Source organism: Tachypleus tridentatus, chromosome 4 (assembly GCF_004210375.1).
Source record: "Tachypleus tridentatus isolate NWPU-2018 chromosome 4, ASM421037v1, whole genome shotgun sequence".
NCBI lineage: Eukaryota > Metazoa > Arthropoda > Merostomata > Xiphosura > Limulidae > Tachypleus > Tachypleus tridentatus.
In genome coordinates, this window is record NC_134828.1 from 118450283 (window position 1) to 118594461 (window position 144179).

General features: G+C 34.0%; 2 protein-coding genes across 8 annotated transcripts in view; one reads left to right on the forward strand and one right to left on the reverse strand.

The window, feature by feature from the left end:
- Positions 1 to 9198: 9198 nt before the first annotated feature.
- On the forward strand, positions 9199 to 80755 carry LOC143249947 (carnosine N-methyltransferase-like). 3 transcript variants are annotated; one of them, XM_076500572.1, is made up of 7 exons: positions 9199 to 9353; positions 30368 to 30566; positions 46187 to 46350; positions 51171 to 51311; positions 63817 to 63995; positions 64291 to 64508; positions 77805 to 80755. In XM_076500572.1, exons 1-7 carry the CDS (start codon positions 9259 to 9261, stop codon positions 77907 to 77909), a joined length of 1101 nt encoding a protein of 366 aa, XP_076356687.1. In that variant the 5' UTR covers positions 9199 to 9258; the 3' UTR covers positions 77910 to 80755. The 3 variants fall into 3 exon arrangements, with proteins under 3 accessions (XP_076356687.1, XP_076356689.1, XP_076356688.1); XM_076500574.1 differs by having other exon boundaries at positions 64291 to 64537; positions 77805 to 79558; XM_076500573.1 differs by having other exon boundaries at positions 9245 to 9559.
- Positions 80756 to 90040: 9285 nt separating this feature from the next.
- LOC143249948 (uncharacterized) overlaps positions 90041 to 144179 on the reverse strand; it is a 58845-nt gene continuing 4706 nt past the window's right edge. For 3 of the 5 annotated variants that reach the window (XM_076500575.1, XM_076500576.1, XM_076500578.1), the window contains exons 2-6: positions 118095 to 118355; positions 111982 to 112266; positions 101817 to 102056; positions 96658 to 96908; positions 90041 to 94620 (exon numbers count right to left, since the gene is read on the reverse strand). In XM_076500575.1, the coding sequence (XP_076356690.1) occupies positions 93768 to 94620; positions 96658 to 96908; positions 101817 to 102056; positions 111982 to 112266; positions 118095 to 118331 (1866 nt within the window). In that variant the 5' untranslated portion in view covers positions 118332 to 118355 and the 3' untranslated portion in view covers positions 90041 to 93767. Of the gene's footprint in view, positions 94621 to 96657; positions 96909 to 101816; positions 102057 to 111981; positions 112267 to 118094; positions 118356 to 130613; positions 130915 to 144179 lie in introns of those variants that run through there. The other 2 variants (XM_076500577.1, XM_076500579.1) reach the window with 2 other exon arrangements.

Consider the following 144179-nt stretch of genomic DNA (forward strand, 5'->3'; position numbering starts at 1 on the left):
AAATTCAATAACAGCAACATATAACATATATTCATTATTAAATGAAATAAAGCATTAATGTAATAAAGGGATAATCAAAATAAACGTACACAATGCATAACTAATTAATTAAAAAAAAACACATCTTTCTCTAGACATGACTCTCGTCCAAGTAGCAACACTTTTAACAACAAAAATATCTGAGGTTCTATACCAACAGCACGTAAATAATACTAAAACTAGAAGCTGACGAATGGCATGTTGTCTTAAGAGTATGATGGGCAATAACCAACGGCCCTCACCCAAAAGATACTAAAAGTATATAAAACATACATAATGCCGGTTATAAAATAGTCTGTACATCTTGGATAAAACTATAAAAAACAGACCTAAATAAGTTGTATAATAAAGTACAAGACTACATACTAACTTCAGCTTACAGAGATACACGTTCAACAAATACAGCATTTCCTTACAGCAAATATTAATATTTACAGTTACTCTGTGAAAGGACCCGGCATGGCCAAGTGATTAGGACACTTGACTCGTAATATTTACAGTTACTCTGTGAAAGGACCCGGCATGGCTAAGTGATTAAAACACTTGACTCGTATAATATTTACAGTTACTATGTGAAAGGACCCGGCATGGCCAAGTGATTAGGACACTTGACTCGTAATATTTACAGTTACTCTGTGAAAGGACCCGGCATGGCCAAGTGATTAGGACACTTGACTCGTAATATTTAAACACTTACTGTTTTAGTTTATGTTATATGAAGAACTTAACTGAATATAAATTTACTGTTTGTCGTTTTTACTGTTTTTTATTTTTAATGGAATTGAAATTTTTAATCTATAAAAGCACTTTACGTGCACGTGGGCTAAAGTACCACGTCACAGGCTTTCTAGTATTCAGATATAACAGTTCCTAATGTTGAACTAGTGATAAAAAGTAAGCCAACTCTCGCCTAACTCTGAGAGCTAATACCAGGATTTATTGTACTTAATGCCGTGTCCACACCTGGAGGGAAGTGATCCTGGTGTTGTGGTTCCTTAACCCCTTAATGTGTTGTTGCTAGTGGACGAATAGCTAGGATGTTAGGTTTACAGTAAACCATTGGTTAGGCCTCATTTGAAATCGTGTGTTCAGTCTTTGGGTCCTTACCTTAGAAAGGACATTGGATTGTTAGAAATGGTTCAGGATGACATCTGAAATAAGAAAGTTGTCATACGACAATAGAATAAGATCGTTATATTTTTTCTCTTCAAAAAGGAGCCCCCCAGTGGCTCAGCGGTATGTCTGCGGACTTACAATGCTAAAAACCGGGTTTTGATACCCGTGGTTGGCAGAGCACAGATAGCCCATTGTGTAGCTTTGTGCTTAATTCAAAACAAATGTTCAAAAAGGAATAATTAAAGGTTCCTGACTGAGGTGTTTGAGATTCTTAAGGGAATTGAAAATGGTGACGATTCATCTGTTTTCATAATTAATGGTGAAGACAGTAAAACTAAAGAACACAAATGTTAAGTTGTCAGAGTAGAAGTCATTTCAGCTAAAGTGTCTAATAGGTTAGTTGTTCACTCAAACGACTTATTTTTAAATGGATTAGATATATTAATTTAAGGGAGGGCTTGATAAACGTTTAAATGATAAGGACTAGTCTATAATGGTTAAACATTTATTTAGTTTAGTGGATAGAACAACCTAAATGCCACCAGGATGTCCCTTGTTGTATGTTATAGATAACACCAAAATACCTTTTGTTGTTCTTTAACGTTATGAACCGTTCAAAACACTTAGCCAGGCCTCTAAGTGAAACAGTGATATGTCTGCGGACTTATACCACTAGAAACTTAATTTCGATACCTATGGTGGGCTGAGCAAAGATAGTCTTTTGTATAGCTTTGTGCTTAAACAAACAACAACAGTTTAGCGAGTACAAGGACCTTGAGCCGATCAACAGGATTGGTTTTGGAGCTGCAAGTACAGAATATTTAGCAGCAGAAAATCTCGGAAATAGAATATAAGCCTCCGATATCATTATTAAACAGTAACGTTGAACAGCTAAATTTAGTGGATGTGTTTGTTTGTATACAAGCAAAAATACATTCTGTCCACCCAAGGGAAATAAACCCCGCATTTTAGAGTATTAAGTCCATAAACTTACAACTGTCGCACCAGGGGACAAAATTTGAGACAGTGACAGATATAATTTAAGCATCTAAGTTGACTTAAGGTATAAGATGCTACGTTGCAACGACTTAAGCAATCCATAGATATTACTTATATACCGTAATCATGAGACACTTTACTACATTTCTTTGGATTTCTGGCCGGAGCCGTTCTGATGAACCTCGAATAAGCCAGACTGCTCATGTCTACAGCAGAGGATGTGACCAATTAGAAAATACATTATTTTTCTACATCACAGATTATCATTTCTCTTTACATTGATTAAAATAAATCTGCGACATAATTATTGATTGCTAGAAAGGCTTAATCCAGTATAATATTTTTAGTGTTTTGTTTCAAACTTTTTTCTTAAGATGAATTCTTTTTACTGCATACAATGAAGTTATCAGAAACAATATATTGCTTATCTTCGTGAAAAATATAGAAACCCATTTTCTACTACTTACTTTAAAAACTATATAGAAACCCATTCTCTACTACTTACTTTAAAAACTATATAGAAACCCATTCACTACTACCAACTTTAAAAATTATATAGAAACCCATTTTCTACTACCTACTTTAAAAACTATATAAAAACCCATTTTCTGCTACCTACTTTAAAAACTATATAGAAACCCATTCTGTACTACCTACTTGAAAAAACTATATAGAAACCCATTCTCTACTACCTACTTTCAAATCTATATAAAATCCCATTCTCTACTACCGACTTTAAAAACGGTATATGGAATCCCATTCTCTACTACCTACTTTAAAAACTATATAGAAACCTATCCTCTACTACCTACTTTAAAAACTATATAGAAACCTATCCTCTACTACCTACTTTAAGAACTATATAAAAACCCATTCTCAACTACCTAATTTAAAAACTATATAGAAACCCATTCTCTACTACCTACTTTAAAAACTATACAGAAACCCATTCTCTACAACCTACTTTAAAAACTATATAGAAAACCATTCTCTACTACCTACTTTAAAAAGTACATAGAAACCCATTCTCTACAACATACTTTAAAAACTATATAGAAACCCATTCTCTACTACCTACTTTAAAAACTGTATACAAACCCGTTCTCTATGACCTACTCTAAAAGCTATAAAGAAACACATTCTCTATTACCTACTCTAAAATCTATATAACTTCCCATTCTCTACTACCTACTTTAAGAACTATATAAAAACCCATTCTCTACTACCTAATTTAAAAACTATACAGAAACCCATTCTCTACTACATATTTTAAAAACTATATAGAAACCTATTCTCTACAACCTAATTTAAGAACTATACAGAAACCCATTTTCTACTACCTACTTTAAAATCTATATAGAAACCCATTCTCTACTATCTACTTTAAAAACTATTTAAAAACCCATTCTCTACTACCTAATTTAAAACTATATAGAAACCCATTCTGTACTACCTACTTTAAAAAGGATATAGAAACCCATTTTGTACTACATACTTTAAAAACTATATAGAAACCCATTCTGTACTACTTACTTTAAAAAGGATATAGAAACCCATTTTGTACTACCTACTTTAAAACCCATTCTCTACTACCTACTTTAAAAGCTATATAGAAACCCATTCTGTACTTCCTACTTTAAAACTATATAGAAACCCGTTCTCTACTACCTACTTTAAAAGCTATATAGAAACCCGTTCTCTACTACCTAATTTAAAAGCTATATAGAGACCCATTCTCTACTACCTACTTTAAAATCTATATAAAATCCTATTCTCTACTACCTAATTTAAGAACTATACAGAAACCCATTCTCTACTACCTACTTTAAAAGCTATATAGAAACCCATTCTGTACTTCCTACTTTAAAAACTATATCGAAACCCGTTCTCTACTACCTATTTTAAAAGCTATATAGAAACTCATTTTCTACTACCTACTTTAAAATCTATATAGAAACCCATTCTCTACTATCTACTTTAAGAACTATTTAAAAACCCATTCTCTACTACCTAATTTAAAACTATATAGAAACCCATTCTGTACTACCAACTTTAAAAACTATATAGAAACCCATTCTGTACTACCTACTTTAAAAAAATATAGAAACCCATTTTGTACTACATACTTTAAAAACTATATAGAAACCCATTCTCTACTACCTACTTTAAAAGCTATATAGAAACCCATTCTTTACTACCTACTTTAAAAACTATATACAAACCCATTCTTTACTACCTACTTTACAAACTATATAGAAACCCATTCTTTACTACCTACTTTAAAAAGTATATACAAACCCATTCTTTACTACCTACTTTAAAAAGTATATACAAACCCATTCTTTACTACCTACTTTACAAACTATATAGAAACCCATTCTCTACTACCTACTTTAAAAGCTATATAGAAACCCATTCTTTACTGCCTAAAAACTATAGAAACCCATTCTTTACTACCTACTTTACAAACTATATAGAAACCCATTCTTTACTACCTACTTTAAAAACTATATACAAACCCATTCTTTACTACCTACTTTACAAACTATATAGAAACCCATTCTTTACTACCTACTTTACAAACTATATGGAAACCCATTCTTTACTACCTACTTTAAAAACTATATACAAACCCATTCTTTACTACCTACTTTACAAACTATATAGAAACCCATTCTTTACTACCTACTTTACAAACTATATACAAACCCATTCTTTACTACCTACTTTACAAACTATATACAAACACATTCTTTACTACCTACTTTACAAACTATATACAAACCCATTCTTTACTACCTACTTTAAAACTATATACAAACCCATTCTTTACTACCTACTTTACAAACTATATACAAACCCATTCTTTACTACCTACTTTAAGAACTTTAACCATCAGAGAAAGTTAACGATAAGTTTTGTTGTTGTTTTTTTATTTTGCGCGAAACTGCTTCAGAGGTAATTACGGTAGTCATTTACTGGTATGGTTTGGTTTGTTTTGAATTTCGCGCAAAGCTACTCGTCCATTTTTAATAAAATAATTTCACCTATCCCCAAGTTTATAAATGTGTATATAGTTGTGAAAATTAAGCATATAAGCTTCAGCATTCTGTGCTATATATATGTATATATAATGATGTCACTTTACTCATCTTGAATTAATCAGTCACATAGGTTTATAGTGTTTATAAACCGTATCTAAACCTCAAATAAGATGTTTATATATTTTACTCATCTAAAAAGAAATTAAGTTTATAAAAGCTCGACAAATACAAGAGGTTGTTGCACATTTCCTACAAGAGTCTCAGAGTGTTACCAACAGAATGTGTAACTATTTTCAAACCGATGACACAGTTTTCCAAATATATTGACAAGCCGAAGCACCATCCGCAACATAACCAAAATACGCCATTTGTCAATATGACAAGTGTTTGAGTATGTGGTCCGCGACTGTAATAACCGAACACCTATAGTGTATACATAGAAATGGACTTTTGAGCCCTTGCTTGTTAGCTAAACCTCTGGTGATGTGTATTTTTCTCACAAGGCACAAAACAGATGCTATATAACATTTCTAATAGTACGTCTAGTGCACAAACTGTTCTTTTCTTAACAAATTGTTCATCGAGCAGACAGGTCACGAACACACACTTATTTGGAAAATTATCATAAATCACTCTTTAAAATATTTTTATACAGAATCATAATGCATATAGTAGTGGTTTTATAGCAGAAAATATAATACTGGATATATCAATTTCTACGTCATGGAAAATTCTACTATTAATAGATAACAGTTATAGGAATAGTACACTATGATTGCCTCATATTACTCTGCCACAACTGGCTTCTAACTTCGTCGTGTTGTATTAAAGTGCTTGCCTCCACCATACTAATCAGCCGATATATTGAATATAAATTATACATATATGGATCAAACGAATGATGCAGCATTGTTAATCCCATCAAGCATGTATGAATTAGTATTGAAAGACATATAAAATGCCTCTAAAACTGGCCTTTCAAACGATAGAAGACTAAGTGTGCAATATTGATACTATTCCAATTGTTTCTGGAGAACACACTGCCTATCAATGAAACGTGCTCTACGTTAGGCGGGTGATGTTAGATTAATTGGTGAAAGTTATGCGAAGATCAGTTTATGTAACAATAATACATTAGTTTATTTCTTTCATAACGTTTCCTGAGGCAAAGTTCACCTTGACACAAATCGTAGGTATAAGTACAAAGTACTTTTTTAACTTTCAAAATAAATTTACTCTCTAGTAGTGCTACAACTACAAATAAAAGTATTCATACAATTTCACGGCTAATCGATCGATTAATTGATAACTAAGAGAAGCATTTATAAGAATAGATCATGTAACTTACAGTCGTTGAATAAATAGCATTCTATGACCTAAAGAAACTATGATTCATTGATTCTCATATTTATAAAGTAATCATGTTCACATACACGCTTCGTTTTAGTATGGTCCTAAACTTTTGACCAGCTGGTATTTAGGCTAATTTCATAGTGTTCACATTTTTCCTATTAAATGCAAAAAAAAAAAAAAAAAGTTTTTTTCCTCCTTTTGTTATTTTCATCTTTCGAAGCTCTACTCAAATAAGTGGTTAAGTCTAACAACGCAAAATACACATTTTTTCTTTATTTCATTGGCCTTAAGATTTTGGCCAGCAGTGTATGTCTCGTTAAGTCTATTGATCGTTAAAAAAACCTGCATACTTTATGTATTGTAGTGCTGATTTTAGAATCTTACATGATCTTAACGTCTTACGCCCTATAACAAATATTTAAATTGAAATAATGAAAATATAGCTTATAACTGCATTGAAGTAATATGACATAATTTTTTTCTTTATAGTTAAGTAGAGCCATCACTGTTCTGCCCACATGAGTATCGAAATACAGTTCTTAGAGTTTTAAGCACAAAGCCTTGCTGTTAGATAACCTGGAGCGTCATGATTTATAAATATCAAAAGTTACCTCTAGGTTTGGAAAAGGTTGCCTTCATACGTTGTGGAGGCAGTACATTTAAGCGAGTTCAAGAGAAAGTTTGATAACTATGAATGATAAGGGTTGGCTTTGGGGATTGTTCATTAGCTTTAGTTTAGTTTAGAGTGTTGGGCAGCCTAGATGAATTAGTAGATCCCTTGTTGTCAGTAAACATTATGTTATATTGATATAAGTATGATCTGTAAAGTGTTAGATTAGTTAGAAAACGAACTGAAAGGTGAGTGAAGATATAGTTTAGAGTATTGGAGTGATTCCGAAATATAGGGTGAACAAGTAAGTTAGATAACTATAGTTCATCGCTAGGTTTTCTACATTTTTAGTTACGTTGGCTTGCAGTGATTTAAGTTAATATACAAATATTCAATTTTATAGAAACAATAAATTAAGAAATAGGGTAATGTTTTGTCGTTACATGTGATGGGAATTGAATTATTTTCACCAGATAGTAAAAGAAAAACAGCCGTGAAAGAGCTGCGATACTACAGTATAATCAAAGTCAAAATATTCAACTAAAAGTCTAAGCTACAGAAAAGACAGTTGCTCAAACGTTAATGTGGCAGATAAAATGAAAATGAATACATTTTAATGAAGATAAACAAGCAAATTTACAAGGAAGGACTGCGTTAAAACAGCAAATAGAAACATCTGACTAATTATATTAGTGTGTCATAGCTTTAAAAAAGCGAAACAAAAATAGATTGAACAAAAAACGTTGCACCAATTGAAAATATCCCAGGGTTCAAGCTATAAAGTAGGATTATAAAATGTATCCTAAGTTTTGGAGGTGACTACGGAAGTAGGATTCACATTGCGGTGAGGATATACTGTCTAGCTGTAAGAAGAGGTAAGTTTTCAACTTACTTACCCCCTAATGGTAATACCATATTTCTTTATTTTCTTGGCCCAGCATGGCCAGGTGGTTAAGGCACTCGACTCCTAATTCGAGGGTCGCGAGTTCGAATCCACGTCACATCAAACATGCTCGTCCTTTCAACTGTAGGAGCGTTATAATTTGACGATCCATCTCGTTATGCATTGGTAAAAGAGTAGCCCAAGAGTTGGCGGTGGGTGGTGATGACTAACTGCCTTTCCTCTAGTGTTACACTGCTAAATTAGGGACGGCTAGCGCAGATAGCCCTCGAGTAGCTTTGTGAGAAATTCAAAACAAACTTTTTTTTCTTTTTCAATCAATTTTCAATTGAAAGCTACGCTAATTTGTTTGGATAGCTGAATGGGACGCTTGATGCTGGTATAGTTCACTTGCAGTGCTGTCAATAAGTGCCTATCTACCTATCTCTGTTTCTACTCTTTCGTTTCTCATTCGTGAGTGACGAATATAGGTTAAGACTGGTAGATGGTGTATTCCCACCGCAATGTGGGTCCTGCTTCCCAGTCACCTCCAAAACCTAGTGTATATTTTTATAATCCCACATTATAGCTTGTACCTTGGGATATTTTCAATTAGTGGAGCGTTTTTTTGTTTGATTTCTTTTTGTTCCAGCTTGTTTTTAAGTTATAACAAACGAATATGAATATATATATATATATTGACATTAATTTTGTGCATTTCACCTAGTCCTCCGCTGGTACAATGGTAAGTCTATGAATTTATGATCTAAAATGATGGGTTCGATTTCTCTCGGTGGACACAGCAAATAGTTCAATGTGGCTTTGTTTCCTTCACAAAATGCGTCTACAAAATAATCTCCTGAGAATAACTCTATTATTTTTTGTTTAGAGGATAGGACAGCCAAAATGAACTGACAGGTATAGTGTTGTCATAAAACACTATATTAATTCAGTACACCTTTTGTCTAACGCAGAAAAAAGATCTGAATAAATTATTTTTATCTACAGTTCATGATCAATGTATCCTGTTGACATCTGATTCCATCAGAGTTGGGAGTTTTATATTTTAGTTTTTGTTGTAACATTTTAAGTCTCGTTCAATTGTCACTTTTAGTATTTTATACGAGATTTTGCATTGTTTGTTAATTATTTTTTATCCTTCCCCTTTCGTAACAAGCGCTAACTAATATTTGTAGATCTTATTTGGCTCGATAACTATGGCTGAGAATTCAGAAGGATTGGAGACAGACGTGGAGGATGTTGAAGAAAAGAAACATTTTCAACGTATAGTAAATGCTTTTAGATGCTACAGGTAGAACAATATGTGTAAATCTGACACTGTGCAATAATTACTTCAGACCTAAGCTTTGTATAAAATAAGCTGACAACGATACTAACCTATAGGTCGTGAGTGTAATCATGAAGCACGAAAACCTAGAGTTTATAATACATTACATATTTATGAACATGTTTTTTAGACTGGTGAAGGAAGTTTGTCATTCTGTCCAAGACAATGAAGTAACATTTTAAATGTTATTCTATAATACAATTAATCTACTGTAGTTGTAATAATACTTAGGATGATGAACATGGTGAGAGTATTCCGGATCTTATTTTAACTTACAGAAAAACAATCGTATTAAAAGGGTTTAATGAAGTAAAGTATTCATTTAAAATTGAAAGTTTAGAGACCAACTATATATGTTAAATTACTCTAGAAAAGTTTAATTTTATGTAAATGTTTTCATGCTTCAGCCTTGTACCACATCAGTGTAAAAGACATTTGGTGGGATACTTGTATCATAACTTTAAAAGATTCAGTGGGATTTCATCAAGGATTTATACAAAATCTTACTAATGATAAATTTTAGTTATATTTTTAGTATATTTGGTTTTAATAACAATATTTTATAATCAGTGATGTTGAGAATAGTAATAGTAGGCTTGCCATTGAGTTTGTAAGTGTTAGACTGTTTCTGCTAATAAGTTTGATCTTGAATGGTTTTATCCGAATATTTCATTATGCACATTTCTTCAAATTTTATCAATTAATATATAATTTTTGTTTGCTGTTTTTAATTGGTGATTTTATATTTAAAAAAATAATTTATTCACAAACATTTGATACTTTTTTTATCCTTGAACAGTAGTTACATTTTTGTATTAAGCCAATAGTTTTAGAGTTTTTGCTTGAGTGTTACTGCATGTAATCTTCACATTGACTAGTTTGAACTTCCTGAAAAACTTAAAAGTGTAAAATAATGGATTCTAGCTTTCAATAGCAAGTTGTCAGTGATATAATGCATTCACAGTAGTTTATTTTGTAGTTTTACAAATACATTGCTTTATTTGACTACTCATACACTAGGCTTCAAACTAGTTGTTGTTTTCTGTTTGTGGTTTTTGCCATTTGCCAGTGTTTGCCAGCTACATTTAAAAATGCTCCACTAACAGAAGAAAGGCAAAACAAACTGTGAGTAATGGGTTGCAGACAATAAAATTTAAGAACAGTAGGTAACATGTTGGTCCATCTGGGCCATCTGATCTGCTAAACAAAACTAAAGCCATCTGTTGTCATTTAGATATTTATCAGCTGACATGAATTTCCAGGAAGAGTGATATGTTTGATTTCATGTTCCTGAGTATCATATCATATGTTACGTTTTTTTATTTCATGTTTTTGTATATTCTATTATATATGTTTCAATTTCATGTTCTTGAATATCTTGTGTTTGTTATAATATCAACTAACATTAAACAAAAAACATGCAATAAAAAAACTGAAACAACATTTGAACATGCTGTTTCTATCATTGGGAATTGTATGGTATAGTTGTATGAAACAAAATGGCAACAATATATCAGAAAATGTTTATTAATAGTGTGCAATTTGTTTAGATATTTCTTGTTTGCAGCCAGCTTTACAAAACTATTTTTTACAACTAGTATGAATATCTATAAGCATGCCTGAATTATCAACTTGTAAAAATGATGTCAGTATTCCTTGATGGTCACTAGATGAACATTAAATTCCAGTAGATTATAATCTACATTATAATGGTTAAAAGGGTGAACATGTTTGTGTGGCACCAGGTATCAATCTTGTGATCTTTGATTCATGAGGCAACAACCACAGGAGATAATAATGTGATGGTCCTGTTCATGGTAAAAAAGAGTAGTCCAAGAGATAATAGTTGAAAGTAAGGGTTGACAGTAGATGGACTTAGTAGCACTCGTACATTTTCAGTTTCAGAATATGTGTATATATATTTATATCCATTGAACTTAAACATGACATAACATCCTGTATTACATCCATGATCTGACATTATGCATATGTTCTGCTTCATACATTATAAATGTAAGGGTGTAGCCTAGTGGTCATTGGTTAAATAACTAGCCATGATGATTCCTGTTGCTCATGTGTGAACTAAACAATAGTGCAGCTTTAACATAATATATTATAGATTTATTGAATGTTACATAACCAGTTTTATATTTATTAGTGAATTTATGCTAGCGAAAGTCATATTTAGACAGATAAACTGCTATCTATAATCTGAACCACTTTAGAGCACATCTTTTCATTTATTAATTAACTATTATAACATATATATAAACAGACATGTGTAACTTCATTTAAACCTTTAAACTGTGCATTCTGTTTGTTTGCAAAAATCTGTCCTTTGTGTGTAAAACACTAATGTAATGATTTCTTTGTGTATAAAAACACTGATGTAGTGACTTGTTACCTTGTGTATAAAAACACTGATGTAGTGACTTGTTACTTTGTGTAGAAACACTGATGTAATGACTTGTTACTTTGTGTATAAAACACTGATGTAATGACTTATTACTTTGTGTATAAAAACACTGATGTAATGACTTATTACTTTGTGTAGAAAACACTGATGTAATGACTTGTTACTTTGTGTATAAAACACTGATGTAATGACTTGTTACTTTGTGTAGAAACACTGATGTAATGACTTGTTACTTTGTGTATAAAAACACTGATGTAGTGACTTGTTACTTTGTGTATAAAAACACTGATGTAGTGACTTGTTACTTTGTGTATAAAAACACTGATGTAGTGACTTGTTACTTTGTGTATAAAAACACTGATGTAGTTACTTGTTACTTTGTGTATAAAACACTGATGTAGTGACTTTTTACTTTGTGTATAAAAACTGATGTAATAACTTGTTACCTTGTGTGTAAAAACTGATGTAATAACTTGTTACCTTGTGTGTAAAAACACTTGTAATGGCTTGTTACTTTGTGTATAAAAACACATGTAATGGCTTGTTACTTTGTATGTAAAAACTGATGTAATCGCATGTTACTTTGTGTATAAAAACACTGATGTAATGACTTGTTACATTGTGTGTAAAAACACTTGTAATGGCTTGTTACTTTGTGCATAAAAATAGTGATGTAATTACTTGTTACTTTGTGTATAAAAACACTGATGTTATGACTTGTTATTTTGTGTGTAGAAACACTGATGTAATGACTTGTTACTTTGTGTATAAAACACTGATGTAATGACTTGTTACTTTGCTTATTGATAGAGTTATACCAAAACCTCTAATTTTGACTTCGAATAAACTTTTTTGAATACTTTTTGATAATAAAGAAAAACATTCCATAATTTTGTTGTCAAAAAATAATCTATAGGCTCACCAAGATTAATTATATAAATATATTGATTTTATATTTTTTTGATTAGTAAAACAATAATTATTCTAGAATTTGTATGTTTTTGATATGATTATGCTTAACATGATGTGTGTATATATAAGAATACATTTCATATGATAAAATGATATAAATATATAAATAGTTTATAATAATCAAATGAATTTTAAAACTGTAAGTATTTTAGTCTGTAACATAAATCTCTCATTTTTCTATAAACTGTTGGTTAGGTTATTTTTACTGGATTGAAACGGACCCACCTACTATCTTAATTCTGAACACTTTGCATACGGGTAATGGGACATAAGTCGTTTCATTTCGTGTGTTGATTCTTGTTCAAACTTTTATTTGACTATTGTGTCAGTAAATTTGGTGTTAAACTGTAGATTATAATTCACATATTTGTTTTATATAGTATTTGATTTCTTAATTTAAATGTAAATGTTAAAAATCACACCTAAATATAGATTTTTCTTGTGTTACATGGTATGTTGAAAGCAGCACAGTTTTAAGTGAGATGTTTGTGATGTCAAAATATAAAGCCTTTAGTTTTGTACAAATTAAAAACTCAAGTTACCAATACTGACAGGCCAGAATAGAAAATAACCTCAAATATACTAGTTGTTGAGATATCACTCGTGTACTGAATACAATGCAGTGGTATCACTCCTTTCTGTTTTTGGAAATGGTCACATATATACTTCTATATATGATATTTAAATAATCAGTGAAGATCTCAGAATGTTTTCAAAGTGGTTTTCTCAGCCATTTTCAAATATAACGGCTTTAGCTCTTTCTTTTGAGACAAACCTTTGTGCTGGTAAGTTGAGTTTTTAGGCTGTTTGAAATTTCATATTTTTTTTATACCCAACTACAACTTAGTTACCAGATAAATTATAATGGAGTTTTATGATATGAATATAGCAATTTATGTTTTTGTTGGTTACTAAAATAAATATATATATAACCTAAAAATATTTCATTTTGCATCCTCCATGTGTGAAATTTCTTAAGGCTTAGCAACCTTTGAGGATCAGCAACTATGTGCAAAGGGCATAACTAGAAGAGATAACCGTTTGCTGTTCTATGTCTAAAGAAAAATATGTTTTAAAAACTTATTTCTAAATAGTAATAATAATATACATATACAGTGTATTATAAGTGAAATGTAACTATTTTTAAAAGTACCAGTTCACTAAAACGTAGATAGCCAAGACAGGTCACTTTGTGAGGGTCATTTTTTATTCTCTGAGATACAGTAATATGAGTGCACATGCACCGTGTCATTGTCATTTCTCTTATGTTGGCCAGCAATGGCTGAAACATTAATGTAATAAAGTGGAAAATGCATTTATATAAAAACAGAACATGATGTTTTGGAACAACAGAGAATCTATTGGTCAATCTCAGCTGTTTCATCCTTTAAATTAAATTAAAAACTCTTAAAGCCAGCTCTTATCTTTCATATACTTCTTAAGTTTTTTCTTAAACTTGCTTAAATTTACTGCCATTATAACATTTGAAGGCAACTCATTCCAAATGCCAACCATCCTGTTATGAAACTGCCTTAACTGAAATTGATTTCTACTCTGTCAAAATTTATATTTGTCCCCTAGCCCTACTAATAGTGAAAATAACAAATAAAATATAAAGTTTTTCTTTAAAAAGAAATTAATAATTATTTGGACATTATAAAGATCTCACATGTGAAACTTTTCTGATGTATAAAAATATTTTTAATATTAAAATGAAAATTTCTCTGCATGCTGGATAGTCCACATTCTCAAAGAAAAAAATTATGGGAAAATCTTTAATTACAAAAGTCTTAATGCTTAATTCAGAAATTTGGTATTTTGTGTACAAAAGTCTTGCTATGTTTACCATTAACCTGCAAAATATTATGAACACGTGCATACTTTATCAAAAATCATAGTGTAATTGCTTTCATGGTTATGAGCTGGGCTGATTCCACCCAATCCATAATAGAGGGGTTAAAAAGAATCCTGCTTATTTGTGAGACTGTGATAACTTAAATATGCTTTAATAAAAGGAAGTTACAGAAAGATGATATTTATTATTCTTTATTCATCCAAAGAAAATGTTGCTGAATAGCTTTCACCTTTCAATGTGTTTGTTAAAGTTTAGTAAAAGTGGGCTGGTAATAGTCTTGCAGTTTATAACTTCAGACAAAACCTTACCTTTGTTTACATATACATAATAACCGGTTCACTGGTGTCCTCTGTGTGCAAAGTGTTTTGCATATGGTCCTGTCTTTTCCTTGTTATGTGCTACCTCATCGTCTGATTACCATGTCTTCCTTCCTTCCTTCTGATATTAAGGTACATGCTAAGCATTTCATTTAACACTTGATGGCCAGTTCCAGCATACCTTGTCCAACATGGGTTTCTGGCTTCTGATCACTATGCATTGCCTTATTATCTGGCCAGTTATCTCTTTCTAGACTCCTATAAGCTAAAGTCAGCTTTGTTTGTGTGGGGAACAGATCCTGACAACCCTACATATTTATTTCTTGCCTAGTTCTCCTGCCATTATCTTGCTCTTACATTTCTACTTTGGAACCTTTCATCTCCTTTCTGAGGCTTTTTACCAGTTTCTTGAGGTAGTTTTGGAGGATATCTCATTACCCCCACATTGATATGATTGTCCTTCTCTATCCTATCACTTCACACAGTTTCTTTGCTCTTGGGAATTCCCTAGTAGAAACACAGTCTTGTCTCAGGTTTATCTACCTTATACTTACCTTTTTGATAACTCCCTTTCTCTATAGATCTGTTTTTGGAGACATTCCTGATTCTTTGGAGTACTGCATAAAATCTGTGAAGCAACACTCAACCCTTTGTGTTTTGATTGTTCTTTTGTCCCAGTCTGTTTCCATACCATTCTCAATACCTGTTTTCTGTCCTTAACCCTGACATTTTTTCCTCTTCCTTCCTACAGTGTTCTTTCAGTTTATTGCTTGTCTTGCCATGTTACTAATCACTGCCAATAGTTTTGGTGACTATGGCTTTTGATCCAGTAGAATTGTATTTATCTTATTTTGTTCACTTGTGTTGGGAGTTTTCTCCAAATCTGTAGGTTATTAAGGTTTTGTATGGTAGACTTTGTCTTCAATTATTCTCCCCACCTCCTTTGTCTCTAGTTTTAGTATCCTTCCCATTACCTTAGGATCCTGCTGCCAGTCAGCATCTAACCAAAGCTCTTCAGGTTCTTCTCTTACAGTGTGCTATAGAGCCTGTGAATCTTCCTTTCTCAGGTTTTAATACCATTATTTCTATCAACCCCAAGAATACTATGGACTGACAACCTGAGGATGATTTATCCAGCCTTATCCAATTATTGAATCTTTACAGGTTACTGTGAAATATTTTCTCACTCTTTGGGGTTCATTTTCTTCATGTTTGTGGATGTCTTAGATGCTTACTTCCATATTTCCATTTCTTATTAGTTAAGATGCTATCTTTGGATCGTCCACAATGAGTTTATGTTTTAGTTTCTTGCTTTACTATTTGGGCTTGCTTCAACACCACATGTATTTGTCAAGTAGTTAAAGCCTTTGCCTGACTTATGCATACTTAATGATTGCACTTCCACCTCTTCATAAATAACTGACTTCTGGTAACTCCTTCCAAATTGATGTCTTCTCAGTATACTCATCTGCTAGTAACAAAAGCAGCTTGTGTGGGTTGGATTCTCAAGATGGAGAAATCTTTCCTGATTCCCACCCAGTATCTAATCTGCGTAGGTATTTTTCAAGACTAATCTCATTTGGGTCAAACCTTCTCCATTTTATTTGTGTTCCATAAAGCTTTTAGTTCTCCACACACTTTTGTCTCTCTCTCTTTCCACATGCAAAGTTATATTGCTTTTGGGGTCATGAGCATCTATGGAAGCTGTTATTTTCTCAGGTTTTACACATATGCATTATTTTCAGTGGACATCACATGACCGAAGAAATCTTGGACTTACTTATTGCTTTTCTTCCTTTAATTCTTGATGATCTTTAGTGGTGGTTGAAGAAGGAAAACATAACTGTTGTGGTATATCTTTCTTCTCTTCGTCTGGATTTACATCTGTTCCTCACTCCTACTTTTAGAGTGGATTTATCAACAGGAGGCTTCTGGACAATGGTCTTAGATAAAACCATCCTACCATTACATCTTGGAACTTCAGGCAGTATTACATGCTTTATATAATTTTCTTCTTATTGTTTGGAACAATCTTGTCATGATCCATTCAGACAGTTCTACTGTTGTGCTATTTTTTAACCACCAAGGAGGCACCTGTTCTCATTTGCTTTGTGGTCAAATGTTGGAATTCTTAGGACCTCACATTGCAAGTATGTCTCTCATTGCATCATATTCTGGGTGCTTTCAATTTCATGATTGACTTTCTTTCTTGACTCAGTCAGATTTACTCTATGGAATGGTCCTTTGACCTTCAAGTTTTCTGGTGGCTTTGCAGTGATTGGAGTACTCCTCATCTGAATGCTTTTGTCCATTCTCTTAACACCAAGTTACCTCTTCCTTAATATCTGGTTCCTCATCTACAGGCACTGGGAGTGGATGCTAAAGTGGGATTAGACCAACTGGTACACTTATACATACCAGAAATATTACATTTCCAAATAATTTCATCTTTTTGTTGGCTTTTCTGATTGATAGTGCATGTTCCATCAATATTCTTGTATTCATGGCCAATGAAAGTGAACACAGCATATGGATTTAAATGCAAAAGCAATTCATGAGAAAATTTAACCTTATATGAAGCAGTGTAATTTTCCTGATAAGTTTTCCTCAAGTGAATATAATTTTATTTCATTACTTTTATCCCTGTCTACTCTTCTTTCTGGCTTTTTTCTAGGATGACTTTGACTATCTACTCCACTAGGAGGTTGTTGCATGGATCTGGTTCAATTTCCCCAGTCTCTGTGGTTGCTCAGGGTGTGTCCAGTCATTTATATCTAGCATGGCCAGAAGGTTAGAAAGCTCAACTTGCATTCTGAAAGTTATGGGTTAAACCCCCTTCACTGAATATGCTTGCCCTTTTAGCCATGGGGCATTATAATGTGACACTTAATAACATTATTTGTTGGTAAAAGAGTATCACAAGATTTGGTGATGAATAGTTGCCTTCCCTCTTAATCCCCTCAGTGTGGATTCCTGTACGTGGTGAGAGGACCTCCCAGTGAAGGTTCTGTTCTTTCAGTTTATCTCCTCTTGGATCTAAACATCCACCCACGTTTTTGCTGTGCATGGCAACCCATGAAGGGGAAGAGAGGATCCTAGTGGTTCAGGAGTCCAACCCTGACACACCTCTTTGGCCTTAAATTCCTGTAGATAGGCGACCTTTGAGTGGGCCCGCTTATGTCAATCGGCTGGTCCACTTGGGCTAGAGTCAACCAAGTACCAGTGTTGGATGTTCTCAACAGGTGTTGTGGACATTGTGTCTGATGCTGGTGTTTGGGTATAGTGCTCACGAAACCCTGGCATTGCTGCAATGTCCTTGCATGACATTGTAGTACGTCCCCTAGTAGGGCTCCATGGTGGGTGGGGTCAGTAGGTACCGAAATTTTCCTTTTTTCCAATGGATCCTCCAACAAAACTTTAAAATAAAATAATGAAAAACAGTCAATAGGTAAATGACCACGTCTTAAAGACTTTAAGCAGCAATCTTCAACATCTGTAACACCTGTACCTCATTTTTTTAAATTACATTCTCTTTCAGAAAAACCTTCAGAGCAAATGTCTCCCTTTTTTATTCACAAGGGACTAGAGGGTCTTGCTGGCTCTCCAAAGTCAGTAAAGAAGCTTTGATCTGGAGACATATTGGTTGAAACAGCCACATCCCAACAGAGTTAACTCATCTTGAATTCAAAGGCAATTGGGGATTTAGCTATTGAGGTTACTCCTCATGCTACCTTGAATTCATCACGAGGAGTTATTGTTGAGAGGGATCTGAAGGATGTCCCCAAGTCAGAGATTCTTGCTGGTTTTTCCACTCAAGGAGTTTCTGCAGTGAGGCGCATCTCCACTCTCAAAGATGGAGTTACACTGCCAACAGATATCCTCATTTTGACATTAACATCACCACGTGACCTGCCACCATCAAGGCAGGTTATCTAAATTGCAAGGTACGGTCATACATTCCAAACCCTCTCCGATGTTTCCAATGTTAGAGGTTTGGCCACTCAAAGACGTCATGTCGTGGTTCCCTGACATGTGCTCGTTGTGGTGGCAAGAACCACGATGCCTGTGAGTGTGACATGGACCCACATTGTGTCAACTGCAATGGTTGTCACCCTTCCTACTTTTGTTCTTGTCCTAAATGGTTGGAGGAAAAAGAGGTACAGCATTTGAAAACAACTCATAACATTACTTATCCTGAGGCTACAGCTACAATGGGAGTGCAGACAGATCTCTGTGCCTCCAAGAGAATCGTTCTCAAAACAAATGAAAAGCCTTTTCACCTCCATGGTTAAAAAAGTTGATGAATCAACTTCTACACCCATCTCTGTTCCTCCCATATGTTCCAGCAAACTCCAGGATCCACATCCTTTGGTTCCAGGTACAGGCATTTCTTCAGAAACATCTTTTTCTCCCACCCCAAGTTGCAAAACAATCATTCGTTCGTGTCCTCAGTAACTGGAATCCCCTTCCAACAACAAAGATCTGCCCAATCGACCCAGGGCAGGATCCATAGCGGTTGATAGACACCCCCCGAATAAGGATAGTAAAGAAAAAATACGTGGTTGTAAACAGAAGGGTTCTCCAACCAATTCGCCATCACGTCATTAAAAATGGCCATCTTGATACACTGGAACTGTCGAGGTTTACGTTCTAATCTGGATGATATCAAAATACTGATTGCTTTCTACCATCCTGTATGTCTTTCCTTACAAGAAACATTTCTAAAACCTGCTGATACTGTCACCATTTGGCAGTTTTCTCTGTACAGAACTGACAGGCTGTGTGATGGACGAGTGCATGGAGGGGTGGCACTGTTAGTTGATTAGCATGTGCCCACCCAACACAGCCTTGGAGGCTGTAGCCATCCGTGTTTTGTTGGGTCATACCATCACTGTTTGTTCTCTCTACCTGTCCCCTGGAGAGACATATGATCAATCAGACCTTGATGCTCTTGTTGAAAAGTAGCAGTCTCCCTTTGTAATCCTGGGGGGCTTTAATGGACACCATCCCCTCTGGGGAAGTGCTGTTATTGATAGGAGGGGTCGCTCTGTAGAGCGTATGCTCTTTGATCACAATCTTTCTCTTTTCAATACTGGTTCTTCCACTTATTTTCATGCACCGAGTCAGTCCTCTACTGCTACTGATCTCTCAGTTTGCTCTCCTTCATTATTTTCCCAATTTTCATGGAGTGTTGACAATACTCCACTAGGCAGTGATCATTTTCCTATACTTTTAAGAGAGACTGGCTGTGATCGATGTCACCCTAACCACGTGCCTTGGTGGGAAGCTGGATCAGGCAGACTGGTCCACTTTCACTGCTCTTGCAGAACTTGATCCTGCCATCGTGAATCAGCCATCAATAGACGACTGTGTGGCAGTGGTAACTGACTGTATTATACAAGCAGCTGCTCAGTGTATTCCGAAAACCTTGACACGTTTTCCACGATATCCTGGTCTGTGGTGGAATCCTGCTTGCCACTTGGCATGGAAGGCTCAAAAACGGGCCTGGGATACTTTTTGTAGATATCCCACACTTTCAAACTGCATTGCTTTCCAACGGGCCCGTGCACATGCTAGGTGGGTAAGACGTCAAAGCCAGAAGGAATCTTGGATTAAGTTCACAACTAGCATATCTTCTACCACCAGTTCCAAAGCCATATGGGACAGGATTTGAAAGGTCAGTGGGCACTACAATTCTGTCCCCCTCTCGATCTTACTCTCTGGCCAAGAGGAAGCTGATGTCCGGAGCATTACCGGTACTCTAGGTGAAAGCTTTTGCCGGGTATCTAGCACTTCTGCTTGTTCCTCCACCTTCTTGGCCATCAAGACTTGGGCAGAGTGTTCACCTCTTTCCTTTCGAGCTGATTGTCTCTATGACTATAATCGTCCCTTTACACTGGTGGAACTAAAAATGGCCCTTCATCGGTCTTGCAGTACATCTGTTGGACCTGATGATGTACACTATGACATGCTGTGCTATCTCTCTCCTGCTTCTCTTCATATTCTTCTAATTGTTTTCAACCGGATCTGGCAGGAGAATGTTTTTCCTGATGCCTGGTGCCAGGCTATTATCTTACCTTTCTCTAAGCCTGGGAAAGATCCCAAGATTTCTTCAAACTACCATTCAATTGCTTTGATGAGCTGTCTCTGTAAGACCTTAGATGGTTAATGCTCATCTTGTTTGGTTCCTGAAATCAAACAACCTCCTCTCACCCTCCCAGTGTAGGGTCCGACGACAGCACTCCACAACAGACTGCCTAATTCGACTTGAAACATCAATCAGAGAAGGCTTTCTCAAATGTCAACACCATGTATCAATATTCTTTGACATTGAGAAGTCTTATGACACAACATGGAAGTATGGCATTTTGAGAGACCTCCAAAAAAAAAAAGGGTTACGTGGCCATTTACCGATGTTTATTAACATTTTTTTTAATGCACAGGAGATTTTAAGTTTATGTGGGTTAGATATTTTCCTGTTCTTTTGTACAAGAACTTGGGGTCCCTCAGGGTTGTGTTTTGAGTGTCACACTTTTCAGTATAAAGATAAATGCCATCACTGAACAATTCCCTCTCTCTGTTGCGAATTGGCTCTATGTCGACGACTTTCACATCTTGTCTCAGTCGTCGACCATGAGATATATTGTGCGGCAACTAGAAACTGCCCTCAATCATGTACTGAAGTGGACTATGGCAAATGGCTTTAATTTTTCTCTCTCTAAAACTATTTGCATGCACTTTTGCTACCAATGGGGTATTTACCCTGATCCTGAACTCAGTATCGGTGAAGTTTCGCTGCCAGTTGTCCCTGAGACCAAGTTCTTGGGGCTTATCTTTGACCGTAAACTGACCTTTATCCAACACTTAAAGCAGCTTCAGGTCAAATGCACAAGAGCATTGAACATCCTCCATGTCCTCTCTACCATTAGTTGGGGAGCGGATCGATGTTCTATGTTAAAGATATATCGTGCTCTTATTTGATCAAAACTTAACTGTGGATCAGTGGTCTATGGCTCTGCTAGACCCTCAGCCTTAAAGATGCTGGACTCCATTCATCATCAAGGACTTCAACTCTGCAGTGGGTTCTTTCCGCACCTCCCCTGTTTAAAGCTCATGCATAGAATCTCATGAACCTTTTCTGCACCTTCTCTGTTTGCAACTGTTTTTACTATATTCTTTGAAATTTCGCTCCTTACCAAAGCATCCCACCTGGGGATGTGTTTCCTTCCTCAGTGGGCCATGCTTTTTCAGAACAGACGATCTGCCATTGCTCCTTTTGGCCTTCACATCCAGGCGCAATTGGATGAATTGGGTCTGTCCTTGGATAACATTGCAGAATCCACTGGTCATCCCATCCCACCATGGCTTAATACAGCCCCCAAATGTGACCTTTCTTTAAGTCATCTGAGAAAGGCAGATACTCCTGATTGGAAGTACCGCCTTTTATTTACTGAATATCTTTTGAACAATCATTCCATTCCAATTTATACAGATGGTTCCAAATCAGGTAATTCTGTGGGCTCTGCCATGGTTTGTTGCGGTTCAGTGGTTGTGAGCAGAATCCCCTCTACAGCTTCTGTGTTCACTGCTGAACTGTATGCCATATCTCTTGCCCTGGATCTTATTGAAGCTGAGCAGTACTCTGACTGCACTATTTATACTGACTCACTTAGTTCTCTACTGGCTTGGAATTGCTTCATGCTGGTTCACACCCTGTTCTCGCTGATCTTCAAAACTGACTGACCCACTTCTCATTAACATTTACATCTATCCAGTTTTTCTGGATACCAGGCCACGTTGGTATTCGCGGGAACGAGCTTGCAGACACAGCAGCTAAATTTATCTGCTCTGGCACTATCACCACTGTGCCTATTCCGTACATGGCCTATGGTCCTGTATTCCAGGCTTGGCTCCATGCCAGTTGGCAGTTCACTTGGTGTGAGGAATGCGACAACAAGCTTTTTCAAATAAAACCCTATAGTGAGCTTTAGCCATCTAGCTTTCATAATGTTCGGAAGGAGGAAGTTGTTCTAACTAGACTTCGCATTGGTCACAGTATTTATACTCATTGTTTTCTTTCGTCTGGAACTGATGCACCAGTGTGTAGTTTGTGTAACATTCAAATCACTGAAAGCCACATTTTACTTTCTTGTTTTCATTATGACTCTCAATGATGGCACTAGTTTAAACCTGTTATTCCCAGGGTTTGTCTGTAACATTGGACAGTGTTATTGGTGATGGTGACACTGTCATGATAAAGTTTTTAGTTTTTTAGTGGCCATTAATCTTTGTAACCTCATTTAAGTGTTTGATATTTATTCATTACACCTTTTTAATTGTGGTTCCCTTTTCAGTCTCATTCTCTCTTGTTCAATTTGAAATTGGAACTTGGTCATAACATTAAATAACTCGACATCAGGACTGTGATAGGTCAGCTTCAGGTGACTAACACTGCTGTTTGAACTACCTGTTAGTTTTCCTGGCGAATTGTTATTACAATTTTGCTGCATGTCTTTTAACACCTTTATTATTTTACCTGGCCATAATGACACATAACCCAGATCCAGGACTGGAAAGGCCAACTTCTTCCTGGCAGGTTATGATCATTACCATTATGCGACAGAAAGTCCTTTACAACATTGTAGACTAGGTGTCAACATTGGTTTTATGCCATTTTATGTTTTTAAATGCCATTTTGTTTTACCTTCATTTCCTTTTATGTATTTTACTACATTTACTTTATTTTTACCTTTTTACTGGATGTGATGTCGAGAAATCCACTTGTTGAGAAATTTATATGCAAAAACGGCTCGTTTGGGTTGAGAAAATATTTTACATAGAAGAGCGAACAACGTTTCGACCTTCTTCGGTCATCTCTGGTTACCTCTTTCTTTGTGAACCTGACGATGACCGAAGAAGGTCGAATCGTTGTTCACTCTTCTATGTAAAATATTTTCTCAACCCAAACAAGCCGTTTTTGCATATAAATTTTACTGAATGTGTTTGGCATGGATAGTCTAGCTGTTTTGTACCATAACTCACTAAATCAACCAACCAACCAATCCCTCTTAATCTTTTACTGCTGAATTAGGAATAACTGGTACAGATATCCTTCATGTAGCTTTGTATGAAATTCAAAAGAAATAAACTGGTCTTCCATGTCTCCAGCTTTTGTACAGACCTATATGGGGAAGATGTAGCCCTTCTGGCACTCCACCTCAGTGAAATTCATTATCTGAGGCAAGCATTCTACAGTGGGGGGACAGGTCCAATTGTTTTTGAAGTGCACCATTACATTAGCACATCCATTACTACCATTGATCAGAGGATGGGTTACTTACTGGATTGCTAGTGTTGGTTGTGATTTGTGCACATGTTCCCTATTTAGTCAACTGATATGGAATTTTTTTCTTTCCATTCTACTTGACTTTAGGTGAAACCTGTCTTGGTGCTCATCCCACCATGGGATATGCATGCCTGATGCCATCAGATTTTGGACTGGAGTTGACCTACTGGCTACAGTATGATGCACACTCGTCACTCTACACCAAGGGGCACAATCCATTATCTTTTCCCACAATCCAGTCTGTGGGTAACACCCTACATTCATTTTTGTCTTGGACTATTGTTCCAGATATTTCAGTATGATGTGGGGTTGGACTCACCTATATTTTTTCTCCCATTCATTCGATGTGTTCCTCCCAGTTTCCACCAATTTATGTGACACCTACCACCACAATGGGTGAAGAGTGTACCTGGTACAGAAGTGGCTTGGTCTTCCAGTGGGATATCACACTACAGGTGTTTTTTTGGATGATTTTGAAATATATTTATATTCATTGTACTGGTCTATGGGATTCATGCTATTATGTTAATAGAGGTGTGATACAGTATTGCAAGTTATTATTTTCCTTCACTGATATATATATATATATATATCCAGTAGGTCTTTCTTTTTTCAGCATAATAAAATAATAACACCATTAAGTTGTTAACTTACTTGCACAAACCTATTTAATTATAACAAACTATTAAGGGTATACTATGAGGTGAAAATGACAACAGTTCTCTCAAGTGTGTAAGTATCAGATATTGACATTTCTTAGTGAGGTCTGGTAAAATGCTGCCCCACAAAAGTTGTTATTCAGTGAAACAAAGTGGTGTAACCTGGTGATGCTGAATTTGATCTGGATACAGCAGGTCAGCCTACTATGATGCACCATAAAAAGCTCCTAATTTGACTGAAGGCTTGAAAAGTTTTTTACAATGTTCATTTGACACTTTCACTTCTCTGGCTGTGTTGAAAGATACTGATCTCTTTAACCAACTGTCATCCGTGAAATATATATATATAAATTCTGTTTTATTTTTTCTTTGTAGGTGTTTAACTTATTTCCTGTTCAGTAGAAGCTTTCTAACAGTTGCTGATTAGTTTTTTTATCATTTCGTTTTGCACCTGATTTCCACCCCAGAGTCCTGTGTGAAAAGTAGCTTAATAATTGCAATATTTGCTGATACCTTCAGTGTGGCCTAATATAAATGTAAGTAGCATGAATCTTCTTTATGACCTCTATCTACACCTTTGGGGGTTATCACATATTTCTGTTCATTCATGGACCCTTTGCTGCACATCAGATTCTTCATTAAATTTACTGTTCATTTTCAAAATTCAGTTCTTCTAGTTTCTGCCCTATATTTGAACAAATAATTTTGAACATTTTTCATAAAAAAGGAATAGTAATGTTTTATTTCCTTGAAAGTTTTACTCCCATCTTTTTGTGGTACCAAAGACAATAGGAAATCAGAGACTGGTCATGGCTTTTACCTGCCTCATTTGGTTTATAGATATTCCTATTTTATAGGCTGAACATGAGAAATGTGAATTTTATAAAAATTGCTTCATCAGGGTTTCACAATGTTGGATAGAAATTTAATATATGCTAACTTGCCTGTCCTTGTTTTTCACAAGGAAGAGTGATTTCCCAGTTTATTCATATGTGTGCTAAACCCATCAGCTGGTCTTCTATGTATACTTAGTATTGATTGGTATCATTAGATGGATGATTAGAGAATTTTTGGTCAATTCTTAACTTTCACTGAATTAATCTTCCAGCTAGCTTACTCCATGGAGTGGATTGTTCATGTTGCAGCCTGTCTACCTAATGTCTCATTAACCTGAGATTTTGTATTACCACTCTTTTGGGACTTCACCTATATCCTTTGGATATGCATACTTCTTCATCTACCAAGTTTGTCTTCTCTAAGAGGAGAATAATGGCTTCTCAGTTACATGGATTGAGCTTATTTAAGATATTAGTAATAGGAAGTTGCTGCTTAATGTGTAATCTATTTTTAGATGTGTTGTCTGTCAAAATTTCTACTATTATTAACTACCTTCAAGTAGAGCTTCACAATTTAATTGGTTGCATATGAGCAACAATCACGTTGATTAGTGTCTTGTAAGGTAATCAAAAAATAATTGTGAAAATAATAAAAATTAATGTTTTCAGTTATTGCTGTTTTTTATATTTTTAACAATTCAAGTAATTAAAATTCATGTTTATTTTTAGATGTAGCTATGTAATAGATTGTCCCTGTTCTTTACCAAGTTTTAGCCTCATAAGTTGTTTTTATACTTCAGGTTTGTTCAGTTTTCATGATTCAGGACCTTGTGAATCAGTAGTTCTGTTTCCATTGCCACTAAAACTATCTCATCATGTCTTAGTTATGGAAAAACTACCCGCTGCTTCCACTAAATTAAAACTCATGATTAGAGAGAAATGTCAGGAATTCTTGTCCTTTTTACACCACTAGTGTTTTTAGTATTCACACTCAGTCCCACAACCTTTGTTTCACACTCAGTCCCACAACCTTTGTTTCACACTCAGTCTCACAACCTTTGTTTATTGCGATTTCTCTGTTTTTATTGCTAAGTTCAGCTGGTATTTATTTTAATGGTTCTTCTTATGCTTAATGTATTCTTGAAAGCTGTGCATCACCTGTGGATGCTTTACTGTTTTTCAGTTCACAGTACAGCCTCAATCAATGTGATCATGTTTTATTGTGTGCCTGCATTCTTGTTCAACGTGTATGTTAGGTTCTGGTCAGTTTGTCAAGTTCTTGTTGCCACATATTAATCATGGTGTCATCTATCTTGGGAAGCTCCTGTTCCATTATTGTTCTGGTAAGGCTTTTGTAATGATGCTTGTTACTTACAACTTCCTGTGAGTGGTTATTTATCAGTGAATATAGCTTCTTTTCAAACATAGCTCAAATGTTGTCACATATTTACAGATGTTTCTCGCTGGTTGTATACCAGTCTCATTTATCTTATTTTGTGCAATTGGCACCTGCAGTATTGGTTTCTTGCCCTTAACTTCTTGAAATATGAACTGGAAATGACTCCTGTTTTGAGAGGGGAGGCAACTATAAAAAAACATGGAATCTATTATACTGGATGAAGTATTGTATGTGACCAACCAAAATATTTGTTTTGATGCTTTGTAGCTAATAAAAGTATATTATATTGGATGGCTGTGCATAGTGCAAACATCTTTTAATTTCATGCATTAGTTTGTATATTAAGTACTTGGATTTTAGAGAAAAAATATCCATATCTAACTTACAGCAGGAAATTATACATAAAAACATGTCTGTTATGGATGACTCTGAAAAAGCACTAATCAAAGAAGTACAGTTTTTGTAATTAACACTTGACATGGGTTTGGTCAGTTAACAACCACATGACCACTTTGTACTCATTTAAATTTGATAGAATTTTGATACTGCTTTTAATATAGTATGTACATCATCACAACATTTGGGAGGGCTTCAGTAAACATTGTCTTTCACATACAACAAAATCAGAGTTTTTAGTAAAGTATTTTTAATAAACTTAAAAAAAAATTGTCCATGAATATGTTGAGTCTTTTTACAAGTTCGAGTGTAAAGTGACTTTCATGCTAAGATTAAAAATACTTTTCTTCCTCCCAAAAACCTCAAATTTCATTTGCATGATAACTAAGACCTCCTAAATACATTTAAAATGTTCATTTTCAGTAAAATTTTATCTTTTATTTTCTCTACTCTAACCCTATACAGTGTTTATTGATCTTGTAATCATGAAAAAATCAAAATCTTATTTACCCTTTCTTTCTTTTGAAAATGACTTCAGATTGTAACATGAACCTACATAAGTAGCTTAAAACTCATAACATCTAGAGTTGTGTTTGCTTTTCTCAGTTGGCCATAATTTTTCAAAATAGATGGTCTGCCATTGTTCCTTTTGGTCTTTGTATCCACGTACAGCTGACTGAATTGGGTCTGTTCTTGGATGATGTTGCTGTCTCCACTGGTCAGCCCATTTTACCATAGCTTGTTACCATCCCCAAGTGTGACCTTTTTTGAGTCATCTGAAGAAGGGGGATATTCCCAGTTCAAAGTACTATCTTCTATTTGCCAAATATCTTTCAAACTATCCTTCTATTCCAATTTATATGGATGGTTCAAATTCAGATGACTCTGTGGCTTGGTGGTTGCACAGAGGATGCACTCTACAGTTTTTGTATCCACTGTCAAATTGTTTGCCATTTCTCTTTCCCTGGATCACATAGAAGCTATGCAGTACATGATCTATGCTATTTATACTGACTGTCTTAGCTCTCTACTGGCCATGGAATTACTTTTTGTTAGTTCTCACCTTTTTCTTGTTGATATTCAAAAAGTGACTGGCCCATTTCTGTTTATTATCTACTTCTATCCAATTTTTCTGGATACCAGGCCCTGTCTGTTCCATACATGGATTGTGGCTCTGTATTCAAGGTTTGGCTCTGCATCAGTTGGCAGTAGACTTGGAGTGATAATAACCTTCTGTTGGACTTTGGCCATCTTTTTTCCATAAGGATTGGAACTAGTCCATGCATTGGTCACAGTTTCATTGTTTTCTGTTATGTGGAACTTGTGCACCAGTGTGTGGTCTGTGTGACACTCAAGTCAGGACAGTCCATTTTTTTATTGTCATGTCATTGTTATGACTGTGAGAGATGGCACCATTTTAGACATGTGTTTACCATGAGTTTACCACTGACATTGGACAGTGTCATTGGCAATGGTGATACTGTCGACCTTACAGATGTTTTTAATTCTGTTTAAGTTTTTATCCAATAGTAGGCCACAATTTTTGCTTTAACTTAATTTCTCTTTACTCATTATAATACTTTTACTGTTATTTTTTTACTGGCTGTTTGGTTTGGTGCAGATGGTAGAGTTGTCAAACAACAACAACAGATCTCACCTTGTGTGCTGTATTGTCCCACAGAAAACTTACTCAAAGTTTGAATTGAATAGGAGAATATGAGAGTATTGAGCACATTCACTGTTGGAGGGTGGGTAAAAGATGATGTGCTCTCAGATGTAGAGTGGTTGAGGTACAATGGACCACATTTGGCTAGTTAACTGCATCCAAAACATCATTTACTGTGTACCAACATCCACATTAGGATAAGAGGAAGGCACCCAATTGGAAGGGTGAACTGTATTTGGGCATCTAAACTTTGAAAAAAACAAACAAGGATTTTGTAATTTTCACTAAACTGGCAATACACCACTGCTGTAGTTTGAACTTAATGGTTACAGCCATCCATGGTGATTTCAACAGAGGGAGTCTTGAAGGCTTGTGGCATTTATTAAAAAAGGTTTAAAAATAGAGAGCAGCATGAAACAACAAAAACTTGTTGCAAAAAGTGAGAAGTACTTATTAGAAATACATTTTAATTTAAGAAAATTATAACTTTTGGGTAAGAGAAACATTAACTTGCATTTTAAAAGTTTAAATGATGCAGAGAGTTATGGTTACATCCAGTTACTATATTGCTTTTGACATATGAATTAAGTAGAGGTAAATTTGATTTAGGTTCATTTTATAAAAAAAACAGACTTTATGGGATGTCATTTTTCTTCTATTATCTTATTGTTGCAGGGGTTTTCTTTCAGAATGTTTTTGTAAGAGAAGGGGACAGTCAGGATTTTCTTTTGTGATTGATTTGGCATAGGAGTTTCCAGTATTAAAATTGTGGTATCTATAAATATGATGTTATTGTATTTCCCAAGATGTTTTTACAAATATATCTAAAATGGTTCAGTTTTAAGAATTCCTAGCTTTTACACAATGGAAATTATCAACTAAAAATAAAATCCTGTAACTTGCAAAAATTTGGGGAAGGATAAGCTATGGAAAGACAATCCCTGTACTGTTTTCTTATTGACATTAATTTGGGGAAGGATAAGCTATGGAAAGACAATCCCTGTACTGTTTTCTTATTGACATTAATTTGGGGAAGGATAAGCTATGGAAAGACAGTCCCTGTACTGTTTTCTTATTGACATTAATTTAATTTTTGTTCTTAACTTCATTGTTTAGACTTCACTCACTTGTCCGACTCTGCAAAACATTAAAATACACTAACAGTCTACCAGAATCTCATCAGACAGTGTTGAAAAATTACAAACAACACCTTGAAAAAGTTCGAGTGTCCATAGAGCACAACTTTGAAATCTTCAAACTCATCATTCAAGATGTTGCCCATATGTTTGAAAATGCAGACCATTCTAATGACATGGTAAGGAACTGTTTTTTAATGACATTATAAGAAACTGTGTTTTTTATGATATTGTAATGAACTGTTTTTATGATATTGTAATGAACTGTTTTTATGATATTGTAATGAACTGTTTATGATATTGTAATGAACTGTTTTTGACGACATAGTCAGGACTTTTTTTTTTTTCCAGAAATTTCATGAATGATATGTTTTATAATGTTTAAGATATTCATTGTACAGTTAATATTGATTTTTTGAACTGGATAATACAATGTAGCTACTCTTAAAACATTTTTGTTACAACATCCTACTGTTTTAAAGACATTTTCATTCTGTTTTGTCTTAAGTATATTATTTAAAGGAAAGTACCTTATACAAAGTATTCTCAGTATGGACCTTTACATGCCATGTGACATGTATAACCAAATTTATGGGTTAAATTTGTTATCATTCTGGAATTTCTCAAAAAAAAACAACCGATTCTGGGATTTTTGCTTTTTTATTTTTGAAAACACAGGGCTCGTGTTGCAATAAGAAAAACATTGACTTACCATTTTTCTACAACTTTAAACTTTCACAGGACTCCCTTTCCTCTGTTCAGAGAATAATTCTCAGATCTTAAAGAATTAGGCAGCAATTTTCTTTTTATGTATTTTTATCTGTATGAGAAGAGCCATTACAAATTCATCCAAGCTAGTTGTTAACTTTCTCCCAGGAACAATGCTGGTAAACTGAGTGAAATTGGCATTTAACCATTCAGAACATAACATTATACAAAATGTCACATGGCAGATAAAACATTCACTTTCTAATAGGTAATATATAAATAAACATAAGAAAGAGCTGTTAATTGTGAAAGAGATAATGTGATAGATGGATGTGGCAACAATGATCCAATTTCCTTTTGATATTTCTGTAACCAAACAAACTTGAAAGATATAAAAATTATGGTTTGTCTGAACAATGACAATTTTATAGTGATTAGTTTATGTTTAGTTTTTAACTCTTTCAAAGAAAAAATAGAGAAGACAAGACGTCTCAAGAAAAATCGTGTGTGTTATACTGGGAGATATTTTTGTACAATTAAGAACTTAAAACTTGTATACTGTTAAAATATGGATTGTTAGTTAACATTTTATATTATTCTAATTCATATTCTTCCGTGTGGATTCCTGTATGTGGTGAGGGGACCTCTCAGGGAAGGTTCTGTTCTTTCTGGTTACCTCTGGGATCTAAACATCCACCCACGTGTTTGCCGTGCGTGGTGACCCATGAAAGGGAGGAGAGAATCCTGGTGGTTGAAGGGTCCAACCCTAACACACCACTTTGGCCTTGAACTCCTGTAGACGGGCAGCCTTTGGGTGGCCCCCTAAGGTCAATCAGCGGGTCCACTTGGCCTAGAGTCAACCAAGTACCAGTGTTGGAAGTTCTCAACAGGTGTTGTGGACATTGTGTCTGATGATGGTGTTTGGGTATAGTGCTCACGAAACCCTGGCATTGCTGCATGACATTGTAGTGCATATCCTCGTAGGGCTCCATGGTGGGTGGAGTCAGTGGGCACCAAAATTTTCTTTTCTCCTATGGATCCTCCTACAAATATTTTAAATAAAATAGTGAAAAAACAGACAATAGGTAAATGACCACATCTTGAAGACTCTGATTAGCAATCTTCAGTGTCTGTACCACCAGTTGTACCTCATTTTCTCATCCTATATTCTCTTTCAGAAAAACCTTTAGGGCAAATGTCCCCCTTTTTTATCCAGAAGGAACTGGAGGGACTTGCTGGCTCTTCAAAGTCACTAAAGAAGCTTTGATTTGGAGACATTGGTTGAAACAGCCACATCCCAACAGAGTTAACTCGTCTTGAATTCAAAGGCTATTGGGGATGTACCTATTGAGGTTACCCCTGATGCTACCTTGAATTCATCACGAGGAGTTATTGTTGAGAGGGATTTGAAGGATGTCCCCAAGTCAGAGATTCTTGCTGGTTTTTTCCACTCAAGGAGTTTCTGCAGTGAGGCGCATCTCCACTCGCAAAGATGGAGTTACACTGCCAACAGATATCCTCATTTTGACATTAACATCACCACGTGACCTGCCACCATCAAGGCAGGTTATCTAACTTGCAAGGTACGGTCATACATTCCAAACCCTCTCTGATGTTTCCAATGTTAGAGGTTTGGCCACTCAAAGACGTCATGTCGTGGTTCCCTGACATCTGCTTGTTGTGGTGGGAAGGACCACGATACCTATGAGTGTGACATGGACCCACATTGTGTCAACTGCAATGGTTCTCACCCTTCCTACTTTTATTCTTGCCCTAAATGGTTGGAGGAAAAAGAGGTACAGCATTTGAAAACAACTTATAACATTACTTATCCTGAGGGTCGGAAATTGCTGTCTACCACTTCATCTCGGACATATGCTGCTCAAGTAACAAAGTCGAGCAAGCCACTCCTTATCAGTGAACTTGGTAGCAAAAGGAGATTCTTCTTGTTTCGGAAATTCCTGAAGAGCTGTTCGGAGCTCAATGACTCGACGTACAACCTTGCCTCGTGACAACCAGCGAACATCGGTGTGGTAGAGCAGAACTTGATACTGCTCTCCCATTTCCTTGCACAGCTCCCTGAATATGCGCGAATTCACATCCCTGGACTTGATGAAATTGACAATTTTCAACACATCTTCAAACACTAATTTCAGATTACCAGGCAGGCTTTTTGATCCAAGAGAGTACCGATGAATGATGCAATGATCTACAGAAATTTCTGGATTCACAGCTTTTATGAGGCCCTGTAATCCACGATTACGACCCATCATCGTTATAATTACAACTAATATAATCCATGTGACAATGTGCATGTTACAGCAAGAATCCAAGCAGAAGTGATCCAAATGTGCAGTTGTAGATTTCCTCTTCTTCAAAACATTATAAGATTGTTTTAGTGAATTCATTAAAATGTTATGTGATCCACACTGTGAAATAAAACATTATTCTACAGATATAAGGTTATAAGATATATTTGTTACTGACACCTGCCCAGTGATGTTTTCTTAATCGTGCATTAGTAGTCATAAGCAGAAAATATTAACTTTCATTTGATACCTGACAGGACCAGTATCTTTATGCACCAAAAGAAGAGTATTCACAAGTACTAAAGTTTTGGGTTTTGTGTGAAAACCATCACAAGTTTTGATCCTGTGTGCTAACTTAATCAGAATTTAGCTTAAAATAAGTAGAGTAGTTGCCAGATATCACCTAAACAATGATGTTCTGGAAAAATATGTTCCCTTTAATTAGTATTAAAAACTGCTTATTTTTATCAATCAAAGGCTTTATCTTGTAATCTGTCATAGTTACAAATTTTACTCACAGGTGGTTCTGAATCACCAATTAACCAATCATACTGATGTATTAATTGAACATAGCAGCCTGTGTTGCATGCATATTATTGTGAAAGAATAACTTTACAAGGCTTTCACCTACAAGTTTCAGGAAAATACATGAATGAGTTATACATCAGTCTACTGTAGACAACAGATAGAAAGAGAATCCTGTGTAATTTTCTGCACCAGTTTGACAATGCCCTGATGATGTGTTCCCACAAGCCTGCAAATTCAAACTTCATAAAAGTGATTTTGGTTTTAATAACAGATTTTTCATAATTTAGCTATGTTGATTTTAAAAATAACTTTTTTCATTCACATAAGGATTTTTTATGACTCTAGAAGAACAAAACATAGTTATTATTTCATTTAGCACAATGAACATTTTTATTGTTATATTTGGGTTGTAGAACAACTAAGATGCATATGTCACAATTGGTCTAGAGAAATCTACAGTCAGTGGTTATCAACATTTTGAGCATAAGTAAATGTCACTTGACTTCAGTGAAAATAATTCACTTGTGTAAAACTATATATGACATTTTGTGGAATATCTGGACATGATGGAGAGAAATGGATATAATTTTCAGATTTGGAAAAGAGGAATCACTGTAGAATATGTAAAAACTTCAAGACAGTAAGACCATCACAAGCCGATCTTATTCATCCTGTGTTGCATGTTTGGAAAATCTTGGAAAAGTTGGTTTCCAATATATCTTACTTCCTCCTACAAAAATTTTCCTTAACTTACACTGCTCTATATTGGTGCAAATGTTTGCTTGCTACTAACCTTGACACTGCCACTTATTTTTGAATATTTACATGCAAGTAACTGTGCATCAGTGCTTCACCAATAGAAGTGCAACACTATCTCTGTTCTAATTAGTATCCTCTTTAATCTTGTACATGTTAATCACTTCTCAATTTGCAGTCTTACTGACTAGATGTGTTTTTCATTAGTGATTTAATCTACCTGTCCACACGTTTTTACTCTTGTAAGATTTTCCACTTCAGTTATCACTCTGTTTCATGAATAGTTACATTTTATTTATCTTTTCTCCTTTTTGATTCTGTGAATTATGCAGCTTCAGATGGTCATGACTACCACTGCTGTAATTACTACAGCAGATTTACTGACCACATCCACTGGGTCAGTATTATTATTCCATGAAGTAATAGTTCTGGTCCACTGAGAACTGACCAGTTATATACAACATTCCAAACAAACTGTTATTATCCCATGAAGGTAACAGCTTTGGTTCACTGAGAACTGATCAATCTCATACAAAATTCTGAACAAACTGTTATTGTCCCATGATGTAACAACTCTGGTCCACTGAGAACTGACCAATTTCATACAACATACTAAACAAACTGATGATTTTTCTATCATACCAGCTCAAGATGTGACTGAAAGGGAAGATGAGGACTTGAACAGCTTTTTATCCCTCTCCTGAATATACTTCTCAGTTGCATATCATTTAGGGATACTTGACTAGGCTTCCTTTGACCTTTGTGGATTTGATTAATTAGGTGTGTTCTGTCCTTTGTCCTGTTTTCCTGCCCTTCTTGTATCAGACCTTAGGGTTATTATTTAGTTTTCCTTCTTCCCTGGATATTGGGGTTTATTTGAGTCATTTTGGTGAACAAATGCTAATGAGGATCAGTAAGTATGAACCCCAATATACTGTGGATGATCATATTTTTACTTATCGTTGGTCTGTTTGGACTCGCAACATTTGGAGTCTCTTATTCATTTGTAGGGATCAGAACACAATTTTTTGGCTATTTTTCCCAACCATTTCCATATTCATCTTACTCTTGTCACCATTCTTTCTTCTTTATCTTACCTGCAACTTTTGACCAAGACTGTTCATCATTCTTCTGAGGGGTTTTCTGGTGGTGCTCAGTCTTTTTTGCTACTATGGTATACCTTTTCTCTTTGGCCCTGGCTTTCCAGATGTGACTACTGCTGTTGGAATATTCTTGATTAAGGCATTTTATCTGAGTTTGATTATCTTCCACTTCATTACATGACTTGTCCATGGCACCTTTTTTACATTTGGAGGTGTTTAGGGGTCATCACAACTTGTTAGAGACTGGAGTTTTATCAGCCTATCTACATAACTCTCTTTTCTCACTGGCTTCTCATTTATCCTGTCAACCTGTTCCTGTCTTGTACCCCTTCCACTATCTTGCCACTTTCAACTTTTTTTGTGGGATCTAATATTCATAGTAAATATGCTATTCAGTGTCAGTCTTTGAACATCCAGCATGGATGACTGTGTACTCAGGCCAGTGCCATGGGGACTGCACTCTTGCACTGACCATGTTTGGAAGTCCTTTTCAGTCAGTTCATTTGTTCTGAAAGTTGGTTTTAAAGCTCTGGTCCTCCATTTCTGTTTGTTTGCCTTGTCACATCATCCTGTTTCTTTCCAGCATCTGTCAGAGGCATTTTGGAACTTATTTCACAAGAGTGCCATCAAATGAGATGTATGTCACACAGGATATTATTCTTGTATGTTTGTCATCTCCAAAAAAAGAAAGGAAATTGGCACCCTGTCATTTGTGTATCATACAAGAGGGCACTCAGTTGAGATTCCTTTGTCTTTTAATGTGGAACCTTTTGTATTGGGCTCACAGCCATCATATCACTTTGTCACTGTTTCATATTCTGCATCTGGTTGTAGATTAGTTATTCCAACAAGTTTTTTCTGACAAAGTGGATGTTGGATCCTCACAATTTTTTAGAAATTATGTACTCATTGAGGTTTTTCCACTCAGTACACAACTTCCCTATTTTATGTCTCTTTTTTTTTTTCATCTGTTGGCAGGAGCAGTCAGTGCTCTCAGTTAATACCTCTTTGCATATCCTCCTATGTATCTTCTCCCATGTGTCCTTGCTATACTTCAGACCATATTGTGTTATGTTCTTCATGGTATTGTATTGACCAGTTCAAACATAATGTCCACTGTTGCACTGACTTTTGGTGTCTCTCTTCTTTCATGAGTTATTCATCCATATTCAGATTCCATCTTCCTCTGTCCAGTCCCTTGCCAGAAGGACTAGACTTTCCCAGCATGTAGCTTCCTTAGTTTCTCATTTTATTCACTATTCCTTCTTGGCTGTTTACCAGCATAAGTGATATATATACTGCTGTTTGTATCACCACAGTTATTGTATTTTTCATCCTGCTGTTCCTCACATAACATTTTTTATGGAAGCTTCTTGGTTTCCTCTGTTGTGGGCTGTAAGGTGGCATTGTCTGTTGCTTTTTGGTTTACTCAGTATGCTTCTGTGTTCCACCTTCCTTTTCTCTCTGCTTCCTTCCATGATTGGAACCTCAGTGTTGACATTCATGCCCTTATTTATTCTTAGTTTGAACCTCTTTCTTTGTGTTTATTATATCCCTTTTCCTTGAAGTACCTAATTCTGCTGATGTTAGCATGTGGTTTTTGTCATTTAAATGTGTCCACAATTGATGTTAACTGCATTTTGTTTTGTAGTTCCTCCATTCTTTATTCCTATTCATTCCTTTATTGTCGAATATTCAGCTTTTTTGAGAAGATAATTCGACTTCCACCCCAATTTTTCTTCTGTATCTCTTGTTCTGTAAACATTGTTCTCTGCTTATCAGTACCCATAACAGCCTTTCTCAGATACATATTTAGTTAGTTACTTATAACAAGAGTGTTGAAAGGTAATTATTTATTTTAAAAGCTATAGTTATGACAGTTTTTGCTACATAACTTCATACAAGTTGTATGTTGTGTATCTTGTTTAATTGTCATACTAGGCTTTTGTAATGTTATTAACTTTTTACTTGAAGTTTCAAAGATTTTCTTATGTGTAGTATTGTTGTTACCAGATAGTTCAGAATTTTTCTACCTTGTGTCATAAATATGTAAAGATACATGACATTGAGTGAAAGTAAAAGAAATTAAACTATGTGATAGTTAATTTAGTTATAATGGGCAATTCCTAAAGATAGACTGAGGGATATTAATTTGTCTTGTTAAATGAACTACTCAATGAGTTAAACCCTCCTGTTTGGACTTTGATGAAAAGGAAACAGCCATTTAAAGTTCTGCATACAACTGTGATAACCAACAGTGTAATAACATTTTGTACATATTTTCAACTTATTTTTAATACATTATTTTAAAATAAGTGGATTGTTTGCTTTCTGTTTATTGTTTAAATTTATCACCATTGAGTTACAGACACATACTGCAGAGATGCCAACCATTACGATTTGAGTTTAATCATTACAATTTTGGTGTATACATTACGACTATACGCGCTCATACAGACAAATATTACGACTTGTTACAACTCCCAAATTATTATATATTATATAGGCCTATACAATAAAGTGATAAATTGTTCCCCCAGGGCTTGAAAGGGGTGAATAGAAAATTTCTATTGAGATACAAATAAATTTTGATAATAAATAAAAGACATAGTCGAAATGGCTACTTGCAATAATCATGTTTGTGCTTGAAATAATAAAAAATATTTGTATCTCCGACGTCTACCAGTAGTTTGAGTGCAGTGCTTCTCCATACTGGGTACGTGAGGGAATCCATAGTTACGTCATCATTGCTTGTCAGCCAATCAGTGCTCGCATAGATGGGTATTTCTCATTTTCTGAGCGGCATAGAAACACCAATGCAATCGTTCACAAGATGGAAAAAAAAGGCCTCGTTCACCAGATTGTATTGTTTCTGGCAAATCTAAAAGGACTAAAACTGTGAAAGGGCTCTGTCTACAATCATTACGTTCAGTCATTTGAAATAGTTGGCATCTCTAGGTCTGGCAGAACATCGGTCAGATCTGATGATGTACACTATGAAATGTTGTGCCATCTATCTCCTGCTTCTCTTTGCTTCTGATTGTTTTCAACTGGATCTGGCAGGAGAATGTTTATCCTGATGCCTGGCACCAGACTACTTTCCTACCTTTCGCTAAGCCTGGGTTACGTGGCCATTTGCCTATTTTTATTAACAATTTTTTAATGGACATGCGATTCCAAATTTGTGTGGGTTCGACACTTTCTCATTCTTTTCTACAGGAAGTTGGAGTCCCTCAGGGCTGTGTTTTGAGTATCACACTTCTCAGAATAAAGATTAATGTCATCATTGACTGATTGTCTTGTTTCTGGCAAATCTAAAAGGACTAAAACTGTGAATCAAAAATTTAGGAAAGAGTATAGTGCAAAATATCCAGTCATTGCATCAAAAGTCAGTGACAGTCATGAGTTTTGTACAGTTTATCATATCAATTTTTCTGTGGTGTATGGCAGGATAAACGATTGTTTCAGACATACAAAATTGGCATTTCACCAACAAAAGAGGCTGAGGTGAAGACAAAAACGATGCAGATAAGGACATTTGTGAGTAAGAATTCAGAATATGAAAAAGAATTTCAAAAGAATTTTTAAAAAATTTATTTATTAAGTACCTAAAACACAGTCATAAATGAACAATCTATAGCAGTAATAAATAATAACAGTTATAATAATAAACAGTTTGGAGATATTGGTCAGGCCTAGTAGCCGCAAATGATAAAGGGCTCTGTCTAAAATCATTATGCTCAGTCATTTGAAATAGTTCGCATCTCTGATACTGTAATTAATTTGGCTTTATAGAAACCTGATATTGGCACTAAATGGCAGTGAAGGAAGGTGTGAATGACAGTGGAAGTAGGTCTATATACACACAACTGTAGTGGTGGCAGAAACAACATAGAGATTACACTCATGCTACATAACATATATCGGTTGATTTTGATAAAGAGAAGAGAATGACCTGGGCTCCAAGATGGTGATCTATAAGATTATATTAAACGACAACAATAGTTGATGATAGAAGAATGTATGCAGAGAAGAGAGGAAAAACAGAGGGAAAGACTGAAAATAGAGAACAGAAAAAGAAAATGAGAAGAGGATAGAATACAAATGGAGAGATCAAGAATACACAATGAGAATATGGAGAGAATAAGATAGGATAGGCTACAAATAGAGAGATCAAGAATACACAGTGAGAATATAGAGAGAATAAGATAGGATAGGCTGCAAATATAGAGATCAAGAACACACAGTGAGAAAGAAGGAGAGAGATGGAAGACCAAATATAGAGAAAATAGGAGCACAAATTAGAATTGGCAAACTTATCCAACAGAAGTATGAAAGAACCATGAGTGACAATAGGGTTAGGGCAAGCTGGCACTAGTTGAAGAAGAGAATGATGATGTTCATTAGTTTCTGGAGAGGTATGAAAGGTTTGTCAGAACTGGAACAAGAGTGAGTAGACAGTATATATTGTACCAGTTCTCACAGGAAGAGGCCTACAAATATATGTGGGCATGGTATCAGAAGAGGACATGGACTATGACAGTATATCTTTTACCAGCTCTCACTGGAAGAGATCTACAAATATATGTTGGCATGGTATCAGAAGATAACATGGACTATGGCAAGTTAAAAGTGGTCTTGCTGATATGCTGTGAACTTAAAGAGGAAGGGTTTTATCACATTATAACTAAGTGCAAGTCTGTCACCAGTTAAGAACAACAGAAATCTCAACAAGTAGTTGGAGCTACCTACAAAATGGTGCTGGCAAGAAACAAGAATAAAACGACTGTTACCATGGATCCTGCTGCAGAAGAAACAGGACAGAGACGACACATCAGATTCACCACAAGAAAGAAATGCTATTTTCATGATTAAACTATGCATTGATGATGGTCAACTCAAGTTAGCACATGAATCAACATGATCAGTAGCAATTAGAAAATGTAACAAACATCGAGAATTGCCAATAAATCACAACATGTCAGTAGGTGAAGTCTGTGTCAGGAACAAGAAAGTAAAGTTCTGTAAAACATTTGGTGCAGCAATGAGAACCAATCTAGTATCTGATGTGCAGATGATCAAGTTACATCTGTGTGTGCTGATTGATAGAACAGTGAGAAAGTTTCCCATAGCAGAAATAAAGGTAATTACTCTGTGCTAAATGTAAGATCTTGAAGGCATGAAATATGACTTTGTGATGGAGTTTAGAGGAACCAGACAGAAAGAAAACTTATGAGGCATCTGCAGTCACCACTAGAGCTAATAAAAAAGTGGTTAAGACATCAAGCATTTGCAAGTCTCAAAAGGTGACATCTCAAATGTAAGCCTGGAAACTGAATAAAGAAAGACCTTTCAGTGCAGATACTTCAGGACAGTATTAGGGAGAACATGGAGAACAAAACCAAAGGGAGAAGAACCAGAAAAGAATAGTGGATCATATCTATCAAAGTAGTTTTATTTGGTAACTTAAATACATCAGAGGTGACCTGAATCATTTCTGTGACAAGGAGACTAAGGATCCACAATTCTAGGTTGGATAGAAGGTCTTGGTTCTGCTATTTATGGAAACAACAAACTTACACTGCAGTGTAAATGGTCCATTTTTATGTGTAGGAAGTAATGAGCAGAATGAAATATAAAGTGAAAGTGACTGGGGAGACCAAGAATACTTCACCAATCTATTGAAAAGGTAAAAATGAGTAGCTACTTAGATGTAGCTATCATAGATGCAGAACCAGGAGACAGTGACTTTGTCACAGAAGATGAAGACCTACTAAACCTAAAACCATTATGTGGAGATTAAACATACAAGGACTTCAACATCAGTGAATAACTAACTAGTAAGCAGAAGAAAAAAATGCAAGATCTACAAATAGATCAGTCACGACAGTCCTAAAGCGACACAAGATCAAGATGAAAACAACAGATTCAGTTAAGCAGAACCAATCAGATGCTCTATATCGTGACACCAACAAGGGAACTGGAAATATTGGTGTACACCATATGAGTAGACTTTTTGTACAAACTGAAAAGTCTTTCTGTATAGTGTAAAAATATTGTAAATATTTTACATGAAGAAAGGGGTTTATTGTTGAGTATACAAGATTTTTTTAATTTAAGTGTTATTATTTAGTTTATTTAGTGATTTAATATTTAATGATTATTTAGTTTCATAACAAGAGTATTAAACATTAATTATTTTAAAAACAATAGTTATCACAAGTTTTGTTCCATAACATTGAATGAGTCATATTGTGTAGATTGTGTAAATATTGTATGAGTCATATTGTGTAAATATTGTATCAGTCATATTGTGTAAATATTGTATCAGTCATATTGTGTAAATATTTTGTAGATTGTGTAAATATTGTATGAGTCATATTGTGTAAATATTGTATGAGTCATATTGTGTAAATATTGTTACAGTCATATTGTGTAAATATTGTATCAGTCATATTGTGTAAATATTTTGTAATTTTAAATATTGTACTCATTATTGTGTAATATTTTGTTACTAATCATTTTCCTGGAAGCCTCTGATTTTTTCTCATTGTGTAATAGTTACTGGTAATATTGCTAACATCATTTTCCTGGAAGCTTCTAATTTTTCTCATTGTGTAATATTTTTGTTACTAATCATTTTCCTGGAAGCCTCTGATTTTTTCTCATTGTGTAATATTTTTGTTACCAATCATTTTCCTGGAAGCCTCTGATTTTTTCTCATTGTGTAATATTTTTGTTACAAATCATTTTCCTGGAAACTTCTGATTTTTTCTCATTGTGCAATATTTTTGTTACTAATCATTTTCCTGGAAGCCTCTGATTTTTTCTCATTGTGTAATATTTTTGTTACTAATCATTTTCCTGGAAGCCTCTGATTTTTTCTCATAGTGTAATATTTTTGTTACTAATCATTTTCCTGGAAGCCTCTGATTTTTTTCTCATTGTGTAATATTTTTGTTACTAATCATTTTCCTGGAAGCTTCTGATTTTTTCTCATTGTGTAATATTTTTGTTACTAATCATTTTCCTGGGAGCTTCTGATTTTTTTCTCATTGTGTAATATTTTTGTTACTAAAGGGCTAGATATTTCATGATTTTTCTGTCTTGTTATAAATATATCCATACACAGGAAGTTAATTAAGTGAAAGTAAAAGTGAAATTAGATTGCATGATTATCAGTTTAGACATAAAAGGTATTTATTAAAATGTGTTTCACAGCTTGTATTATAATAACAAAGAATGCTTTTTGTTGCAAGAGGGCATTCTAAAGTGGTATAACTTGTCTGTGTGGATATTAATGAAATGGAACAATTGTACAGGGTGTTCGGAAAGTCACTGTGCACTTATATATGTATATGATTACTAAACTGCACAGTGACTTTCCAAACACCCTGTATAAAGCTCTGAATACAGTTGTGATAAACGGTAGTGAAACAACATATTTTACGTATATTTTACTTGTTTTGAATATATTATTTTAAAACAAGTGAAATGTGTGCTACCTATTTATAGTTGAAATTTATTGCGAACAAGTCATTTACTGTAAAGAATCCATCCCAATAAAAACCTGACACAAGCACTTTTACTGTCTCTACACCATTTATTCTCTTTCTCTGGTTTGTACAACCTTTCTTATTATTTTCTCTCATCCTTTGGTTTCTCTTTGGTGCTGGAACCTCAGTTTAATTTTTAAAGTTCTCATATGCCCCCCATTTAAACCTACACCACTTATCCTGTCTTTCCTTTAACACTTGTGGAATACATCACTCTGGTATTTTTCTTGGATTCCTCCCACAGAAATAGGTTTCCACACCACCCTTTCCCTTTTCTTTTGTGCAGTCATTCTAAGCTTGATTGTCTCATTAATTCCATTCAGGTACTTAATTGTTGTATTGCACGTGCTGCTTTCTTTTGAGACATTTGACATCTTCTTTCCTTGCTGTGAGATTCCTCTTTTTTTGTGACTTGTCTCTTTTCACTTTGACCTGTTTGATTAAACAAATCATTCAAGTAATTTAAGCATCTTTGGGGGATGATGAATCTTATCCTTTACACATTACTTTTTATCAATTTCATCTTCTCATGACTTCTCTTCCTGTTAGGCATTGAGTTCCCATGGTTGTGATCTTGCAGATGAAATTATAGTTCATCATTGAAATGTTTGTGTCACATTATTTACACCAGAATGCAGTGTCCTTTGTGTGTGTTTTTTCTCCCTCATGTCCTCTGACCTTCACAGAAGTTTTGAGGATGTGAATTATTTTTTTCTCTACAGCTACCACCACTATAACTTCCCAGAAAATGAGTATGGGATAATATATAATTTTAAGCCAAATTACCCCTTTTTATTGCTTTCTATTGAGAAGGGGATGTTCATAAGAGTGATTTAGCTGTGTGTGTATATATAACTTCCAGACTGTAGTCTGGGGAATAAGAAATGATAGTATGAGATCAACTCCACATTTTTCACACACATCACTTTCTTCCTTCCATTGCTTGAGTGAGAACTCTTGTTTCTCCAATCCCAAACTACTCTGAATATAGTTTGGTTATTTTTACCATGCTGAGTAAGTAAGTTCTCAACATTAGAACCAGACTGGAATGTGAGAACTCTTGTTTCTCCAATCCCAAACTACTCTGAATATTACGACAGAGAGTTTGGTTATTTTTACCATGCTGAGTAAGTAAGTTCTCAACATTAGAACCAGACTGCTTCTGGTGGTTATGTCAGCCATTTGGTTTTAACATTTTCCTTGGGATGTTTCATCCATACTTGTTCCTCTTCTGATAATGTAATTATTTCTCACATATTGTGTGGTTGACTTTTATTCCTTATATACACGTGTATGCCAACTCTTAGTTGATGCTTGAGCACCACATGGTTCTTTTAACCATCTGCACCATCACCTTACTTGGGTGAGAAGTATTCCATGTGAAATGCAGTCTCTCATCAAATGATATCCTAATTGTTCATGCCTTGTGGGCTCCACGAGTTCTCTTTCACTGTTATCTCTGAGAGGAGCTCGTTTTATTTATTTATTTATACTGGTCACTTTCCATCTTCTCAGTGTGGGTATATCAGTCACCCTCCATCTTCTGAGTGTGGGTATACCAGTCACCTTCCATCTTCTGAGTGTGGGTACACCAGTCACCTTCCATCTTCTCGGTGTGGGTATACATGCCACCTTCCATCTTCTCAGTGTGGGTATACCAGTCACCCTCCATCTTCTCAGTGTGGGTACACCAGTCACCTTCCATCTTCTGAGTGTGGGTACACCAGTCACCCTCCATATTCTCAGTGTGAGTACACAGGTCACCCTCCATATTCTCAGTGTGGGTACACCAGTCACCCTCCATATTCTCAGCGTGAGTACACCAGTCACCCTCCATATTCTCAGTGTGGGTACATCGGTCACCCTCCGTATTCTCAGTGTGGGTACATCGGTCACCCTCCATATTCTCAGCGTGGGTACACCGGTCACCCTCCATATTCTCAGCGTGGGTACACCGGTCACTATCCATATTCTCAGTGTGTGTACACCGGTCACTTTCCATATTCTCAGCGTGGGTACACCAGTCACCTTCCATCTTCTCAGTGTGGGAACACCAGTAACCTTCCATCTTCTCAGTGTGGGTACACCGGTCACCTTCCATCTTCTCAGTGTGGGTACACTGGTCACCCTCCATATTCTCAGTGTAGGTACACTGGTCACCCTCCATATTCTCAGTGTGGGTACACTGGTCACCCTCCATATTCTCAGTGTGTGGTACACTGGTCATCCTCCATATTCTCAGTATGAAATTCTTAGTTCTGAAGTTAACATTTTTATTACCTGAAAATGTATTTCAATTAGCTACTCACCTCTCCATAATACCACTTCTAGTATATGTTTTATCTCAAGATTGAATGTTGTACATGGTGAACACTTATCAATGACAGTTATAGACTGATGTAGAGTATTTTAATAAGGGGTGTGAATTTGTTCAAGGCATAGTACATGCACAAAGTAAGTTTGATGATGAGGTCTTTATTTTAAATAAATTTTCAGGTGTGATAAATGTTAGTATTTCTATTTCCATTGTCATTTCAGGAAACACTTGTATATATATTGTTTCTGTAATGCATATACATAACATAGGTGTTCTTGTAGTCTATCTTAAGATAGTTTATATATATTAATTTAAATGAATAAAGTAATGAAACAGTTTTGATAATGCTAACATCACCTTTCTATGGTTTCTTCAGAAGATATCCCAGGTCCAAGCTACATTATACACAACATAGGTGTTCTTGTAGTCTATCTTAAGATAGTTTGCATATATTAATTTAAATGAATAAAGTAATGAAACAGTTTTGATAATGCTAACATCAGCTTTCTATGGTTTCTTTAGAAGATATCATCCCAGGTCCAAGCTACATTATCAGACATGGACAAAGTTCAAAGTTTACTAAAGCAGGTTGTTAGAGAGTGGAGTGAAGAAGGGGAACAGGAGAGAACAACTTGTTTCCAGCCAATTTTGAATGAAATTATTGCCAGGTTTCCAAGCAGAGAATAGTATGTTAACATATTTTGTTTGTTTTCGTAAGTGCAAGATAACATTCTTGTTTGTTTCAGTGTAACATATTAAGGTCTTACAGTATGTGTTCAAGGTAACATGCTTGTTTGTTTCAGTGTAACATCTTAAGGTCTTGCAGTATGTGTTCAAGGTAACATGCTTGTTTGTTTCAGTGTAACATCTGAAGGTCTTGCAGTATGTGTTCAAGGTTACATGCTTGTTTGTTTCAGTGTAACATCTTAAGGTCTTGCAGTATGTGTTCAAGGTAACATGCTTGTTTGTTTCCCATAGTTAATATTTTCAGTGTAACATCTAAAGGTCTTGCAGTATGTGTTCAAGGTAACATGCTTGTTTGTTTCCCATAGTTTATATTTTCAGTGTAACATCTAAAGGTCTTGCAGTATGTGTTCAAGGTAACATGCTTGTTTGTTTCCCATAGTTTATATATTCAGTGTAACATCTTAAGGTCTTGCAGTATGTGGTCAAGGTTACATGCTTGTTTGTTTCCCATAGTTTATATTTTCAGTGTAACATCTTAAGGTCTTGCAGTATGTGGTCAAGGTAGCATGCTTGTTTGTTTCCCATAGTTTATATTTTCAGTGTAACATCTTAAGGTCTTGCAGTATGTGTTCAAGGTAACATGCTTGTTTGTTTCAGTGTAACATCTTAAGGTCTTGCAGTATGTGTTCAAGGTAACATGCTTGTTTGTTTCAGTGTAACATCTTAAGGTCTTGCAGTATGTGGTCAAGGTAACATGCTTGTTTGTTTCCCATAGTTTATATTTTCAGTGTAACATCTTAAGGTCTTGCAGTATGTGTTTAGGGATGCTCAGTTTATGGTTGTTTTGTAATTTTTTAAAATTTTCTTTTGTGTTGTGTAAAATAGAGATTGTTTATATTATTGCTCAGTTATACATCATTTTTGGAGATTAACAAAACACAGTTGGACTGATTATACCATGTAACACAGGTTTTGTGCCTGAATAGTGTGTGTTATTATATGTTGTAAAAGTACAGAAAATGGCCATTATTTCCTTCAAACTTTGCTTTTGTAACCTGGTTAATGTAATTTAGGAATTAACCTATTTTCTTTGTAAAAACAGACAAATTTACACATTTTCATTTACATATGGTCTGAATAAAACAACATATGAATCAAGACTTACATGTATTTATACTAAAGTTATACAGAAATGTTTAGAAGTGAGTAGTTTTTCAAGATTTGCAACTGTAATGTAAATCACTTTCACATATTAGCCCCCGAATTAGTTTACCATCATGTTTTCGTTATATGCTCCCAGGTCACAAAAGCAAAGTTTGAAGAGAAAAATAGGTCTTTTCCATTTACTTTAGGCATAAGTAATTGGGAAATAACACTTTCTGTCCAGGAACATGATGTAAAAATGTTGTTACATAGTGTTGTATTAAAGTTATTTCAGTGCTATGGGTGAACAAAGCTATAATTATAAAACATCTAAGTGTTTGTAATCAGTTGATACATCTCATTTTCAATTACTGTTATTTACGTAAAACAAAATGTTTTTAAAAATTTAAAATTAAGTTAAAAAAAAACAAATCTTCAGTGTTTCATATGCTATAAAGTGTATTACATGTTGTAGAACACACAATAATAATATATGAAAAATTTAAATGCTATTATATATTATCCCTATGCATAATTTCAGAATGAACAGCAGTGGCTAGGAGTTACCCATAGCAAACTGCAGTGTTACTCAGGATTATGAATTAGTTGTGATTGGTGAATAATCTGAATAATAGACAAAACATATGGTTCTGCACATTACATACAGAACATATGGTTCTGCACATTACAGAACATATGGTTCTGCATATTACATACAGAACATATGGTTCTGCACCTTACAAACATTACATACAGAACATATGGTTCTGCACCTTACAAACATTACATACAGAACATATGGTTCTGCACCTTACAAACATTACATACAGAACATATGGTTCTGCACCTTACAAACATTACATACAGAACATATGGTTCTGCACCTTACAAACATTACATAACAGAGCATATGGTTCTGCACCTTACAAACACTACATAACAGAACACAATATTATTTACTGTTTTTTAACAGTTTAATAAGATATAGTAAATTATATTCTTATAATGGTGTTTTGTAAGTGAATTCCTGTAGTAACAAATAATCTTCCAACCATAGTTTAAAAAATAATGAAATATGAACACTTCAGATACTTTGTTTTTGTTTTACACTTAGTATGTATGCTTAACTAGATTTGAAATATACCTTCATTGGGATGTAATATCAAGTATATTATTGCTAAATGGAACTGAAAATCTTCAAAACTGTTATGTACAAATTTTTGAGATTCCTAATATTTTTTAAATTATAAAATAAGCAAAAAGGTATTGTAGGCAGATCCTTAGTATATATTTTTATCATATTCAATTTCCTTTATAAAAACATTCATAGAACACAGATATGTGCCTTTAACCCTTTTGCAATGGGCTCAGTATAATACATGCTAGTTCATCTACATGTGCACACATTTAAGTATTTGTAATGTAACATTTGATACAGCATGTCTATCTTCTTAATATTTGGTAGACGTTCAGTAAATGTTACACATATTCTCTGTACAGAAAATCAGATTTTTAAATGAAATGTTTTTACAGTAGATTTGTTTATGAAAATATTGATCATTTTGTTGCTAGTGTGAGTACAAAGTGATTTCATGTCATGATTAAAAAATATATTCTTTTTCTCAAAAGTCTCAAATATTTTTTGCATGATGTTGAAAACATCCTAAATACATTTCAAACATTTGTTTAAAATAAGAGTTTGTATTTTATTATTCTTTACTCTAACTATGTTGGTCTGTCACTTAACCGTTCTTCTAACTATCAAAAAATATTAGGAAGTAAATATAAATTATGCTTTTTTCATGCTAAAATGATTACATATTATAACATAAAAATATGAATGCTTAGTGTATGTAGCTCAAGTCACATAACACTATATATTTATTATATTGACCTTCCAGTCATGTCTAGCTAACATTACATACCTTCCACTGACGTAATGCACTCATGTTACCCTATCGAATAATATAAATCTCTAGTCTTCCCTATCTTGTCTGTGAACTAGTATTTTGTAATATATAGTTACTTTTCAGTTATTATACATTACACGTGTATATAGGTTATTACTATTTGGATATAAATTATTAAACTTATTTTTATTAAAATATAGAACAATAAGTCAAGTTAAAGCAAACAAATCATTTCTCTTTACAATCTTTGAAGTATAAAGCTGCTGGACATAAGTTGCTAAGTCTTTTAAACTTCCACACATAAGGATATAAAACAAAATCTTTTTAAGTTTTATATATACAGTTGAATAGCCATAGAATTTCACTATAATTTATTAGGCTTAGTAACTAAGTTGTATTTAGACGTAATTAATATGAAACATCAAGCATACTAAAAACACAACCTACCTTGGCCAAAAGAATGTGGTAGCCTTTTCACAGATTAAATGGCTGAGAAAACCACTAGGGGACATTCTAACCTGTTACTTGGTTATACGTGTATATAAAGGACAGTTTTCAAACATAGAAAGAGATAAACAGGACCACTGTGTTTGATTCAGTACATAAACCATATTTCATCAAAATAAAAAGATACTAAGTTGTAATTTTATATTCTAGCTTGATGATAGCAGTAATTTGAATTACTAATTTGTACAAAACTATAGACTTAATATTTTTACATCACACACATCTAATATTAAACAATGCAATATTCAGTATACCATGTGACTCACTGAAATATATATTTAGGTGTGTTCTTTTAATATTTACTTTTAAATTAAGAAATTAACTGATATATAATATTAAAGTTTGAATTATAATCTACAATTTGATTCCAAACTTATTGACATGGATTCGTAAAATAGTAGTTCAATAAAATTTTGAATGCACGTCAATAGACGTGATGGCATGGCCTTTGACCTGTGACGTGTTACAAAAGGGTTAATGTTAGTGTTTATAAACAAACTTCATAATTAATGTTGAAAATTAATACAATGTTTTGTATGTTTTTCCTTCATGTAACTCAGTTATGAACTTTGTTTCAAAACTAGCCTATGTATCAGATACACAGAGTATACTGTCAGTGGTTACATCAAGCATAACTGATCTTTAGTGGTTTTTGATGTTTAGCAATCTTTGGATTAACAAACCTCTTACATTTTTTCTGTAACATAATTTCCAGTTTCATATATTATTTTGTTGTTATCCAGTTGATTTTGTGATCAGGAATAATTCAGAATAATTGATTAATTAATTATTTGCTGCCAATTTATCAACACTTCCCAAATATATTTTCTAGGCACTCCTGACATTGGAAATTTGTGTTATATCAGTTAAGACTTAACCTTTATTATGTTCTGTGTTTGCTTAGTTACTGTAATTTTTGTATTTTTCTAACATTACTTGAGAAGTTTATTCAAAGTATTCTTCAAAGCTTTTCTCCAGCTATTACATTAATGCAGAATATCTCTCTAAGTGTCTGTGTGATATTAATATTACGTTTGGTTATAGTCAGTAATTTTTTGTTTCATGTGTCTGTAGTAACACAAGTGTATTCACTTGACAGGAAACAAAATACTGGTTATTTGTTCTTACTTATTAATAACATTTTGGACTTATGGTGAACCTGAAGTTCACTGCCTTATAAACTATATTGTTTAGAAGTGGTAATAATTAGGAGGTTGTAAGATATTAAATGGTTTTACAGGGCAATTCTTACCTTACAGCAATCCTCGAGACATACAGATCTTAGTTCCTGGTGCTGGCTTAGGACGTTTAGCTTATGAAATTGCTAGGAAAGGATATACTTGTCAAGGGAATGAGTTCAGCCTGTTCATGTTATTTGCATCAAATTTTATTCTAAATAAGTAAGTTAATTTGGACAGTGTTTAATAAAACATAGAGTTATTGTACAATATCACAAGAATAATAATTATTATGGAGCAGTTTAATGACAGATCCATTCAGTTACTTAAAATCATGTTTAATACACTAATGGATTTAAATTCATATATTAGTTAACAGTCCTATATAAAATGGCATTATGATCTTACTGTAATGTTAACTTATATATCGTGTATGACACTTGATAACAAATGGCACAGAACTTTAAGGATAATTTAAATCCTTTGATTTGATGTAATGAGGTTCACATTTATTTCATTCATATTCTACAATTTCTGATATGGTACATTTTCCTTTGTACACAGGGTAATTATGTCCCTCTTATCTGGCCATGAGATTTGTTTGTCATTAGTCTTGAGCTAACTTTCTCTAAAATAACATATATAACATGTACTGTACATGTACGTGGTGACATAAACACTCTCTACTAGTAGCAGAGTGACATAACCACCATGAAATCCCCTGACACACTGAGAGAACATTTTCTTCAGCACTGCTTTGCACACGTTAATTTTTCATTGTACGTTCAGTTTACTGAGATTTGTATTTGTGCAGAGGAACTTAGGTTTTCTTCTACCTTAGTTTTTGTTTCAGTAGTATTAGATACAAGAAAATAAAAACTTTATAAAAAAGGAAGTACATGTAGCAATGCCTAACACCAATCCTTCAAAAACAACATAGTAGGTATGTCTAATATCAATCCTTCAAAAACAACATAGTAGGTATGCCTAATATCAATCCTTCAAAAACAACATAGTAGATATGTCTAATGCCAATTCTTGAAAAACAGTGTAGTAGGTATGTCTAATATCAATCCTTCAAAAACAACATAGTAGGTATGTCTAATATCAATCCTTCAAAAACAACATAGTAAGTATGTCTAATATCAATCCTTCAAAAACAACATAGTAGGTATGTCTAATATCAATCCTTCAAAAACAACATAGTAGGTATGCCTAATATCAATCCTTCAAAAACAACATAGTAGGTATGCCTAATATCAATCCTTCAAAACAACATAGTAGGTATGTCTAATACCAATTCTTGAAAAACAATATAGGAAGTATGTCTAATATCAATCCTTCAAAAACAACATAGTAGGTATGTCTAATATCGATCCTTCCAAAACAACATAGTAGGTATGTCTAATATCGATCCTTCCAAAACAACATAGTAGGTATGTCTAATACCAATTCTTGAAAAACAACATAGTAGGTATGTCTAATACCAATTCTTGAAAAACAATATAGGAAGTATGTCTAATATAAATCCTTCAAAAACAACATGGTAGGTATGTCTAATATCAATCCTTCAAAAACAACATAGTAGGTATGTCTAATATCAATCCTTCAAAAACAACATAGTAGGTATGTCTAATATTAATCCCCAAAAACAATATAATAGGCATGTCTAATATCAATCCTTCAAAAACAACACAGTAGGTATGTCTAATATCGATCCTTCCAAAACAACATAGTAGGTATGTCTAATATCGATCCTTCCAAAACAACATAGTAGGTATGTCTAATACCAATTCTTGAAAAACAACATAGTAGGTATGTCTAATACCAATTCTTGAAAAACAATATAGGAAGTATGTCTAATATAAATCCTTCAAAAACAACATGGTAGGTATGTCTAATATCAATCCTTCAAAAACAACATAGTAGGTATGTCTAATATCAATCCTTCAAAAACAACATAGTAGGTATGTCTAATATTAATCCTTCAAAAACAATATAATAGGCATGTCTAATATCAATCCTTCAAAAACAACACAGTAGGTATGTCTAATATCAATCCTTCAAAAACAACATAGTAGGTATGTCTAATATCAATCCTTCAAAAACAACATAGTAGGTATGTCTAATATCATTCCTTCAAAAACAACATAGTAGATATGTCTAATGCCAATTCTTGAAAAACAATATAGTAGGTATGTCTAATATCAATCCTTCAAAAACAACATAGTAGGTATGTCTGATATCAATCTTTAAAAAACAACATAGTAGGTATGTCTAATATCAATCCTTCAAAAACAACATAGTAGGTATGTCTGATATCAATCTTTAAAAAACAATATAGTAGGTATGTCTAATAACAATCCTTCAAAAACAACATAGTAGGTATGTCTAATATTAATCCTTCAAAAACAATATAGTAGGTATGTCTAATATCAATCCTTCAAAAACAATATAGTAGGTATGTCTAATATCAATCCTTCAAAAACAACATAGTAGGTATGTCTGATATCAATCCTTCAAAAACAACATAGTAGGTATGTCTAGTATCAATCCTTCAAAAACAACATAGTAGGTATGTCTAATATCAACCCTTCAAAAACAACATAGTAGGTATGTCTAATATCAACCCTTCAAAAACAACATAGTAGGTATGCCTAATATCAATCCTTCAAAAACAACATAGTAGGTATGTCTAATACCAATTCTTCAAAAACAATATAGGAAATATGTCTAATATCAATCCTTCAAAAACAACATCGTAGGTATGTCTAATATCGATTCAAAAACAACAGAACATTTTCTTCAGCACTGCTTTGCACACGTTAATTTTTCATTGTACGTTCAGTTTACTGAGATTTGTATTTGTGCAGAGGAACTTAGGTTTTCTTCTACCTTAGTTTTTGTTTCAGTAGTATTAGATACAAGAAAATAGAAACTTTATAAAAAAGGAAGTACATGTAGCAATGCCTAACACCAATCCTTCAAAAACAACATAGAAGGTATGTCTAATATCAATCCTTCAAAAACAACATAGTAAGTATGTCTAATGCCAATTCTTGAAAAACAGTATAGTAGGTATGTCTAATATCAATCCTTCAAAAACAACATAGTAGGTATGTCTAATATCAATCCTTCAAAAACAACATAGTAGGTATGTCTAATATCAATCCTTCAAAAACAACATAGTAGGTATGTCTAATATCAATCCTTCAAAAATAACATAGTAGGTAAGTCTAATATCAGTCCTTCAAAAACAATATAGTAGGGATGGCTAATATCAAACCTTCAAAAACGATACAGTGGGTATGACAAATATCAGTCCTTTAAAAACAGTATAGTAGGTATGACTAATAATTCTTTAAAAACAATAAGTGTGTCTAATATCAGTCCTTTCTAAAACAAGTTATTAGGCATGTCTAATATCAATCCTTCAAAAACAACACAGTAGGTATGTCTAATATCAATCCTTCAAAAACAACATAGTAGGTATGTCTAATATCAATCCTTCAAAAACAACATAGTAGTTATGTCTAATATTAATCCTTCAAAAACAATATAGTAGGTATGTCTAATATCAATCCTTCAAAAACAATATAGTAGGTATGTCTAATATCAATCCTTCAAAAACAACATAGTAGGTATGTCTGATATCAATCGTTCAAAAACAACATAGTAGGTATGTCTGATATCAATCGTTCAAAAACAACATAGTAGGTATGTCTAGTATCAATCCTTCAAAAACAACATAGGTATGTCTAATATCAATCCTTCAAAAACAACATAGTAGGTATGTCTAATATCAACCCTTCAAAAACAACATAGTAGGTATGTCTAATATCAACCCTTCAAAAACAACATAGTAGGTATGTCTAATATCAATCCTTCAAAAACAACATAGTAGGTATGTCTAATATCAATCCTTCAAAAACAACATAGTAGGTATGCCTAATATCAATCCTTCAAAAACAACATAGTAGGTATGTCTAATACCAATTCTTCAAAAACAATATAGGAAATATGTCTAATATCAATCCTTCAAAAACAACATCGTAGGTATGTCTTATATCGATTCAAAAACAACAGAACATTTTCTTCAGCACTGCTTTGCACACGTTAATTTTTCATTGTATGCTCAGTTTACTGAGATTTGTATTTGTGCAGAGGAACTTAGGTTTTCTTCTACCTTAGTTTTTGTTTCAGTAGTATTAGATACAAGAAAATAGAAACTTTATAAAAAAGGAAGTACATGTAGCAATGCCTAACACCAATCCTTCAAAAACAACATAGAAGGTATGTCTAATATCAATCCTTCAAAACAACATAGTAAGTATGTCTAATGCCAATTCTTGAAAACAGTATAGTAGGTATGTCTAATATCAATCCTTCAAAACAACATAGTAGGTATGTCTAATATCAATCCTTCAAAACAACATAGTAGGTATGTCTAATATCAATCCTTCAAAAACAACATAGTAGGTATGTCTAATATCAATCCTTCAAAAATAACATAGTAGGTAAGTCTAATATCAGTCCTTCAAAAACAATATAGTAGGGATGGCTAATATCAAACCTTCAAAAACGATACAGTGGGTATGACAAATATCAGTCCTTTAAAAACAGTATAGTAGGTATGACTAATAATTCTTTAAAAACAATAAGTGTGTCTAATATCAGTCCTTTCTAAAACAAGTTATTAGGCATGTCTAATATCAATCCTTCAAAAACAACACAGTAGGTATGTCTAATATCAATCCTTCAAAAACAACATAGTAGGTATGTCTAATATCAATCCTTCAAAAACAACATAGTAGGTATGTCTAATATCAATCCTTCAAAAACAACATAGTAGGTATGTCTAATATCATTCCTTCAAAAACAACATAGTAGGTATGTCTAATGCCAATTCTTGAAAAACAATATAGTAGGTATGTCTAATATCAATCCTTCAAAAACAACATAGTAGGTATGTCTGATATCAATCTTTAAAAAACAACATAGTAGGTATGTCTAATATCAATCCTTCAAAAACAACATAGTAGGTATGTCTGATATCAATCTTTAAAAAACAATATAGTAGGTATGTCTAATATCAATCCTTCAAAAACAACATAGTAGGTATGTCTAATATTAATCCTTCAAAAACAATATAGTAGGTATGTCTAATATCAATCCTTCAAAAACAACATAGTAGGTATGTCTAATATTAATCCTTCAAAAACAACATAGTAGGTATGTCTAATATTAATCCTTCAAAAACAACATAGTAGGTATGTCTAATATTAATCCTTCAAAAACAATATAGTAGGTATGTCTAATATCAATCCTTCAAAAACAACATAGTAGGTATGTCTGATATCAATCCTTCAAAAACAACATAGTAGGTATGTCTAATATTAATCCTTCAAAAACAATATAGTAGGTATGTCTAATATCAATCCTTCAAAAACAACATAGTAGGTATGTCTGATATCAATCCTTCAAAAACAACATAGTAGGTATGTCTAGTATCAATCCTTCAAAAACAACATAGGTATGTCTAATATCAATCCTTCAAAAACAACATAGTAGGTATGTCTAATATCAACCCTTCAAAAACAACATAGTAGGTATGTCTAATATCAACCCTTCAAAAACAACATAGTAGGTATGTCTAATATCAATCCTTCAAAAACAACATAGTAGGTATGTCTAATATCAATCCTTCAAAAACAACATAGTAGGTATGCCTAATATCAATCCTTCAAAAACAACATAGTAGGTATGTCTAATACCAATTCTTCAAAAACAATATAGGAAATATGTCTAATATCAATCCTTCAAAAACAACATCGTAGGTATGTCTAATATCGATTCAAAAACAACAGAACATTTTCTTCAGCACTGCTTTGCACACGTTAATTTTTCATTGTACGTTCAGTTTACTGAGATTTGTATTTGTGCAGAGGAACTTAGGTTTTCTTCTACCTTATTTTTTGTTTCAGTAGTATTAGATACAAGAAAATAGAAACTTTATAAAAAAGGAAGTACATGTAGCAATGCCTAACACCAATCCTTCAAAAACAACATAGAAGGTATGTCTAATATCAATCCTTCAAAAACAACATAGTAAGTATGTCTGATGCCAATTCTTGAAAAACAGTATAGTAGGTATGTCTAATATCAATCCTTCAAAAACAACATAGTAGGTATGTCTAATATCAATCCTTCAAAAACAACATAGTAGGTATGTCTATTATCAATCCTTCAAAAACAACATAGTAGGTATGTCTAATATCAATCCTTCAAAAATAACATAGTAGGTAAGTCTAATATCAGTCCTTCAAAAACAATATAGTAGGGATGGCTAATATCAAACCTTCAAAAACGATACAGTGGGTATGACAAATATCAGTCCTTTAAAAACAGTATAGTAGGTATGACTAATAATTCTTTAAAAACAATAAGTGTGTCTAATATCAGTCCTTTCTAAAACAAGTTATTAGGTATGTCTAATAGTAATCCTTCAAAAACAAGATAGCAGGTATGTCTAATATCAATCCTTCGAAAACAACATAGTAGATATGTGTAATACCAGTCACACATAAACAAGATAGTAGGTATGTCTGATATCAATTCTTGAAAAACAATATTGGAGGTATGGCTGATATCAGTCCTTGAAAAACAGTATTGTAGGTATGTCTAATATCAATCCTGCAAAAACAATATGGTAGGTATATCTAATATCAGTCCTTCAAAAACAATATAGAAGGTGTGGTAAATATCAGTTTTTAAAAACCAATGTAGTAGGTAAAGTAGGTGTGTTTTTAATGCTGTATTTTAAGATATATATATAGAACTTAAGATGTAACGACAATGAGGTTCCAACTGTAATATTTATTGTTTATCTATAACTGAATAGAATTATGAGTTTTTTGTTACTACCAGTTATTAATTATATTTATAAAAGTGGATGCTTCCTTTGAAACTATGTCATCTCAGTAAAATTGGTTGGCATCGTTGTAGATTTCATCTGATAAAATAGAAGAAAGATATAACAAGAAGTCAAACCTTTTGCTGATATTTACAGACATTCCTAGAACTTGTGATTCAGTCATTACATGAATAGATATTGTTATAAAAGTTAACATTTGTTGTATTGTAAAGTTCTTACTACCAGTGACACTGTGCGACATTTTCCAAGAAAATTTGTCTTTTTACCAGTCAGGTGACTTTCCCATGCACGCTCTGAACGAGCATCATACGAATAGTCTGTGTGTTTGACTGCCCTCCTAGGCATTAATCCGAGCTATTGATGTTCCAAAAAATCAGAGGCTGGAACCGATGCATGCTCTGCAAGTGAAAGTGGGCTTTCTAGGGGTACTCCTGTTACCCCCCACAGCAAAATTTCAGTTTCATTGGATCTATAGATCCCAGTCCTGAAAAGAGGCCCATCTTTAAGTATCAAAATATTTGTAAAACAAAGTCACACAAGTTAACCATTTTGAAGTGCTGGCTTTGTATCTCCCTGCTCTTTCTACTGCAGTCATATCTACACCAAGTGATCTTCGAGAAACAGTAAGCTGAACTCCCGTCACACTCTTCACATGCATTCCGGCTCAACGACCCTTTTTGCAACTCAGACCGACGCTCCTTAAAGGGATAATAAATCTGTCAACTTCACAAGGTCATTTGAGACCACCACTCTAGATTAGCAAACAAGAACTACCCTAGTTCAGTAAAACAAGTTTCAAAAGTTCTCCCTTAGGAGAACAAAATATAATTTAACTCAAATACCTACCAAATGATACACATGACCAGTTGAGGACATATTTAAAATATCATTTTGATGATTTATCTGAACCATCCTGACACGGATAGTTCTACAACCTGCCTGATTCTAAGTAAATGAGGCATTTTCCTTTGAGAATGATGAAGTTACAAACACAAAACTTGTTTCTGCTCTCTCTTCTGGAGAATTTGTGAATATGTTATAGTTATTGCACATTGTGTTGTAAACACTCATGCATACTGGGTCTCCTCATCCCTTTGGGTTGTGTTCCTTTAATTTTCATCTGAGAATGACAAGGAAGATGGGGAAATTGATCAACTGTTTTCCCCACCTATATTTGCTTTGGGTATTGACATACTGGTTGACAAAAATATTCACTCTTTATATTTCTTTGAGGGAATAATCTCTCAAGTCTTCTTTCTTTGCTCTTTCACGTATGCCTTTTGATTCTTCCTAGTTCCTTTTTGATGAAACCTATTCTAGAAATTACCTTATTTTTCCTCTTTTGTCTGAGATTAGGGTTCATACTGATTCCGTGTGAGCACATGCCTTATCCTTCTCACTTTTGGTCCAGACTCACAGCCATTCATTTTTTTTTTTCCTTTTGTAGATTATCAGTTTCTGGAATCTTTTGACTGATTGAGAAGCAAATCTCTTGCCTTTTAATTCAACCTCTGCATTTTTGTTTTTTTCTCACCACCCTCCCATTTGACCTCTCTTCTGTCCACCTTATGTCTGTTGGTTTTTTTGGAGTTGCTTAATCCCTTCTTTTTTACTATCTTGGCTCATACAACTGTTTCTGTTCTGTCCCTGCTTAGTTGCCCCCATTTTTGGACTTATTGGGTTGGAGTGTGTTCCTCACTATTCTTCATTCTGTTCCTGCTTGGTTGCCTCATTTTTGGAGTTATTGGGTTGGAGTGTGTTCCTCACTATTCTTTATTCTGTTCCTGCTTGGTTGCCCCATTTTGGGACTTATTGGGTTGGAGTGTGTTCCTCACTATTCTTCATTCTGTTCCTGCCCATTTTTGGACTTATTGGGTTGGGATGTGTTCTGCACTGTTCTTCATTCTATCCCTACTTGGTTGCCCTGTTTTTGGACTTATTGGGTTGGGGTGTGTTCTTCACTATTCTTCATTCTGTTCCTGCTTGGTTGTCCCATTTTTGGACTTATTGGGTTGGAGTGTGTTCCTCACTATTCTTCATTCTGTTCCTGCTTGGTTGCCCCATTTTTGGACTTATTGGGTTGGAGTGTGTTCCTCACTATTCTTCATTCTGTTCCTGCTTGGTTGTCCCATTTTTAGACTTATTGGGTTGGAGTGTGTTCCTCACTATTCTTCATTCTGTTCCTGCCCATTTTTGGACTTGTTGGGTTTGGATGTGTTCTGCACTATTCTTCATTTTATCCCTACTTGGTTGCCCTGTTTTTGGACTTATTGGGTTGGAGTGTGTTCCTCACTATTCTTCATTCTGTTCCTGCTTGGTTGCCCCACTTTTGGACTTATTGGGTTGGAGTGTGTTCCTCACTATTCTTTATTCTGTTCCTGCTTGGTTGCCCCATTTTGGGACTTATTGGGTTGGAGTGTGTTCCTCACTATTCTTCATTCTGTTCCTGCCCATTTTTGGACTTATTGGGTTGGGATGTGTTCTGCACTGTTCTTCATTCTATCCCTACTTGGTTGCCCTGTTTTTGGACTTATTGGGTTGGGGTGTGTTCCTCACTATTCTTCATTCTGTTCCTGCTTGGTTGCCCCATTTTTGGACTTATTGGGTTGGAGTGTGTTCCTCACTATTCTTTATTCTGTTCCTGCTTGGTTGCCCCATTTTTGGACTTATTGGGTTGGGATGTGTTCTGCACTATTCTTCATTCTATCCCTACTTGGTTGCCCTGTTTTTGGACTTATTGGGTTGGGGTGTGTTCTTCACTATTCTTCATTCTGTTCCTGCTTGGTTGTCCCTTTTTTGGACTTATTGGGTTGGAGTGTGTTCCTCACTATTCTTCATTCTATCCCTACTTGGTTGCCATGTTTTTGGACTTATTGGGTTGGAGTGTGTTCCTCACTATTCTTCATTCTGTTCCTGTTTGGTTGCCCCATTTTTGGACTTATTGGGTTGGAGTGTGTTCCTCACTATTCTTCATTCTGTTCCTGCTTGGTTGTCCCATTTTTGGACTTATTGGGTTGGAGTGTGTTCCTCACTATTCTTCATTCTGTTCCTGCTTGGTTGTCCCATTTTTGGACTTATTGGGTTGGAGTGTGTTCCTCACTATTCTTCAATTCCCTCTTTCTTATTTATGCTCTTTCTTCACCTGGAAGTGTTTGTTTGATTTTTGTGGTATTCCTGATTTACTGGAGTTTATGGAATGTATGGTCAACAAGTTTGCATTTCTTAATTTCATCCCGTGTTAGAGGTTCTGTCACTTTCAGTGCATTAATGTCCTGAGAAACAATTTTTTTCCTTGTGGAGTGCACACATGCCTCTTTCAATGGATCTTGTGAGGCCAGTGGAATATTTCTCAGGATCTGTTGTCTCCTCTTCCCAAAAATCTGTCTTTGTCACTAGACCATACCATTTCCATAATTGGCTTCAGCTAACACTCTCTGAGTGGATCTTTATTGTTTCACAGATGATGCTCTCTTTGAGACACATCTCTTAAACAACAACATGATCTGTGGCATTTACACACATGAAGAGGCCACTGCACATTAATGTACTGGAATTTCTCACTATTTGTCAGCCATTTTCCCATGTCCATCCTTTTTTAATGGATTATTTGGTCATGATTCAGTCAGAAAATTCCACAGTCATTATTTATATCAACTGTTAAAGGGTTATCTGCTGTAGGAATCATTCTGTACTTCAGGGTTTTCATTCTAATGATAAAATTACAAAATGAAACATTACTAATAAAAATGTACATTACTTTGATGTTGGTACTTGTTAGAGTACTTTAATTTCCATCTTATGAATCATTTTAATCTTTGCAAGTGGTTAGTCTAGTAATCTTGCAAAATTGTTAATGTTGTAGTGTCTTTTTTATTGGTAGAATCAGAGTGAACATATTTTACACTCAAGTAATATACCAGTATACAGTGTGATTAGTTTGTATATTACTACTGTACTACAGCCAGATACCCTTGTTCTCTGTAACAATGATGTACTGTTACTTTAATAACTGCTCTTTTATAGTTGAAAAATCAATTTATTCTGTAAATATCCTAATTTTTGATAACAGTTCTATATTTTTCTCAACTCTGTTGATGTTGACTAGTAAGGTGGCATTGGTTATTAAACTGGTGAAATTTTTTCAAACAGGTGGTGTAAGGGTAATGTCCAGTACAAACCTCAGAATGTTTTATTTTTTTCTGATTTATAAATAGTTACACTAAGAAATATTTATTTTCTGTATCAAAAAATTTATCATTTTAGCTTAGTTGTCATTTGAAAATTTGTGTAGAGAAACCCATGAAATGGTATAATTGTATTTTTTAGGTTGGTGTACAGGTTTCATTTACATTGTGTGATAACATGTTTTGATGTTTTACAGTTTAGGGTTAGAAAAGTAACTTATTTCTAAATTATTTTGATTGAAGATATTTATCAAATTAAATGAAGGATACATCAAACATGCTGTTAAATGTAATCAAACTAATTACGCTGATAACTAATTAATTGGTAAATTCAGTTAATCTCGAAACATTAAAATCGGTAATATGTATTGGTTAAAATTATCGTTATTGGGCTTCATGACTAATACTGGTCACTCACAAACTTTATTGCTGAATTATTGCTGGTGTTTATGTCTTAAGGCCTAGATTACTGTATTTTATATATCTGGATTTATAATTAATACTGAGTGTGTTTATCACTCATACTTTCTTGATGGAGTTTGTCTTGAGGCCTAGATTACTGTATTTTATATATCTGGATTTATAATTAATACTGAATGTGTTTATCACTCATACTTTCTTGATGGAGTTTCTGTCTTAAGGCCTAGATTACTGTATTTTATATATCTGTATTTATAATTAATACTGAGTGTGTTTATCACTCATACTTTCTTGATGGAGTTTGTCTTAAGGCCTAGATTACTGTATTTTATATATCTGGATTTATAATTAATAGTGATTGTGTTTGTCACTTATACTTTATTTATAATGTTTGTATCTTAAGAACTGGACTACTGTGTTTAGATATATCTTGATTTCATAATTAATACTGGTAATGTTTGTCACTCATGAACTTCATTGCTCATGTTTATGTCTTAAGAACTTGACTACTGTTCCATCTTTATATTTTGAATGCCTGATTTACTCTGTGATGTAACCAGCTATTCTTTGTATGTTTTAGTTTAAGAAGTGCATTAGCAGGTTTATTATAAAGAACACTAAGTTCTTATGCTGCTATAACTTAGTGGTTCTGTTTAAATATAACAAGGTTCAGTAAGAAGGTTTAAAATTTAGAAAATATCTTTTGTTCTTTATTATTTAAAGATTGTGATCATCACATATTAGTAATAAAAACTGTTTTACGATTCCAACTTCATAAAGTGTGCTCAGTTTTAGGGGATGCTGTTGTTATACTGTAGAGAAGCTTTATGAAGTGTTCTCTGTGTTAGGGGATTCTGTTGTTATACTGTAGATAAGCTTTATGAAGTGTTCTCTGTGTTAGGGGATGCTGTTGTTATACTGTAGATAAGCTTTATGAAGTGTTCTCTGTGTTAGGGGATGCTGTTGTTATACTGTAGATAAGCTTTATGAAGTGTTCTCTGTGTTAGGGGTATGTTGTGGTAAGTGTGTAAAGTAGGTATATTTTTGTGCATACAAAAGCCATTAAGATTAGTCTGTTCTTCTGTAAATCATAATCATAACCATTTGTCATCTGAAGATCAAATCAAAGCAGCATTGTTTCCATGTTGTTGTAGTGATATAAAACAAGTGTTCTTCATTTTGTTTGTAGATGTAAAGGCGTTAACTTGTATCATATATATCCTTGGGTACATCAGTATCACAATCATTTATCATCAGAAGATCAGATCAGAGCAGCATCCTTTCCAGATTCAGATCCATCAGATTTACCACCAAACTCAGAATTTTCAATGGCTGCTGGTAATTTTGTGGAAATTTACACAGAGTCAGGTAGTTTTTTAAAGGCATTCAAAGAAAGTTAATTTATTGGTTTTTCAAATGGTGACAGATTTAAATGTAATCTTTTTTGTATTATAGATAAGTAAACAGCCAATAGAATTCCAGTTGTGTTTTATCTGTCAAATTCATACTGAAAAACCTTTAAACGTTTTTTTTATGATATTTGTTTGAAAGTAAATCACAAAATGTATTGATTAAATAGATATTTTGAAATATTAAGTATGAATTAGATGTTTACCCAGTTAGATATAAAAGAAGTTATGTATGTATTTAACATTTTATGTAGATACTTGGGATTGTGTAGTCACCTGCTTCTTCTTGGACACAGCAAATAATGTTGTATTGTATATTGAAACCATACAAAACATCCTTAAGCCTGGTGGTTATTGGATCAACTTAGGCCCTCTTCTGTACCATTATGCAGATCTACCTAATGAAGACTCCATTGAGCCAAGCTATCAAGAAATAAGAAGTATCATTCAGGCTTATGGCTTCGAATTCTTAGTAGGCAACTGAGATTTGTTTCAAATACAGTTAAATATTTTGATTTTCTTAAAAAATCTGTAAAAATGATTGATATACAAGTAACGTTTATGAAGTTTCTACCTTACTGGCCATTCCTTTATACAAGTGTGTAACATATTTTCTAGCACGTCTTTCCTACTGAATTTGTTTCAACAGTACTTATCTTGTGTGAATGACTGCTGTGTTTTATAAATATCACTTTATTGTAGTATTTTTCATTTTTTTTATCAAAAATGCGCAGTCCTGCATACCAAACTCATTACTGTATTTTATGCAGCCATACTGTAATGTTAGGTTCCTCTTGCATGGTCCAGCAGAAATATTACTCTGATGATACCTCTATGAACAAAAGCATAGTACTTTTCTTGTCTTCCTATAGACTTGCAAGCAACTAATGTCTCTAATTTCCATCTAAAAATTGTGTTTAATGTAAACTCCCTTTGACACAACCTTTGTGTACAATAAACCCCTTAAACACTTGTTATAAAAATATCTTCATTCTTTTTCTCTGCATCATCTAAAATGGGTGTGTTTTAAATTCAGTAAATAATCAAGTGAGACTTGCAATTGTTTTAAGGAACTTCAATTTCACTGAAGTTTAACTGTCTCTTTACTGAAAAACATTTTTTCTTCCTACTTATCCATTATGAATTTTCAAGTGATGGTAACTATTATTTTTTGTGATGGTCATAGTGTTACAATTCATGGCTACTAGATGCTCAGTAGCTGTGAAGTATTTAAAAGCCATTGTTTGATGATTTGTGGATTCTTCTGTGCACACTGGACTTCTTCCTTCCATTAGTTTGACTGATGTTCCAATGATTTGTAAATTCTATTATACACACTGGACCTCCTCCTCCCATCCGTTCAACTGATATTTTGATGATTTGTGGATTCTATCATGTACACTGGATCTCCTCCCATTTGTTTGAACTGATGTTCCAATAAATCGTGGATTCTGTCATGCACACTGGACCTCCTCCTCCCATCCATTCAACTGATATTCCGATGATTTGTGGATTCTATCATGTACACTGGATCTCCTCCCATCCATTTGAACTGATGTTCCAATAAGTTGTAGATTCTTTCATGCACACTGGACCTCCTCCTCCCATCCGTTCAACTGATATTTTGATGATTTGTGGATTCTGATATGTACACTGGATCTCCTCCCATCCGTTTTAACTGATATTCCAATAAATTGTGGATTCTGTCATACACACTGGACCTCCTCTTCTCATCCATTCAACTGATATTCTGATGATTTGTGGATTCTATCATGTACACTGGATCTCCTCCAATTCGTTTGAACTGATGTTCCAATAAATTGTGGATTCTGTCATACACACTGGACCTCCTCTTCCCATCTGTTCAACTGATATTCTGATGATTTGTGGTTTCTATCATGTACACTGGATCTCCTCCAATTCGTTTGAACTGATGTTCCAATAAATTGTGGATTCTGTCATACACACTGGACCTCCTCTTCCCATCCGTTCAACTGATATTCTGATGATTTGTGGATTCTGACATGTACACTGGATCTCCTCCCATTCGTTTGAACTGATGTTCCAATAAATTGTGGATTCTGTCATACACACTGGACCTCCTCTTCCCATCTGTTCAACTGATATTTTGATGATTTGTGGATTCTATCATGTACACTGGATCTCCTCCAATTCGTTTGAACTGATGTTCCAATAAATTGTGGATTCTGTCATACACACTGGACCTCCTCTTCCCATCCGTTCAACTGATATTCTGATGATTTGTGGATTCTATCATGTACACTGGATCTCCTCCTCCCATCTATTTGACTGATGTTCCTTCTCAGTTTGAAAAGAGCCAGGATGACAACTTTCACTGGCTGTTGACCCAGCCATGGTTTGATCTATACACTGCTTTATCAGTGCAAGAAAACCCTCACCTTTCTAATCTCTTTCTTGACATGATTTCACAAGTATATAATTTTTTCTTCAGTGTCTTTGATTTCTTCTAATATTAATGTTATTCTTCACAGACTCATTTCTTGAACAACTGTCTTAATTTTAATTTCAAAGATACGGATTGAGAAATGCTAGAATCAAACCATGAGGGAGAAAATTTTTTTGAAACTATTCATGATGGATTTTTTCACCACTTGGTCAAAGAACCTATTAGAAACAATGTTATTTTAGATTTACTGTTAACTTCAAATACAGAAATGGTTTACAGGGTGGTACAAGTGATAACTACTATATTAAGTATAGTAATATAACATATATTACTATATACTGTATTAGGTTTGCTGTTTTGCTGCGTGTGGAAATCAGGAGTAATGGTATTTTGAATTTAGATTTTGAATGTATGCAACAAGAATTATCTGTTGTGAATTGAACAACTGCATTATTTGCACACTGATCACATGTGGAAAATGCATAAAGAAACAATATTCAAATATTCTTTACAGGAAGAAAAGGGAAGGTGCCAGTAAAAAAAAAAAAACAGATTCACTTACAAACAGAATAATAGATAAAAATTAAAGGAAGGCATCACAAGTTTTTAAATTAACTGATATTATAGCAGATTTAGAAAATTATAGAAGATCGAGAATGTTGGCTGAACAGGAAATTAGGACATCTAAAAGAATTTATATTTAGCTGAAAATACAAATAAATAGTAAGAATTTAAATACATCAAGGGTAACAAAAATGTTAGTATGGGGATAGTATCCTTTAGGGATGTAAAGGAAGGCTTGTACCTGATGCTTATGAAATGGCTAGGTTATAAACTTCTGCATTTTTTTCTGTTTTTACTAATGGAGACTTAAGTAGTAATCCTGATCCTGAACAATTGATAGATGAAAACAAGGTTGGACAAGACAAATGTATAAATTCTGTGCTTGTTAAACTAAATTGAGAAGTTTAAACAACAATGATACTCTTGGCCAGATATTTCTTCAACAGTTTTAACCTTTTCACAACAGGTTGCAGATCAAAGGCCATGTCATCACATTTATTGACTTACAATAAAAGTTTTATTGAACTACTATTTTATGTCAATAACTTTGATTTCAAATTGTAATTATAATTCAAACTTTAATATTATGTATGATTTAATTTCTTAATTTAAAACAAACATTAAGAGAACATAATTGTTAATGCTCCACTTTGTATCAGACAAATCTCTAGAGCAGATGTGTTCCATTTTCATTGAAGAAAGATTAGAGGGGTTTTCTTGCTTGCTAAGAGGCAGGCAGAAAGTTGCTTCCTGGACACATTCTGGTGGAAACATCTACACCTTGTAGTGAACTCCTCTTGTGGTCGAATACCATTGGGGATATACCCATTGAGGTGACTTCCCAGTGAGTTATTGTTGAGAGGTGTTTAAACAACATTCATGAGTTGGAGATCCTTGCTAGTTTCTCCATCAAAGTTATTTCTACTGTTTTTCATATCTCCACTCATAAGAATGGAATTATGATACCAACAAGTGTCTTAATTTTGAGATTTACATCACCACGTCCACCTGGCTCTGTCAAGGGGGGTTATCTGGACTGTAAGGTGTGGCTATACCTTCCTAGCCCTCTCAGAGGTTTGGACATACGAATGGCATCTTGTTATGGTTCTTTGATGTGTGCTTGTTGTGGTGACAAATAACATGACACTTAGAAGTGTCAAACTGACTCTCAAACCATCAGTTGTGGTGGTTTACACCCCTCTTACTACCAGTCTCACTCTAAGTGGATGAAGAAAAAGGAAGTATGATAATATATTTTACCCAAGGCTTGGATGTTATTGTTACAGGAGAAGTGCAGACAGATCTTTTAGTGCTTCCAACAGAGTCGTACTCAAACCATATGAAGAATCTTTTGCCCTCTATGGATGAATGAGTTGAGTTAAGGTTTATTGAGCTTCAGACTACCCTCAGTTGCTTGTTGCAGTGAACCACAGCAATTGGTGTTTCATTTTCTTTCTCCAAAACCATTTGTATGCACTTTTGTCACCAACAGGGTATGTAACCTGATCCTGAGCTTTGTCTCAGTGATGTTGTTCTTCCTATAGTCCCTAAGCTCAAGTTCTTGGAGCTAACCTTTGATCGTGAGCTGACTCTCATTCCACACATCAAGCAGCCAAGTGTACAAGAGCACTGAATGTTCTCTCTTTTTTCTTTTGGAGAGCAAATCAGTGTTAGATGCTAAAGATTTATTGTGACCTCATTCAGTCCAAACTGGACTATTGGTCTCTGTTCTATGATTTTGCCATAACCTTTGCATTGAAGATGCTGGACCTCATTCTCCATCTGGGGCTTTCTGTATTTTTGCAGTCTAGAGTTTATACATTGAATTACACAAACCTTCTCTTCATCTCTGCCATTTGCAGCCCCTCAGTGTGGATTCCTGTATGTGGTGAGGGAACCTCCGAAGGAAGGTTCTGTTCTTTCAGTTTACCTCTTTTGGGATCTAAAATCCACCTACATGTTTGCTGTGCATGGTGACCCGTGAAGGGGAGGAGAGGAACCTCGTGGTTGAGGGGTCCAACCCTAACACACTACTTTGGTCTTGAATCCCTACAGACAGGAAGCCTTGGAGTGGCCTTCCTTGGGTCAATTGGCTAGTCCACTTAGGCTAGGGTTAACCAAGTACCAGTGTTGGATGTTCTTAGCAGGTGTTATGGATGTTGTATCTGATGTCTGGTGTCTGGGTATAGTGCTCACAAAACCCTGGCATTGCTGCAGTTTCCTTGTTTGACATTGTAGTGCATCCCCTCGTAGGGCTCCATGGTGGGTGGGTTCAGTGGTACCAAATTATTCCTTTTTTATTGTGAATCCTCCAAATAAAAACTTAAATAAAATTGTGAAAACAGTTCATAGGTAAACGACCACATCTTAAAGATTCTGAGCAGCATCTTTAACATCTGTAACACCTTACATTCTCTTTCAGACAAACCTTTAGAGCAAATGTTTCTCTTTTTCATTCAGGAGGGACTTGCTGGCTCTCCAAAGTCAGTAAAGAAGCTTTGCTTTGGTGACATATTGGTGGAAACATCCACATTGCAACACAGTGAACTCCTCTTGCATTCGAAGGCAATTGAGGATATACCTATTAAGGTTACACCTCATGCTACTTTGAATTCATCACGAGGAGTTACTGTTGGGAGAGACTTGAAAAACATCCCTAGATCAGAGATTCTCACTGGTTTCTCCACTCAAGGAATTTCTGCAATGAGACATATCTCCACTCACAAAGATGGAATTACAATGCCAACCACTGTCCTCATTCTGACATTTACATCACCACATTCACCTGCCACCATCAAAGCATGTTATCTTAATTGCAGAATACGGCCATGCATTCCAAACTCTCAGATATTTCCAGTGTCAGTGGTTCAGTCACTCAAAGGTGTCATGTCGTGGTTCCTTGATGTGTACTTTTTGCGGTGGCAAGGACTATGATGCCTATGAGTGTGAAACCGACCCTCATTGTGTCAGTAGCAATGGCTCTTACTCATCCTACTTTCGTTCTTGTCCTAAATGGTTGGCAGAAAAAGACGTGTAATGTTTAAAAATGATTCAAAACATCACTTATCCTGAGGCTCGAAAGTTGCTGTCCACTACTACCTTGGGAGTGCAGACAGATCTCTCTGGCCTCCAAAAGAATTGTTCTCAAACCAAATGAAAAGTCTTTTGATCTCCATAGCTAAAAAAGTTGATGAATCAATTTCAAAACCCATTTCTGTCCCTTACATACATTCCAAAAAATCTCAATATCCACTTCCTTTGGTTCTGGGTACAAGCATTTCCTTGGATACATGTTCTTTTCCCACCCCAACATGCAAAACGATCATTCATTTAAGTTCTCATTCACTGGAATCCTCTTCCAACAGCAAAGACCTGCCCAATTGAACCAGGGCAGGATCCATGGAGGTCGATAGAACTCCCTCGAATAAAGACAGTAAAGAAAAAAGATGTGGTCATATACAGAAGGGTTCTCCACTCAATTCACCTACGAGTAAATAAAACTGGCCAAAAGCACTGATTGGTTCCTACCATCCTGTATGTCTTTCTTTACAATAAACATTTCTGAAACCTACCAAAACAGTCACCTCTCTGCAGTTTTCTTTGTGTAGAAATCACAGGCTGTGTGATGGATGAATGCACTATTGGTTGATCAGCATGTGCCCACTCTGTCTTTGCCACTCGATACACCTTTGAAGGCTGTAGCCATCTGTGTTTCCTTCGATTTGTACCATCACTGTTTGATCTCTATACCTATTGCCTGGAGAAACCTGTGATCAATCAGACCTGGATGCTCTCATTGAACAGTTGCTGTATCCCTTTTTAATCCTGGAGGACTTTAATGGACATCATCCCCTCTGGAGAAGTAGTGATATTGATGGGAGGAGTTGCTCTGTGGAATGTATGCTCTCTGATCACAACTTTTCTCATTTCAGTAATGGCTCTTATACTTATTTTCATGCACCTAGTCAGTTCTTTACTGCTACTGATTTCTCAATTTGCTCCCCTTCACTATTCTCCCACTTTTCATGTGGGATTGACAATAATCCATCAGGCATTAAACATTTTCCTGATTTTGAGAGAGACTGGCTGTGGTCGATGCCACCTGACCCGCATGTCCCGGTGGAAGCTGGATCAAGCAAACTGGCCCTCTTTCACTGCTCTTGCAGAACTTAATCCTGCCATCATCTGTAAGCCATCAACAGATGATTGTGTGGCAGCAGTAACTGACTGTATTATACAGGCAGCTGCTCAGTGTATTCCTAAAACCTCGACACATTTTCTACGATATCCTTGTTTGTGGTGGAATTCTGCCTGCTACATGGCACAGAAGGCTCAAAAACGGGCCTGGGATACTTTTCATACCACATCGCTTTCCAGCAGGTCCATGCACATGCTCAGTGGGTAAGACGTCCTTCAATTAAGTTCGCAATCAGCATATCTTCTACCACCAGTTCCAAAGTCACATGGGGCAAGATTTGAAAGGTCAGTTAGCAATATAATTCTGTCCCCCTCTCGATCTTGTTGTCTGATGGCCAGGAAGTAGCTGATACCCAGAGCATCGCCGATACTCTAGGTGAAAGCTTTAGCCAGGTATCTAGCACTTCTGCTTCATCCTCCACCTTCCTAGCCCACATGACTCGGGCAGAGCTATCACCTTTCGAGCTGATTGTCTCTATAACTATAATCGTCCCTTTACACTAATGGAACTCAAACTGGCCCTTTATTGGTCTGCAGAGATATCAAACATTACGATTTTGGTGTATACATTATGACTATACGCTCATACAGACAAATATTACGACTTGTTGCAACTCCCAAATTATTATATATTATATAGGCCTATGCAATAAAGTGATAAATTGTTCCCCCAGGGCTTGAAAGGGGTGAAAAGAAAATTTCTAGTGAGATACAAATAAATTTTGATAATAAATAAAAGACATAGTCGAAATGGCTACTTGCAATAATCATGTTTGTGCTTGAAATAATAAAAAATATTTGTATCTCCGACGTCTACCAGTAGTTTGAGTGCAGTGCTTCTCCATACTGGGTACGTGAGGGAATCCATAGTTACGTCATCATTGCTTGTCAGCCAATCAGTGCTCACATAGATGGGTATTTCTCGTTTTCTGAGCGGCATAGAAACACCAATGCAATCGTTCACAAGATGGAAAAAAAGAGGCCTCGTTCACCAGATTGTATTGTTTCTGGCAAATCTAAAAGGACTAAAACTGTGAAAGGGCTCTGTCTACAATCATTACGTTCAGTCATTTGAAATAGTTGGCATCTCTAGGTCTGGCAGAACATCAGTCAGATCTGATGATGTACACTATGAAATGTTGTGCCATCTATCTCCTGCTTCTCTTGCTATTCTTCTGATTGTTTTCAACTGCATCTGGCAGGAGAATGTTTATCCTGATGTCTGGCACCAGACTACTGTCGTACCTTTCTCTAAGCCTGGGTTACGTGGCCATTTGCCCATTTTTATTAACAATTTTTTAATGGACAGGCGATTCCAAATTTGTGTGGGGGGTCGACACTTTCTCGTTCTTTTTTACAGGAAGTTGGAGTCCCTCAGGGCTGTGTTTTGAGTATCACACTTTTCAGAATAAAGATTAATGTCATCACTGAGTGATTCTCTCTTACTTTTGCAAACAGGCTCTATGTCAAAGACTTTCACATTTCATATCAGTTGTCAAACATGAGATATACTGAGTGGCAGCTAGAGACTGCCCTCAATAGTTTACTGAAGTCGACCATAGCAAATGGTTTTAACTTCCCTCTCTCCAAAACCATTTGCATGCACTTTTGCTGCCAGTGGGGTATTCACCCTGATCCTGAACTCCATATCAGTGAAGCTCTGCTACCTTTGGTCCCTGAAACAAAGTTCTTGGGGCTTATCTTTGACCCGTAAGCTGACCTTTATACCACACATCAAGCAGCATCCTGTCAAATCTACAAGAGCACTGAACATCCTCCATGTCCTCTCTTCCACCACTTGGGGAGCGAATCAATGTTTTATGCTAAAGATATATTGTGCTCTTATTCGATTCAAACTAGCCTATGGATCACTGGTCTACTGCTCTGCCAGGTCTTTAGCTTTAAAGATGCTGAACCACATTCATCATCAGGGACTTTGGCTCTGCACCTAGACTTTCTGCACTTTTCCCAGTTGAGAGCTTATACACACAGTCTCATGAACCTCCTTTGCATCTCCACCGTGTGCAACTGTCTTTACTGTATGCTTCAAAACCACATTCCTTACCAAAGCATCCCACCTGGGAATGTGTTTTCCTTCCTTTTTCAGAACAGACAATCTGCTATTGCTCCTCTTGGCCTTGATATCCAGGAGCAGTTGGATGAATTGGGTCTGTCCTTGGATAACATTGCAGTATCCACTGGTCAGCCATCCCACCATGGCTTATTACAGTCCCCAAATGTGACCTATCTTTAAGTTATCTGAGAAAAGCAGACACTCCTGATTAGAAATACTGTGTGTTATTTTCTGAACATCTTTTGAACCATCTTTCCATTCCTATTTATACAGATTGTTTTAAATCAGGTGACTCTGTGGGCTTAGCCATGGTTTGTTATGGTTCAGTGGTTGCACGCAGCCCTCTACAGCTTCTGTGTTCACTGCTGAACTGTACACCATTTATCTTGCCCTGGATCACATAGAAGCTAAGCAGTACTAAAATTGCAGTATTTATATTGACTCAGTTCTTTATTGGCCCTGGAATTGCTTCACATTAGTTCTCACTCTGTTCTTGCCAATATTCAAAACCAAATGTCCCATTTTTCTTTAACGTCTACTTCTATCCAGTTCTTCTGGATACCAGGCCATGTTGGTATTTGTAGAAATGTTCTCGCTGATACAGCAGCTAAATCTACCTGCTGTGGCACTGTTATACTTGTTTCATACATGGACTATGGTCCTGTATTCAAGGCTCGGCTTCATGCAGGCAGATGACTTGGAGTGAGCAACATGAAACAAGCTTTTTCAAATAAAAAACATTCTATTGAACTTTGGCTGTTCTGCTTCCATAAGGATCAGAAAGAGGAAGTTGTTCTAACTAGACTATGCATTGGTCACAGTTTTTAACTCATTGTTTTATTTTATTTGGAACTGATGCACCAGTGTGTAATTTGTGTAACACTCAGGTCACAATAAGGCACATTATACTGTCTTGCCATCGTTAGGACAGCACCATTTTAAACATGTTCTGTCCCAATGTTTGTCCATAATGTTAGACAGTGCTATTGATGATGGTGACACTGACCACCTTGGAAATGTTTTTAGTTTTTTAAAGGTCACTAAACTTTTTAATGCTATTTAAGTTTTTAATTTATACATTAGACCTTTTTTAATATGATTCCCTTTTAAGAATCAAAGTACATGTAGTTCAATTTGAAATTAGGAAATGGACATAATGTCAAATATTTTGAAACCAGGACTGGAAAGGTCAACTTCAGGTAACTAACGCTGCTGTTTGAACTACCCGTTAGTCATCTTTGCGAGTTATAATAATTAAAATTTTGCTACAAGTCTTTTTAAACTTGTATTACTTTAACCTCTTAAAATGGCCATAAAGTTAACTCGAAACCAGGACTGAAAAGGCCAACTTCAGGTGACTGATGGTGGTTTTTGTACTTACCTGTTAGTCTTCCTGATGAGTTATGATAATTACAGTTATGCTACAGAAAGTCCTTTGTAACTTGTATTACTGTGATTTTTTCTCTCACTGCTGAAGACTAATGTAAAAATTGGATTTAATGCTATTTATGTTTTTAGTTCAAAAATTCAACTTTGTTTCACCTTAATTTTTTTTACGAATTTTAATAATTTTACTTTAATTTTAACTTTTTTCAGGAGTTTTGGCACAGAGAGCCTAGTTATTTTGCATCATAAAACAAACCAGCCAACGTCTCCACTTTATTATGATTCTTCCTCCTTCACCTATTTCCTTATCCATTGCCATGCTTGGTTAGAACTTTAAAGTGACTTCACATAGTCTGACTTGTGCTCTATTGAGTCACTGTCAATATACCACCTTTCTCTGAAGACATATATTTCCTTCTCGTTCTTTTCTGTAATCACCATTGTTTGAATATATATGTCATCAATATTTCCCACACACACTTTCTTCCAAGGACTTTGACTGGTCAGGAAGGTGGTCAATTCTTTCTCTTCTGTCAGCTCTTTCTTTTATCTCTTGTTTATATTCATTCAGAGCTGGATCATCTTCTGTTTGTGGTTTAAGCTGTGGAGTGTTATTTCATTGTTTATGTTCATTCAGGATCATTTTCTGTTTGTGGTTCAAGCTGTGGAGTGTTATGTCATTGTTTATGTTCATTCAGAGCTGGATCATCTTCTGTTTGTGGTTCAAGCTGTGGAGTGTTATTTCATTGTTTATGTTCATTCAGAGCTGGATCATCTTCTGTTTGTGGTTCAAGCTGTGGAGTGTTATTTCATTGTTTATGTTCATTCAGAGCTGGATCATCTTCTGTTTGTGGTTCAAGTTGTGGAGTGTTATTTCATTGTTTATGTTCATTCAGAGCTGGATCATCTTCTGTTTGTGGTTCAAGTTGTGGAGTGTTATTTCATTGTTTATGTTCATTTAGAGCTGGATCATCTTCTGTTTGTGGTTCAAGCTGTGGAGTGTTATTTCATTGTTTATGTTCATTCAGAGCTGGATCATCTTCTGTTTGTGGTTCAAGTTGTGGAGTGTTATTTCATTGTTTATGTTCATTCAGAGCTGGATCATCTTCTGTTTGTGGTTCAAGTTGTGGAGTGTTATTTCATTGTTTATGTTCATTTAGAGCTGGATCATCTTCTGTTTGTGGTTCAAGCTGTGGAGTGTTATTTCATTGTTTATGTTCATTCAGAGCTGGATCATCTTCTGTTTGTGGTTCAAGTTGTGGAGTGTTATTTCATTGTTTATGTTCATTCAGAGCTGGATCATCTTCTGTTTGTGGTTCAAGTTGTGGAGTGTTATTTCATTGTTTATGTTCATTTAGAGCTGGATCATCTTCTGTTTGTGGTTCAAGCTGTGGAGTGTTATTTCATTGTTTATGTTCATTCAGAGCTGGATCATCTTCTGTTTGTGGTTTAAGCTGTGGAGTCTTATTTCACATAACTTCTTTTTGTGGTTCCTGTTAGTGTTATGTCTTGGGACTTCTCTTTGTCCAGGGACTTGCTGAATAAATCTGTCAACTCTTCCAGTTGGTGTATTCTTTGCTAGATATTGATGCTCACAGGCTTTCTCATATTCCACCACTTGTCCCACTCTTTGTGTCACAGTTTAGCTGACCCTCAGACAAGGTCTTCCATAATGGCATGTTTGACCCCCTGCGGTTGCCATTTTTGAACCTAAACACCATCTTTGAAAAGGGTAAGCATATTTTCTTTTTCATCACCCTCTTCACATTTATTGGATTCTGCAAATTAGCTACTGTCACTTCTGAGGGTATGTTTATCTCCTCAAATCTGCATTGAGCTAGGATATCTATCCTCCCTGGCTCTTCCAATACCCAGTGTCAAGATGGAATGTTCTGCAAGATCCCTTGAAGTATTCTTGTTGTATTAAATCTGCAAACTGTTTGATATAGAATGTACCATTTCATGGACTGTCATGGAAGAACTGATAGAAGAGACTATCCATTGTGCATGCCAGCTTTTCATAATGAGGTTTCATGGTTACCCATTGCATTGTTTCCTGTAAATAACATTTCCAGTGGGTGTCCAGTGAGGACCTAGGCCCTTGAGGTCGTCCTAAACCAAATTCTCTTCTTCTTCTTAAAGTGGAGCACTACATTCCATGGAGGCCCTACCATCAGGTGTCACACTTCATGGGTTTTTGGTTTTTGCAGTTTTGAAAGGGATATCATTTCATTACAGAATTCTAGCTATTCTGTGCACAGAGGTTGAGATGTCATTTCAGATGTTAACATCTTCAATCTCCCTTACCTAAAAATGCATTTCCAATATAATTTAAGTAATGCTATTTGTACTTTTGTTACACTCATAATAAATTACATACTGATTCATGTGTTTAACCTATTATCTTACTGAGATAACTGGTTAGATTAAGATATTTTTTGTTTATAAGTTTTTCTCAAAGCAAGTACATATATACGTATAAAGTGTAGAAAGTCTGAGAATTTTACTGTAGAAAAATTTTGTACTTAAAAAAATAAAGAAAAATATACATGTGGATAGACACAGAATATATGGCATGTTAAATGGATAGACACATAGGGCATGTTAAATGGATAGACACATCGAATATATGGCATGTTAAATGGATAGACACATAGAATATATGGCATGTTAAATGGATAGACACATCGAATATATGGCATGTTAAATGGATAGACACATCGAATATATGGCATGTTAAATGGATAGACACATAGAATATATGGCATGTTAAATGGATAGACACATATGGCATGTTAAATGGATAGACACATGGCATGTTAAATGGATAGACACATATGGCATGTTAAATGGATAGACACATCGAATATATGGCATGTTAAATGGATACACATCGAATATATGGCATGTTAAATGGATAGACACATAGAATATATGGCATGTTAAATGGATAGACACACAGAATATATGGCATGTTAAATGGATAGACACATCGAATATATGGCATGTTAAATGGATAGACACATCGAATATATGGCATGTTAAATGGATAGACACATATGGCATGTTAAATGTTTACAATGCATATATTTGTACTAATGTTTCTGTATGTTTTCCAGAAAGAAGAAACAGGCTTGAGAACACCATATACACAGAATCCACGGTCAATGATGTTTTATGAGTACCACAGTGTATTTTTTGTATGTAGAAAGACACTTTCGTGATTGGAGTGTTGCTGGGAATTTATGTACATAGTAACGGTTATCAACAAACTTTGTGTGGGGTAGGACTTCAGGACTAGCATCTTTTATATTTTATTATGAAACTGCATCAAACATGCTATATTTTATAGATGCACAAAGTTTGCACATATTTTTCATAGCCTGAACTGTCTGTATGTCTGAATTAAAATGTGTTTATGAAAGTTTTAAAGTAGTGCATTGAAAAACTAAACAAGCCAACATATAAATAGAATTCTATAAGCTAGAACATTTGGGATCTTTGCTTTTTAGATCAGACTTTGGTGTGCTTTATAGCCTACATTTTAAAACTGTTATTAAAAGTGGCAGTATAAGGTTAATTATTTCAAGCTGTGTAAGTTTCTTCATATCTTTCTGCCACTAATATTGAACAGTAGTACATAGTACGTTATATTCATGCTGTAAGCTATTGTTAGAAAATGACTCTCTTCTGAAACTGGTCCTCTAGTCATGATAGCATAAAACCAATGTGAATATTCATTCACAAACTGTACATACACAATGTGAAATATTTACTTGTAATATGTACTTAACCAATTAGCAAGTAAAACAATTGTACATTGTTGTTGGAAACTAGCTAATAATCCATTAAGTAGCAGCATCTGAAGTGTTTCAGATAAATTTTGTTACACATATAAATGAGTTATTGAAATAGAAGATGTGGATTTACGATGTATGTATATATGCCTATGAGTTTTTCGTATGTGCAACTGTTCAAATAATTTCACCAAAATATGCAAGGTGTATGAGTCCTTGTAAAGTTTGTAATTTGGGTATTTCAATTTAAATACTTTGAATGTTGTAGCTATACCATAGTGGCCTATAGATAGTGTGTTTGTTTTACAAGCTCCACAGTTTAATAGAAACAATTATAGATACAGTTTATTGAAGGAAAGAACAGTGTACTGTAAATACTGGAGGTAGAAAAATTTAATTTTGTGTTTCAACTTAGTGAACACCTAATGAAGGCTGTAATTATAATGAATGCAGAGTTACATTCATGACCATTACTGTTCATTGAATTCAAGTAAAAAATTACATAATTTTTGTATTTAAAATTATTTTCACTTCATAATTTTTGTGAACAGTGTAAATTATTTTTAAATTCCTCTGAACAAAGATCACATTCGAGAATTCTCTTACAGTTGATTAATTACGTTAACGAAGTTATAATTTATTAAAGTCAAAGGTAGTATTGAGGTCAGTCTGAAAAGTTAGAGCTCAAAATAGTGTTCATGTGAAGATAACTTGTCCATTCTGTAGTTTGTAAATTACGTATGTAACCTTTAAAACCTGCTAAATGCATATCTGGAGTTCTTTTTGTATCTCTGTATACACTAACGTGTATTTTCTTTATCATCAACCATTACAGAAACATGATAATATCAAATGCCTAATAATATGTTGATGGCACTATGTACAAGGTTAGAGTTTTTATACGTGATTGAATATATGATTCTGCTACAAAATGCTAATAGTATTATGTTATTAAACTGAAAGAACTATCTTTATTAATTAGTAACCATTGTTAGTTCATGAAAACAAATTCCCACTTCAAAGTGGACAAATTTTCTTGTGAGTTTTAATAAAAGTCTTCATGTACTATTTCAATATATTTTTTGTCTACTGTATTTGGATTACAGATATTTTCAATTTGACAAATTAACTATTTTCTACTTTACAAAAGATAATTTTTATTTATTGGAGGGAAGGTTAAAATGTTGTATTTGTTTTATTAATTACAAGTTCCTTTTTATTATATGATCCAAGCTGTATAATAACACAGATATGTTATTAATGTTTGGTGTTTCTTTTGCTCTTCAGTGTAACAAGTAGTGTTAGCGAACTTAGTTGTACTAGGTAATATTCCAATGACACGATGCTCAAGAGATATGTATATTGTTTTCTCCAGTATATATAACAAGAGACATGTATATTGTTTTCTCCAGTATATATAACAAGAACTTGTCACCAAAAGCATCTTACACAGCTATTCTCTGCAACTAACTGATTAGAAAGTCAATTATCATACACAACAAAGTAGTTTACTCACTGATCAACTAGTGATTTTGTTTGATTAAGAACAGCCTATGGTGTCTATATAAGCTGACTGATGCCAAAATAAAAACTTTATTTGTTAATAGTGTTACAAGTTACATCATAAACCTTGATGTTTTTATATTCAGTTGAATTTTCATGTCAAACATGATGGGTATCTTTTGCATATTTCTAAAGCAACTCGGCTATTATGCTGTGGTACAGTGCCTTGGTTAAATATTTACATTAAACTATTGTTTAAGGTAAGCATGAATTAAAGATGGTTCACTGAGTAAGGTAAAATATGACAGCTCTTTTACAGTCATAAAACTGTATAGTTATCGTTTTGTTTATCAGATACCTCAGGACAATTTAAGTTCTAGCATTCCATATTCAGCAGATCTTTGACCATCTTTGTATTTCCTCTTCATGCTAAAATATGTATTGTGTGTGATATAATATAAATTGTTGTACAAAATTACCAAATATGGACAAGTTCAGCCTATACAGGTCTCCGTGTACAATTTACTATATAATATGAATGGATGGTGAATAATAACATTTTACTTAGTTTTAACTAGATTTCATAGTTTTAATTGTTGTTTAGTCAAATGAAAAGAATGGGTTAGTTTGAGGAACAAATAACATTTTAATGAAACTGAACAACATGTATTTTGGAAGTATACATGTATTACATTAATTTCCCTGTACTAAACACACTTGATGTATTGCTATTTCTGAATAGCAGTAAATAAAGAAACTAGAATTATTAATTATTCGTTTTAGTTCTAATACAAACGAGACTTTGAATGTTGACAACCCAAAACCTTAGATGTGTAAAATGTGAATTTCTAAATGTCCACAAAAGAACATAATTGCTGTAACAGCACATAATATAAGATTTAACATGATAATGGTTTTGTATGATTCCACTTGTTTAGTTTCCAGCACATGAAACTACGTATGAAGCTACAATTTACCTCCATGTTGTAGAGACAACACATGTAAACAGTTTGTTTTACATATGTAATATACAGAGTTGTAGACTATCTCATTTACCAGTTTACAGATTCATCACCTTGTCTCCGTTCTACGACAACATTAGAGAAATCATTAGCACATATTGTAATGTAAGATACAGAGTTGTTGACTATTTGATTTAATAACTTACAGATTCATCACCTTGTCTCTGTTCTATGACAACATTGGTGAAATCATTAGCACCAATATTGTAATTTAATTTAAGATAGTGTTGTTGACTATTTGATTTAATAATTTACCGATTCATAACCTTCTCTTTGGTGTACGACAACATTAGTGAAATCATTAGCACTAATATTCTAATGTAAGAGAGAGTTGTTGACTATTTTATTTAATAATTTACATATTCATCACCTTGTCTCTGGTCTACAACATTAGTGAAATCATTAGCACTAGTATTGTAATGTAAGATACAGAGTTGTTAACTATTTTATCTAATAATTTACAGATTCATCACCTTGTTTCTGTTTACGACAACATTGGTGAAATCATTAGCACTAGTATTGTAATATAAGATACAGAGTTGTTGACTATTTTATTTAATAATTTACAGATTCGTCACCTTGTCTCTGGTGTACAACATTAGTAAAATCATTAGCACTAATATTGTAATGTAAGAGAGAGTTGACTATTTTATTTAATGATTTACAGATTCATCACCTTGTCCCTGGTGCACAACATTAGTAAAATCATTAGCACTAATATTGTAATGTAAGAGAGAGTTGACTATTTTATTTAATAATTTACAGATTCGTCACCTTGTCTCTGGTGTACAACATTAGTAAAATCATTAGCACTAATATTGTAATGTAAGAGAGAGTTGACTATTTTATTTAATAATTTACAGATTCGTCACCTTGTCTCTGGTGTACAACATTAGTAAAATCATTAGTACTAATATTGTAATGTAAGAGAGAGTTGTTGACTATTTTATTTAATAATTTACAGATTCGTCACCATCTCTCTGGTGTACAACATTAGTAAAATCATTAGTACTAATATTGTAATGTAAGAGAGAGTTGACTATTTTATTTAATAATTTACAGATTCGTCACCTTGTCTCTGGTGTACAACATTAGTAAAATCATTAGCACTAATATTGTAATGTAAGAGAGTTGTTGACTATTTTATTTAATAATTTACAGATTCGTCACCTTGTCTCTGGTGTACAACATTAGTAAAATCATTAGCACTAATATTGTAATGTAAGAGAGAGTTGACTATTTTATTTAATGATTTACAGATTCATCACCTTGTCCCTGGTGTACAACATTAGTAAAATCATTAGCACTAATATTGTAATGTAAGAGAGAGTTGACTATTTTATTTAATAATTTACAGATTCGTCACCTTGTTTCTGGTCTACAACAACATTAGTAAAATAATTAGCACTAATATTGTAATGTAAGATAGAGTTGTTGACTATTTTATTTAATAATTTACAGATTCATCACCTTGTCTCTAGTCTACAACAACATTAGTGAAATCATTAGCACTAATATTGTAATGTAAGATAGAGTTGTTGACTATTTTATTTAATAATTTACAAATTCATCACCTTGTCTCTTGTCTACATCAACACAAATTAAAAGTCCTAACATTCTTCTTGCAATTTGTTCAAGTTTCATAATTTTACCATTTTCAACAAGATTCTTCAAGTTCTCCTGTAATTTTACTTCAAATTCTTCATCTGTTCCTCGAAAAACCCGGCCACGTTCAGTTAACGTGCGAATAATAGCTATTACACACTCCAAGACATGTTCCCAGTAATTGCACTCTTCTTTAATTTGTCTTTCCAACTATTGTCGCAAGCCTAAACCTTGTCGGCGAGTTGAGTACGTTAGCATAGAGTCTCGGTGAGTAGTGCTTCTGTCATAATGAACAATTACAATAGTATTTCGCCACTCATTGAACCCTTCTCTTTCAACAAAACGCGAGGAAAGTCTAGGGGCAAAAAGAGCAGTAAACAGATCTTGTTGATGGCGAACGCGATAACCATTCTCTTGTATTGCTTATCATTGGCTTTTACCTCAAAGAGTGGTTTTTGCAAACAGTATCTCATTGGCTCAATGCCCGGCCAGATTTGCCAAATGGTCCGTCTCAGATTGTTCGTTCTTTTCGCAAATATACCACCAGAAGGCTTGGCTGGGTCAGGACATTTTGACGTCAAGATCGGATCAAGGAAGAAGTAAGGAGAATATAATTGTGATCTCCATTTTTGGGTCTAAAAATGGCATATTTGACAAAATTTTGTTGGCTATTTATGAACGAGAATAAATACAATGGTGTCCGATATTAAATGTGATTTAAAACCTGGCACCGTTGTATTTATCCCTTAAGTGAATCTCAGCTTCATACCTGTTTATATTATTAGAAACTTACAAGGGAACACATGCCCAAATACTCTTATAGGTTACATGTAATATATGAACGGTAGCATTGCTACAGTAGCATTCCTTTCTAAATTTTTTCTTGGTATGATAAATTTCAAAACATGTACTCACAAACAAAGGAGTTTTTTGGTTTTTTTTGCAGCAAGTTGTTTGAAGCCAAAACAAATTACGGCTCAGAAAAGCTTCAGTGAGAAATACACATTAATAATGTAATACTAATGCAAATAAAACAAACGAAACAATAACCCAACTATAACGTACGAACAGAGAAGCCAAAAAACAAAACCATAAAACTACATCTCTTACCATTGCGTTTGACTTGTGTTTCTGTGATGTCATGCTCTTATTTTTCTGTAGATGTGACTGAATAAAGCAGTAAAAGATAAAACAAAGCAGTTCCACTGCCTATAATTTCTTATAAATAGCCACAACAGAAGAAATGATTGAGAAAAATATTTCATCTGCAAGGTCAGATATCATAACATGTGATCATCTTTTACCTGAAGTTTTATTGACATTTTTACTGCTCTTTAGAGTAATATTTCGCAAATCAATGACTTCTTACTTCAAATATATAATTTACTAATTTCTCGAAACTTCAGTCGCTCACAGAGTCAAATAAAACGTTTTTTTAACAATGCAGAGTAAAATCGACTAAAGTTGAATGTGGTAATGAAAGAGTTAAGGACATGTCAGCTATGGGGAAAACTGTGTTGTCCACCTTCCATTGGTGCCTTAAGCACGTGCTTATTTCGCTTATTGGTTAATCCAGGGCTGATTCGCAATGACTCAGTTTAGTCATATCAAGCATTATTCTTTTTACTGATAGGTTATACTAATATTGCGTGATGCTTAACGTTCTTTAATTAGGCGAACTTCATAAGATTTAACTAATTTGTGCTTAAAGACCAGCAGCGAATATCAACCGTCCATACCCACATTATTCTTTTGGAAACATAAATTAGAAATTGCTAATCTGGTTTGCTTGGTCTAGTTAATACTTATGTATATGCACGTTCTTTCATCCTAACCCGGCATGGCCAGGTGGGTTAAGGCGTTCGACTCCTAATCTGAGGATCGCAACCTCATCACACCAAACATGCTCGCCTTTTCAGCTGTGGGAGCGTGATAATGAGATAGTTAATCCCACTATTCGTTGGTAAAAGAGTAGCCCACGAGTTGGCGGTGGGTATTGATGGCGGTGAAAGTTGAAATAAACTTTCCCTCTAGTCTTACACTCCAAAATTAGGGACGGTTAGCGCAGATAGCACTCGAGTAGCTCTGAGCGAAATTCAAAAACAAAATATCTTTTACCCTATAAGTTCAGGGGTTCCCAAACTTTTTAGACCTGCGGAGCTTCACATCAGAAAGAAAAAACATTTCGGGGCCTTAATAAAAAATAGAAACAATCGGTTACATAAAATTTACTTCAAGTTTTTAAAATATAAATTTATTAAAAATATCAGTATTTGAGATAAAAAGCTTAACTTCTACTTGTTCAAAAATGTCTGCTTGCAAAATTTATATCAGTAAAAGTACAGTGTACTTATTTATTTATTAGTGACTCGGATGGGCTTGCTTTTGTTCACAGATTAGTTCAATATTTGGAGTTATGGTTGTTACTTGAAAGTGCAAACTATCTTCAATATTTAGCTTCTTCCTAAAGTTGGTCTTTGTAACTGTATACAATGAAAGTATTTGCTCACAAAGATATGTTGTTGGAAAACGCATCAAAATTTTAAACTTCTGTTACTCATTTCAAAGTATTTCATGGCCATTTGAATCCCAAATTGTGTAATTTCTTCCTGCTGAAATTTTATTTTTAGGGTATAATCAGTTGAAATTTCTATAAGTTATTCTTTATCTTTCAAAGGCAAGTCGTTGGCATTTGCAGAGTCAACAAAGGGATTTTGAATCCACAGTAATTTTTCTAAATGAGGAGGGAATTACTTCACAATAGTTGTACACAAATCAGATACGTGCTGCAAGACTGAAACATTTGCATCTTCACTTAAGGAAATTTCATTAATAAGTAAAACACCACTGAGATTTTTGAAGCAGTCAAGTTCTTCCATAAGTATACATTCACTCCAAAGTTTTAGTTTACGTTGAAGTACTTCCATTTTACTCTGAGCTTTGAAGTACATTACCCTGGTACTCTGCATTGTAGCATTCACTTCATTTAGATACGCAAATACATCAGAAAGGTAAGCCACTTTCTGTATCCAGCATTTGTCCCTTAATTCGTATGCAAGTTCAAAATGATATTCAGATAAAAATAAACCTATCTACTCACGCAATTCGTAAAACTGAGCAAGCACTTTTCCCCGAGAAAGCCATCGGACTTCAGTCTGAAGCAGTCAATTTTTATATAAACTTCACATATCCTCACAGAGTAAACTGAAGATCCTCATATTGAGTGGTCTTGATTTTATAAAATCAACTATTCTTATTACATCACCCAATACCTCTTTTTAAGTCTTCTGGCATTCGTTTCATTACAAGTGCATGACGATGAAGGCAGTAGTGGATACTCTCGATATCGGGGTTTTTCTTTTTTATACGTGCCACTGCGCCTGAAAATTTTCCAATCATAGCTGCAGCCCCATCAGTGCAAATACTTGAGCAAAGCTGCCATTGGATCTCACGTTATTCAATAAATAAATTGATGTTTAAATATTTCTTCTTCTATTGTTTGAGTAGGCAAAGGTTTGCAAATTAGCATGTCTTCTTCAAAACTAGCTTCGTGAATATAGTGAACAAACACAAGCAACATCGCATAACCTGCTACATCTGTTGATTCATCCATCTGAAGTGAAAAAGTTGAACTCGCTTTTAGCCGCCTTATTAACTCCGTTAAGCAAGTTTCTGATGCATCCCTGATTCTTCGATAAACCGAGTTGTCAGAAAGGGACACAGAATTAACGTTTTTAAGAAATTTTTCATCCGTCATGCACTCTACCAAATCTTTTACGCATAGTTTTATCAAATGTGCAACTGTGTGAGCTTCACCTGTTTATGCAATACGGTAACTAACGCGATATGAACCAATAAGAGCACCTTTGTTGTCCTCATAAACAAACGAATGAAATGTAGCTTTCCTTGCATTAAAGTGCAAACACTTTCTTTTAAAATATTCGGAAGTTGGATTTTTTAATTGGGAGTGTTTGGTTTCTAAATGCCGTTTTAACTTTGTTGGATGCAAAGTACTGTTACTCTACACTGTTCCACATTCAACATGCAACCCACTAGGTCCATCTTCATTACCTGTCCATGTAAAACTATGTTAAATAAAACTTTCATCATACTTTGTTTTCTTTCTTTCTTCTTCAAGAAAGGCGGAATACTTTCGAAACGTCGTTCTCTTCACTTGTGTTTCCACAACAGGCAGCAGCCATCCATTTTACAGTTTCACCAAGAAATATATGTCAACTTATTTATGATATATGGCTTGGTATTCTGGTAGAATATAGGATTTATTGTGTACTAATTCTTGTCCAACCTGAAAGGCAGTTGAGAACACAACGTAATGCCTGAAGTGACTAATCTGAATCTGACTTTTGCTGGCCAATAAATAGGTAAACAGCAACAAGTTAGTCCTCCAACTTTCAGGCAGATTTACCCAAACTACAAGTGGGAACCAAAACATTCAGAACACTTCTAAACATTTGAAGAATAGGCTTGGTGACAAGAATATAACAAACGGAAAAGTTACCAATTTTATCAATATGAATGGCAAGAAAAATATCTTATCAGTTACTATTCCTGAAAAGGTTTGACACTGTAAAGGGTAGCAACTGTACAAAAGGTAAAGTTATGGATGATAGGTTTTATACAGCAGCGTCTATAAACACATTTACTGATATTTTTATAATTTATTTTCTTGTTTTGTAGTTAATATAAAAAAATTTGCGAGTGTAGTTTAAAATTATAATTATCTTAATTGAATGGAAATTTTGCTTCAAAAATATTTCTATGAAACTTCCTACTGTCTGGGGTGATGTTTCCATAATTCTCTGGTTGTTCAAAATTGTGCAAGCAATTAGTATACTTGGAAAGATAAGAAATTGGTATGTAACGTTTGAAAACTTTATTAAGTTACAGATATTGTAATAGTTAGGTGGCAAATGTTGTATTCCACAGTTTAACTTAACACCAACATTAATGTTAAGCTGCAACCATGTTGCATGGTTTTTAAACACCATAAATAATGCAACTTAATTAAGAAACACGTGTAATATAATATTTTTGCTTATGCATAATTGCTGAAGATTACAGAAAATGTTATAATAACTCATCACGTGTAATTACTTCGGTTTTATTTGTAATGGGCTGCAGCTGAAACCCAAGCTATTCAGGTGATTGCGGGTTTGTAACTAACATGTTCCGTAATACCATGAAGTATTATTTCTGAGCAAGTCCACGATTATTCTACCAATTCTAAAGAACCCATTCCCCATAGTACTACGTCAAAGTAATGTGATCCACATTATCATAATCTATATCTAAAGAACGATTTTTACAATAAATTTGTTTTTGCTGTTTCAAAGGTCTTCCAAATATATTATTACAATATTCAGTTTTTATCTGTTATTAACATTCATATGTATATACATCTATAATATATTACAGTATTCAGTTTTTATCTGTTCTTAACATTCATATGTATATACATCTATAATATTTAGTTGACACTCTGTACAACATGTAAAAAAAAAAAAAAACAGTCTAACGTTAGACCATTATGTCTATTTTATTAAGTTAATCCCTAACTAAAGCAAAGCAAAAAACGTACCTAAGTCACAGTATTAATACGTATCGAATATAAACTGTATTTATTCATGTCAGGTCTAAACAAGTAGGTTTACGTATTTCGGTGTGTACAATTAAATTATTTGTAGTTCTAGAATATCTGTATTTAAATAATTATTGTTGCAACAAAGAACCTAATTTGGTTTATTTCCTGTTAACTACAAAGCTGCACAATGGGTATTGATTCTCGAAACTAATCTGACAAATATTTGGTGGGCTCTTTGCTAGTATTTAACAATAGGAGGCCACATGAACAGGGGCCATTTCAATAGTTCGTTACTGATGTAAATTTTTATTTTTGAAGTTACTTTTGGTTGGACGTCATTTGTTCATTTGCAAGTTCATATCCTTTTAATCTAGTCCCGTCTCATATATCTAAACTCCTTTCGTTTCTCCAATCCTTTTAGTTTTACATATAACCATTGTTCTATTTTATTTGTTTAATCTCTCCCAGTATTCTTTCAAGGTCATCACCGTATTTTCAAATTCTTACAATGAGGTATATTCTAAGAACAAACTGGAAATGGGTTACGAATGTATTAAGGTGTTCCGATAGTAGGTTTACATTACGAAAAATGAAAAAAACAACACAAAACAAGCATGATACCGAAATGGGAAAAAAGAAGATGGATGGATGATACAGTGGCGGAAGGAAGAAATAGATGGACACAGAAATCTAAGAGCAGAAAGTACTGGACTGATCTGACGGAGAACTGCATCTAACGCAAGATGACTGCAACTTAGAATATAATTTTCAAAAAGTTAAATGAAATACTTGAGGTTAATTCCCTAGCGTCAAAGAAAGCTGGTGCATCTTACAAGCTAGTCAAAACATGTTAACATTCACATGGATCAGTGAATACATATTTGGTGATGTTCACACTTCTTGGTGATTCACATTTTCTTTTCCAAGCAGAATAACACTTTGGTTTGATTGTAATAATTCATGTGACAAAACTTTTCTAAAGTTGCCACGAACAAATTGGAATCAAGCCAATGTCTTCTAGTTGACACTTAAAAGCAGTACTACAGTTCTAACCTTTATATGTACTAACAAAATTATGAAACAATATTTATTACCAACTTAAGACCGTAATGTTTCATTTAAAAGAACTAATATAGTAGGCTACGTCTCCGATTATTTCTTTAGGAAAACACTTTCTGTTTAAGTGTTTAAAGACGAGTTTAAAACAGGTTTCAAAAATAACTTTCATTCTCCTGGTATCTCATTTGAAGACAGAAATGGCATTTCATTGATTTGTTATATTTAGCGTTTACCTATGCACTATCCAAAGTCACTCATATCACTACTGCTGTTACTAACATTAGAAGCAGTCATTTCCAATGTTTCTTGACTCAAGTGAAAGAAGTGTGGGTGTTATACAGTGCTTGGAATTCCAGAAAGTAATTGTATATTTAGTTTGGTTTGATCGGTGGTTACTCATCTATCCAAGATCGTTATCCAATAATACCATTCTTTTAGAGTTTAAACCTAGCTTTTTTCTTTATACCAATACTGGTCTTAGTTTCTTTTGCGAGACCATCAAAAAATGAATTTCTTTGGCTATAACATCAATCATTTTTGATACAAGAGTCTATATCCACATACTCTTTTTACAAAAATTCGTTATGTTACAAATCGTATAACATTTTTTTAACATTTCTAATTAATAGCGACAAAAAATAATGCTTGAAGTAGAGGCTGAAAAACAAAAATATCTTTTAGTTTTGAAAGTGTATAGTTTATTAAATTTTTGCAAGTAATTTGCTGAAGGACATCTGAGCTCGTATAAGAACAGTTTCAGGCACAAATTTAAAATAAACTGGTCATTTAATTCAAAAATCATTTACAATCACCACCTCATATGAATTTTGAGAAAAAAATGAATGTCCAGATAAAAATTATACATAAATAAAATCAGAAAACACAAGCAGAAGAAAAAAAATCATATTGTAGTAAGTAACAAACCACGCGAATCTTCTGAAACAAAATAATTAAGGCACACTTGTTATGAATTACTCAAATAATAGCCATTAGCTAAAATAGAGGTGTCCAGTGTACGTTTTTCTGATACTAATATTTGAAAAAAAGTTAAACTACAAAGACATTATTGCATGTGAGAGCTTAAACTTAAGGCACAAAATTACATTTCACAAAACAAAAATGTTTTCAACAATCTGATAATTCAAAGTTATAACAAGTTCAACAACAAAGAAGGTATACATTGTAAACTAGGCAGACTGAATAATTTCACCAAAAACTGACAATCAAACTATACAAGTTCATAATTTCAATAAATGTAGCTACTTCTAATAAACAATTATCACATTATCTTATTAAATACTGGACTTTTACACTTTTTTGTGTTAATGTTATTAAAGTCCTAATTTTATTAAGCTGCAAATACTTGTTCTGGTGTACTTCTTCAAGTTATAAAAATTACAAAAGTTTATTTCACAGAACAAGTTACAAATTTTATTTGCATGATTCAGTTTGATGTCCAATAAAACAAATTATTTCTCATATCAATTGCAACAGTGAAACAGTTTTAAGTTTTAATCTGAAATAAACTGTATTCATTTCACAACATTGTTTCTAAAAATCACGTGCTGTTCAAAACTTAGCTGTCTGTAACATGTGCTTTCAGTTCCAACTTGCAAAGCTTTACTTCCAACATAACCACTTCTATTTATTCACTTCCTTAATTTAATAACCTTCACACAAGTGTATTAAATTCATTGTTATTTGAGAATATATATTTCATTTATTGGCTGTACTTACTTCCTGGACATTACAGACAGTTTATATTCATTACGATCATTCTGTTAACTTCCTTGGTAACACTCATCACTTACTTTGTTAAACTATACACTTTGTATCAGATGAACTGTAGTTTTAACTCCAGTTGTAAATAACAAAAGACCTACATACACAAGTTATTCCACAATAATGCCTTAAGCTTTTACTTAAGTATCATTTTGTTATACATATATTAACAGTTACTTACAAAGGTTCTGACATTCATTAAAATATATTTTTTATTCTACCATGATTTTAGATCCCTTTAAGACACTTCAACTATTGACATCTGTAATTTCAAATTAGTAAAGTTAATCCAAACTCAGGATAAGTATTTACCAACTTAAGAAAACCTAGCTGTAAAACCTCAGATTCATTACATTTGTTTTTTTTACATACATTCTGTTGTAGCATTTTCTTTGGTACAAGCTAAGAATAGTATTGTATTTTTAAATACAATTAATATTATAATGTGGTATGTACACAAAACTGTCTACATTACCAGGGACACATTAACCTTAATAAGTTCAGACTCAATTACTAATTGAATCTGACCACTTGTTAATGAGTTAATCTTTAGAAAATCAAGTTGATAAGTTTCATGTGTTCCTATAAAGACTATCCTATAGTTACATTGATGTAGTATAAAGCTGAGGCCCATAACAATCAGCAGGCCCCACAAGTATCTCAAACCCATGTATGGATCTTTCAAATAACTGAATGCAAGTCTGCCAATGAAAATAATTTGATATTGTGACCAAGATTAATAAACAAATAACTATACTTAAAAACATTATTTGTCATTCCACAGTATTTCCAAAGTAACGTTGGTTCTAAGGTAGTCTTATTTGTTTGCTAACCTGAAGGCTTTTACAATCACTTTTATCATTTAAAAATATGATAAATACATTTATTAACTGTGTAACAAAATTAATTTATTGTTACACAAATACTCTTCACCCTTGCTACACTGAGGTGGTTCAGCTCAGATGACCACCAACAGTAATGACATACGTTTACAATCATTAAAAAGCTAAATTAGATTTATTGACAGTTTTGTAATCATTTGTTAAACATGTGACCACTTTCACCTAATCAACAACAACAGATTACATCATGTCCACTCACCATTTGTACCAATCGAGATCTGCTGGAGAAAACCAACTATAAGCACAAAATTAGCATGCAAGTTCATTTAAGCATTTCAATTGCATATTCCTATAATAAGTGTCAAACTACATTTCTATACAAAGTACTTTAGTAATGGTGAGAGTTTAATTCATTTAATCACATATTAATCCATCAAGTTTTATCAGTTTATAAAATAATGTGTTACACCACCATACTGAGAAGTTCAATTAAATATATTCATACAGTCTTTATGAAATAACACAAGGAAAAAGCCTGTTAATTAAAAAAACAAACAAACCCTAAATCTACCAAAAATCAATTATACAATTGACAATTATATATGGTTCAGTAAACTAAAATCAGTTACGATGAAGTAATGTTCACCTTATTCCAAAACAAAATGTGGCTACATCGATTCCCATCACTGATTAATAGCACAAGGATAATATTAGGATCATAAACCTAACATGATTATTTAATTTCTCACACACCAAAAAGGAGTTTTAATTAAAAGAACTGTCCTGAGATGAAACTTTTATGTTATAAAGTACCATACATACAAGTCCTTAACAATCTATAAACCTCAAACAGTTTTAGAAATTAGGTATGTATGAGATTATCTTAAAATTGTGAAAATATTATGATATATAAGAGTATACAATATAGAAAAATATGTAATCTCCTTCACTGGAAACAGTTAAACAGTAGATGTCTTATAGAAAAGAAAGACTTTCTACTCTTTAAAAAATCCACAAAAACAGCATACACTTACAAAGTGAGTCAACTGCTTAGTGCTTCTAATTACTATCTCAAAAACATGTTATTTGAATATAAGTGACACCTGCACATGCAATATTCCCACTTTTACAATAAATCTACTCAATACATTAAACAAGTTAGTGCTCTCACAGCATAAAAGTACAAGTAGCTACAATGATTGTAGTAACATATAGCTATAAACAATTAAGCAAAGGTTGGAAAAAATAATAATTACTGACAAAAATACATTTAAATGGCCATTAATTATTCTACACAAGATTCATGTCACTAAATACTGGAAAGGATATATCAAAATATATAACAATAATTAATGGCCTAAACACTGTGACCTATTGCTTTCTCACACCTCCAATCAGTGCTCAACTACTCTCTTAACAGTTGTATATTTCCGTATTGCTGGAAGACAAATAATAAGGCACAATATGTAAGGACAATGCTTTTTTTTTATAACCTATGTAAAGTCTATGAAGAATAAGAAAAGTGAACAGAGAAAGTTCCCTGGAGAGAAATACTATATGAATTTTAGTGTTTCTTAGCATCTTAAACTGAGAAATCAAATACTTTAGGAAAAAGTTCAATAAAGGTTTTAACCTGAATATGTTACTTCTAAATGTTTCTGTTACTGGAGATATAACAGTATGTTTCACATTTAAGTATGAAACAGTTTACAATAAAAGCAAAGCCAGTATTAAACTTCTCAACATCTACAAAATGAAGGCACATCAACAGTGATATCTGTTAAACTACTCACAAACTGGAATGCGTTGAAAACAATAATATATGTTTATCAGTTAAGGCACCACCACGTCTCCCACCTCAAGTCAGCAATTAGGATTTAGCAAGCCGCAAAACGTGCAGTATCACTTCATCCACAGTTTGGTTATTGAGCAAGGTCTTAACAGCATTGTCATCAATTACAACAGTGAAAAGTAGTTTGGAGTTTTCCCTCAAACAGTCCATGTAGGAGTAATCATCTGGATTTACAGGGGTGTGACCACAACGACGAATGACGGCCTCCAACAGTTCAGCCACTGGCCTGTCTGGCCATCCAAATCCCTTGAGGGTCGGTTCGTCCACCAGTAGACTAAGAAGTTCTCGAATGTTGGAACAAAGGGTTTCTTCGTTCAGTGTCCGAGTTGCCGGCGTTCCCGGTGAAGATGGACTATTTTTCTGATCCTTTTCATCGAGTAGAATCTTGTCTAAAACATCGCGATGACGCTTTCTCATGTGACGCAACAGACAGTCTTTACGAATGAAAGCACGTCCGCACTCGTGACAGGATCGTGGTTCTTCTTTTGTGTGAGTTAGCAGATGAAGCTTCAGAGAGGGTTTAATGGCGAAACGTTTCAAGCATGTTGGACACTGGTGAGGTTTCTCACCTGTGTGCAGAGTGAAATGTCGTGTCAGATCTTCTTTACGGGTGAAACACTTCCCACAATCAGAGCATTCAAAAGGCTTGATTTTATCATGAACGTATCGGACATGCATTTGTAACCGGGCTTTGCGATTGAAGATTTTCCCACAAGATTCACACTTAAAGCCATTGTCACCAGTATGGTAGAACATGTGTGCTTTGAGACCACCTGACTGAATAAACTGCTTTCCACAATACTGACATCTATGAGGACGAACACCTGTGTGAACTCTAATGTGACGATTCAAGGTTCCCTTTAATGAAAATCTGCAAAAAAACAAACCAACAAAGACAAGTGGTGAAATAAGCTGGACAAGCCTCCCAACTGTTACTACCTGTAACAAGTGATTAAGTACGTTAGACAAGCCTTCCAATTGTTACTACCTGTAACAAGTGATTAAGTACGTTAGACAAGCCTTTCAATTGTTACTACCAGTAACAAGTGATTAAGTACGTTAGACAAGCCTTCCAATTGTTACTACCTGTAACAAGTGATTAAGTACATTAGACAAGCCTCCCAATTGTTACTACCTGTAACAAGTGATTAAGTACGTTAGACAAGCCTTCCAATTGTTACTACCTGTAACAAGTGATTAAGTACGTTAGACAAGCCTTCCAATTGTTACTACCTGTAACAAGTGATTAAGTACGTTAGACAAGACAACTTTTTTATCCCAAGTAGACAAGACAAGTGGTGAAAATGTAATAAAATTCTACAGCAAACACTAATTGATTATCAAAAGTTCAAAGTCATTATTTTCTCATACATAGGTTTAAACTAGCTACGAAAAGTCATATACTCTACAAAAATCAGATTTAAATTAATTTACAATATGACAGAGCAGGCCTATCATTTAAAGAAATGGTTCTCCAAGTTCATACAGTCACAAACATGATGTATCAGTAACTTAGATGTTTGTAGAGTACAACAGGCTCTGTTATCAACAAGTTCATACAGTCACAAACAACATGATGTATCAGTAACTTAGATGTTTGTAGAGTACAACAGGCCCTGTTATCAACAAGTTCAAACAGTCACAAACAACATGATGTATCAGTAACTTAGATGTTTGTAGAGTACAACAGGCCCTGTTATCAACAAGTTCATACAGTCACAAACAACATGATGTATCAGTAACTTAGATGTTTGTAGAGTACAACAGGCCCTGTTATCAACAAGTTCATACAATCACAAACAACATGATGTATCAGTAACTTAGATGTTTGTAGAGTACAACAGGCTCTGTTATCAACAAGTTCATACAGTCACAAACAACATGATGTATCAGTAACTTAGATGTTTGTAGAGTACAACAGGCCCTGTTATCAACAAGTTCATACAGTCACAAACAACATGATGTATCAGTAACTTAGATGTTTGTAGAGTACAACAGGCCCTGTTATCAACAAGTTCATACAGTCACAAACAACATGATGTATCAGTAACTTAGATGTTTGTAGAGTACAACAGGCCCTGTTATCAACAAGTTCATACAGTCACAAACAACATGATGTATCAGTAACTTAGATGTTTGTAGAGTACAACAGGCCCTGTTATCAACAAGTTCATACAGTCACAAACAACATGATGTATCAGTAACTTAGATGTTTGTAGAGTACAACAGGCCCTGTTATCAACAAGTTCATACAGTCACAAACAACATGATGTATCAGTAACTTAGATGTTTGTAGAGTACAACAGGCCCTGTTATCAACAAGTTCATACAGTCACAAACAACATGATGTATCAGTAACTTAGATGTTTGTAGAGTACAACAGGCCCTGTTATCAACAAGTTCATACAGTCACAAACAACATGATGTATCAGTAACTTAGATGTTTGTAGAGTACAACAGGCTCTGTTATCAACAAGTTCATACAGTCACAAACAACATAATGTATCAGTAACTTAGATGTTTGTAGAGTACAACAGGCCCTGTTATCAACAAGTTCATACAGTCACAAACAACATGATGTATCAGTAACTTAGATGTTAACATTTTCAAAACCAGAAAATGTACTTCTAAGAGTCTGATGAGGAACCTACTTTTTAGAAAAGAGACAGTGGATAAACTTTATTAGAAATGTACAGCCTAATTCACGTGATGCAGATGACTAAAGACAAGAGTTAGGTCAAAATTGGTAGCATGCAAGTCTCATAGGTAGAGAGGCAATGGATACAGCTATTATGTGTGAAGTATCATCTTGGAAAAATTGTTTACAAAGCCAAGAAGTCCATATGATGATCTCCATTGATATTTCTCATTAAAAACAAAACAATTGAAACAAACACTCTAATCTTACCGGAGCCCACAGTCAGGGCATTCATACGGTTTTTCTCCAGTGTGTATACGTCTGTGTTTAGTCAGAGCACCTACTGAAGGGAATGCTTTGGAGCAGAATTCACATGTGAAAGGTTTTTCTCCTGTATGAGTCCTGATGTGGATTGTCAACAAAGAAGTACCATGAAACTGTTTTTGACAATAATCACATTTGTATTTCTTGCGACGAGAAACCTCTCCAGCATGTTGTCTCAGATGCTCTCGAAGATTTTCCTATTAACAGAGGTTAGGAAGATAATTTTTAAGATGAAATCATTTTAATATTGTTCATAAAAAGTTTATGATTTAATCAATGAAACCAGTTTATCACCATTTGTAAAGTGTAACAAAAACCGTAACATTAACAAAGACACAGTAAATCAGTTCCAGATTTAATTCTATAATACCTACTGCAAAGCTAACTACAATGAGCAAAAAATTACCAGTTTACTAAAACCTCTTACACAAGATTTAAGGTGGAAAAATCATATAATCTTGACCTAATAGTTACACAACAGTGCTACATGTGAATTCCAATTATACTATTAGTTCTTACTAAATAATATTTCTTTTATAATGGCTTTAAATACAGTATTCACCTATAGTACTGAGAACAGCTAGAGAGAAACAAAATGATATAAGAAGTTGTTTTAGAATAACAAAGTTCTTACACTGGTGAAAGATAAAGTAGTTTGCTGAAATATTTGTGGTTGGCTATTACACTAGTTTCCAAATATTTTAGTATAAATGTCAAATTCAATTACTGGCAAACCAAAGTATAAAGTGTTTGGACATCAGATACTGCTAATTTCTAGGATCATTTTATCATTTGATGTGTCCTGGTCAGAGCACTGATTGAACAAATACTTTTATCTGCCAAAATAACATTCAAAAACTCAGTAACAGTTTTAATAAACAGTCATTTCAAAACAATTTTTGTGAAACACCAAACACCTGGGTGTTTAAATTAACACTCATAAATATTAATAATGTACAAAATAAAAGGCCAGAAAATCCATCATTTTTAAGGCAAGGCCATTTGGCCTTGAATGTTATCTCATTTTCAAGGGTACCAAGGCCCCCTGAATATGGTATGACTGTTTCAAATTGCCTTAATGTTTTACTGCCAATCAAAGAAAACACTTCACTACCCTCCACAACTTGTATATTATATGATATATATTTTTTATAACAAGGTAGTTTCTCTAAGTTCTAAGTCCAGTTCTTGTCATCCCCAATGGATTCCCTATATATATTGTTTACATACAGTGTAGCTTCTCTAAGTTGTAAATCTGGTTCTTGTCATCCCCAATGGTTTTCCCTATATATATATTGTTTATATACAGTGTAGCTTCTTTAAGTTGTAAGTCTGGTTCTTGTTATCCCCAATGGTTTTCCTTATATATATTGTTTATATACAGTGTAGCTTCTCTAAGTTGTAAGTCTGGTTCTTGTCATTCCCAATGGTTTTCCCTATATATATATATTGTTTATATACAGTGTAGCTTCTCTAAGTTGTAAGTCCGGTTCTTGTCATCCCCAATGGTTTCCCTATATATTGTTTATATACAGTGTAGCTTCTCTAAGTTGTAAGTCTGGTTTTTGTCATCCCCAATTGTTTCCCAATGTATATAAACAATATATATATATATATACATCTAGTGTAGTTTCTCTAAGTTGTAAGTCCGGTTCTTGTTATCCCAATGGTCTCCCTATATATATTGTTTATGTACAGTGTAGTTTCTCTAAGTTGTAAGTCTGGTTCTTGTCATCCCCAATTCTTTCCCAATGTATATAAACAATATATATATCTAGTGTAGTTTCTCTAAGTTGTAAGTCTGATTCTTGTCATCCCCAATGGTTTTCCCTATATATATATATATACATATATATATATATATTGTTTATATACAGTGTAGTTTCTCTAAGTTGTAAGTCCGGTTCTTGTTATCCCAATGGTCTCCCTATATATATTGTTTATATACAGTGTAATTTCTCTAAGTTGTAAGTCCGGTTCTTGTTATCCCAATGGTCTCCCTATATATATTGTTTATATACAGTGTAATTTCTCTAAGTTGTAAGTCTGGTTCTTGTCGTCCCCAAAGGTTTTCCCTATATATATATATTGTTTATATACAGTGTAGTTTCCCTAAGTTGTAAGTCCGGTTCTTGTCATCCCCAATGGTTTTCCCTATATATATATTGTTTATATACAGTGTAGTTTCTCAAAGTTGTAAGTCCAGTTCTTGTTATCCCCAATGGTTTTCCCTATATATATATATGTATATATTGTTTATATACAGTGTAGTTTCTCTAAGTTGTAAGTCTGGTTCTTGTCATCCCCAATGGTTTCCCTATATATTTGTTTATATACAGTGTAGTTTCTCTAAGTTGTAAGTCTGGTTCTTGTCATCCCCAATTGTTTCCCAATGTATATAAACAATATATATATCTAGTGTAGTTTCTCTAAGTTGTAAGTCCGGTTCTTGTCATCCCCAATGGTTTTCCCTATATATATATTGTTTATATACAGTGTAGTTTCTCTAAGTTGTAAGTCCAGTTCTTGTTATCCCCAATGGTTTTTCCTATATATATATTGTTCATATACAGTGTAGTTTCTCTAAGTTGTAAGTCCGGTTCTTGTCATCCCCAATGGTTTTCCCTATATATATTGTTTATATACAGTGTAGTTTCTCTAAGTTGTAAGTCCGGTTCTTGTTATCCCAATGGTCTCGCTATATATATTGTTTATATACAGTGTAGTTTCTCTAAGTTGTAAGTCCGGTTCTTGTTATCCCAATGGTTTTCCCTATATATATTGTTTATATACAGTGTAGTTTCTCTAAGTTGTAAGTCCAGTTCCTGTTATCCCAATGGTCTCCCTATATATATTGTTTATATGCAGTGTAGTTTCTCTAAGTTGTAAGTCCAGTTCTTGTTATCCCAATGGTCTTCCTATATATATTGTTTATATACAGTGTAGTTTCTCTAAGTTGTAAGTCCGGTTCTTGTCATCCCCAATGGTTTTCCCTATATATATATTGTTCATATACAGTGTAGTTTCTCTAAGTTGTAAGTCCGGTTCTTGTCATCCCCAATGGTTTTCCCTATATATATTGTTTATATACAGTGTAGTTTCTCTAAGTTGTAAGTCCGGTTCCTGTTATCCCAATGGTCTCCCTATATATATTGTTTATATACAGTGTAGTTTCTCTAAGTTGTAAGTCCAGTTCTTGTTATCCCAATGGTCTCCCTACATATATTGTTTATATACAGTGTAGTTTCTCTAAGTTGTAAGTCTGGTTCTTGTCATCCCCAATGGTTTTCCCTATATATATATTGTTCATATACAGTGTAGTTTCTCTAAGCTGTAAGTCAGGTTCTTGTTATCCCAATGGTCTCACTATATATATTATTTATATACAGTGTAGTTTCTCTAAGTTGTAAGTCCGGTTCTTGTCATCCCCAATGGTTTTCCCTATATATATTGTTTATATACAGTGTAGTTTCTCTAAGTTGTAAGTCCAGTTCCTGTTATCCCAATGGTCTCCCTATATATATTGTTTATATGCAGTGTAGTTTCTCTAAGTTGTAAGTCCAGTTCTTGTTATCCCAATGGTCTCCCTATATATATTGTTTATGTACAGTGTAGTTTCTCTAAGTTGTAAGTCCGGTTCTTGTCATCCCCAATGGTTTCCCTTTACTAGTGTACACAATACAAATTTAGATCATGAGAGCACCATAGTCAAAACAATACTGAAGGGTAGTATCATGACTGTGGAGTTTTGTAATTTTCTGAAGGAACCATGATCATATTGAAAAATACAGTGGAAGTTGTGAATTTCCTGCTGTGAAATAAATTCTTATAACTATACATGTCTCTTCACTACATAGTAGGCTATTAAATTGCCATAAACCAAAAATAATTTCATTATTTCGCATTATAATGGCAACTATTACTAAACAGTATTAACAGTGTAAAAGTCTAAAAACTGATTTCCTTTGTTTTGTCTAATGTTTTGCATATAGAAATAATTAAGAACTTGAAAAGCACATACATAAAAGTATTTTTAACTGTGTGTTTTGATTTATTAACATGAATAAAGAACCACAGATAATTTTCACAATGTCACAAATAATAAGTTTACACTGTGAAATAATTAGTAATTAAAACCTATTTTAAAACTTTCTACTTTGATAAAATGTAGGTTATCAAGATAACAGACCAGACTTAATATCTCTTCCTTTGTACACATGAAAACAACTCTCTATATCAACATTCATCCATCAAAAAAACATGACATACTGTAGAGGAATTCTCAAAATACTCAGTTGTTTACAGAAACAAGATAAACACAAAGTTACTACAATGATTCACACAGTTTAAACACAAATTATAAAACTTATAAACTGATCTGAAATTATTTTGAAAAAAACTTTTACTTTGCCAAGTTTTCCACAAAGACTCACCTCTGCTTTGTAACTGTACACAATGAATTTACACTATCCCAAAGCCACAGTTAGTTGAAGAAAGAAAGAAATAAACAAGAAAAGTGACTTGTAAAAAATAATAGTAATTGGTCAAAGTTCCTACTGTTTGAGTGGTAGTGACTATGGTACCTTACACAGCTTCACACACGTATCTATAATATTTTATTTAAAATGTTTTGTTTTTCATTATACTAGGTTGCAAAACAAGGTAAATTTATTTACCCGACAAGCGTCTAATATGTTAGTACCTATTTCATGACAAACTGACCATTAGGTAATTTGTATTAAATTGAAAAATGTTTATTAACATGAAAAACTAGCACTCTCCCTCATTGTTTCACTGAAGGAAAGTCATTACCAAGTAAATCTATATGACTTAATTCATGTCTGCAACAGTAACCTTTCAATCATTAAAATATTAATATATCTGTATTTCTTAACTAATGACCAGGTTAGTACAAACACTGTAGTTCTCTTTTGTTTTGAAACTAAGCCAAACTAGACACACTGAAAACAACAACATTAAGCAGTGTCAATGCTGATGGCTTTGTTTCTACATAACTGTATATTTAGTTGTAGTAATGTAAACAAATGATACCTACTCACATCACTAAAACATAGTTACTGACAAAGCACACACCCTTCGCTTACCTTGCGGGTATAGCTTTTACCACACACTTGACAGCTGTGTCTTAGAACAGGTTGATCAGAACAGGGGGTCATTTGTAGGTGACGGTCAAGATGATACTTACGACTGAAAAACTTCTTACAGACATGACACTGGTGTTGTTTCATCCTTGTGTGCTCAGACAGGTGGTCAAGTAGTGCATTTTTAGAAGAAAAGGATGCACCACATTCTTCACATGACTGAATCATAATAATGGGTTCCTTCTATTTTAGAGATATAAAGATTTCATTACAAAGATGCCCACATATTGTTTTCAGATTTATTCTACACAAAACTACACAACAGTATTATATATCTAACATCTTTTTTCTTTTACTAATGTACATTTCAAGAATCAATTATCTAAAAGTGGATGCTAATAAATTTGATTCCTAAATGGTAAATTTTCAAATATGAAAAACAATTGTGCAAATAGTAGGAAAATGTGGAACAATGTACAGTTTTATGCAACCAGACATGTGCAAATAGTAAGGAAATGTGGAACAATGTACAGTTTTATGTAACCAGACATGTGCAAATAGTAAGGAAATGTGGAACAATGTACAGTTTTATGTTACCAGACATCAAAATTTTAATTTTAAGCCCAATTTCTACACAAAACTTTTAGTCAAACATAAAACAAATGCATATTAATAATTTGATTACATTTTATTATAGAAAATATAGGTAGGCTACTCTTCATAGTAATGTATTTAAAATTTGTTTAGCACTTAGAGAGGTTATTTCATAATAGAAATGTAATATCTTTCAAAACTCAAACCAAAGGATTTTTTGTGACTGACAAGGATTTATTTCACATATTTCTTGCTTTGTTAATAGTTACTAATTGATTCATTCATTCAGGATTCCTGCTCTACACACATCCTAACGTCAATCATAACACACAGCTCAAGCTATATGTACATACACTAAAACATAATTAGTTTTGATACTGCATTAAGAATTCAGATGGCAGTAGCTACTTGGTAAAGGAGGTACCTGCCACAGGGACAAAAAACCTTCTAGGGAGATCCAGAGGCATGTTCCCCATGAAACTGTAAACATTTACCCTTCAAACAGGATGACTATGTTGCATTTTTACATATTAATTTATTGATGAAATTTGTAATGATTGTCTGCCAAACAAATTTATCCCTCTAAGTAACCATTTTCTTTCATCATTCACATGTGGTACAGTAAAGGTGCTCCACACTAGATAATTCTCTCTAGAAATATTTAATGATAGGTTTAATGAAAATAGATGCACAGAACTATAATCCATCAAAATACCAGTGTCTGTACCATCAAGCTGATAAGTAAACATATATACATTTAAGCTGAAATATATATAATACAAAATGTTGTCCAAGTTAAAACAACCATTCATCAAAACAGTGAAACCATCATAATCTGATTCTGAATCAGAGTTACTTAGATTTAGGCTTAGTGCTGCTTTAGTTACTTACATTAACTCTTTGATTCCACCCAGCTCATATCCCCCAAAGTAACCATGAAACAGTTACACCATAACTTTTTAAAATTCCCATGTATCTTTACAAAACTTTGAAGAACATCAGTAAACATTACAAGACACTTATACACAAATTGAGGTTTTTAAATAAGTTTTAACATTTTGTAAAGTAATGATCTACTTATACACTTTTCTTGTTGAATGTCGACAATCCAACATTAAGAGTAATTTTAATTTTAAAATGAAAAAATCTATGTGTTTGGACAATTTGACCAAGCCCATAACAATAAGAAAAAATAGACACAAGTTATTCCTAGTGGACCAATATTTTGTAGAATATAACTGCATTTCAGTTCTAATACGCAAGTATATACACACACACACACACTTGGTTGGAAGCTATACTAGTTTGGATGTAAGTATATATACACACACACACCCTTGGTTGGAAGCTACACTAGTTTGGATGTAAGTATATATACACACACACGCATTGGTTGGAAGCTATACTAGTTTGGATGTAAGTATATATATACACACACACACATTGGTTGGAAGCTATACTAGTTTGGATGTAAGTATATATATACACACACACACACTCTTGGTTGGAAGCTATAATAGTTTGAATGGGACACTTCATGCTGGTATAGTTCAATTGCTGTGCTCTTCCACTACATTGGGGGCTAGCATCAAGAGGTAAGTTTTTATCTTACTTACCCACAAACGATAGTACCTTATTTTTTTTTTATACTTATCTTTACTTGGGAGAGTACTCACCTTCCTACAACTGTCTGCAGGGTGATATAGATGTGGGACGTTGTGGGGTTGAACACCCAAATCTCACTCTCCTAATTTTTATTTCTAATTCGGTATCTATTGCTATTCTTTATTTCTTATGAGACTGGTGAATGGAGGTTAAGACTAATAGACAGTGTATCCCTACTACAATGTGGGTCCTACTTCATCAGTCGTCTCCAAAACCTAGGGTACTTTTTATAATCCCACATTGTAGCTTATACCTTGGGATCTTTTCAGCTGATGCAGCATTTTATGTTTAATTTGTTTTTGTTTTGGCTTGTTTTTGATTTGAAACAACAAATTATATAATTAGTCATAGGTGTAGATTTGCTGTTTTCAACAGTCCTTTCTTATGATTCTACTCATTTAACTTCATTAAAATGTATTCATTTTCACTAATATATACATATTATTACTATTTACAAACAAGTTATCAAACTTGTGTCATTTTTCTTAAAACAGAACAATAAAGAAAGAAGTATAACAAACTTCTACTTATGAAGTTTGTACTTTGCTAAGCCTTGTCAAACTTCACATGTGGAGAATGTAAAACAAAATTTTCTTTAGGTTTCATATACACGTTATGAAAAAATAATAAAATTCATAGCCACCATATCAATACCATAGAATTCCATTGCAATTTATCAGGCTTACTAAGCTATATATAGGTCTAATAAAATATAATATTTGAACACCAACCTCTCTTAGTTCACCACTTTGATTTTACAATAAAAAAGAAGATTTTCCACAAACATTTAAAAAGGCTGGAAAAATCACACAGGGAAAATTCTGTGCATTTGATTGGCTATAAACAGCCCAAAATAGTAAACAAGTATTTCCAAAAATACAAGTGGTTGATTCAACAAATATAACATCTCAGAAAACACAACACGACATACAAGTGGTTGATTCATCAAATATAACAACATCTCAGAAAACACAACACGACATACAAGTGGTTGATTCATCAAATATAACAACATCTCAGAAAACACAGCACGACATACCTAAATTGATATTAAGGAATTTTGTTTTAATACTTACTTTCAAATTAAGAAAATAACTAATGTATACAACTAAAATTTAAGATATAATCTGTAGTTTTACACCAAACACAGTGACATTCATTCATAAAATAGTAGTTTAGAAATTTTTTAAAGTAAAAAAAGATGACATAAATTGACCCCTGACCCCTATCTGTTAAATGGTAATTTTCTACTTATACTGATACAAACCATACCTCAGGAACATTCTTTCAACTGGTCATTGTAATATCATATTTGTTTCACTTATCTGATCCATGATCTGGCATCCAATTCCTCCTATTTTTGATGGAAGGATAGGGTTGTGTGGTATTCCTTAGTACTAGCAAGAGGCCCATTGATTGAAATTTCATTCTGCTTCTGGGGTAAGTTTTAGTTCTTTTTATGGTATTAGCACAAATCTCTGATTGCTCATACAATAATTTTTATGGAACTATACCATAATCTGGTTGATTGTAAGATAATTTTTATGGTATTAGCACCAAACTCTGATTGATCATATAATAGTGTTTATAGTACTAGCAATGTGATCTGGTTGACTGTATAATAATTGCACAATGAAGGTGACTTTAGTAATAGATACAAGCACCAAATAAACTGCTCTATAGGATATACACATTTTCATCATTTCTTTGACCACTAACTTACAGGTGACTGGATGAATAAAAATCCTCTGGCACTTCAGTTTCATCTGCAGCAAATTTTCCAATTTCTTCTTTAAATCTTTCATATTATTCTGTTTCTACAACAAGGCCACTATCAGCCAAGACTCCACGTTTATTAAGCTGTGGAATGCAAATGAACTTGGCAGGGGTTTAGTTTAGAGAGAGGTCTGAAGAATTCCATAACCAACAGGGGTGGTCAGGAACATTGTGGTTCCCCTTTGTCCTCTCACACGAAAGATTATTTAACTCTGCGTGGGAATTTACCTGTATTTTACTTTGACTTATTTAAGGTGATGAAGTGTGGTGGAGCATTATAAAAATGATGGGTGAGAAAGACAAAGGCGGGACATTGCTGGGGCCCGCAGTCCATAAAGCTGGTGATCTATATTCTATTAACAGATGGATATAAGCCTTGTATATTTGGATGATGGTTTTTCGTGGACAGTTTGAGTGTTTGCTAGTTATGGTCATCAAATGTGAAATGCATTGTTTGTTGTTAACAATTTTCTTCCATGTTAATCTGGAGTCAAAAGTGATGCCAAGGAATGTCAGGTGCTTACCTTTACTAGAGTTTTTCTGTGCCTTTTTAATTTCCTATAAAAAGTGACTGCTTGTGTTTTTGTTGGACTTAAAACCACTCTCCACTTGTTGGTCCAGCTCCAGACAGTATTTAGTGTTTCCTGAACACTAGACATGGCCATTAGCAGGTTTCTAGAAATACTCCAGATAGCAACGTTGTCTGCGTATGGTGAATTGTAAGTATACGTCAGACTAGGAAAAGATAAATCACTAACAAAAATAAAGAAGTGGTGAGAGGACAGATCCTTGGGAGACACCTGCAGTTATTCTGAAAGATTTTAATTAGGTTTTGTTGACTTTAACTTGAGCTATTCTATCTGTTAGGAAGTTTGATATCCATTTAATAAAAGTTTGATTTACTTTCAAATTAGTTAAATTATACTTAATGGCATTATTCCAAACACACTGTCAAATGCTTTTTTAACATCTAAAAATACGCCTATGGTTACCTGGTTGTTATTGAATGCTTTGTAAACTGATTCAGTGAGTTAAGCTGTGGAATCTCACTTGGATCAAATATATAACCAGATCTTCAAGAACTTGAGTAGAATTATCAAATCCATAATGGATATCTTTACGAGCAGCTAAATATTCTGACTGTAAACTGTTTTATTCCACTCTACACGTTGACTGAACATCTCTTACAGGTATTGATGAAGAGGTTGTAAATATACCATCTTTACAGTTCATGACAAACTGAATTAAGTTGGCTAAAACACAGGTTCCTAACTTGTATTGTATAAAGTTGCTAAAATGGAACAAAATTATATTTAGTATATAAATAGTATCAATAAACAAAGCACTCCTTATAACTGAAACAAGATCTAAAACTACAACATCACTACTCTTGTTGACTAGCAGAAGTATGTGAAAAATGAAATAATCATATATCACTATAACAGGTGCAGACATGGAGCAAAAGTATAATAGTAACTCGCCAGGATAACTAACAGGTAGTTCAAACAACAGCATTAGTCACCTGAAGTTGGCTTTTCCAGTACTGGTTTTGAGTTATTTGACATTACAGCCATTTTCTAATTTCAAATTGAACAAGACAGACTTTGATTCTTAAAAAGGGAATCACATTAAAAAATCTCTAATGTATAAATTAAAAAACTTAAATAGCATTAAAAAGATTGATGGCCTTAAAAAAACTGAAAACATTTCCAAGGTGGACAGTGTCACCATCACCAAGTGTTATTACACTGTAAGATTATGGACAAACCTTGGGACAGAACATGTTTAAACTAGTGCCGTTGTTGAGAGTCGTAAAGATGTCAGGAAAGTAAAATGTGGCTTATTGTGATCTGAGTGTTGTACAAACTACACACTGGTGCATCAGTTCCAAATAAAAGAAAACAATGAGTTAAAAAACTGTGACCAATGCACAAGATGGCCCAAGTCCAATATAAGGTTTTATTTGGAAAAGCTTGTTTTCACATTGCTTGCTCCAAGTCGACTGTCAGCCGGCACTGAGCCTACCTTTGAATACAAGACCATAGTCCACGTATGGAACAGGCACAGTGGTGATAGTGCCAGATCAAATAGATTTATCTGTGTGTCAGCAAGCTCGTTCCTACGAATACCAACGTGGCCCAGTATCCAGAGAAACTGGATAGAAGTAGATGTTAAAGAGAGATGGGCCAGTCGGTTTTAAATATCGGGGAAAACAGGGTGTGAACCAACGTGAAGTGATTTCAGGGCCAGTATAGAACTAAGCAAGTCAATATAAATAGTGCAGTTTGAGTACTACTTAGCTTCTATGTGATCCAGGGCAAGATAAATGGCGTACAGTTCAGCAATGAACACAGAAGTTGTAGAGGGGATTCTGAGTACAAGCACCGAACTGCAACAAACCAAGGCAGAGCCCACACAGTCACCTGATTTTAAACCATCTGTATAAATAGGAATGAAAGGATGGTTTGAAAGATGTTCAGCAAATAACAGACAGTATTTCCAATCAGGAGTGACTGCTTTTCTCAGATGACTAAAAGATAGGTCACATTTGGGGACTGTAAGAAGGCATGGTGGGATGGGTTGACCAGTGGATACAGAATCAACATTATAGTTTACTACAGTAACATCAAACACAGCAGGCTGAACATTACAGTTTACTACAGTAACATTAAACACAGCAGGCTGAACATTACAGTTTACTACAGTAACATTAAACACAGCAGGCTGAACATTACAGTTTACTACAGTAACATTAAACACAGCAGGCTGAACATTACAGTTTACTAGAGTAACATTAAACACAGCAGGCTGAACATTACAGTTTACTACAGTAACATTAAACACAGCAGGCTGAACATTATAGTTTACTACAGTAACATTAAACACAGCAGGCTGAACATTATAGTTTACTACAGTAACATTAAATACAGCAGGCTGAACATTATAGTTTACTACAGTAACAATAAATACAGTTTACTACAATAATGTTAAATACTACTAGAGTTTGAAGTTGTATATTCTTGACTGTTGGTTTGCAGTTTGGTTACCATAATACAACATGACCATGTCAGTGTTGGCATCAGGTTAGTGTAACCACGATCCTAGAGGTTGTATACAAGGAAAACCAAATTCATTCAAAACATCTCAGTTATTACAAACCATTGCTGGAAGTTCCATCAACTGACAGACCTTTTAAATATTTTGTATTTCTACATATTACAAAGTAACAAGTTCTGGTGGTTGAACTCGTGTAGCAATGACCTATGTATAACTATATCATCCATACCTTCCTGTTTGCACTGCCACACCTACATCATTTTACACTTATAAAATGTTTTTGTTACTCGTAATACAAATATAATTGATGCAATATTTACTAAACTCAAAATTCCTCAATCTGTAAGGACTGCATTTTGATATTCTTAATAAATAAGCATCATCTCTGCAGTATTAAAAATGACCACAATGATAACCATTAAGAGAATCACTAAAATGTCATGTTATCAATGTTCCAACCTTTATTATCTACAGCCATCTTGGAAGACAAACTAAGGGAACACATTTATGTCAGTCTACCTCTTCATATATAGTATGTAGATACAAGTTAAATTCAAGTAGTAACAACTACAATACTTTCATATATTTTACTACACTTACAAGCCAATACTATTAGCATATAATTTACATTTGGTAACTTTACTGTTCAGCTAAACAACATTATTGTTTTTAAACAGCTTTTAATTAAGTACATAAAAATTGTTAAACTATAGGTAATGTTCAGTTCTGTTAAGTTTCATTTTGACAATTCAAAGTTAACAAAGCTACATTTATTGATATTAAAAAAAAACTCTGCATAAGTAAACATTTAACTTTGAATCAATTAGTGGTTTAAACAACATGTAAGTATCAAAACTGAAACATATAGTTGGTACTATCAATAATACAACTCAACCTGTTAGCAGATTTTTAATACAATATTATTACTTGTCTGTGAGTCAGTTGTAAGAGTGGTAATTTTCATGTTGCTTTCTACTTTACATTTCACTTACATAACCTATAAAACCCTCCAAAGTATCAACTGTTTTTATCATAAAAGTTTCTCTTATTTTCTCTATCACTAACATCATTGTTCAGTTACTTACCTTAACAGTTTAAACTCACCCTCAACATTTTAACACTGTTATCTTTTGTTTTATTTCACTAATTTGTACCCACTGTGTTAAAAGTAATAAGTCAAGTAGGAAACATTAGCTATTCTGGCAGGTTTAATATAAACAGAAAGTGAACATACCTTAAAAATGTTATAAATATTACATTTTAGTATTTTTTGTTAAGAAATATGTAGCAATAAATAAATTTATAGTACTCTCTGTGTGAACAAGCTGTTTGTATGCATGCGCACAACTGAAGCAATTCTCAAAACCTCATTAAGTGTCAACAATTTTGGTGTCAAAAACATTTCAAATATACATCACAGAACATAAAATATAACTTACTCAAATAGAACATTCCAAAATCTATAATTTTTCAGTTGGTTAGCAGTATTCTGTTAGTTGTTCACAGCAGTAAATCAATGTTCACATGAGAGATTTTTATTCTGAGAATAATTTACCTGCCCATAATGTTGATGCAGAAAAAACACACAAACCTGCTTTTTCTATTGGCTATTGGCATATCTATCAGTCAATTAAAGATGACTATATGGTTCACTTTTTATGTAGGCTATTTGCCTAACTGGGTCAAAACTATTGTAACTTATAGTTCAAGAAAATTCAGGTATAGGAAAACCAGAGCTCAGGTGTGTTATCCGACACAGAAATATAAAGACTGAGAAACTAAAAAAAACCATAACTGTGAATGTATGTACTTGGGAACACTTCCTTTTCTATACAAATCAGAAGGTAGTTTCTAAAGCAATACTGACAACACATCCCTTCTTGTTTGTCTTTTCCGGCAGACTGCTTATTTTTAGATATTATATATTAAAACCCTTTTTTGACATTTATATTTTAATGAAAATAAATCCATTTTAATGCAGTTAAGTAAGCAAAATTACAAGGAAGGGCTGCATTAGCAACAGCAAATCTAAACCTCTGACTAATTATATTAGTTTATTATAAATAAAAATGAAGCTGGAACAAAAATGCTGCACTAATTGAAAAGATCACAGGATACAATCTATAATGTGGGATTATAAGATGTAACCCAGGTTTTGGAGGTGACTGAGGAAGTAGGACCCACATTGCAGTGGGGATACACCATATATCAGTCTTAACCTCCATTTGTCAGTCTCACATAAGAAATAAAAAAGTTACAATAGATACAGAAATTAGGAAAGCAAGATGTGGGTGCTCAAGCCCACATCTCATTTGTTCTTTAAATACAAAGAGAGTAAGATCAGAGAAATTCTACTAAAGATTATTTTTAGTTTAAAATAAGGTCATCTAAGAACTTGAGACTATGTTATGCAGATGTACACCTTAAGCCACAAATAAAAGCATAACAGTCACACTATCACTTTACTGATACCATGTTAATTAGTGTCTCTACTATATTAGGAGCAGGAATGCTATCTTCAAGAAGTAAGTTTTATCTTACTTATCCCAAAATGGTAGTACCTTATTTTCATTTTTTTTTTTTTTCATCTTTTGCTTATTCTTATTTTAACTTGGAAGCGCAGTCATCTTCCCACAACTGTCTGCAGGTAGTGAAGGGCTATACAGATGTGGTACTTTGTGGGCTTGACCACCAACATCTCGCTCTCCTAATTTCTAATTTTCTTATTGAGATTAGCAAATTGAAAATTAAGACTGATAGATGGTGTTTCCCTACTGCAATGCGAGTCCTATTCTTCAGTCATCTCCAAAACTTAGGATACATTTTATATTCCCACATTGTAGCTGACACCCTAGGATCCTTTTTAAAAATATGCAGGTTATTTTATTTCATGTTATTGTGTTTTGTTTATGGTTATAACATATACAAACATACATATACTTTTACAATACAGCATTTTACAATATTACTTCTGTAACTGATGTATATCATTATGGTTGTTTAATGAATAACTAAGACTGCAGTTTTGATCTAAACAGCTATGGACCAAACATACTTGTTATTCCAAAAGTCATACCTTTTCTTGTTTTCCTTTCTCCATTTTCTTATCCTCTGAACTTTTGAAACATGACTTGCACAGTTTTCCAGAACCCCCAACTGCAGCATCACAGTTTTTACATTTAAATTTTTTCCGGTTTCTCTGAGTTCTTGTTTCATCAATCAGTGATTTAACACGAGTGGTGATTTTTCCTCTCATCTGTTCCTTCAAGGTATCCTGATTCAAATCTGATTCCAAAGGATCATCTCCATTTAGCTGTGAGTTTTCATCTGTGTTTGATATCTCAGTGTCTTCTACAGCCCTCTGTAATAAACAAATATATGGCAAACAAACTGTCAGTAAAGTATGAACTTTACTTTAAAATATCTTACCAGCATTATATAGAAAGCATGGTGATGATATGTTTATACTTTTTAGAAGCTCTACTTACATCAAGTAGTTTTTAGATTATTTAAATTGGAAACACCCCAACATTAATTTCACTTGTGAAGATGATAAATAAAAAAGGTAAATTGCCTTTACCGGATGTCCAAATCAACATATTAGATAACCAGTCTACAACATCCATTTGTCATAAAACATATCAGATAACCAGTCTACAACATCCATTTGACATAAAACATATTAGATAACCAGTCTACAACATCCATTTGTCATAAAACATATCAGATAACCAGTCTACAACATCCATTTGACATAAAACATATCAGATAACCAGTCTACAACATCCATTTGACATAAAACATATTAGATAACCAGTCTACAACATCCATTTGTCATAAAACATATTAGATAACCAGTCTACAACATCCATTTGTCATAAAACATATTAGATAACCAGTCTACAACATCCACTTGTCATAAAACATATTAGATAACCAGTCTACAACATCCACTTGTCATAAAACATATTAGATAACCAGTCTACAACATCCACTTGTCATAAAACATATCAGATAACCAGTCTACAACATCCACTTGTCATAAAACATATTAGATAACCAGTCTACAACATCCATTTGTCATAAAACATATAAGATAACCAGTCTACAACATCCATTTGTCATAAAACATATCAGATAACCAGTCTACAACATCCATTTGTCATAAAACATATTAGATAACCAGTCTACAACATCCACTTGTCATAAAACATATAAGATAACCAGTCTACAACATCCACTTGTCATAAAACATATCAGATAACCAGTCTACAACATCCACTTGTCATAAAACATATCAGATAACCAGTCTACAACATCCACTTGTCATAACCAGTCTAAACATATTATCAGATAACCAGTCTACAACATCCACTTGTCATAAAACATATTAGATAACCAGTCTACAACATCCATTTATCATAAAACATATTAGATAACCAGTCTACAACATCCATTTATCATAAAACATATTAGATAACCAGTCTACAACATCCATTTATCATAAAACAAGACATACAGGATATCATAGTTGATTAACAGCTCTCTCAAAAGATCATATAACATCTGTTCTAGCTACCTCCCTCTTCCTATGAAAACCACCACCTTATAGAATATTTTAATAAACAACAGCTATCCCATGCACTTTATTCAAGATTTATCATGTAAGTTCCTTTCCCACAATTTGAAACCATCCCAAAAGAAACATACACATCATTCATAAATGCCAATTGAGCAAAGTTTTACAGTGGAACTAAAAATTTTCACATTAATTCAAATGCTTTAACCACAAACTACAAGTAATATTTACATCAACATTCATACTACAAGATTTGTTCTGACTGAAGAACCTGTTAACTACTCCTATGCCTTCCAGAATTGTATACAAGTATATACAGTTTCTGTAGTGCCACTTACATTGGTAAAAATTAAACATCAATTACACCTGTGAACACAAGTGAGTATCAAGCACAACTGGTGACAAATGACCAAATCCACCAGTCTCCAATTCAAACACATTGTGAAAACACCAACCACACAGTTTTGACAACAAATTTCATCTGTATCATCAAACACAGAATTTTTAATTAAAAGAAAGTTTATCATTTTAAATGAGCTCACAGATTTGAATAGTAACACAATTAAGTCTGTTCCAAATACTTGTACAACATTGTTGTGTTACTCTATTCTCTGTTTAGTTGTCTCAATTTATTTCATACTTTAAGCTGTATTTTAACTACCATTATACAATGTATAATCTTTATGATATGTCTGTACTTAATGATTTACCATGTTCAATATAACTTGCTGAAGATGGAACATGTATTTATTTATCAATTTTATCTTAAGCATTCCATACTAACTCTTATGGTGTGTGTGTGTGTGTGTGTGTGTGTGTGTATTATACTAGTGCAGTGACGCCTTATCAATACACGAGATAATCATAAATCCCACAGTCTCTACAATTCATTTGAAAACATGAACTGTGAGAAGAGGTTTAAAATTATTATACATATAGAAAGACATAACATTTGATGGAAAAAATACAAAAACTGTATATCATTATACACTCAAACCTAGCTTGAATAATAACAATTGATCAAGTCAACAGTCACAAGTAGAGCATAGTGTATCCAATTTCCATGAATAAATTACCTTGGACATGTATAAAAAACAGCATATTCCTGCTTAGGACCCATCCCCCAAAATAATATACAGTAGTTCTTTGTCAGTGGGTTCATGGCTAAAATGGCATAACCTCACATTTACTTCAAAAGATTCATTACATCATCAAAAGAATTTGACCAAAGTTTGATAGACCTGAAGCCTGCTGGCAATTTCGGATTTATGAAATCAAAATGGTAGACATTCTGGATATCCTGAATATCGGAGACGTACATGGATTGTAACAATTGTTGTGGCTCCATTTTCCCACTAATCCTTCAATCTTGGTCTGGATAAAATCCTGATGAATTACACATCATGGATTAAGTTACTTACTTCTACTTTGGAAATTCTTGTGCAAGACAAAGTATTTGCTGAAATAGTTCTTTGTAACTCATTCTAACTTTGAACCCTTGAACAATAATGGATCTAAATATGTTAACAATATATCATGTGAGTTTGTCAAAAACAGAAAGGGGGTATTATTAAACCCTATAGAAAAGTATCAGACCCTTTAAACTGTCTTCTATTGTTCTTATTCATTGTAGAGCTTTTAGACTTATTTCTAAAATGTTTCTTTTGTTAATAGATTGCTTGATGTCAAAAGACATCATACTGAGAGGTAAATTCTATTTTTGTTTTGTTATGGTTCTGTTTATTTTATATTTATTATTTCTTCTATTTTAAATATAATTAAGCTATGAATTTTTAATTACATTGAAATGCTAAATCAACCTCTAGTTGATTGTGTTTAAGTCTGTAAGAATCATAAGACTGACACCAGTTTGTTATAAAAATATTAATATTGCAAAAGTGTATATAAATTTATGAAATGTAATATTGTGTTCTAACAAAAAATACAAATTTACCTTTATTTCCTAGAATGACTGCAAATCACAGAAATCTCATTTGATCCTAAAATAGTTTAAGGCTTGTAACAAGCTACATCTGTTTCAACTAAACTTTATTGGTTTATTGTCCTTTTAACCATGTCTAACTAGTAATCCCACCATATGTTACTATATTAAGTGACATAACACATAAACCTTGTGATGACAAGAATCCCACTTGAAGTAAAAATGTATCTCAAGACAACTAGTATGAGTATTACAACTTTTATTGAAATAGAGAACATTTTGTTTCGAATTTTTTAGGTCATCTTCAAGTTAACAAAGAGAGAAATGACCTAAGAAAGTCAAAATGTTGTTCTCTACTTTATTTTAATAAAAGTTTTAATACCCATATCAGCTGTCTTGAGATACATTTTTAACACACAAACTGCTCACAAGCACATCTCTTGAAGAATTATTAATTTTCATTGTTAATTTTTAATTGTTTTTCATTAATTTAACTACACCTAGTAAGTTTCTAATTTTTATATAAGTTACTTTTATGAAAATGACATGAAAAATCAAGAAATACAATATTTAACTATTTTCTGCTGTCAGTTTCTAATTTGTCGATTTCTCAACTATATCACACTTTAAATATTCCCTCTCAGGAAGCACCACCATTTTTATTAATCATATAGAATTAAACACAAACTCCCAGCAGTCAACTGCATCTAGAACCAAGCTGTTTCAGCAAAAAATAACAGTTTCAAGAGACTTCTTATCACATGAATCCAATGATGCTGAGCAAGAAACAGATGATGTTTTGGTTGACTTCCTCATTGAGAGCAAGCCCCCCTAGTCTATACGAATGTTTGACATTAATAAAGTTGCTGAAACCATGTGGCCTATGCTATACTCCACCTAAAACAAAAGCATTAGGGACAACTTGAGCCACACTGTCATCTGTGAAAGACACTGCTATGACACATGAAGCATGGTCCTCAGCTAATACAAAAAGCTATGATACTGCCACAGACCACTTTTTATTACTGCTAATTGGCAACTTATGCCTGCTGTACTAAGAAATCAGAAATGTCCTGACTCACATTCTGGAGAAAACATAGCTAATAATCTCAGTAAGACTATGTAAACTTAGCATCTTCCCACTCCAACCATGTTTATAGATAATACTGAGAATGAACAGAAAGTAAATGCACTTCAAGGATGAACAAGAGTTGGCTGCTTCTCTTACCTAAAAAAGAGCTCAAGGCCTGAACTGATCAGGACATAACAATAGAGTGGAACAGCACTCTTGATACGCTGTTGCATCTCTTGGAATAAATTCCAGCTTTGCATGCTGCTATCATGGACATTTCAATACAAAAATTTTCCAGGAATCGCACCACAAACTGTTTGATTATAGAATCTCTTGTTACAATCCTGAAATGGGATACAGAATTCCTGTCTGTGGATGAAGTTCCAATGCTCCCAAAAGGGTTTCCAGTCATTGTAAAATTAATGAAAACTATGCAGGTGAAAGAAGATAATGCACAAGTCATTAATAAAAGTAAAAAATAATGCAGATGCCACTGGACAACAGAATGATGACTGACGATATTTTGTCTTCTCAGCTGCCTTGTGAATCATTCAACCAAAGAAATGAACTATGAGGGAGCTGAAAATGTCTTTTAAGTTTATTTTATACAGTTTGAAATCCTTAACTTTTCTTATTGTCTACAATACAATTTTAGTATATTGTACGACTTTGATGGATGTAAGAATTTTAGACTGTGTCATTATATACACATCAAATTAACTAACATATATAAATGTGAAAGTTTCTTAACTTCCAAAGTCCTTTGATTCTCAAAGGTGAATGATGTTAAAATGAGTATTCCACATTCTCCTTTTACCATGGTTAAATAATGTCTTACTAATGAAGTTTCATTCTAACAATTTATTTTATTAATAGTAATAAATGAAGAGTTTAAAATAAAAAAGAAGCTGTGAACTGATCTAAAGTTTGTTTTAAATAGACAAGTACAGATGGGTTTAAGAGCACTTAAGCACAGATCAGAAAGAGAGTACATTTCCTAAGTAACATGTATATAAACATTTCAATAATATTTGCTTAAACTAACTAAAAACATCCAACTGTTAGAAAACTGAGCAAAAATAATAAAATGTGTTTTCTGTGGAAGATTAGATATCCCATGTAAATAAAAATAATTTTATTAAAACCAACACCAGAACAGAGAAAATATCCAACTACTTAAGTTAGTTAAGTGGCATTAGTACTAAAATATAAACTCACTGCCAACATTTTTTTTCTCTTGTCAACAAAGAAAACTGCATGTAGATCTCATGTTTGAGTTTAAGAGTTCTTTATCATAAATTTCCTCAGTTAAAAAAAGTCAATGGTTAAATAAATCTCGCTTACAAAGGTAATTATTGGTAACTGAAACAAATTCAAACAAAAAAATACTAAATACTGTTTAAGATATGCAGAATTAGCCTATATACATAATAAATCATTTTTTTATTGGACAAAAAATGCAAAGACATTTGAGGAAGTATTTTCATGCACGATAAAAGCTTTACATAAGAAATCACTACAATCAAACAAGCAGTCTTTGTTTATTATTTTCTAACACTACAGAGTTAAATTCATGTCTACTTCAACAATGAATACCTCATGGTTCCTTCTGCAAGCATTTTCATGTCTTTTGAGAGAGGCAGGTGTGGTAAACTCCCGATTACAAATCTCACACTTCAGTTGCTTTTTCAGAGGTGAACAACTTGAATCTTTTTTCCTAGCACCCTTAGGTTGTGACTTTGATTTTGAATGGTTTTTTATGTGAGCTTGTAGTCTCACCTTACTAGGGAATGCCATGTTACACTGTTTGCAACTAAATTGCTTGGGAGGCATGATGAGTATTTATAATATTGTGACCTAGAAAAGATATTTTTAAAAAATTTCATGTAGCAAACAAATTTGTTTAACACCACACAGCTCAAATGTTTATATATATCACTATTTGCACTTCTGGCATCTTATGTTTATTTCAATTTTTTATTTTATTCTATTTAGTACAACTTTGAATAGCTTGAACTTTTAGTACTTTCGCAATAACAGAAAATGAAAACAATACACTCACATGTATATGATTTCCTATAAATAACTCCAAAACTGAATTATTTTATTCACATTAACTCTACTTTTAAATTCCAGCAAGTATCATTAACTTTCTTGGATAATATGTATGGAAAATATATCTATTATCTCACAAGTAGCTGTTTCTAAACTTTAGAACATGACCAGGTTTGTCAGCCCTATGACACCATTTTCTTCCAATGTTTTTCATGAATATTGTTAGTGGAGATGTCAGACAGGGCTTAGAGAAACTTAGTTGCCACAGTAATGTGGCTAGGTGCTGTACTTTCCCAAACATGAAAACTAACAAGAGGCAGGTTCTTTTGTGGTCAGTAAAGTATACATTAACAGATCAGGCTTTCTATCAGAATACATTTTCTTTTTGTTCTAACTTACATGAAAGGAACAATGACATTCATCTGTAGTCCACTCATTCCCTCAAATTACTTCAGTAACAATGTGTTAAAAAGTGTTTTCAATCACAAAGCCTACTTTTACTTACACACTGTGCCAAAATAGTTATTTTCTGATGTGAACTGATATCAGATGAACTAGGATCACACACAAGTAATATGACACCATCCGTGCTTACTGTCTAACATCCAAACTTTAAACATGTGCATAGTAGTACATGGGATACACTGGACATGTTTAAAGCTACAAGTTATGAGTGTGCATTGTAGAAACTTTAGAACCAATCAAAGTATCAGTCACCTATGACAGTAATACTGTGGACACATTTCTAGATGTTTTATTTCATATAATAATTTTACATCCTCACAACTATGCTTACAACAATGTTTGAGACTCAGATATTGTCTCAATAAGTATGAAGTTGCTTAACTTCTTTATAACTGAAAGAACGTAGTAATGAAGTTCTGAAGTTAAGAAACAGGAGTTCAGACAAAAAATTAGTACTGAAGATATTTTAATTAATTTTATGGATTAAGAAATTAAAACCTAAATAATATCATAAAAATATGAATTATAAGCTACATTTTCAAACCAAGTTTACTAACAAGTGATAAGCCTTAGAAACCACTGGAAACTCATGTTTTGATGTGTGAAGGAAATCTAGCAAATGAGGTAATAAAGACTTCCAAGTAAACCAGATGGGAATCCCTATTGACTGAAGAAAATTGTCAGCCAATAAAATTTACAGACTCCTAAAAGAGAAGATAGGTCATCGCAAATAATGTTTCCCAGAACAGTTCTTTTCAAGTATAGTTAACTTTTACCATTCATTATTCATCATGACACAGGCCAATGGTGCCCTTAAAGCATATTACAGTTTCTTTGGGAGACATATGCAGCCCCTCAGAAAAAAAGTTTGTTTAGCATGTAATGTTGTAAGTCTTAAAAATAGGTGTAAAGTGTTATGAATATTTAAAAAAACATGTTTAAACCTTTTGATTATGTATTTTAAAACATAACTAATACATAATTAACTAAAATTTAACAGTAATACCAAAACAATATCTCTTATTATAACATATTTTGGAAAGAAACAATCACAAGTGCTTCAGTTGATCAAGCAGCCAACGTATTATAGTTCTTACATATATTCTGTGACAAACTGTGCACCAATTTGAAAATATCCATTGTTTGATTATAGTGTAAAATGAGCTCTTTCTAATGACTATACACACATTTATGTAACATCTACATGGAGGTTATAAAGCTCAAACAAATCTCTTGGTGGATGTGCCACCTGTCAATGGTTCAAAATATTATTTTAAAGAACTTTGAAATGTGAGGGTCAAATGGTTATGTAAGCATCTTACTGTTCAGATAGTCATTTACTCAACTATCATTGTATAAGTGAAGACATGGAGAGCCAAAGTATTTTCATAGCTTGTTAATCATGTGAAAACACATGCAGTTTTTAGTTTTTAAAGGTTTATTCTGAAATAAAGGACTTAAAACATATAAAAATAAAACTTTGAATCACTTCATACATTATAATATTAATATAATATAATATTTATATAATATAATATTAGGTAGTGCACTGTCATTAGCAGTAAGAATTTCATCAGCTATCACTGCACTTCGTATTCACTGCAAAGAATCAGGTTTTCAACCAAACAATATTAATGTACGTATAGAACACAGCTATCATAACATTTTGCTGAGTTCATCAGTTGTTGGTGTTTTTTCGTCAATTTTTGTTCATTTCTTTTCCTTCTTCTGAACTTGGGCTTAATGCCCTAACTAGTTGAAAGTGAAGATCTGAAGCTAATGTTCCTCCAATCTACTTTCTAGAGGTTATAAAAGTTAAAGGTCTCAATTGCTGTATTTAATATTCTAAGAAATAGAAAAACCTTCTATGAAGCAGTTTAAATAAAAGGTACACAGTTGTCATATTTTCAAATTAACTGATTTCCCTATAATTATCAGAAAGTTAGACCTGCTAATAACAGCATATTCACTCAGGAAATAAGAATAACAACACCATGTAACAAAATGTTTATTTTTTCTTGTTCCTGGGCAGAAAGTGTTATTTCCCAATTGCTTATGTCTAAAGTAAATGGTAAAGGTCTATTTTTCTCTTTAAACTTTGCTTTTGTGACCTGGGTAATGAAATTTTGAAATTTACCCATTTTCCAGAACATTCCAAGCAGATTCAGTGTTGAGTAGCTGAAAGAGAATTTTCTCAAACTTGCATGAATTTTCAAGAACCTTTCAGAATTTTCTAGCACTTTCCATAGTAATGTATATACAGGGGCTCACCACTTCAGTTTAGTTCTAACTGCCTAATTGAACACATAGACCTATCTGATTTTATCAGAAATGGCATGAAGAAGCTACAAGCATTCTCCAGATGCATTCTGTTATGTATGTGGTCAATTTATCAAGACAAGAGTGAAAAAGTACTCTGTGACAGTATCTGCTAAAATCTGTAAAGCTTACAAGGCATATTTCAGCATGCCTATTATGGATCAAAACAAACCCTGGACAACTCATTTTACCTATGAGCACCATAAAAAAAAACTCTAGAAGGTAAGACAGACAATTTTTGCTTGCTTGAATAGCAAGATTTTACATTATACAAATTTTAGGCCTTTTAAAATTTAAATATTTTTTTTTATTTTTTTAACTTCCAATAGTATAGAAAAATATTACACAAAATATTTTGTATTAACCTCTTACACATTAGTTGTGGATGAAATAAATTTATTCTTCATAATAACAATTTAAGTTTGCTCTTTTGCAAGACAGTACAGAAGAGAAAGAGAGTCATGAAGTTCGCTATTCCAAGAAGTTGGCGTGAACCCACTGACAACTCAAGCAATTGCTACTTCTGCATGGTGGACCCTTCCAAACATCGGGCCAGCAAGAATGCATCTGCTATCATGTATCTGGACCTTCCATCATCCATTGCCTCAGTGCCACACTGCCCTGAGCTCCCTATACTCACTCTGCCAGAGAGAAAGCAGCCATCTTCAGAAGAGAGCAGCAAATCAGAAAAAAAGGTTGACACTGAAGATCCAGATTACAATTTCAAACATGCAGCTGGTGAGAGAAACCCATATTACCCCAACCAAAGAAACCTCAATGACTTGATCAGATATCTTGGTCTAACAAAGTCTAATTCCAAGGTTTGACATCTAGGCTCAAGGAGTGAGATTTGTTAGATGAAAGTGTGAAAGTCGCAAATCAGAGGAAGAGTCACCAACATTTTTCATGCTTCACTTGTCAAGATGGACTCTGCTTCTGCCATAATTTATTCAGTTTGTGCAAGGCAACTAGAATTGCCTGTAACCCGAACGAGTGGTGCCTCTTCATTGATAGCTCATCCAGAAGCCTCAAAGCTGTGCTGCTCCATAACGGGAATAAGTATCCATTTCTTCCCCTGGCTCATTTGGTGCACCTCAAAGAGCAAGGCGAGTGCTTCCATCAAGATATACTAGACTTTAAACATCGCTACCAAGGAGTGTATAATGAAAACATGATGGGAGACAATATTCAGGGGCTAATATGCAAAAGTGATTTATATTACACTTGCAAATCTTGAAAAACTCCTCATTTCTAAACATTTTTCTATAACTTTAGTATAAATACGTGTAAGTCTTGATTCATAGGGTGTTTTAATCAGACCTTATGTAAATGAAAATGTGTAAATTTGTCTGTTTTTACAAATAAAATAGGTTAATTCCTAAATTTCATTACACATATCACAAAAGCAAAGTTTGAAGGGAATAATGGCCATTTTCTGTACTTTTACAACATAAGCAATTAAGAAATAATGCATACTATACAGGAACAAAATTTGAGTTACATAGTGTAATAACACATACTATTCAGGAACAAAATTTGTGTTACAAAGTATAATTACACATACTATTCAGGAACACAATTTGTGTTACAAAGTATAATAACACATACTATTCAGGAACAACATTTGTGTTACATAGTATAACAACACATACTATACATGAACAAAATTTGTGTTACATAGTATAATAACACATACTATACATGAACAAAATTTGTGTTACATAGTATAATAACACATACTATACAGGAACACAATTTGTGTTACATAGTGTAATAACACACACTATCCAGGAACACAATTTGTGTTACATAGTATAACAACACACATTATTCAGGAACAACATTTGTGTTACATAGTATAATAACACATACTATTCAGGAACAACATTTGTGTTACATACACATACTATTCAGGAACAACATTTGTGTTACATAGTATAATAACACATACTATTCAGGAACAACATTTGTGTTACATAGTATAATAACACATACTATTCAGGAACAACATTTGTGTTACATAGTATAATAACACATACTATTCAGGAACAACATTTGTGTTACATAGTATAATAACACATACTATTCAGGAACACAATTTGTGTTACATAGTATAATAATACACTATTCAGGAACACAATTTGTGTTACATAGTATAATAACACATACTATTCAGGAACACAATTTGTGTTACATAGTATAATAATACACTATTCAGGAACACAATTTGTGTTACATAGTATAATCTGTGATTAATAACAGTTTAAGGTTGCATGACAAATAAACAAAATGGACATACTTTATGACAGACAACAATCTTTTTTTAGACTCAAACATAAGAAAACTATGCATAGTTGAAAAGACAAGTGGACAGTTTTTACGTCATTAGATTTCCATCCTTCAAGATGACTTCTGCAGATCTAGTTACAATAAAAACTGAACCAAGAATGGACTTATGAATTCAACATATAAATTGAGTTTCTCTGTCTAGTGAAGAATGTCACTCTTGACCTTCTTTTTCACAGCATTAAAGAGCTGTATGTTCAAACAATGCCAACGTGGCCAACAAGGGATAATGCAGTGACCAATCCTTTCAATCAGGATGCTATATATATTATTGCACTATCCTCTTGGGCAGAGTGGAAAGTATCTACTACAAGAACAAAGCAACCTCTAAGTTTCTGAGCCAGTTATTTCTACTAAAACTGAATACAAACCACATGAAAAATATCCGACATGTCTGCATATCATTGTCTCTAGCATTTGAAGTTGCATCCCTGAATAAGAAATTTTCAGTCAAAATGCTACTCGTGCTGAATTCGTTACGTTTGTAAGAAATCCTGATGTTTTATGTTTTCGTTGAGAAATTAGTAAATTTGCTCCAAAATGTTTAAACTTCTTAATTTAATTTCAAGAATTTTTGATCAAACATCAATCAATACTAAATGTAGATAATACATAGCACAGTGTATATAAACAGAATTTTATACTTTTTCACACATTGGTTTGTGGACACCAGAATAAATATTGCTCACTTAACTAGTACCATTATATCTTTGACCATTTTCACTATTTTAGCATTTAGCCTTCTTATATATTTAAAAACAGCTGGTATGAGTTGAGAAAGCATTGGTAGAGGAGTGAACAATGTTTTGACCTTCTTCGGTCATCATCAGGTTCACTCGTGCTTTCTCTACCCATACCAACCATTCTTAAATATATAATTTTCTATACAAGAGGGTTTTCTCATCATCATGGACCTTTAGCCTTCTGGCTATCTGATATCTAAATTTTATGTAAATCCAAAAACCTCTTGCTAATTTGTAACTTTATTAAAATCCTGAGATACTGTTACATCAGGTCTTCTGTTTTTCATTGTATCCAGACTAACAGAATGAAAACCAGCCACTTATACAAAAATATATTTCATTTTGTACTTTTTTTTTTTACAGTAATTCAATCAACTTTTTACATTTTTGGTTACGAGTTTTTAAAATTTGGTGTGCCCTTTACAACTAACTGTTTTTAAACTGAGTCGTATTTACTTATGAGTTCTATGACTGACAAAGTGTCAATTACAGGGTGTTTGGAAAGTCACTGTGCAGTTTTGTCTGTTAATAAATATACAAGAGCACAGTGACTTTCTGAACACACTGTATTTTCAGAGCTTATTTATTCTCAATGTACTCAAAATACAAGATCACAAGCAGCCAAGGTAAGATTAATGTTATTGGCTATTCACTATTTGTCCAACTAATTAAATGTTCTCAGTATTAAGTTTTTAACATTAGATCAATACTCTTGCTATTTCTGTAAATAACATGGGCTACTAAAAAGGAATACATCATGTTCAGGAACTAACTAAAACTAAACTAAACTAACGTGGCAGGGGTTCAGTTTAGAGAGAGAGAAATCAGAAGAGTTCTCTCTCCAACTGGGGTGTTCAGGAACTTTATAGTTCCTCTTCGTCCCCTTACGTGAGAAATGTTTTAAAATATCCATGGAGTTTTTACTTTATTTTTAACATTTCAAAAATATTTGTGAGTGAGAGGAAGGACGGGAGAACTGGACGAAAGCAGCGAAAGTGAAGTGAGCCAGACTTTAGCTCGAGGATGGAGAACCCTGGCGGCTGGCGAATTGGCGAGGGCCCACCCGTTTACCTCTAAGCGGTTTCATGTACTCTTGAACTCTCTCTTCATGTTCAGGAAAATTTTCACCAATGTTTTTACCAACTGCAGGCAGTTGGTGAGAAGCATATTTCTGTCAACTGGTTCATGTTAAACACTCCCTAGCTTTATAGAATGACACAACTGTATCACCATTTTTATTTAGTTTGGAATAATATTCATTCAAAATAAACATACTTTTCATATCTCATGGAAAAGGCCCTTTAGACATGCAAGAAGCATTTTTTTCTAATGATTGTTTTCCAGTGATATCATGATCAACGTTGGGAATAACTCGCTTCAGGTCACGTTCATCTCATTCATTTACAGAGTTTCATTATTTGCTGCACTTGACTCATTTTTAATCACTAATGCAAACAGTGTGAGAGTGTTGTCAAATGTTGCAACATTCTAACTGTAGCTGTGATGACGATTCAGTATCACGAAGAGTAATCATCAACAGAGATGTTATATATTCAGTATCACCAAGAGTAATCATCAACAGAGATGTTATATATTCAGTATCACCAAGAGTAATCATCAACAGAGATGTTATATATTCAGTATCACTAAGAGTAATCATCAACAGAGATGTTATATATTCAGTATCACTAAGAGTAATCATCAACAGAGATGTTATATATTCAGTATCACTAAGAGTAATCATCAACAGAGATGTTATATATTCAGTATCACTAAGGTAATCATCAACAGAGATGTTATATATTCAGTATCACTAAGAGTAATCATCAACAGAGATGTTATATATTCAGTATCACCAAGAGTAATCATCAACAGAGATGTTATATATTCAGTATCACTAAGAGTAATCATCAACAGAGATGTTATATATTCAGTATCACTAAGAGTAATCATCAACAGAGATGTTATATATTCAGTATCACTAAGAGTAATCATCAACAGAGATGTTATATATTCAGTATCACTAAGAGTAATCATCAACAGAGATGTTATATATTCAGTATCACTAAGAGTAATCATCAACAGAGATGTTATATATTCAGTATCACTAAGAGTAATCATCAACAGAGATGTTATATACAACAACTTGCTTGTACAGCCTCATATTTGTCTTTTTGGCAACTTTGAGTACTATTCAAATAGCTTTTTGTGAAATAACTTATTTCTCATTGATAAGTCACTGACAACCTAAACAGAAATATGTACATGGTAAACAAAATGACTAATGTATGTTACAGTTCATTTTGAAGACTGACCAAGAACAGGAAGACTGGGTCAGTATAAGCCTGACAATTGTACCACTGGAAAAAATAAACAATTACAAGCAACAAAAGTTACACCAATCATAACTGACAGACTGCTTCACTTCAAATCAGAGGCCATCTGGAGTTCCAGAGGAGGGAACCAAAGTAGCATAGACCTTCAACATTATAGATGTGCAAAAACTTGTGTTACACCACTGGCTCAATGCATTAACTATCTGTTTAGTGAAGAGGATGGTATGAATCTTAATTTTTACTGTACTTAGTAACCTTTCAATGAGAATACCAGTACAGTTTGCATTTTATTTTTGATATATATTTAAGAAATTATCCTTGTTAATTACATACATGTAGTTACAACTCTAGCAGTGACCAATATTCCCACGAAACTTAAAATCCACATTTTATTTTTCTAAAGACACCGATTACTTATTCCTAACATCATGAATGATAATAAAATGTAATTAATTAACTTACAAATAAATTTTCAGAAAGTATCTGCTTTTAACTTTATCTAGGTTAAAATGTCAAAGAAAATATTTCTGGCACATCTTAAAATATTAAACATGGCAAATGATGAAAACAGACCAAGCACATATATGTAAGCTTCCTAGCTAAATATATGGAACATTATTTACATAAGTATATGTAATTTCTTTACATTAATGCTTGTGAGTTGAAGTAAAATTCTAATTCTTAGTACACTTTTGAACACTAATTACCACAGACACTAGTTGTTTCTTTATATGGTTACACAAATTTTTTTTCACATATTAAGTGAACCTAGAAAAACAAGTTTTTAAAACATGATCACTAAATAGTACTTTTAATGACATATACTTAAATATTAATGTTAAGAATAAAACTGAGATGTCTTGTATTTAGAATGAATTCTCTAGCTTGGCTATAACCTAACCATATGCTGTATTAGAAATAAAGATAGCTTTTCACATGAGCCCTTAAAAAAAACAATTTCCCTATTACACATTTATCAATTTTTTATCAAAGTGAGTTTAGTAAGTTTATCAATCAAACATTATCATATATACACACTTCACATTCAACTCTAATAATACAAAATAAAAATACATGTACTTGTTCTTATAAACTCTTTAGGTCATGCCTCCAGATTATTTTTCAAAAGCTTTTCTTAAATGCTTCAACACATGCCGACTACTTACTCTAGACTACCAGGTACAGTGATATGGATAAAATAATACAATCATTTTTTGACAATAAAGTAAATAATATTTTAGCACCTACACTTTAATTCATTTCTCATAATTGAACACATTAATGTGTGATATGTTGATAAGAAAATGCTTATCCATGTGGTTTTTGGTTTTTGTTATAATTCTGTGAAAATTTTTATTGTCTGAATATGGCTGTTTGACACTACTTTTACTGAATTCATGATTCTGTTGACCAAGTCAAAGAAAATGTAGTAGAGAGCATTCATGGAGCATTTTACATACATTGTCAAATGATTTCTGAAAATCCAGATACACCAAATCTACACCATTACCCTCATCCACATTTGCAAAGAATGTAAAAATATTTGTAGGGCAAGATTTTCCTTTAGTTAAAGCATTATTGACTATCTAATAATAAAATTCTGAACTTCATTAAATGACTTTGCAAAGTCCCTTTCACTGGACTTTCTAAACCTTTTCCCTGACTTAATGTAAGACTAATATGCCAATAGTTACTGAGACAACTTCTATTACCTCCCTTGAAGAAAGGAGTGACTATCTTTTCCAATCTGTTGGTACTTGTCTAGTTTTCAGGAACTTGCAAAATGTTGTGGCAAGTGGCTCACATATCTAGTCCTTGACCTCTTAAAAACCTTGGAGAACTATTATCTGACCTAGAAGTCTTTTCATTCTTTAAACTTCCAAATTTTATTTTAATAAGCTCAGGATTTACGTAATGAACAGGCAATTACCTCTATTTACATGTACACCCACAAAATCTTAAAAAAATTTGTTTTGAATTTAGCACAAAGCTACATGGAGGTTACCACTCCCTACACTTTCACCAATGAATATTGGAATTGACCATTGCATTATAATGTTACCATGTCTGAAAGAGCAAGCACGTTTGGCAAGATGAGGATTTGAACCCATGGCCTTTGAAATGCGAGTCAAACTCTTTAATCATACCTGGACACACCAGATGTTTTTTATCTATGCCAAATTGACTGGCAGATATTGTCCTTGCCAGTCAACTAGCCTTTCAAAGTCTCTCAGCAGTATTTACTAGTTAATGGAAAGTCTGTGAGTGACACGACTCTCAACGTAAATCCCTGCATATTGTATTTTAACAATTCATACACTCCAAAGAAATCAATTTTGTTTGGTTGCTAGATCAAGTAGAATTGTGACAAAAGGCAGTCACTTACAAATGAGAAATTTAATGTTCCGTTAATAAGTACCATGCTTGATTTAACAGCAGCAAACAAACTATATGATGCAAAGAACCTTCAGTAATGAGCAATATAAACAGTGATATTATTAGCTGGTATGAGGCACTTCAAATCTATTAAAATTGCCTTAGGTTTGTGTAAGGTAGACAGTTGATAAGATAGCTGCTGCAGTAAAGTAGCAAATGCTGAAATGTAAACTACCAAGCATGGCAAGTCAAAAATGTTCATCAGTTCGTATTTTAACTGCATTATAAAAGTAATACACAACGAACACACACTATGCACAGTAACTAAAAAAGGGATTTTAGGCTATAAAGAAATATAAAAATACAACTTATAGAAACCCAAACACACTATCCACAATAACTAAAAACAGGAATTTAGGTTATAAAGAAATATAAAAATATAACCTACAGAAACCTACACACAATATGCACAGTAACTAAAAAAGGGATTTTAAGCTATAAAGAAATATAAAAAGCTACAGAAACCAACACACACTATGCACAGTAACTAAAAAAGGGATTTTAGGCTATAAAGAAATATAAAAATACAACTTATAGAAACCCATACACACTATCCACAATAACTAAAAACAGGAATTTAGGTTATAAAGAAATGTAAAAATATAACCTGTAGAAACCTACACACAATATGCACAGTAACTACAAAAGGGATTTTAGGCTATAAAGAAATATAAAAACCTACAGAAACCAACACACAATATACACAGTAACAAAAAGAGAATTTAGACTATAAAGAAATATAAAAACCTACAGAAACCAACACACGTTATGCACAGTAACAAAAAGAGATTTTAGACTATAAAGAAATATAAAAACCTACAGAAACCAACACACGTTATGCACAGTAACTAAGGAAGAGATTCTAGACGATAAAGAAATATAAAAACCTACAGAAACCAACACACGCTATGCACAGTAACTAAAAAGAGATTTTAGACTATAAAGAAATATAAAAACCTACAGAAATCAACACACAATATGTACAGTAACTAAAAGAGGGATTTTAGGCTATAAAGAAATATAAAAACCTACAGAAATCAACACACTATGCACAGTAACTAAAAAAGGGATTTTAGATTTTAAAAAGGTTTCAACTTAAGCTTTGAAGAATTTCCAAGCAAGTAAAAAACAAAACTGCCTTATTTGTCCACTGCCTTGAAACCAAAATTAATGTTCTTTTTGAAGTTATTTGGAAATTAAATACAGATACATTCAGGTCCAATAATAAAGTAATTATTTAAAATTCCATGATGATCTCAACAAACTGTTAAGCTATACTGTTAAAGATGGGTCATGGAGAAACAGCTTGATGAAACTTTTGGATCAACAAGAAAACAGACCCAACTGACCACATCTCATTAACCTTTCTTTTGTTTTTATTTAACAGTTTCAATCCAGACCATAACCAACATTACCCTAGACTTTGGCTGGTACCACTTAGCAGAGAGCAGCCTTCCAACTCAGTACTTTCACTTGCAATGGTACCTGACCATGGGACTCATACTTTTCTCTTTCTGTGAATCACTGGATTCAGCATAACAGCCTGGTTGTCTGAGGAGTTTCTTGTTGATTTGAATATTTCTTTCAAAGTGGTTGTTTCAATTTTGTTCATTTCAGCCAAGCTCTCCTGACTGGAATTGACACGTGGCAGAGTTTGATCACTCTAACAGCTGTGTTGGAAATAATGATGCCATTCCTATGGTGACTGTAAACTTTGGTACTGTTTAAATGTATTTCCAAAGTCACATGAAACAATATGTACTTCACAATTTTCAAAGTTATTGTATATAAAAAGATTTTCCAGTCTGACAAAAGTGTTCTCTACTCTTATGTATAAGGACAGGTAATACACTGAATTTCAGGATTTTTAATAAGGCACCTTATGAGATATCAATTAGCAGAGATGAGAAATTTGATAAATGATTAGCTTTCACTCATTAACTGCTTATTCTCATGAGGCTTGGACAGCCAGAAAAAGTAATAATTAGAAAAAAATTTAATTAGTTCACTACCTTTGTTACATTAAACACTTTAATTTTAATTCTGCTAATTCAATTATTAAAACTAAGCAATGTAATTCACCCAGTTTTATTAAACAGAGATGTATTCTACAAATGACAGAAAAGCTAGTAAGTGTACAGAAAGTATAATGTTGAACAGATGTTTTTTCTAAAGGAAAAATGACTTCAGAGATTCTTCACAGATCGATTCTGTACTTTTTGTATGATAATCCTACTTCAAAAATGATGTATGACTCGGTCATTGATAACAGCCTTAAACAGCTCAATAACTGCATACTGAGTAATACCAAAAATTGTTTATTAACACAAAAATGAACTACACAAGTCATAACTACTAGAAAGATAGATTAAAACCTAGATATTAATTTCTGCAGATGCAAACCTCTCTTCTTCCTAGCTTAGCTACGAAGTAGTTATACCTCTGTATTCAATAAACCTCTCTTCTTCCTAGCTTTGCTACGAAGTACAGTTATACCTCTATATTCAATAAACCTCTCTTCTTCCTAGCTTAGCTACGAAGTAGTTATACCTCTGTATTCAATTAACCTCTCTTCTTCCTAGCTTAGCTACAAAGTACAGTTATACCTCTATATTCAATAAACCTCTCTTCTTCCTAGCTTTGCTACGAAGTACAGTTATACCTCTACATTCAATAAACCTCTCTTCTTCCTAGCTTTGCTACGAAGTACAGTTATACCTCTATATTCAATAAACCTCTTTTCTTCCTAGCTTAGCTACGAAGTACAGTTATACCTCTATATTCAATAAACCTCTCTTCTTCCTAGCTTAGCTTAGCTCTACATTCAATAAACCTCTTTTCTTCCTAGTACAGTTATACCTCTACATTCAATAAACCTCTCTTCTTCCTAGCTTAGCTACGAAGTACAGTTATACCTCTATATTCAATAAACCTCTTTTCTTCCTAGCTTAGCTACGAAGTACAGTTATACCTCTACATTCAATAAACCTCTCTTCTTCCTAGCTTAGCTACGAAGTACAGTTATACCTCTAAATTCAATAAACCTCTCTTCTTCCTAGCTTAGCTACGAAGTACAGTTATACCTCTATATTCAATAAACCTCTCTTCTTCCTAGCGTAGCTACAAAGTACAGTTATACCTCTACATTCAATAAACCTCTCTTCTTCCTAGCTTAGCTACGAAGTACAGTTATACCTCTATATTCAATAAACCTCTCTTTTTCCTAGCTTTGCTACGAAGTACAGTTATACCTCTATATTCAATAAACCTCTCTTCTTCCTAGCTTTGCTACAAAGTACAGTTATACTTCTATATTCAATAAACGTCTCTTCTTCCTAGCTTAGCTACAAAGTACAGTTATACCATTTTCAATAAACCTCTCTTCTTCCTAGCTTAGCTACAAAGTACAGTTATACCTCTATATTCAATAAACCTCTCTTCTTCCTAGCTTAGCTACGAAGTACAGTTATACCTCTATATTCAATAAACCTCTTTTCTTCCTAGCTTAGCTACGAAGTACAGTTATACCTCTATATTCGATATACAAAGTTTTGGTGTAACTAACTTTGGTTCTTCTACCATTATTTTACAGAAAAAGCTAAAAATATGTAAAATAAATACATATGTTGAAATGAATAAAATTATATGAAGATACAATTCTTAAGTGATGTACATTAAGATGGTCATATATTATTTGTGAACGTTCATCTGGAATTCCTGATTGATATTTATACAAGTCACTACAATCAGTTCTAGAATTTAAATACAGTTGTATTTTCAATGTTGATTTAAACACTAAAACGTTCTTAACAATAAAGACTTGTATTCTTTCTAATGATTGCACCAGTTCTAAAAATTACTGTATTATGTAACAGTATTTATTTTAATACCATGCAGTATAAAACTGTTTACAAATAAATTGTGTTCACAATATGAATGGTAAGTTATGAAGTGCTTATACTGTGATAATTATAAAGATTGGTAATGTTTCTCACAGTAATATTGTTACAAGTTATTCAACATATCAAGCTTTAATGTATGAATAAATCTTCAATAATGAGGTACTACTGTACTTATCTACTGCAGTTCAGCAAATGTCGATGCCACAAGTCAATCAACCATAATCACAACCACCTTGGTGTCACAGTTATAATAATTAACATAACACTGTCTGAAACCAGAAAATAGTACACCTATGTTCACAGCCAAGTTACAATATACACTATAGTTTGAGCTTAGACAAGATGGTTGTACAAAATGCAAATAATTAACAGAAATAACATAATAAGTTTGTTCATATACATAATAATTATTTGTCAATGAATGCTTGCAACTGAAAGAAAAAATAATACCTTATTTCCCCATATTGTTACTTAATATTTATGGTTACATTTCAAATAGCTTAATGGATAGTATTTCCCTTCATAGATGTTTTTAACTGAAAAAAACAAACATTATTGTAATTTCACACAAGACTCATATGAAGTTTTACACATGAACATGTACAGTTTTAATCCTTTTACTACAAGGATATGCTTTTTATTAAGCACAAAACTACACAATGAGTTAACTGAATGGAGCCTATCCAGATTTTAGCATTACAAGCCTTTATTTATCATTCAAGTACTGGAGAGTGAGGAATATGTTAGAAAGTATTAACAATGATTCTTCAGTTAGAATATGTTAGAAAGTATTAACAATGATTCTACAGTTAGAATATGTTAGAAAGTATTAACAATGATTCTACAGTTAAAATGTTAGAAAGTATTAACAATGATTCTACAGTTAGAATATGTTATAAAGTATTAACAATGATTCTACAGTTAGAATATGTTATAAAGTATTAACAATGATTCTTCAGTTAGAATGTTAGAAAGTATTAACAATGATTCTTCAGTTAGAATATGTTAGAAAGTATTAACAATGATTCTTCAGTTAGAATATGTTAGAAAGTATTAACAATGATTCTTCAGTTAGAATGTTAGAAAGTATTAACAATGATTCTTCAGTTAGAATGTTAGAAAGTATTAACAATGATTCTACAGTTAGAATATGTTAGAAAGTATTAACAATGATTCTACAGTTAGAATATGTTAGAAAGTATTAACAATGATTCTACAGTTAGAATATGTTAGAAAGTATTAACAATGATTCTACAGTTAGAATATGTTAGAAAGTATTAACAATGATTCTTCAGTTAGAATATGTTAGAAAGTATTAACAATGATTCTTCAGTTAGAATATGTTAGAAAGTATTAACAATGATTCTTCAGTTAGAATGTTAGAAAGTATTAACAATGATTCTTCAGTTAGAATGTTAGAAAGTATTAACAATGATTCTACAGTTAGAATATGTTAGAAAGTATTAACAATGATTCTACAGTTATCTACACTACAAAAAGTGATTTCAATATTACTTTTTATTGCATTATAACATAAAGAACACTTGATTCAAGTGTTCTATTTGACTGGTGTAATAAGAAAGTTGAATCAGAAGTCAGCATTTTACCTCATTGAGAATGTATTTCCAATAGGTACCTCCTCTCACAAAATAGCTTTTGTTTATTTGTTCTGCCCTCTATTGATGTTTAATACTTGAAAATGTATTAAACATGCTTCATCATAGCCAGCACCCTCTTCACACTGAACTGGTCAGAAGATCTACACTATGGGGTTTGACTTCTTCCAACACTAGGTTGTACATCAGATCAGAAGACTTACACTATGGGTAGGTAGGTAGGTATTTCATGTTTATCGGCACAAAACTACTAGGCTATCTGTGCCAAACAAGATGTAGTATACTTTCATGGTATATGGAAATTAAGATAAAAAGATGTAAAATATGAAAAATTAAGACCTGCCAGGAAGACTGAAGCATGAAGTTCAAACTTGCTGTCAGTCACGTGAAGTTGGCCTTTCCAGTCCTGGGTTCAGGTCAAAATACAGTGGAACCCCTCTAAAGTAGCCACCTTTGGGACTGAGAGAAACTGGCCTGATTAGAGTGGTTCCACTGTACATAATTGGGAATTATGTAAACAAAAAAAGGGACTGTGATTGAATGACCGCTTTCAAGGGGGTGATCGAATATGAGGGGTGGCTGCTTAGAGGGGTTCCACTGTAAAATTAAAATGTATAAAAGAAATCATGTTAAAACAGTATATAGTCCAATATAAACCTTAAGTTAAAAACACTAATGGCTCTTTAAAATGTAAAAACATGAGTGAAGCAGCCAGTATCACCTATGACACTGGCTAATGTCAAGTGAAAACCTACCTTAAAAATATGTTTAAAATGGCGTCGTCATTCTTGGTTGTAACGACGGCACGATAATAAAATATGCATTATTGTGACCTGAGTGCCACAAAGACTACACATTGGTGCATCAGTACCAGATAAAAGGAAGTGGTAAATTAAAAAACTGTGACCAATGTGTAGCCTAGCCAAAACTACTTCCTCCCTTCGATCTTCACAGAAACAAGATGGCCAAAGAGCTAAACAAGGATTGATTTCAAAAAGCTTATTATTTCATTGCTCATTCCAAGTCAACTGCCAAATGGTGCACAGTCAGGTTTTGATAACTGGACCCTAGTCCATATGTGGAACAGGTACGATGGTGAGAGCCAGAGCAGATGGACTTAGCCACTCTGTCAGCTAGCTCATTCCCACAAATACCAACATAACCTGGTATCCAAAAAAACTGGACAAAGATAAATGATAGAGATGGACCAGTTTGTTTTGGATATCGATAAGAATAGGATGGTAACTAACATGTAATGATGCCAGGGCCAATAGACATCTGAGTGAATCAGTATAGATCATACAATTCGTATATTGCATAGTTTCAATATAATTCACAAGAGATGGTAAGATGAAATGGCATACAATTTGGCAGTGAACACAGAAACTGTAGAGGGGATTCTGTGTTCCACAACTAAACTGTAACCATGGCAGAGCCTACAGAGTCACCTGATTTTGAACCATCTGTATATGTGGCAATGGATGGATCATTTGAAAGATGTTCAGCAAATAAAGAGCGATATTTCCAATCAGGAGTACTGGCCTTCCTCAGATGACTCAAAGATACGTCACAATTAGGGATAGTAAGTAGCCATGGTGGAAGAGGCTGATCTGTTGATACTGCTAGGTTATTCAAAGATAGATCCAATTTTTCTGATTATGCCCAGATACAAAGGCTAAAAGGAACAATGGCAGGTTTTCTATTATAGAAGTATGGCCCACTGAGGATGGAAAACAGAACCCCAAGTAGGATGCTGTGGTAAGGAGCAAAGTTTGGAAGCATATATAAGAGACAGTTGCAAACGGTGAATATACAGAAGGGGTTCATGGGACTCTAAATACAAACTTTGGACTGGAGAAGTACGAAAGGCCGCAGTGCAAAGCCAAAGCCCCTGATGGTGAATAGGATCTAGCACTTTCAATGCTGAGGTTGTGGCAGAAGAATAAACCATAGAACCACAGTAAAGCTTGGATCAGATAAGGGTACAATAAATTTTAAGTATGGAGTGTTGATCTGCTCCCCAAGAGGTGGAAGAGAGGATGTTCAGTGCTCTTATACATTTGACACAAAGTTGCTTGATTGGGAAATAAAATTTAATTTACAGTCAAATATAAGACCTAAGAACTTTGCCTCAGGGATGACAGGAAATACATCATCATCAATACGAAGATCTGGATCTGGATGAATTCCACACTGGCAGCAGAAATATACACAAAGTTGAGAACCATTTGCTGTGGTCCACTTAAGTATATGACTGATTGTAGTTTGTAGCTGCTACTCACTAAACCTCATGTTTGATGACTGATATGAGATGTGAAAATCATCAACAAAAAGAACATTTGTAACTACAGGGGGTAGCTGTTCACTGATGGTGATAATCTTTATAATGAAAAGTGTAACACTCAAAACACAGCCCTGAGGGACTCCAAGTTCCTTTGGGAAAACCAAGAAAGTGTTGAGACCACACATACCTGGAATCAGCAGTTTACTAAAAAATGTTTTATAAAAAGTGGTAAATTGTTACATAATCTGCATGTTGTATCATAAGCTTTCTCTATATGAAAAAAATAGAAAGATTTTGTTGCTTGAAAAAGGCTTTTCTGACTGATGTTTCAAGGCAAATTAAGTGGTCTATTGTGGAGTGTTGTCTTTGGAACCCACACTGAGTGGGTGAGAGAAGGTTGTTTGATTCAAGGAACCAAACAAGATGAGCATTATTCATCTTTTCTAAGGTCTTACTGAGACAACTCATCAAAGTAATGGGACAGTAATTCGAAGGAATCTTTGGATCCTTCCCAGGTTTAAGAATAGGGAATACAATAGCTTGGTGTCAAGCATCAGGAAATACATTCTCCTGCCATATCTGGTTAAAGACAGCCAGGAGAAAGGCAGCATAACATCTGATGAAGCACAAGTTTGAGTTCCACCAGTGTAAGAGGGTAACTGTAGTCATAGGAATAATCAGTCAAAAAGGAAAGAGGCAGAAGTTGAACTCGTGTTTTAATAGCTAAGAAGGAAGGGGACGAGTTTGAAAAGCTAGATACATGAGAGAAACATTCACCAAAAGTATTGGCAATGCTCTGAGGATCAGCAACTTCATGGCCATTGAATATTAAGATAGAGAGGGTGGCAGAAGCATACTGTCCACTCACTTTCTGGATATTGTACCATATGACTTTTGAACTCATGGTTGAAGAAATGCTGGAGGTGAATTTAATCCAAGATTCTTTCTGGCTTTAACACCTAACTCGCCAAGCCTGTGCATGGGCTTGCTAAAATGCAATGTGGTTTGTAAGCATGGGATATCTATGACATTTATCACAAGCACGTTTCTGAGCTTTTTGTGTTACAAAACAAGCAGAATTCCACCAAGGGCAGGGATGTCATGGGAAAGATGTCAAGGTTTTGGGGATGCACTGAGTTAGTTACTACTACTACACAATCATCTATTGATTTACATAAGATGGCAGGATCAAGTTTTGAGAGAGCAGTGAAAGAAGGCCAATTAGCCTGGTCTAACTTCCACTGAGGCACACAGGTCAGGTGGCACTGACCATGGTCACTCTCTCTTAATATGATAGAAAATGATCACTACCCCATGGATTGATGTCAACCTCTCCAGAAAAGCAGGTGAAAAGCAATGGGATGTAGATAGAAAAATCTATAGCAGTAAATAACTGACTGGGTGTATGAAGATAAGTGTAAGAGCCAGTATTGAAGAGTTGATTGATTGATTTAGTGTTTTATGGCACAAAACAGCTAGGCTATCTGCACCAACCGTCCAGTAAAAAGGTAAAAATAAATTAAATGTAGTAAAATACAGAAAAGGAAATGAAGGTAAAACAAAACATCACTGAAAAACATAAAAAGCATAAAACCAATGTTGACACCTAGGTTACAATGGTAAGAGAGAATGCAGAGTAAAAGAAGTTGTAAAGTACTTACTCTAGCAAAATGGTAATGATCATAACCTGCCAGGAAGACTAACAGGTAAGTTCAAGAACCACCGTCAGTCACCTGAAGTTGGCCTTTCCAGTCCTGGTTCCAGGTTATGTGTCATAGCAGCCATTATCAAAATGTAAAATAATAGAAGTTTTAAAAGACATAGCAAAATCGTAATAATGAGTAGCCAAATGTCCAGTAGAATGGTAAAAGTAAACTAAATGTAGTAAAATTTGTAAAAGTAAATGAAGGTTAAAACAAAACAGCAATTAAATACAGAAAATGGCATAAAACCAATGTTGACATCCAGTCTATAAAGTTATAAAGGACTTCCTGTAGCAGAATGGTAAGGATCATAACCTGCCAGGAAGACTAACAGGCAAGTACCAGAACCACCGTCAATCACCTGAAGTTAGTCTTTCCAGTCCTGGAGTATTGAAGAGAGACAGGTTGTGATTCAGGAGTATATGCTCTATAGTATGACCCCTCACATCAATACTGGAACCACCCCAGAGGGGATTATGCCAAATAAGATCCACTAAAATTAAAAAGGGGTTGGCAGTTGCTTAATGAGGGCATCAAGGTCTGATGGATAATAATTTTTTCCAGGGAAAGGTATAGAGAACAAACAGTGATAATACAACCAGTTGATCAACCAGCAGTGCCACTCCCCCATGTACCTGTCCTACACATGACCCGTCATTTTGGAATAAGGAGTATTGTTGAATTGTGACTGTATTACTAGGTTTTAAAAATGTTTCCTGTAAAGAAAGACATTTGGGCTGATAAAAGTCAATCAAATCCTTGATGTCATTCACATTTGATTGAAAACCTTGACAGTTCCATTGGATTAACATGGCCATTTTTATTTTGGAGGAGAATAAGTCAAGGAGACTATCTGCTTGTGACCATGCTTTTTTTCTTTACTAAATGTGGGTTGGTCAATCTCTAGTGATCTTGCTCTGGATCAAGTAGACAGGTCAATGTTTGTAGACATACATTCCAGTGATTGAGGACGTTGAACAAATGGTCTGTTTAATTTTTGGGGTGTCAAGAGAGGAAAACCCCATGGAAACACCTGAGCTTGAACAAGGTGAAGTTGGGCAATGACTGGAAGATGTGGTAGGGACAAAGATAGAAGTAGATGCTGATTCATTAACTTTGTTGATTTTGAAGGATACTCAATTAAGATGCACTGTTAAGGATTCTGTAGGAGGCACAGAAAGGTCTGTCTCGACTCTTACTGTAGTAGTGGAATGATTATAGCAGTACAAGTCTGAAATGGAACCGTGAATAGTAATTTGTGTAAGTAACATTGTGAACTGTCTTTAGACATTGTACTTCTTTCTCTTCTATCCATTTAGGGCAAGAAGTAAAATACGAAGGATGTGGACCATTACAGTTAACACACCGTGGTTCTGGTTGGCATTTAAAAGAATCATGGCCTTTACCAGCACAACGGGCACATATCAAGGAACCACAGCAAGATGTTTTCGAATGGCCAATTCGTTGACAATGAAAACATTTAACAGGGTTAGGAATATAAGATTGTACCTTACAATTCAAATATCCTACCTTGATTATGGTAGTACGACGTGATGTTGTAAATGTTAATATAAGAGCATTTGTCGGCTCCATAATCCCGTCTATACGAGTAACAATTCGGCACACGGCTGTAACAACTAGGCTGGTGAAACCTGCGAGGATCTCTGACTATGGAATGGTCTTTAAATCCCTCTCAACTATAACTTCTCTGGAAGAATTCAAAGTAGAATGAGGAGTAACTTCAATGGCCTTTGATTTCAAGAGGAATTTGGAATGTTGTGATAAAACTGTTTCCACTAAAATGTCCACAGACTGTAATTTTTTTACCAATTTAAGAAAGCCAGCAAGCCCTTCTAAGCCATTCTGAATAAAAAATGGAGACATCTGCCCTAAGGGTTTTTCAGTTAAAGAATGTATGATTAAAAATCATGGGAGAGATTCAAGTTGTAAGTTTGACAGTACAGTCATCATTACGCAGCTGTTTGCCAGTAGTCAGATTTTTTTCTGTGCTATCATGCTTGTTTATTTTTTTATTTGAGGGGTATCCACAATAATAAAAAAAGATTATTTCGGTGACCACTGACCCCACCCACCAAGGAGCCCTACCATATAAGGTCGCTGCAGTGTGCCAGGGTTTCATGAGTACTATACCCGAACACCAGTGTCAATCATGATGTCCATTACACCCGTTGCGGATGTCCTATGCTGACACTCAGTTGACCTTGGCCCAAATGGACTAGCCAATTGATTATGAGGGCCACCCCAAGACTGCCCATCTACAGGAATTCAAGGCCAAAGTGGTGTGTTGAAATTGGACCCCTAAACCACCAGAATCCTCTCCTCCACTTCACAGGTCACCATGCATGGCAAACACACAGGTGGATGTTTAGATCCCAGATGATGTTCTGTACTTTCAGTCTACCTCCTCTGGGAGGTCCCCTCACCACGTACAGGAATCCACATCGAGGGGCCTACACTATGGGGTTTGAATTCTTCCACCACTAGGCTCGTACATAAGATCTGTTGTTGGTATAAGATCTACTTCTTCTTGATGATGAAAAACTCTCTTGAAATAAATATTTATCTCAGAATGGCTGTTGTGGGTATTAACCGTACCAGTTGTTGTGAATGCATCTATCTCTTCATCACAAAATGGGAAATGGTAGGAAAGAGAAGCTTCCATATAAAAATACATCTACACTTGCATACATTTCTGATTCAAAACATGGTGGAAATGAGTGTTGTACTACCAGTCTGTGGTAGGAGGACACCAAGCCACACACAAGCAGAAAAACATGTTGCAACCATTTGCAACCAACACCAGATCTACCAGGAACTGACTTTCAGCAGACAGGAGGAACCACAAACCTGAGGTGCATCTTCAGCCCAATACCTGGTGTCACTGAGCATTTGTCATCCAGTCAGTGGTAGGAGGACGGCTACAAACCATTACACATGAGGGCTTGCTTTGCAGGACCATCTCAAGCCAACACCAGACCACTAAAAGTGTACATCTGGAAAAAGGTAGGTACAAAAAACATTTCAGTCCATGGTGCAAAATTCTATTTTATATATATATATATATGTCATGCTTTTACCAAAACCTGGCAACATCTGTAATAACACATCACGGCCACTAAAGGAAAGCTGTCACACCACTGACACATGATTTTAATCATGACTTGGTCATCACCAACCAACACCATACAGAATGGTAAGAAACAATTAGAGCTTTGATGTAATCTAGATTAGAACGTAAACCTCAACAGTTTTATTGTATCAAAATGGCCATTTTTATTTATATGTAGGCAAATTGGATGGAGAGCCTTTCTGTTTATTCTGTTTATGACCATGACTTTTTTCTTTATTGTCTTTAATCAAGGGAGGTCTGTTGACCTCCAGGATCCTGCCCTGGGTTGATTGGGCAGGTCTCTGTCATTGGAAGAGGATTCTAGTGACTGAGGATGTGAACAAATTATTGTTTTGTATCTTGGAGTGGGAGAAGATGTACCTGAGGAAATGCCTGTACTCAGAACCAAAGGAAGTAGCTCTAGGGGTCTGCTGGAATGAATGGTAGGGACAGAAATGGGTGTTGATATTAATTCATTAGCTTTATTAACCATGGAGGTCAAAAGACTTTTCATATGGTTTGAGAATGATCCTTTCAGAAGCATGGAGAGATCTGTCTGTACTACCACTGTAGAAGTAAAATGAAATGCAGCAGCATATGTTTGAGGTGAAGTGGTGGACAGTAACTTTTGAGCTTGAGGGAAAGTAATATTTTGAAGCATTTTCAAGCATTGTACTTCTTTTTCTTCCAACCACTCAGAACAAGAACAAAAGTAGGATGGGTGAGAGCTGTTACAATTAATGCAATGAGGGTCTGTTTCACATTCACAGGCAAGGTGGTCCTTGCCACCACAATGAGCACATGTCAAGAAACCACGATATGATGTCTGGAAGTGACCAAACCAATGACACTGAAAACATCCAAGAGGGTTCGGAATGCATGGCCATACCTTGCAATTAAGATAACCTGCCTTGATGGTGGCAGGTGGACGTGGTGATGTAAATGTCAGAATGAGGACATTGGTCAGTATCATAATTCCATCCTTGCGAGTGAAGATATGCCTCACTGTTGAAAGTCCTTGGGTGGAAAAACCAGAGAGAATATCTGACTCAGGAATGATCTTCAAATCCCTCTCAATGATAACTCCTTGTGATGAATTCAAAGTAGCATAGGGAGTAAGCTCAATGGGTATACCCCCAATTGCCTTCGAATACAAGAGGAGTTCACTGTGTTTAAGAGAGTATGTTTCCACCAACATGTCACCAGGGTGAAGCTTTCTGACTAACTTAGAAAAGCCAACAAGTCCCTCGAATAAAAAAGGAAAACATTTGGCCTAAAGGTTTGTCAGAAAGAGAATGTAGTATAAGAAAATGAAGTACAGGTGTTAGAGAGGTTGAAGATTGCTGCTCATAATCTTCAGTATGTGGTCATTTACCTATGGGCTGGTTTTTCTCTATTTGATTTGGGGGATGCATAATAAAGAAGAAATATTTCAGTGCCCACTGACCCTATCCACCATGGAGCCCTACAAGAAAATGCACTACAATGCCAAACAAGGACACTGCAGCAACTCCAGGGTTTCATGAGCACTATACAAACACCAGCATCAGATACAATGTTTACAACACCCATTGAGAACATCCAACACTGGTACTTGGTTGACCCTAGCCCAAGTGGACCAGCCAATTGACCCTGGGGAGCCACCCCAAGGCTGCCCGTCTACAGGAATTCAAGGCCAAAGTGGTGTGTTAGGTTTGGACCCCTAAACCACCATAATCCCCTCCTCCCCTTCAAGGGCCACCACACATAGCAGACATGTGAGCAGATGTTTAGATCCCACAGAGGGTAAACTGAAAGACCAGAACCTTCTCTTGTAGGACCCCTCAACACTTACAGGAATCCACACTGAGAGGAAAAATGAATTGGAAAGTCACAAGGACCTCATCACTAGAGACAGTGCAACGGATGTCAGCAGTTCCCTATTTTGAAAAGCAGTTACCATATCAAGAAATCAATCAACCAAAACCTGGCAGCAGCTGGAATTGTACATCAGAGCTGGGCAGCAATCTGTCTACTTTACTCATGTTAGTGCACAAGGGTACAACCTACAACAAACTTATTTACGAAGCAAGAAAACCACTAGAGAGAATTGCAAGCAGTCGTACAAAATGCTCCATCTCTACATCATGCATAACCCAGTTATGTGATGTAATTATTTAGACACAGATGACTACAGAATGGAGACAACCAATATCTGACAACATTTGCAATTGTGCATCAGATCCACAGTAGGATGGCTTACGATGTAATTGACATTGAGTGTGGTCACAGGATAAACAGTAAGAATAAAAAAAAACATCTGGTTAGGCATCACTTGGTACAGAATGAGAGCCACAACATACTAGG

Bases quoted from the DNA above. Each gene is read 5' to 3' on its own strand.
- LOC143249947 (XM_076500572.1), top strand. From the start codon at position 9,259: ATGGCTGAGAATTCAGAAGGATTGGAGACAGACGTGGAGGATGTTGAA. The intron at 9,354-30,367 runs GTAGAACAATAT...TTCATTGTTTAG, and splicing joins AATGCTTTTAGATGCTACAG to ACTTCACTCACTTGTCCGAC. The intron at 63,996-64,290 runs GTAGTTTTTTAA...CATTTTATGTAG, and splicing joins GGAAATTTACACAGAGTCAG to ATACTTGGGATTGTGTAGTC.